At 38.2% G+C, this 130,141-nt stretch overlaps 1 protein-coding gene across 1 annotated transcript; it reads left to right on the top strand.

Moving 5' to 3' along the window:
• The first annotated feature begins 25,790 nt into the window (after window positions 1–25,790).
• LOC149158606 (bifunctional bis(5'-adenosyl)-triphosphatase/adenylylsulfatase FHIT-like) lies at window positions 25,791–112,067 on the top strand. The gene is made up of 5 exons (XM_089436269.1): window positions 25,791–26,078; window positions 26,231–26,332; window positions 26,943–27,089; window positions 111,370–111,468; window positions 111,623–112,067. The coding sequence occupies exons 1-5, from the start codon at window positions 26,052–26,054 to the stop codon at window positions 111,734–111,736; spliced, it is 489 nt and encodes a 162-aa protein (XP_089292395.1). The 5' UTR covers window positions 25,791–26,051; the 3' UTR covers window positions 111,737–112,067.
• The last annotated feature ends 18,074 nt before the right edge of the window (window positions 112,068–130,141 follow it).

The following is a 130,141-nucleotide window of genomic DNA, read 5'->3' on the forward strand; positions in this document are numbered from 1 at the left end:
ATGTAATTTCTACCCAGCATACACCATGATGGCTCCCATTCATTCTCCATCCACGTGATCAAAACAAACTCAAACAGAATACTTGTAGATTTCTAGAGCAACTCTCAGATTTGTGATAATATGATCAAGGGAAATGAGAGTACCTGTGAATATCTATGTAGTCAGCTATATTTTGCTCTGAAATTCAAATTTTATGAGTTTTGGGAAAAGAGTATGTCACAAGATTACAGAGAACCTACCACAAAACAAGGAAATTGTTGGGACTAAAGGCAAAAGAACCAGTGGAAACAACAAATAAAAACTTTCTCACCAATTGACAAATGGAATTGACTATGACAAACTCTAGTGCCAATCCCACACACAGCAATAGATAAGAATCCAAATAACCCGAAGAAATTAAATAAAAGTAACAGTAAATCAAAATGTATTAAATTTCTTCTAACATAGTACCATTCATCCAATTCTTCTCGGGCTGAAATGAAACCCCATTCACTGCCATGAGAGCTCAGCATTCGTCCATGGATATGCGAAATCGAAAACCCCATGGTTTCTTCAAAAACACCTCTGATTCGTCCCCTGGAAATCACATACTTTGCTACCGTCAGTTCTTCCCAGTGTTCGCCATCGTTTGGCCTATTGAATATCAACTTCCTGCAGAGTCCTACAACAACAATAAGAAACACACAAAGAATTGCAGGGCTAAGCTATGTGTATGGGCGAAAGATCGGTAGTGTTTCAATTATAACAAGAGCTTTGATCCAATGGTGGAAAACATTTTAATCGTCTAGCATCAGATCAGAGGGATCATAGTAAGGCACGTAAGACAAGAGGGGATTTGATTTCAGAGGGGTTTTCAGGCTGAAAATGAAACCCCTTTCGCTGCCATGAGAGCTCAGCATTCGTCCATGGATATGGCGAAATCGAAGACCCCATGGTTTTTTCAGAAACACCTCTGGTTCGTCCCCTGGAAATCACATACTCTGTTGTCGGCGGTTCTTCCCAGTGTTTGCCATCGTTTCGCCTGTTGAATATCATCTTCCCCCATAGTCCTACAACAACAATAAGAAATGCACAAAGAATTGATCCAACGATGGCAAACATTTTAATCGTCTAACATGAGATCAGAGGGATCATAGTAAGACACGTAACACAAGAGGGGAGTTGATTTCATAGGGGAACGCCTTACAGCGTAATAATTAATACATATTTATGATCCTTGGTTTCATATTCTAAGAGGTCTCTTGCACTTCTGTCACTGTTGGAGCTCTTACACGCCAACCTTATGGATTAGGTGTCCAACATTATTAAATGCAATTCCTATTAAAATGGAAATGACACATCAAATAAAATTATTATTTAGTACGATTTCAAGAAAATTGTAACCCTAACCCTAGATAGTTTGAATTTAGAAGAAGAGATATAAAATAGTTATAGAGGAAATATTGATCAACACTTCCTAGACTAGTGCCTTGATCTAAATGGTCAATGGAGCCCTCTAGGGAAAATTTAACGAAGTCAACCTTGATGAAGAGGGTGCCAGGGAAATAGCCTCTTCTTAACAACCCTAACAACTTCCTTAAATGGGAGATTTTAAATTCAGAATATGCACATATCAGAGTTCTCTTGAAGGATTCAAGGAAAACAACTTTGCATAGCATAAGGAATCAAGGTTTTGAGATAAATATTTCAATTCAAACATGACACACATAGAAACCCTAATTCACATAAGATTACATATAGACAACATACTTACAAAGATTCCATAAGAATTGCTTCAATCTATCCCAAAGAAACCTCTTAATGCAAAAATATTTCTCTAAAGACAATTCGCACCATTAAATTACATTTCGTACAAGTAGAAGAGAAGACGAGAGCTAGTGCGCACTTCTAGATAAGAAGAAGTGTGAAGAATGATTATTATTCAAATGAAAAGTAACTCCCCTCTATTTATACGAGGGTAATCAAGTCACCTTTTCATGATTTTACAAGGAAAGCCTTGAAACAAGTTTACTTGAGCGTTCATCTAGGTTAAAAGTCACAAGATGGCCTTAAAATAACTTTAAAACATAATAAAATTCCAAGAATAACCCACACTTATGGGAGAAAAATGTTCTCCCCATGATGTCATCCTATAAAATAGAGAATACTGCATCAAGTAAGTGAGGCAATGGTTGAAGAGTACTCCTCAGTTCAAGAAAACCTCAAAGTGCATGTGTACATATGACATCATCCAAAATAAGGCATATGTCATCCTCTCCATCCATATAAGAGGGACATGGTACTACTTAAGGCAAGCGTTGACATCAAAGAGGCATGTACTAGCCATTCCAAGTCATCTCAGTGACAACCATCCTCATTTGGGCTATGAAATAAGGCATCATCCATCAAATAGGGTCAAGGCCAACCTAGGGGCATCTTGGGTCCATTTGAGCACATCATCAAATAGTCCAATGCCAAAGCTTTGAAGCTTAACATTTCAACATATAGAGGGTCATCAAGAGTTGTAGAAGAAGGTGGAAGCTTCTTAAGGCCCAATGCTCATCTTTGGAGGGACAGTGTTGGGACCACAAAGTCATATTTTATCTCAGAACTAGGGAAAGTACCTCCTAGAAGGTGGTGAGGAGGAATCAAGTTGTTCGTCAAGGGATCTTTGTCGCATGTGTGAAACCACCTAAACAAAACCTCTCAATATCAAGCGAGATTACTTCATTAGGGACACAAAACCATTAAAGAAACATAGTGGACCGTATACAATGCTAGGGACACATAAACACTCTTCAAATTTTTAACCTTCTAATGTCAAACTAAAGTAGGACACATAACCAAGTTACCTTGATTTAAGGGCCAAGTGACATGAGAGAACCCTAATACAAGCATTTAGTAGAAGTTGGAAAGGCCCAAGAAGCTTTAGATATCTGTTAGGGTCATCGATGCTAGTTAATCCCAAATGACTTGGATCTTGGTTGGATACACTTGCACCCCATGTTCATCCATGTTATATCTCAAATACCAAATTCATTGCATGCCAAATGAGAATTTCTCCAAAAATACATACAACTTATGTCATCACAGGATGTTGAGGAGCTACTAAATGTATATATTACTACACTTTCATGTAAAACTGGTGTAATATATCTAACCTGCAAATATATGAGAATACAAATATACCCAATACTACAATTAAACCCAAGAGCCAATACAAGAACAAAATAGATAAACTTCAGATCTTTATTAATATCAAAACCCTTGAGGTAGGGTAACACCATACATTCACTCCTTAAGGAAGGAGAACACTCCACAAGTCATATGCTTGTCAATACCATAATCCTTGACATCTCCATGGGGAGTCTCTAGCATTTATATAGGATTCATACATATAATACCATGGGTCATTACCATGGTTCTCTCAATACCATACAGCTAATACCATGGGCTTATCACATTATTGCTAACTACTTGTGGTATACAGGTTAACCACTTTATTTATTAACTGTAGCCCATCCCATTATTACATTATTCCCTTGGGTACCTCCCTCTGTACCCCATACTATCCCCCCTAGGTATACTACAATCCACCCCCCTTATACATGTTTCGTCCCCGAAACATAAGAAGAACACAAATAATAAGATCTACTCATAAGAGTAGTCCACTGGTACCATGCACGTGCATCTAGCCATCCAAGAGAAAGGTGAACCCTTGATCTAGCTAGTGCCTCGCTCGCTTGAGATGGAAGTTGACCTTGGCGGCTCTTCTGTGTTGATGTGTTGTGGGTGGATTGTCGCCCCTCTCTATCTGTCATGCAGGGGTTGTTGTCCTTGTGGCTAATTTGTTGCCATCATGTTGGTTGTTTTCCGCACGGGGTGATATGGGTGGTGATATGTTGAAGTTTTAACCAACAGTGTATCTTTCTTTAATTCACCACTTAATGGAGCCTAATTGGTATCTGGTACATGTTGTGGTGCCCAATATTGTTGTTTATCTTCCAATATTACTTCAACCATAGATTCCTCATCTGATGTATTAGTATCTGTAACATTTTCTGCTTCATCCTCCTTGGACTCTACCTGTTTATTGATGGAAATATCCTGTAATGTAATTTTCTTCTTTTTATACGAGAGCTTCAGGAATTTCTTCTACACATTAATATTGATAGACCAACAACTTCCATCCAAGGGTATCCCAAAACAACATCCACATTAGCGATATCTGAAGCATAAAAATTAGAATGCAATACATACTTATACATAGAAATCTTCAAATTTTTATAAACTTGAACATCCTCATTGTCAACCTGTGTGTTGTCCATGTGTTTTGTTGGAACTTACAATTTTTTTGCTAAATTAACATTTATAAAATTTTGCTTGCAACTAGGATTTATAAACACAATGATCTTCTCCTTCTGAATATATCCATGAGACCTATACAAGGAGATACCAATAGAAATAACCCCAAATGTTTCTCATTATCTTTTTTTCCAATATGAGACCATTTGTCTAAAAAGAGTTTTTCAATTTCTTCATCCAAAAGTTCGTACTTCTTGTTGTCAAGTGAGCTCCACCATACGGCAGCCTCATCTTTCAAACCCATCCATACGCAACCTTTCCAATGTTTTGGCCATAAATACTTTTGTCTTTCTATGAATTCTTCAATAGTAGGACTATTATCGTTCCCTGTAAAAAAAACTCTTGCTAGAAGCCATGAAGAGGGTTTTGAAAAAAAAAAATCACTTATTTGGCGAAAATTTAAAATGGCCACAGTTCAGTCAATATTGCTCAAAATCCCTATTATGACCCGTTTTCGAAAATGGAACATCCAATCTACATCTTCCTAGGTGATAGAAATCCCGATCTAGACACTGGAATCTCATATTTGCGCTGTGACTGTCCCGCAGTCATAAAATTTTTTGAAAAAAAAAAAAACTGATTTCAAATCAGTGATATCTCTCCTATCCGGACTCCGATTTGAAATCAGTTTTTTTTTTGGGGCATTTTTTCAATAGGATCTCATATATGCAATTATTTTCTCAAAATTCCCCACAAAAACTACAAAAATTCTGCCATCCACAAATTTTCGTTAAAAAAATTCTCGAACATAGTTGATTTTTAAATCAACGATATCTCCTTCATCTGGACTCCGATTCGACCGATTTCTTTTTTGAATTTGGGTATTTTTCATAAATAATCGAGATTTGCAATTTCATTCTCCAAATTTTGCACTAGAAGTTTCAAATCTGATCTGCAGACTCGTCACCCAAGAAAAATTCCTGCGAAAAAAATAAATAAATAATAAATAAAAAATAAAAAATAAAAAATTCTCTCCGCTTTGCCCAAGTGCTATGATACCATTTATAATATATCTGACTTGCAAATATATGAGAATAAAAATATAACCAATACTGCAATTAAACCCAAGAGCCAATACAAGAACAAAATAGATAAATTTCAGATCTTTATTAATATCAAAACCCTTGAGGTAGAGTAACACCATACATTCACTTCTTAAGGAAGGAGAACACTCCACAAGCCATATGCTTGCCAATACCGTAATCCTTGACATCTCTCCATGGGGAGTCTCTAGTCTTTATATAGGATTCATACATACAATATCATGGGTCATTACCATGGTTCTCTCAATACCATACATATAATACCATGGGCTTATCACACTATTGCTAATTACTTGTGGTCCCTTACATGATGCAGGTTAACCACTTTATTTATTAACTATGGCCCATCCCATTATTACATTCTTCCCTTGGGTACCTCCCTGTGTACCCCATACTATCCCCCCTAGGTATACTACAAGTACCCATTTAACATTCCCAATTATGGTCATACAAGAACATTTGATGATAAGACCAAAATACCCATTCAAAATTCAGAAGGACAATGATATGTGAGACTACATTTATTCACTCATTATCTAAATCAAAGGTATTGCTCTAAATTTACTACCCCCGTGAAAGGCCATAATTGTTCTTTGGCTTGATTTGGTTGCTAATATAGAGACACCACCGAATAGCTATTTTGTGATGTGAAAGGAACAAAAAATGCCTATTTCGAATTGAAGTTTTCGGTGAGTATTTTGATGTCAATTTCATAGTACACCGCCATTCTAATCTTGGGCTAGATTCACTTGTGCACCATCAATATCATAGTTGTTTGACATCCCATGGCATGTTGGCATCATTACAACTACCTTGCAAACCCCACATCCATTTGGTGGTATGAATTAGATAGATTTAATACTCCTTGTGCATTGACATGGATTGTGTATCTCATTTGTACAGGTCGCAACTTATTTAGACATCATTACCTTTGGCAGCATGCATATGAGGCTATCAAAGCTTGAATTTAGGAATACCAAGGAGACACAGAGAGAAGAAATATGATTAAAGATATTGAGGAACTCATGCTAGAGAAGTAACACCAAGTGCAAGGAATGAGACATCAGTGCAAGTGGTGTGTATTATTGACACTTGAATGAACTATTTTTATCCTCATCAATGTTTTATTAATGTTGCATTACTTTACCTTTATCATACATACCATGTTGTGTAATGCCTCTTGATACTATAGTATTAACTTAGATCCATATTAATATTGAATTTATTAGAAGGATTCAAATTCCTAGAGTTGCAATTCTTAACCTCTATTAAACATTTAAGAGATCCAAAAATCTTAACTAATTATTACTTTTTTTAGTATTAACTTCACTTGTTTTTCCCTTGAAAATAATAATAATAATAATATGTAATTTTATTATAGGTAAATAAATTTATATCCTTTAGATGCCATTACAACATTCCATACACTTCCTCAAAACATAATGAGACACAAATTTTTTGATGTCTTAACCATACATCAAGTCTTATCACATTTCTATATCCATGCACCTATATTTTTCTCCTACATAGTTAACCAAAAGATAAGACCAAAACCTATCTTACTCTTTAAAATATAATCAATCCCTTATGCATACATCAAGTCTTATCACATTTTATATCCATGCACTTATATTTTTCTCCTACATATTTAACCAAAAGTCAACCAAAACCAATCCCACTTTCTAATATATAAGCAATCCTTTATACATATCTAGTATAATCAATACTGGATTACAATGAAGCTTAAGTATTCCAAAAAAACAAAATTACTACAACAACCCTACATTAATGAGGATTCAATGGCCCCATCTTGAAAATAGACATTTCGAGATTCCAACAATTAGATACTTGGTCTAGGATCATGTTCAATTATGACCCCTTCTTGCAAATGCCACAAGTGCCAAGCACACAAATCCATCAAAATAACCTCTTTTGATAAGGAATCAACCATACAATGTCTTTCTCCATATACATGCATGAAGGGAAATCCAATAGTTACAAATACCCCCTCATCTAATTGATAACAAACATGGAGTCACCCTTAATTTATACTTTTTCTACACCATTCTCAACAACTATCATAAAAATTAGTTTCAATGTCGTAAGTTCCACTTTGTTGTTGGTGTTCTTGACAAGTCTTACTTTAAATTTAAAGAAGTGAGAATATGAAAGATTAAGGATCCCCCCAACTCCTCCCTCTAATGGACCTCTTTGAGTAACTCCATCAAATTACGCCCAAGATCTAATGTTATCAATATATTTTGCCACTAATATACTTGGAGGTTTACTATCCTTCACCTAAATGAAAGTTTCTAAGAATAACTAAACTTTGGAAAGCACAAATTTGACAAGGGGGGATTTGCCATCAAACAAACCAAACTTTTTTGGCTAACCTTATCCCTTGTGCAACCACTACAAGAATAGCTTTATAAGATCTAATGATAAGGTTCCCACACCACTAAGTCATACATTCCTCAATGGGATATCCCCATATACATTCTCAATTAGGATCAAAACCTCAAATTCCTTCCATATATAACCAAAAGAATTATAATGAATTAACATATGTGACGAGTTTTCCTCACATACTAGACAAAGTGTGCATCTACTAAGTCCAGGCCAACTATTTCTTCACATATAATTGTAGGTTGGTCATTTATGCCTAAGAACCAACCACACTAAGCTTTTGGTTTTTAAGTGGAACTTGAATTTCTAACACAATATGTACCACCACTCCTCATCTTGCAAACCCTCCTCCTCTTTGAGCATTATATAGCCGAATTTTGGAGAATATTCACCTCTCACAGGGTTCATCGACCACTCAAACTCATCTCTAGCTCCTTAATCCTAACATTGCTTGCTCCTAGTGTTGATTGAAATGATTCCCATATTATTCCCTCCTTAACAACGAAAGCCAAATTTTCAACTAATAACCACTCTTGTCTTAAGATAGATGGGTTATTTTGATCTAACACTTGTGATAAGAATAAATAATCTCCTTCTCTTAGAGATCCAAAAATGTTCCTAGGAAATTTTTAATTCACACCACAACAAACCCATGGATATTGTCCAAGTCTTACTTTGTTTCCAACCCCCGCCTTTCAAACTAGCCAATTCCCAATTAATGGAAGTACTAACACCAAAACCTTCCACATTATAGAATAGTTATTACATGATTTTGTTAGGGATATGATCTAATCCTCCAAGGAGTGGGGCTCTATATATTTATGTTTCACAACTCTACTCCATAGTCCATTACCCCATATAATTCTCTATACACACTTAGCCACCAAACTTATAACAAGGCGATGAACGTTCTTGATTCCACAATACTCCAACTCTTTAGGAATAATATTATTTTTTTCCATGAAACCCAACAAATTTTTTTATTTCTTTTTTTTTATTATTATTATTATTATTATTATTTTATTTTATTTTTTTACTTTTATATATATATATATATATATATATATATATATATATATATATATATATATATATATATATATATATATATATATCTCTAGCCCACATAAATTTAAAACCAAGTCTTCTAACTTGGTATAGCACACCTTTGCGATAAAAGGAATGAGATACACACTAAACATGAATTTCTTTTAACATGGATTTCACTGGCACAAGCCTACCTCCCCTCGATAACAATCTATTACACTATAAGAATTGGTGGGTGCCTTTTTTATGGTTTTTTCTTAGCCTACACCCTAAATTTGGCTTAATTTACCTAATTTATATGTCATTTTGCCTATTTTATCTTCATTTTGGCTTCAAAAACCCTAAAAAAGGTATCCAAAGTCATCCTTTTCTAAATTATGATTTTTTTATTAAAAACATTGTGCATTAAAAAAACTCTAACCATGAAATATACCTCAAATGTTTTACAAATGCTCATCTATTTGAATATATGTAAGCGAGCTAGGAAAAATCAAAGGTAGGGATTTTATTCCTTGGGACCAAGATATGGACAAACACATATTGAGTTCTTGAGAATAAACTTGTACAGACCCAGTCATTGCGGTAAATCTTAAGAAAAATCCCTAGTTTTGAGCTAAAATTAAATCCATTTTAGCTTTTTAGGGATTATATTAGATTTCAAGGGTCTGTATGGGTGGAATTCAGCCCAAATAGATAATAATAAATAATAATAATAATTACTTTAAGGCATGAGTAATTATAGCCTTTTCAGTTTTAAGAATTTGTATAAAGGCTCCAGGTGTGTGAAGATTTAACACAACTTTGTATTTTTCATAACTATGTTTTGAGAGCTTTGGTATAATACTTCTACAAATTGTGTTGTAGATCTACTTACGTAGTTTTTATCAATCAATGAATCTTTTTGAATTTTTGTAGTTTATAGTCTTCAATATGTGTGCTTGCTTGAAGATGGAGGGCCCCCACAGTCAACTCGTGCACTTAGTTCTTTTGTTGTACATTGCATGTTCTAGTATATATTTCCTTATTATTTTAATGTTTGAATATCTTTATTTTCATGTATTTTCTATACGCATATTGTACATACTCATACTTCTCTCTTTATATGCTTAAAATTGTCCATAACTAGCTTTTTAAGTTTGTTGTCCAAGCTTGTTTTATTGGCTCATTATATTAATTCAATTTGTTATCCATACTCATTTAGATTATCATGCATACTTTTTTTATTTGTTGTCCATATCTTTCATTGTTCATAAGCAAAAAATATCATAGGATAAGCAATGTGCATAAGATCATCTTATTGTTGAACTTAATAGAAGATTATGAGTGACCCTCTCTTGTTCTTTCTAAAGAGAAATGGCCCTAATCCATGCTTGATTCATCAAACAAGCACTATCTTGTGCCATATTAGTTTTTCATGCTTTTGTAGGTCAAATCATGCTTTCATAAATTAGACATTAAATGGAAAGATGAGTGATCCGAACTTATGCAGGAACGCAACAAAATACACATATAAACATAAACACGGAGATGCAGCAGAAATAAATCTTCATTTCATTAATATCAAAGAACTCGAAGATGCTTACAAGCAAAATGGAAATAAACCAACACGAACAATGGTAGCTTATCTATGAGAAGAGATGTGGTGGCTACATGCCTCTGAACTGTGTTACAATGAGGCTCAGTGGAATTTTTATCATTGAGAAATAATGGGAAACCCTAAACATCCATAAACCTAACCCTAGGAGATGAAGCGCCAAAATCTTGTGGGCCCCGTTGGGGTTAGTTGGAACGTCAACTTCCTGAGGTCGTAACTTTGGCCTATGATTTCCGTTTGACTCTCATAATACCTCGTTTTGAAGATGTACAAGAGGAGGCCGAAAAAAATATGTTAATTGGTTTGGCATTTTTCTATTCTCTTTGTTTTCACAAAAAAAACGTCTTTTAGGCCCTCAAAACGACTCTAGAAGTTTAGGACTCGAAAAAACTACTAAAAATAGTAAGGTGTACTACAATCAAGGAAACTAAAAAGTACAATTAAGGAAACTAAAAAGAAACAGTGGGGGTCCAAGTGGAATAGGCGGGTGGCAACCAATATCCACTTGGAACAAACCAACCCCCTTAGGAAGAAATGGCCCCCATTGCGTTGAGTGCCTCCATTAGATGGGGAAACTTATGTTGAACTTGGTCCTTGGTGAAGGAGTTTGCCTGCTTTGAAAACTCGATATAGTTGGATACTCTACTGGCGAGTGTTCTTGATCTATGTGTCCATGATCCTATCAGTTGTGGCTTGCTCGATGCAGCTTGGGTTGAGCTATGTTGGTGTCAGCTGCTCAACAACGTTGGATGTGTCCAACAATGGGGGAAAGTATGGTCACAACCAGTCCACATTGAATATTGGGTGCAGGCCAAGGAACGGTGGAATGCTAAGCTCGAAGGCATTGTCCCCTATAGCTTTGGTGATGGTGTACGACCCATATCAGAGCGGGCGAAGTTTGCGATGGGACCCAGCGAGGTACTCCTTCTACAAATGTAACCAAACTTTGCTTAATGAAGTTGTTATTCCGGTAAGCTTCGAACTGTACATGAGCCAAATTTGCCTGAGTAGCTGCAAATGTTATGGCCACATCAATGGGACATAGTGGATGGAATCTCAACCCCACCTGAAAGGGATTATGGCTAGTGGAGCTATGAAGAGCTGTGTTGTAGTTGTGTTGGACATAAGGGAGGCTTTCATCCCATGTGCATGGATGCTTCAAGATGTACATGCACAAAATGTGCACAATCATCCTATTGACGACCTCTAATTGGCCATCAATTTGGGGGTGTAAGGACGTGGACTTAGTGAGCTTGGTATCCAACATTGACCAGAGGCTTGACCAAAATGTACATAGGAACCTATTGTCTTGATCTGAGATAATGGACCGTGGGATTCCAAAATGTACCCACACTCATTCAAAGAAGAGCTTAGCGGTGGCTTCTACTGTGGTACTCTTCTTGCAGGCCACTAGAATGGCCATCTTAGAGAATTTGTCAACGACCAAGAACATCCAGTCATTGCCATTCTTAGTAGAAGGAAGGCTTGAAATGTAATCCGTGGAGATGGATTCCCAAGGACGACTAGGAGTAGGCAAACGAGTATATAGGCCTTGCTTCTTGGTTTTCAGTTTGGCAAGGACACAGGCAGTGCAGGATCTTATGTACTTCCCAACATCCTGTCGAAGGTTCGACCAATAAAAATACTTCTGCATCACTACCACTGTTTTCTCTACTCTGAAATGTCCAACGACCTGACTGTAGTGCTCCTCCCAAATCATCTTGGCACGCTCTCTTGAAGGAACACATAGGTGTCCCAAGTGGCATAATAGTGCGCCCTAGAGGTGAAAATATAGAACTTGCTTGCCTTCCGCGAGCATCTGGTATGTGTTGTTAAATTTTGGACCGCTCTTGTAAAGATGTGGCCACCCCGAAGTATCGTGTTCAAAAGAGTTGAGCACAATAGTCAGCGCCATATTCGATGGTCGGATGAGATAGTCTACAACATTATTGGTGATGCCCTTCTTGTACTTGATGTTCAAATGGAATTGTTGCAAATATGTGGACCATTTCTTATGGTGATTATTCTGCAACTTCCCTTGTGTTTGTATGAACTGCAGGGGTCAGTGGTCTGTGTGGATGACAGTTTCCTTCCCCATAATGTAATGCTTCTAGTGTCAGCAGGCCTACACAATAGGGTACATATCTTTTTCATGTATATGAAAGTGTCTCACTATGATATACCACCAGATGCTCCTACTGGTTAAGAACTGCACCTATAGCACAGTTAGAGGTGTCTGTCTCAATTTCAAATGGTTTTTATAGGTTTGGTAGTGCGAGCACTAGTGTAAAGCAGAGGCGATGCTTCAACTCGAAAAACACCTTCTATTGCGATTCATACCAAAATAACTTTGCTTTCGCCCCGCCCTTGGTGACTTGACTCAAAGGCCAAGTGATATGAGAGAATCCTAACACGAACCTGCAATAGAAATTGGCAAGACCCAAAAAGATGTGGAGCTTTGTTAGAGTGGTTAGTGCTAGCCAATCTTGAATAACTTGTATCTTGGTTAGGTCCACATGCGCACCCCTCTCATCAATGATCACCCCAAAGATTGGACCTGGGTCAAACTAAAAGTGTATTTCTCCAAATTGCCACACAATTTGTGTTGTCGCGGGGTTTGGAGGACTTGTCGAATATGGTGTATGTGTTATTCATAAATTCGGCTAAAAATTAGAATGTTGTCCAGGTACACTACCCTGAACGAGTTGGTGAAAGGTCGCAAGATGTCGTCCATCAATCGCATTAAGGTTGTGGGGCATTCGTCAACCCGGAAGGCATGACCAGCCATTCGAAAAGGCCCTCCTTGGATTTGAAGGTGGTCTTCCACACATCAGAGGGTTCAATTGGTACTTGGTGATAACCAGACTTCAAGTTTTTGAGACATGTTTTCGGCGATAATCACATCAAAATCCATTTGTCGACGCATTTCAAACCAACAAGTGTGGTTCATCGACAGGACAAGATGAATAATCAGATCATGGAAACAAGTTAAATAGAGAGACTGATCATTCAAACGGCTAGAAATCAACGGCTACAATTGACCAAACCACATCTACATTTGACTCGACCAAGAGTTAGGTGAAAAGTTTATTAAATAATTAATTAATTAGTTAATTTGTTTATTAAATTTTATATATTTTCAATTAAAAATTATTTCAGCTATGTTTATATAAAAACTTAAAAATATATATTAATACTATCATAAGAATTATTGTGGGATAAAAAATAAGTGTTAATTAATTAAATAACTAATTAATTAATTTGTTTATTAAATTAATTTATCTGTATCTAACTATATATTATCTTCTTTTTAATTCAAAACTAAATAAAATAAATACAAACTTATATTAAAACTATTATAGGAAATATTATGGGATTAGTTAATTAATTATTTAGTTAATTAAAATACATATGTAATTAAATATATTAGGATTAAAAACAAATGCTTATTAATTAATTAATTGAAATTTTAATTAGTTTATCAAATTATTTTATTTTCATTTCAATATATATGTAACTAAAAATACATAAAAATACTTACAACTCTCTTTATAAACCTATTTATCAACTTAAAGATACATATCAGTAAAAAAATTTATGCACCTAAACTAACAAACTAACTTATTAAATAATTAATAAGGAACCAAAAAACTTATATTAATACTATTATAGGAAATATTATGGGATAAATTAGGATAAAAAATTAAATCATAATAAAAATATATTCGTAATATTAATAAAAATAATGAATAAATAAACGTAATAAATACCAAACAAGAAAGGGAAAATTAAGAATTAAAGGGAGTACAAAGGAAAGTAAAACAATCCAAGAGCTGAGGGAATAAAATCATAAAAGGAATAGTCAATCGAAAGGAACGACGAAGAGGGTAAAAAAGGGGGGGAGGGGGGCAGGGGGTAGGCGCACTAAGAGGAATAGGTAGGGATCCCACAACTACTAATCTTCCAGTCGTCATCCCTATTAAGATTACTCGGCCTCCTTTCAATTTCAATGGCCTCCCTAAACTTACGGTGATGAAAAGGAGCAATCTTAGCAATAACTCAGTCCTCCTCAATGCATATATTATGCTTAGTCTTCTTTGCGTGTTCTGTCAAGGTTGAAGGTTGGGTCCTCCCATGCTTTATGTCGGATGCGTGCTCATGAATCCTCTCATTAATAGAGCACCCTATTTCACCAACATAGGGGTTCCCACAAGAACAAGGAATGACATAGACACCTTTCATGTCCTTACCAGGGTCTTTTACAGATCTTAGGGAGCTACAAATAGTGTTAAGGGGTCTAAAGTTTGAGGAAACATTATGCTTCCTAAGGATTCTCACAATCTTGTAAGTGGTCCCTTGGATGAAAAGAAGATGCACTCCTGAGATTTGATCTCTAGGGTTTTTCTTAGCCTTGGGACCTCTGCTATCTTTAAGGAAAGCTTCAAGACCTTGGCACCTACTATAACCATTATTAACAAAAACATTCAGGAGATGGGCTTTCTCTTTATAAAGGTTGTTTTCATTAGAGATTCTCAGCGCATGGGTGGCTAGTGTGTTGAGAACACCAAACTTCTAAGCAGGGAAATGATGAGATTTGGCATGAAGACACTGCTCAATATGAGTTTTCTTCCGAAACATTCGATGGCAGAAAGAACTGTCATCCTTCTTTGAAATGAGGACATCAAGAAAAGGCAGGTACCCGTCAACTTCATGTTCCATAGTAAACTTTATGGAGGAAGATTGATTATTGAGATGTTGGAAAAATTGATCCAACCTTTCTTGCCCATGAGACCAGATGACACTTGTGTCATCTACAAATCTTTTCCATAGCTTAGGCTGGAGACGGGCTGGGACCAAAGCCTTGGATTCAAAGTCTTCCATAAAAATATTAGCAACAACCGGTGATAGGGGGGAACCATGGAAACCTCGCATGTCTGCTCATAGAATTCCCCTTCAAAGGAGATCAAAGTAAAGGTGAGACAGATCTCTACTAATCTAGCAGTATCGGGATCAATGAGGTGATTGATGACCTCAATGGTCATTCTTGCTAAAATATTTGGCCCCCTTGAGCTGGTCCAAAAGGTCATCAATTCGTGGGATTGGATACCTATTCTAGACAATGATCTTATTCAATGCCCAATAGTAAATACAAAGTCTCTAGGTTTCATCTATCTTCTATACCAACATGATCAGGCTCCCATAGGGTGATGAACTTAGCCTCATGTGCCCTATATGCAACAACTCCTGAATCTGCGCTTAATTTCATCATTCTCTAGAACAAAGTGTTGGTATATCGATCTGTTGGGTAGTGGTGTGCCTGGGGTTAGATCGATGGAGTGCTTGACCAGACAGTGAAAGGGTACCCCTATGAGTGAGGTGAAGATATCCCCGTACTCTTCCACGACCTTGTCCATCTGATGCTGCCATGTGGAGGAGCCCTGTTTGGAGGCTGTGGATGTGGCCAGAGCCTTCATCTTTCTGTGAGGGCGAATCATAAGGAAGAAACATTTTCTAGTATGGGAAATGATCTTACTGCATTGCTTCGCAGAAATCAAAGAGGTGGCGGTATGCGGTGCTACCTCAGGTATCTTGTGTAGCTTATTGCCCAAAGAAATAATAACAGTGTGAGGCCTAGATTCATACACAACATGACACATCCACAAGCATGGTTGGCCTAATAATACATCACAAACTTCAAGAGGAGCAACATTACACAATACCTCATCTGTGAAGGGCTTGATGTTGCAGGGAAGGCAACACTATTGGTTGATGCAAAGATCTTGTCCTTGGTGAAGCCACCCGATGGTGTATGGTTGCGGGTGTGGTGTGGTCAGTAGGCCCAACTGCTTCATGACCTCTACTGAAATGAGGTTCTTTTGGCTTCCGTTGTCGACAATGAACTACAAAGGAGAACCCTTCACCCACATCTGTGAGGGAAGATTTGTTCCCCCTCCTCTGTATCTTAGGGCTCAATCTTCTGGATCTTGGTGGTGGCAACGGTGACACTGGGCTTCACATCAATAATTTGCTTCCCTTTGTCATCAATGCCAACCACTACAAATATTCATAGGCACCAACCTTTCAGAGACACTAGTCCCCAATGCTAAGCAACAACTTAGAAAGAGACACCAATCTCTTTATTTAAGCAACAACCTTCAATTACAACTCTTCTTTAGTGCATATAACTTCTTTGAAAGATGATAACATTCACATTGCATTCACCAAGCACGCTTGCTAATGTTTCCTTCATTGGGTATGTTTGTTGCTTCTGCCTTCACAAGGTATGCTTGTTGCTTTTGCCATCACCTCACTAATTTTTCCTTCACCTCACTAATTTTTCCTTCACCAGGTCTGACCAAAATTTTAATCTCCAAACGAAATTTATGATAACTCTCCCAAACCTCGTTGTTTTTTGCCTATTCCCAATAATGAACTTGTAGAGCATGCCACGTATCCAATTTTGTAAATTTGTTTTGAAATTTATAACTTTAGGTAGTTCTATATGTCTCCTTGAATCTCTAAAAATTCCATAGTCTAAGTCCCAGAAAACGAGTTACAACAGAAATTCCAAGCTAGCTTGTTTGAAAGTGATTTTAGGACCATTTACAAACCCTAACTTCTATAGGGCATATCGTTGAAAGTATAGTGAAACAAAGTTTGAAATTTTGATATGAGCACTACCGTATGTTGCCATAGATCTCTAAACATTTCACATCTAAAACATCCCAAAAAATAATGTATAGTGAAAATTCCAAATAGCCCTATTTGAAACTAATTTCAGGTGCAATTAGGAACCCTAACTTCCATGGGGCATATCCCATAAAGTATAATGAACCAATGTCTAAAATTTTGACCACATGTACCTATATATTATTTTTTTTCGTTTCAAAATTTCATGGTATAAAACATACTAGAAAATAAGTTATAATGAAAATTCTGAGATGACTCATTTGAAGTAGATTTCAAGACCAATCAGAAACCTTGAATTTCACAGTGTATATCTCTGAAAGTATATCGAACCAATATTTGAAAATTTAACCATATTTCCTCTTCTATCTCTCCTCAATATGCTCAAAATTTTGCCATTTGAAGAAACCCATAAAATTCTTATAGTGAAGATGCTAAGATGATTCGTTTACTCCACAAATTGCATTTTTGCTCACACGCACTTTCCTTCCAATGTTTTCTCCTTTTATACATTATCGTGACCCTTCATGAAAAGGCATGCTAATTCGAAAGTCACTTTAGTTCATTAATTAAATAAATAAACCCTTTTTTATTTCAATTTTCCAAATACCAGGGGAAAATACCATGGGTTTGAAATCACCATTTTACTTGTTGACTTTTCCTTCTTTTTTTCGCAAGAAACCCCTTTTTAATTACCTAGATACTTACATACAATATCAATGACGTGACCTTTTTGACATCAATGACAACAATTTTTTCAATAATCTCCCCCTTTTTCATTGGTGTTAACCTTGCAACAAAACACATAATCGACAAGGAACAAAAATAATTCTCCCCCTTGCTGCAATACTCCTTTATCTATAATGAAAGAATTCTCCCCCTTGTGCAATATTCCTATGTCTATAATGAAAGATTCCCCCCCCCTGCTGCACTACCTCCCTGTCTACAACTCTCCCCCTTTTACATTAATGGAAAAGGGATGCTCCTCTTAATCTTGTGCTTCTCCTTAAGCACTAAGTGATGAGATGGATATTGCTTTCAGTTGTTCTCTGAGACATTCAAATGTCTCTTTGGGAAGGGTTTTTGTGAAAATATCTACAATCTGGTCTTTGGTGAAAACAATTCTAACTTGACGTTTTGTTCTACTGCTTGTTGTCTTAAGAAGTGATATTTGATTGGAATGTGCTTTGTTTTCAAATGTATAACATGATTATTTGAAGTATTTATTCCGCTTGTGTTTTCACAAAGTATTGCAATTAAATGATCGTATTCTACCTTAATATCTCTCAATGTCTAGTTCATCCAAAGAACTTATGTGCAACATGTTCCTACTAATATTTACTTCACCTCTACTGTGGATAGAGAAACTGAAGATTATTTCTTGCTCAACTAAGACACTAAACTATTGCCCAAAAAGAATGCTCCTCCTTTTGTACTTTTCCTATAATCAACATTACCTTCCCAATTTGCATCTCTATATGTTGTTAGAGTAAAATATTAACTTGTGAGTACCACACACCAAAGTCCAAGGTGCCCTTTACATATATGAATATTCTTTTCACTGCTTGCAAATGAGATTCTTTTGGTGCAACTTGAAACCAAGAACAAATACTATTACTTACATAAATGTCTAGCTTTGATGTTATCACATATAGTAGGCTACCAATAATGGACCTATACAATGTTTGATTTGCTTTTGGAGATTCATCATATTTACTCAATTTACAACCTATGACCGTGGATTTTCTAACCAATGCACAATCTTCCATTCTAAATTTCTTCAACATCTATTTGATATACTTGATTTGTGAAATGAATATGCCTTTCTTGGATTGAGAAATCTATAAACCGAGGAAGAATGATAGTTTACCAAGCATAGACATCTAAAATTCCTTTCACATTTCAATTGCAAACTCTTTGCACATTTTGTTCACGCTACCTCCAAAAATGATAACATCTACATAAACCATGACAATAAACTAATTTATCATTCTCTCTTAATGTAAATATTGTTGTCAACCATTCCTTTTTTGAATCCTTATTGTATTAGATATTCCTTGAGTCTTGATTACCATGCTATGGGAGCTTGTTGTAGCCCATAAAGTGCTTTCTTCAATTTGCACACATGATCCTTATTTTCCCATAATAAGAACCCTTCTTTATATTCAATGTATACTTCTTCCTCTAAATTTCCTTTGAGAAAGGTTGAATTGATATCCATTTGATAGACTTTGAAGTTCATGCAATGTGAAAATGGAAAAAACATTTTGACAACTTCTAGTCTTGCAACGCGGGCAAAGTTTCTTCAAAATAGATGCCTTCAACTTGAGCACAACCTTTGAAAACCAACCTTGCTTTATTTCTTATTACTGGAGCATCTTCATTCAAATTGTTTTTGAAAACCTACATAGTGTCAATCACATTCTTATCTTTTGGTGTTGGAACAAGTTCCCATGTCCCATTCTTCTTAATTTGATTCAGTCTTCTTCCGTAACATTAATCTAGTGCTTGTATTCACTAGATTATGTGAAATTATTAGGCTCAATTTTAGATTGTGAGGAGAAATGCAAATGTTCTAGTCCACTTGATAGTCTTTGTCTAGCCTGCACTCTTGTATCTTTACCACCAATAATTAGATTTTCTAAGAGATTCTTCTGGATGAATCTAGATGGTGTCTTTGTATCTTGACATTTTGTTTCTTCTTCTTCTTTTTCTTCCTTGCAATTTGTCTCCTCAAGATGTTCATTAGTTTGTGATTTCTCCTTTTGAGGACTTGCTTCATCCACTTTAACATTTATACTTTCTATAATTTTGTGTCAATCTTTTATTGTGACATCTATAAGCCTTGCTTCTTAATGAATAACCAAGAAAGATACTTTCACCAGCTTTGGAGTCAAATTTTTCCAAATCCCCATCATATCTCCTTACGTAGCACTTGTTCCTATCAACTTTGAAGTATTTGACTATTGTTAGTCTACCCTTCCATAGTTCATAAGGTATTTTGTTGTTGTTCACTCTGATTTTCGCTCTATTTAGAATGTAGACTATGGTGTTGACTACTTCTCTCCAAAACTTGTGTGATAGCTTTAAATCATTCAACACTGTTCTAGCCATCTCTTGTACAATTTGATTCTTCATTTCTACAACTCCATTCTACTGTGGAGTTCTTGCATCTGAAAAATGTCTTCTTATTCCATGTGACTCACACAACTCTTCAAATTCACTTGAGATAAATTTGCTTCCTCGATTTGAACTCAACCACTTGATTTTTAAATCAGTTTTGTTTTCAACCAAGGCTTTGAAAGCTTTAAACTTATAAAATGATTTTGATGTTTCTTTGAGGAACATAACCCATGTCACTAATCATCAATGAGCAACACGAAGTTATTTTCACCTTATAGACTTTGTGTTCTTGCGGGCCCAAAAAGATATGTATGAACAAGTTCCAATGGCTTCACTCCTTTGTCTTCAAGCTTGTTCTTGCCTACATCCCATGCTTACATTGCTTGAAATAGTGCTTGAAGGTTTCATGATCTTTGGCATCTCTCCCACTACTTGTTTGGTGTTGATTTTCACTAGATTATCAAAGTTCATATGGCCCATTCTTTTATGCCATAACCAACTTTCATCTATTTGTACCATATAACTTTTTTCTCCCTTGCTCTCATTGAGGATATATACGTTATTTAACAATTTATTCACATCAACAACTAATTTTCCTATGCCTACCTTCCTTATCTCACGATCTCAAGAATGAAATGTGAGAGCGTGTCCTTTATCACACATATGACTAACACTGAGAAGATTATGCTTCAAACCTTCAATATACAAGACATTTTATGTTTTAGTCTTTCCATTATTGAGACTAAGAGTACCTTTTCTAGCTATCCTTGCAGTGGCATTATCTCCAATTGTCACAATGTCTCCGTTAACTTTTTCCAAAGTGAGAAACTTGCTCTTATCACTTATAACTAGTTGGAGCATCCATTGTCAATGTACCATTGGTTTCCTTTGTTTTGGGCATGAAGTGCAATTTGTATAAGCAAATATTTCTCCTTATTTATATCTTCTTGCTCCTTCTTCCGTTTCCAAACTTTTGTGCATTCTTTGGGAAGGGTATCTTCTTCCTTGTTTTGCCTACATATTCTATTATACCAATTCTACAAAAACGCATTATGTGCCCATAGTTGTTGCACTTATAACATAAAACATTGCAATCAAATAAGGGGGAAAATGAATTATAATTCCTATTTGAAAAACCATAAGTACTTATGTTTTTGTTCCATACATTTTGTTTCTTGCATATCCTCTACAATATATTGCTTTATAACTAAATTGGTTACACTATAAACAATAACCCAAGAAGGAGATTTTCACTGAGTTGTGCAAGGGCACTTGGATGGAAAAGATATTTTGAATTCATCCTTGTTGTCCTTGTGATAAAGGTTAGGTTTTTGGAGGACTTCATTTTCATTCTTCATGTTGCCTTCATTTTATGGAGCTTTTGAGAACATCAACATAATGGAGTCCTTCGGGCCCTCCAGAACACCTTGAGAAACCACTAAAGGGAAAGCCTTTGCGGTAGTTGACTTGTCAACTTAAGTTGATTCATCCTTAGATCCTTGGCTTCACCATTCTCAACTGAGCTTTCCTTGGATTTTCCTAACATATTTTATGGATTCATGACAACTCAACTTCTCCCATGCCTTTGGATAAAAAGATATGCAATCATGAACCACTTCATGATATCAAACACCTTGAAGGGGACACTATTGTAATCCATAGCTTATTTAATAGTGACATTTCCCCTTTGTAATTCCATTTGCATAGTCAAACCTTCCTTTAGATTAATGCCCACCAATATACGATCACTTGCCATTAGCCCTGTCTTTTCAAAGCTCACATTTCTCTCATAGAAAGTCCCCAAGGCATTTCCAAATTTTGTAAAGCCTCGTGAGACTATAAATCCATAGGAAGCCCTGAGATATTGACCCATATGGGTGTGATGTCTATTTTTTTAGTATAAGCATTAAAAAAAGTGTCCATTGCTTGAGAAAGATCATAATCGAGCCCCATCTCCACACATAGTCCAAGTTTTTCATAAAACCCTCTTTCAACTGAAATATGAATCCCATCTAACGTATAATGTAAATATTTTTTTTGGCATATAACCTAACATAGGCTCTAAGGTTTCCTCCAACCAAGATTTCAATAGGTGCTACTCATTCTTATGCCCATAAACCTCCCAACTAATGCATTTGACTCAATGTCTACAAAATTATGCATCCAAACGTCATCTTGTAAAACAAGTTTCGTTGACATTAATTTCTATGTAATACATTTCTTCTAGGCCTAAACACCCTCCTCCTTAGAACTATTACTCCTATGCCCACTTCCAACGTTTTGTGAGGAGCTTTGTAGAGTCTTAATACCTCTTGCTTATGGAATTTGGGTATTTATACCTCCTCCTTTTGGATAATGCACATCCAAATCCATAAAAACATTTCATGCATTAACATCCCCAATAACTACTTGGTTGAGTTTATTTGCATTCAAGCATTTCAACACCACAACTATAGAAGTCTCTAATCGAGAAATTAAAAGTAGAGAAATAGCTACAAACAAGTAATGTTTTATATCCGTCAGATATCTACCCAAACTACCTTTTGAAGGAAACACATTTTGGAAAGAAAATGCATCTAAACCAAGTCAATATATACTCGAGCATGAAAAACCTAGACTTTGCTCTCCCATTATAGAACCAATGCTTTCCACAACTTGCATTACAAACCTTGCTCAAGCGCAAAACCAAAATATTGAGATCCCTATATGTTGTCACGTGACATTAAAATGTCATTTACTCCATATTGCCAACTCACTTGACTCTTCATCTCTCCTTAGGCTTACCAAATATTACATCTGAAGCATCATTTAATCTAACACCTATGACAAGAAAGAAAGAAAGAAAATTATTTTAACATCCACAAGGCTAAAGATAGCCTATGGGACAAATTGCTTCCTCGTCTAGTTGATGTATTTGATCCTTTTCCTGTGAAGCCTCACAATAAATGCTCCCAGCTTCTCGACAAATCCCTCGCTAAATAGATTATCCCAAGAACTAACTGCTAGAATATCTGCACAACTTTCCCTGTTGTTTTTGAAGACCTCACATTCTAAAATGAAATGCTTTTATGTTTCCACTTTTTCGGAAAAACAAAAAATACATACTCTTTCCTCCCATACTTCTTTTGGCCTTTTCCAGTGCCCTGTTTCACAACGAAGTTGATGAGAATTAATCCTTAAATGAGCAATAAGCAACATGTTCAATGACCTACCCAATTTTAGTTCAAGTTCCATAGTAGTTTGAACAATTGGATAAAGGACAACTCCCTTTCACGCTAGCAGCTTACAACTCATACTAAGCCACCCACACACCATTCACTTAGAAAAGCCCATATGCTTTGATTTTCACAGCGGAGTTGATGAGAATTAATATTTAAATGAGCAATAAGCAACACGTTCAATGATCTACCCAATTTTAATTCAAGTTCCATAATAGTTTGAACAATTGGTTAAAGGATAACTGTGTTTCACGCTAGCACCGTGCAACCCATACTAGGCCACCCACGCACCATTCACTTAGAAAGGCCCATATGCTTTGATTTTCATATAAGTCGTGTAAAATCCCCTTGATCAATCCCCCTAATCAAGCCCTCGCACTATGGGAAACTTTAACCCTTTATCATTTCCACATGAACTTCACTTACATTAATGAAATGATATTTTAAGGTCCACGAGACTAAAAATAGTCTATGAGACCATTAGTTCTTTGTTTTTCGCTCTTTGCAATTCAGTCCTTTTCCGATTCAAATTGATGATGCGCTGACCCAACCTTCCAACAATCCCCTCGCTAAAAAGACAATGCCAAGAAACTGATGCTAACATGTTCTCATAACTTTCTTTGATGTTTTTGAATGCATCACATTCCAAAATGAAATCCTTTTCCCATTCCACAACCCCAGATGTGCAAAATGTACACACCCGTTCTTCCCAAGCTTCTTTAGGCCTTTTCCACCGTCATGTTTCACACCGAAGTTGATGTTCCATAATAGTTTGAACAATAAGAACTAAAGTTCTAAATGCTAGCTCCAATGAACTCTTTTTGTTGTAAATCACATGTAGGGTTGAATTCCTCAATGTAATATTTCTTTTTTCTACCCAACTCTTTTCCCCATACCTTTTTACGAAACTTCTCCATAACAAAATCCTTTAGCTCCTTGCTATTTGTGGGATAGACATTGAGGTATATATTCCATTTTTGCATCCATGTGTAGTTTTGTTTCATCCATATTTTCTTTCTTTCACTAATGCCTTCATTGAAGATAACATTATGCCATCTACCTACTCTCATTTGTTCAGTTCTTTTTAGGTATCTTATGAGCCGCACCATAGCAATTGCTTCAATGGAAGTTGCTCCTGTTTCACTCAACATTATCTCATAAGGTACCGAACTTTTTATTTTGAAGTTGCTCATGATCAAGTGTTTTTGGATTTTTCTCAATTTGTTTCCATTTTGAGACTTGAGTGCTACTAGCCCACAATTCACAACCATATAGCATCATTGGACAAACTAGGAGTCCAAAAAGCACTTTAATCGTTTTCCAATCCCATAACTTTGCCTCTCTACATCTGTTTTGAAGAGCATATAATTTTTTCCACCCTCCTAAAATTTTCTTCTTTCTGCAATCCTCCCAATTGAGTTTGTTGTTGAAATCAATCCCAAGGTACTTGTATTCATTTACTTCTTCAAGAATGTTGTCTTCAAAGAAGAAAGTATGATGGCTCTGCTTCCTTTTATTAGAAAAAATCATTATTTTGGTCTTGCTAGTATTGACTTGCATCGCCACTGCTCTACAAAAATGCTCAAGGGCATATAAGTGCATTTGCAATCCATGGGCCGATTTAAAAATCAATACAATATCATCAGCATATAAAAGAAGCTTTATCACAAACTCCCCCAATAGAACACCATCTCCACCTTGCAGATTTAGTCACTCTTCCAATTTATCAATATATAGACCAAAAAGAGTGGGGGATAGAGGGTAGCCTTGCTTGACTCCAATGTCACTTCTAAAGCTTTTTGAAATACCTGCTGAGGTTCTAATTTTGACTTTCACTTCTTCATAAAGTCTATGGACAGCGGCTCTATAATGCACAGGAATTTCAAGTTCTTCCATTCTAAACCACAACTTATCCGTAGGGACTATGTCAAATGTTTTTTTGAAGTCAACAAAGCAGCAAAATATTTCTTCTTTGTCCTCCCAAACCTTCTCAACAATGTGTCTTAACATGATGCCATGATCCACTATAGAATGTTTCGGCCTAAAACATGCTTGTCCTCTTGCCCTCTTTTCTTTTACTTCTGCCCACTTGCTAATTTTGTCTTCTACCACGCTACTGAAAAGCTTCGCAAACAAAGGATTAATCATAATTGTTTTATAGTTGGATGGATTATTAATGTCTCCACTTTTAAAAAGGGGTATTGCTAGGCTAGTTGTCCACTCTCTTGGGAATCCTTGCTGAATGATGTTGTTGAATATTTTCATGATGTGCAATGCAAGAGTGTTCATTCCCCATTTTAGATACTATGCTTGAAGTTCAACCCAGTGCTTTCCCTTTCCTGTTTTCAGCTTATTAAGTCCATTCTCCACCTCCTCCCCCTGTAATATGAAGAGCTTTGAATTGGTAGAGCGTTGAATTTGTCTTGATCATCATTGTATAATCTAAATCTATATCACAACACCACACTCCTCACACTCAACTTCCTCTAAAAGCTAAAAAACGGGGCGAACCCAAGAGAGAAAGAGGAAAAAGGAGCGTTTTTGCTCCAGCTCCTGGATAATAACTTCAACACTTCACAGATTACAATCATGGCGTCTCATTGTGCAGCTGCCGAGGTAAACGATTTCTTTTCTCGTTTTGCTTATTATACTTCTGCTTATTGGGTTAAGGATCATGGCCACTGAGTGGTAAAAGGTCATTTTACACGAGATTTTGTTCAAGCACGTGTGATGCCAACTCATTTGATTGCTTTGTGAATGGATGACAGGAAGGTTACTATTTCGGACCATACAAGATTGGGAAGAGCGAGGTCTTTTTCACAACGGAATTATCGTTTGCTCTCGTCAACCTCAGGCCTGTTGTACCTGGTATTCATTTTCATTCGTGCATACGTTTTTTATTTGATCTCTTAACTTCTTTGTCGTTTATTTAACAGACGTGTATGCTGTTTTGCACCTTTTGTCAGGTCATATCCTTTTTTCCCATAAACTGCTGGATAATTTATGTATTTTGTTCGGCTTAAGTGTTAGATCGACGGGATGACTATTCCACCACAATTGTCTAGGACTCACCTCGGCCTTATCCCCCGGGAAATCATGCCATACCGGGTTGGGCATACGAAAGAGAGAATGGAAGCCCTGTGGATGGCTTGACAATGAGTCCACCTGAACAGTGAACCAATGCTTTGATGCAGTTTTTCTATACCTCGCGTGCAAAACCTGGTCTAATTTATGTTGTTCTGTTGGGTAAGCTGTTGGTTAGGTGTTCTGTGATTATGATGCTGGTAATGTATCACAGATTAATGTTCTTATGGAATGCATGAATTTTAGTTTCAAACATGAGAAAAAGAATAAAATACTTTTGTTTGTGCATTTGATACATATATCCTGCTTATTCTTTTAGTTAGGAGGCATGGTCATATTGCAGAATCAATGTTTAGGGTAATCGATCCTCAAGATTGTTTTCCTTAACAACACGTACATGTTCTCGTATGCCCAAAAAGATTGGTGAAGAGGTTTGCAGATCTGACTGTCGAAGAGACAACTGATTTGTGGCTTTCCGCACAAAAGATTGGCAGCAAACTCGAGTCACACTTGAAAGCTTCTTCACTTACATTTACAATCCAGGTAAATTTTTGTACAGTAGTAATGTTGTTGTTGTTTTTTTTATATCAGTCTTTCTTGCACATTCTGTCTCTCCATTTTGAAAGAGACTAAATAAATAGTTTAAGAACCGCAGTGTTCAATCTACTGTTCTGTCTAATAAAATAGTAGCACCATAGGAGACATTAGGAGTTACATTCTAGTTTATGGATTGATTATCCAATAAGCCAACCTTACAAGTTACAGCTTTCTTAGGCATAGAAGTGATTAAATACACCACGTCGCAGCATACCTACCGCCATTTAAGTCTCCTACAGATTGCATTTCATTCCATCATACAAAGCCTAATTTTCAAGCTACCCAAAATGACACTAATTATCACTGAAGTGCTATCTCCTGTTTTGGTTTCACCAAGAAAACAACATTTGGCATATAGTACGGGCAAATATTATAGGTTTGATCAAATGAAAGTTATCAGCTGTTCTCAGCTTTCAGAAGTAGTTAGAAAAATTGGGGTCCTTTCCATTCTCAACACAAACGCCAAACTTTAAAGTATGCCCTGTTCCTTAACCTACCATTATGTACCTGCCAAGTAGGTCTTCAAGAGAGTCAAGGATAATTTTATTAGCCTTGACTTTTCCTTTCTTATATTTGGCCTTGATAGTAGCATTGGAGTTTTCAGCTGGTTCTGTTACCTCTCCTTCAACATACTTTAGAACATCATGTTCTTCAAGTGTAATATCCAATCTGGTCCTTCAAGGGAAGAAGTTTGAAGCATCAACCAACTTCTCTTCATTATTAATGTAGGAGGAAAACATTTTGATCTGCTCAAAATTTCAGCAGCAAATAGAAAGGCACAACAAGAGATATTTCAGTTGTAAATGAGATATTTCAGTAGCAAAAGGGAAGAGAAATTTCAACAGAAAATGAGCGACAAGTGAAAAGAACAACAAGAGATATTTCAGCAGCAAAAGGGAAGAGAAATTTCAACAGAAAATGAGCAACAAGTAGAAGGGACAACAAGAGATATTTCAGTAGAAAGAGAACTGCAAATGGAGCGGACAACAAGCTATATTTCAACAGAAAGAGAACTGCAAATGGAGCGGGCAACTGGCTATATTTTAGCAGAAAGAGAACTGCAAATGGAGTGGACAACATGCTATATTTCAACAGAAAGAGAGTTGCAAATGGAGCGGACAATAAGAGATATTCCAATAGAAAGAGAGCTGGAAATGAAGTTGACAACAAGAGATATTCCAACAGAAAGAGAGTTGGAAATGAAGTTTGTCTTCACCAAAGTTTAGATACCATGTTGAAATTTTGATGTTCTATGTTGTTACAATCACTTAAATCGAAAACTTCTTTATGCTGCGAAATAAGTTAAGTAATTGTAGATAAAACATAAACCATATGCACAATGGAAGATTTAGTAAAAAACTCATTGAGACACAAAGAAGTTAGGTTAATGACCAAGGCAAAACCCACAGGGGGAAAACCCAACCAAATTCTTCTATTAGAAATCAATTGTTCAGTAGAGATGCAAAGTACAATGAGAGAATGAAGAAGTTCACCCAAATCTGAAGAAGATCTCTAATAGCAATAGTGTTAAATTTGGCAACTAGGGCCAAACTTCACCTTGGATACTTCATATGAGGTCGCTGATATTTTTATTGGATTTCTCTCTTCGAGAGGTGTAGGATTGATCTAAAGATCATCCCATTCTGACATGTACAAATGGAGTTATGAATTTATTTTGATTATGGACAAATTGTCAAGGTCGGCCAACCATCAAATTAGCACCCTCAAGCCCTCAATGTTGCATATAAATACAAGGAGCCTCCTCCTCATTTTGGCATCTCACACATTCATTCTTCTCTCTCCTTCATTGTTTGGGTACGGATCTTCTGAGGCTTCTCTCTCTCCACACGTGCGAAGAAGGCATTGTTCTTTTGTTGTCCCTGCATTGACCAACGTTGACTGAAATTTGCTGGAAGCTGTTTTGACCAGCGTTGACCATATTTGACTACAGTTTTGTGTGGGGTATTTCTGTTTGAGCAGGCCGTAGTTTTGACCACAAAACCTGAGTTTGTTTGACCTCTGTTTGACCAACGTTGACTGTGCTAGGGATTGTTGCTGCGTTGACTTTCGTTGACCAAGTTTGACTAGATATATTCGGACTGTTTTTTGTCTGATTTGACTTGTTGTTGGAGGCCGAGTTGACCGAGTTTGATCGCGCTATTTTGGAGGTCAAAATCTGCCCTGTTGACTGATGTTGACTTTCTGGTTAGGGCTCTCTGTTTTTGTTGTTTGGCTGATCAGATTTCACCGTGATTGGGCAAGTGAATATTACATACTCTTTGTGCTGAACTTTTGAAGAATTATAAGAAGAATTGATCAAGGGTTTCCCCGCATTGGGGTTTGTCCCTAGCGGGTGCCATATTTTGTGACCTCTTGTCTTGGCTTGTCTTCTATTGTTATTGTTTATGTTCTATCTGCATTTTACTATCATGATGATGTGATTGCTAAATTGGATATTGCTATTGGGCTAATAAAGAAATTGAAGTAAAATTGCTCTAAGCATAGAACATACCATTGTTATCTAAAATTAACAAGTAACTAATGCAAACACTGAATCACTTTAGCTCTCCAATATTTGCTCTTGCTTTTCAAGACCCTCTCTCTCTCTCTCAATCTTCCTTTAGACTCTCCAACTCTTTATTTCTTAAGTTCGAATTCTCCTTTTAGAAGCACAAGTAAGTGTATCAAGTGAGGATGAGAGACACAAATATATAGGAAGAGCAAGGTAGTTGAATTCACTGTTGATAATATCGGCGATATATCGGCGATATTCGGAAATATCGCGATATTTTCGGCAAAACGATATATCGCCGAAAAAATATCGGCAAATATCGGAAAATATCGGCAAAATATCGCGATATTTTGAAAATATCGGCAAAATATCGGCTATATTTAAAAATTTGAAAAAATTATTTTTTATGCTTGCCGATATTTGCCGATATTTTGCCGATATTTTCGCCGATATTGCCGATAAGATATTTTCTGGACCCTCGCCGATATTTTGCCGATACCGATATTTTCAACACTGGTTGAATTCATGAGGGAGTAACTCCTATGCCTTGAGGAGGAGTTACATATGCCAAAATATGAGTGTAACTTATACCATAAAGGAGAGGAGTGTAACTTATGCATTTAGGAGAGAAGTGTAACTTATGCATTAAAGAGGTGTAAGATGAATATTTTTATGACGAGTCATTAAAGTGTGTAAGAGAGTGTAAGATGTGCGTAAGAGCATTGAAGAGAGACAAGAATGAATCCATTAAGAGAGAGAGAGTAACAAATACATTAATTGAGGGGAGTTACATATGACATGATTTGAGTCTCATGATTAAGAGACTTGAATTTCTTTTTAATAATAATATAATAATATCATAAAGAGGATAATATTGATAACAATAATAATATTGATGATTAAGTTAAAAATTAAACAATTGAGCTTGATTAAGGACAAGTTAAGTGATTTGCCATCATATATATATGATTACGAATTGATGGAAGATGATTTACTATTTTTTGGAAAGTCATGGTTGCAAAGATATACATGACTTTCTATTTTTAGAAAGTCACTTTAAAAAGGTCAGGAATGAAATTTTATTCAAGGAAATTCATCCCATAGCTGCCAATTTTCAACAAGGTCAATATGGAAGGTTCAAAATGTGAACTTTTGAATTAAGCAAAGCGCTGAAATTGCATAAACTTAAGAACATAAATTTAAAATCAAAATTTCAGCATGTATAAAATCAAAATTAGTCTAGTTTGAGGTCTTAAATGATGATCTTAGACTAACATGTATCGTTGGAAAGTAAATTTTTTGAAATGAATGTGATGCAGAAAATACAAAACATTCAAAATAGAAATTAAGATGTAATTTCCAGAATTCAAAAGAAAGACAAAAATGCTTAAAAAACCCAATTTATTTATTTTTTATGGATGGATGAGAGAGGGAGACTAGTGCTTAGATTTTCCTTGGGCTAATGGGGTCATCCACTATTCTTGAGGAGGGCATAATATTATCTAAATTCAAGTATTAAAAACATTACCTAAATGCATGCTATAGAAATCCTATATGTGCGAAATTAAAATTATGAAGTATGTGTTACCACGCACTTGGCATTGGGTCCACATGGGCATTTCTTCATGTGTGTGATAAGTTCACCTACTCAAAGAAAGGTGGAAGGAAGCCTTCCTACCTTGAATGATGTATAAGGTTTATTTCAGCCATGGTGGGGGCACATCTACCATGGGACCCACAAATATTTGCACTGTTTTGTAATGTATCTCAAATAAAGTGATGGTCATAGTTTTTGAGGGCCCTGTTACCCACCCACATGTATGGGTAACTCTAGGAGAGTTTTTCTCCTATGCTGCATTTTTCTAGCTAGCAGCCCTACCATGATCCATAGATAGTCAGCCTCAAACGTCTCTCATCCACTCTTTAGTGAGTGCTTTCTTTCATCTAGCTTACTCATCTGATGAAGGTGGGTCATTTATTGTGATGTACATTAACCATTTTTGTATTCAAGTGCTTTCATTTAATGTTTAAAGATGTTCTAATATGTATCACAGGTTGAATTGAATGATGTTAAGTTATGGTATGTTCTATGCTTAGTGCAATTTATTTCAATTTCTTTTTATTAGCCTAATGCCAATTTCACTGTTTAGCAATCACATTAACATAAAGTAAAATGCTGATAGAACATAAATAAATCGACAAAAGACAAGCCAAGACAAGAGACACCAGATGTGGCGGCTAGCCAGAGACAGACCTCAATGTGGGGAAACCCTTTGATCAATTCTTCTATAATCTTCAATAATTCAGCAGAGAGAGAGATAGTACAAATATACAATTTTGTAATTTGATGACAGCAACAACAAAACCCTAACCAACAAAGTCAAAGCTGGTCAAACAAGTCAAATTTGACCTCCAATCAGCTTGGTCAATATCCCAGTCAACTCAGCCTCCAACAACAAGAAGAGTCAACCCAAAATAGTCCGAAATTATAGTCAAACTTCAGCCAACGCTGGACAGATCTACGGTCAACCTTTTGACAGTAAACGTTGGTCAAACATGAGGTTATATCACCTCGGTTTGCGTGCCAAAATCTGTGGCTTGCCAAGAAGAAGCAGCAACACCTAATCCACAGTGAAAGAGAAGTCCATGCTAGTCAACGCTGGTCAAAGTACCTTCCTGCAGCCCTGGTCAAACTCGGTCAACTCAACCCTAATCAGAAAACTCTTCATCCTTCTACACATGTGAGATATGCTGCTCCTTTATGTGTACCCAATCAAGTAAGGAGACAGAAGATGAGTGTTGAGATGATGTGCAATAATGCCACAAGGTGTCTTCTATTTATATGAATCGTTGAGGTTAAGCTGGGGGCGTGCAACACAATTTTACTTGCTGGCCGACCTTGACAAATTGTCAAGAAATACAAATAAATTCATATCTCCATAAATACATGTCGGAATCGGATGATCTTTAGATCAATCCTACACCTCTCGTCGAGAGGAATCGAAGAAAAATATCATCTACCATAAATAAGATGACCCACATGGAGTTTGGCCCTAGTTGCCAATTTTAACACTCCCTCTCAACTAGGGAGAACTCCATTTGCTAACCATCTGTCCGTCAGTGCTATCTCTGCCATCAAATGCACTGCTTGGCTCTGCTCTGCTGAACTATGAAGAAGAAGAAATGATCGAGGATGTATCATACCATCCTCTACTTACCTGAAGTCAGTGCTAGATAAAAGAGAGTGCTGAATAGCGCTCTTACTGACCCGAAATCAGTTCCAAAGAGTGTGTCATACCACTCTTACTGATCCTAGGTTAGTTCCAATAGAGAGTGAGCTATATCACTCTTACTGACCCGAAGTCAGTTCCAATTGATCCCAGATCAATGTTGGTCATCCTAGCATAGGGAGTACGGTAGATACACGATGCGTCCATTGGTACTACTATGGTCCCTAACCCCATTTCCCTACTCATTGGCCAAATGAGAGGTACTTCCCATGAGTCCCAAACTGCATGGGTAGGATGCCTCGACAGGAGAACCACTCATCCTGTCCATAAGTCGCCACGGGGTATCACAGGGGAAGGCTGAACCATTCACCCTGTACACAGCACACCATTAGGGGAGGGTGAGTCGCTCTATGGTTGCTTGTTGCTCCAAGAAGTACCCCAAGCCCCCCCGGAGCTCCTAGAGCTCAATGAATGCATCATACAGGTACCTGATATGAGGGTCTCTCAATGACTCCAAGTTGTTCTCGGAAAGTCAAGAATCTGACCTTTCCCAAGGGCTTCGTTAGAATGTTGGCGACCTGCTCATCTGTACCGATATGATGGAGCCTTATTGCTCCTTTTTGTACCATATCTCAGATAAAGTGGTACCTGATATCAATATGCTTGGAGCGATCATGAAATACGGGATTCTTGGATAATCGGATCCCACTCTGGTTGTCACAAAGGATCACGATAGTATCCAATGTATATCAAACAGTTCACTGAAGAGCTTCTGCAACCAGACAACTTCACAAGAGGCCATACTCGCAGCAATGTACTCTGCCTCAGCAGTGCTCAAAGCCACTGACTTTTGCTTCCTGCTCATCCAGGATATCGAGGCAGAACCCAAAGAGAAACAACACCTAAAAGTGCTCTTTCTGTCCACCACACTGCCTGCCCAATTAGCATCGGTATATCCATGTAGCCTCACATCTCCGACAGTGTATCTTAAACCATGAGTGATTATGCCCTGAAGATATCTCAGAAGGTTCTTGGCACCAATCCAATGTGAGTGGTGAGGCTCAACCATATGTTGGCTCAACGTGTTGACTGCAACACATATATCCGGATGAGAGTTCACCAAGAACATCAATGCTCCTATGAGTTGACGATACTTGGTAGCATTTCCCAAAGCAGGTCCAACAACACTATCGCTTAACTTCTTGAAGTCAAGCTCCATCGGGGTAGTCACAGGCTTGCAGTCCACCATGCCGAATCTTTCCAATATCTTCACCACATATTTTCCTTGAGATAGGAAAATCTCCCCTAGCTTCTGCCAAACTTCCAGCCTTAGGAAATAGTGCATCAGTCCTAGGTCCTTCATCTCAAACTCGGAAGCCAACTCCCTTTTACATTTGTGAATGAGAGGGTCTGCACCTGTCAAAAAGAGGTCGTCAACATACCACACCAGTATGAGAGGCTTATCATCTTCAACCTTAAAGTAATGGTTCGGATCAGCTTCACTCCTAGTGAATCCCAGGTTCATCAAGTAGCTATCAATCCTCTCATACCAAGCTCGGGGTGCTTGCTTCAGAGCATAGAGGGCTTTCTTCAACCTGCACACGTGAGATTCCCGATTATGAATCTCAAATCCCTCGGGTTGTTCCACATAGACTTCGTCTTTGATCGAACCATGCAAGAATGCGGTCTTGACATCCATATGATGTAGGTTCCATCCTTGCGAAGCAACAAGGGCTATGATCGAGCGGATGGTGGTGTATCGGGCAACAAGTGCAAATATCTCGTCATAATCTATACCTTCCTTTTGAGAGAAGCCATGAGCGACAAAACGAGCCTTATACTTTTCAGCGCTGCCATCAGCTCCATGCTTTATTTTGTAAAGCCACTTTGAGGTGACAACTGTTTTGTCCTGGGGTCTGGGGACCACATCCCAAACATCGTTCTTCATGATGGACTCGTATTCCTCATTCATAGCATCCTTCCATACTTGATGCTTCACGACTTCTTCAAACGATGAAGGCTCATTTTGATTGATCGTGCTCATAATGGTCAAGTATCCCTGATACCTGGTTGGCTTCTTACTTTCACGGAAAGTCCCTCTGGGTGCAATGTGTCCTCCGGCATCTTCAAGTGTCACCCTAAGCCATGAGGGCCTCTTACTAGAAGAGGAAGGCTCTTGCGGAGAGGGATCAACAGGATCCATAGGTTCTTCCACTTCGGGCATTGTCTCATCTTCCTTCTCATCCAGCTTCTTGGTGTCAGCTTCTTTAGTTTTCCTTAGAATAGGAAGATTGTCAACCTTGCTAAGAGCCATGTCTTCGTCAAAGGTGACATCATGACTAATCTCGACTTCCCTTTGACCAGCCACAGAGATTCTATAGCCCTTAGAATTTTCGCTATAGCCCACGAAGATTTCCTTCTTTCTAGATGCACCCAGTTTATTCATTTTATCTTTCGGCACATGAAAATATACGTGACTTCCAAAAATTCTAAAATGAGAGACATCAAGTTTCTTACCAGTGAACATCTCTTCAGGAGTCTTGGAATCCAATGCTTGATGAGGGCATCGGTTTTGAACATATACGGCGATATTTGCAGCTTCGGTCCATAGAAACTTCGGAAGCCTTTGATCATGGAGCATGGAACGAACAACTTCCAAAATCATACGGTTCTTCCTTTCTGCCACACCATTCTGCTCAAGAGTGTATAGTATTGTGGTCTCCCTCTTAATGCCAACCTCTTTGCAAAAGTCATGGAACTCATTGGATTCATGCTCAGTCCCATTATCGGTCCTTAAGATCTTGATCTTCTTCTTGGTTTGATTCTTGATAAAGGCTTTGAAGTGATGAAACCAGGAGAACACTTCATCCTTCTGTTTCAAGAAGTATATCCACATCTTGCGAGAATAGTCATTTGTAAAAGTGAGATAATATAAATATCCTCCTATAGAGTTCACATGCATCATACCAGATATGTCGGAGTGAACCAACTTCAAAATGTCGGAGGTCTTGCTATGGCTTGAGGGAAATGGTCCCCTTTTGAGTTTTTCTTCGGCACACCTCGGACATACACCTTCCTGCTCCACTTTAAACTCGAGCATTCTGGTCACCATTTGTCTCACATCAAGTAAAGCCTTATAGTGAAGGTGGGCAAACCTCCAGTGCCATAGTTCAGACTTAAGAGTTGTGTTGCAAGACATGATTCCCAATGGACTTCCTCCAACTTGATATAGAAAGTCAACTCAAAACCCAAGAGTGAAAGCATCTTTAAAATTCCTTTTCCATACACGTACCTTGCCATCAATTGAGGCCACCTTGTAGCCTTTGTCTTCCATCGTCGAAATGGACACTAGGTTCTTTTTGAGATCAAGCACATATAGGGCTTCTTGTAAATGAATTGTGTTACCTTGATTTAATTGAAGAGTAACATTCCATACACCCTTTACGGGATAGGTGGAGTTATCTCAAAGAATAATCTCCAGGTTGGTCTCCTTGTCTATTAGATTAGAGAGAGCTTCCTTGTAACCATTGAAGTGCCTTGAGGCACCACGACCAATAAGCCAATTGCCCAACGAGTCCGGAGGAGTAGTAGTAGAGAGGGTCGATATCAGATAATATTCATCTTGCTTATTGTTAACAACATTAGATTCATACCTAGAGTTTCTTGCCTTCTTGGAGGGTTGACCACTTCCTTGATTTTCAACATTCCTCTTTCCCCTACCATTGAACCTGCCATTCCTTTGATTGTGGTTGGAATTGCCACGGGAGTGATTTTGATCATTGTCATGAGATGTGTCCTTCCTATTTGGACACTCCCTTACATAGTGGCCAAATTTATTGCAAACGAAACATCTTCCTTTCCTTCCATCTTTCGATCCGGCCTTTCCTTTGGATTTATACCCGGAATTATTTCTCCTTTTAGCATGAGAGGAGAAAGCAGTGGGGTTGCCTTTAAATGCAGGCATTTCTTGCTCTTCCATCCTAGTCTCTTCTTGAATGCATCTCGCCATCAATTCCTCAATTCTCGGAATTACATTACTGTTGAGAAGAGTGGTTCTAAATACATACCATTCGGATGGGAGCCCTCCAAGAGTTGTGATAGTCAGTTCCCTGTCAGGAATGACTTCCCCAATCGATAGGAGATCATTCTTGATCTCTGTGATCCTTAAGAAGTAGGATTGCATATTCTCGTTTTTGCCCTTCTTAATTTCCTTCAGCATATTTTTGAGGAAAAAAACTTGATTTGCATCACTAAATTTAAACAAGCTTACCGGTCTATCGTAGATCTCCTTGGAGGTGTTCAACTCGGAAACATAGGCCACCAGGCGCTTGTCAATAGGGTCTTGAATGATCTTCTTTGCTTTGACTTCACCCTTAGTCCACTTGTTCCTTGTAGCAACCTGTGCATTTGATGGAGGCTTCGTAATTCTACCTTTCACATAGTCCAACACTTCCTGCTCTTCTAATGTCAGATCGAGAGACATCTTCCATCTGTGATAGTTAGACTTCTCACAGAGCTTGTCTTCGGCGGGGAAGTGTGATGAGGAACCCATGAGGTCTTAAGATTTTTTCCAATAGTCTTCGGTGATTGCTCTTGCTCTTGCTCGTGCTTGGGCTTTGTCTTCACCTCAACTCCGATACCATGTTAAGTTATGGTATGTTCTATGCTTAGTGCAATTTACTTCAATTTCTTCTTATTAGCCCAATGTCAATTTCACTGTTTAGCAATCACATTAACATAAAGTAAAATGCTGATAGAACATAAATAAATCGACAGAAGACAAGCCAAGACAAGAGACACCAGATGTGGCGGCTAGCTAGGGACAAACCCCAATGTGGGGAAACTCTTTGATCAATTCTTCTATAATCTTCAATAATTCAACATAGAGAGAGAGAGATAGTACAAATATACAATTCTGTAATTTTATGACAGCGACAGCAAAACCCTAACCAGCAAAGTCAAAGATGGTCAAACAAGTCAAATTTGACCTCCAATTAGCTTGGTCAATATCCCAGTCAACTCGGCCTCCAACAGCAAGAAGAGTCAACCCAAAATAGTCCGAAATTACAGTCAAACTTTAGTCAATGATGGACAAATGACAGTCAGCGTTGGTCAAACCTGAGGTCAAATCACCTCGGTTTGCGTGCCAAAATCTACGGCCTGCCAAGGAGAAGCAACAACACCTAATCTACAGTCAAAGAGGAGTCCAAACTGGTCAACGCTTGTCAAAGTACCTTCATGCAGCCCTGGTCAAAGTACCTTCCTGCAGCCCTGGTCAAACTCGGTCAATACAACCCTAATCAGAAAACACTTCGTCATTCCACACGTGTGAGAGATGCTACTCCTTTATGTGTACCAAATCAAGTAAGGAGAGAGAAGATGAGTGTTGAGATGATGTGCAATAATGCCACAAGGTGTCTTCTATTTTTATGAATCGTTGAGGTTAAGCTGGGGGCATGCAACACAATTTTACTTGTTGGCCAACATTGACAAATTGTCAAGAAATACAAATAAATTCATATCTCCATAAATACATGTTGGAATTGAATGATCTTTAGATCAATCCTACACCTCTCGTCGAGAGGAATCGAAAAATTATTAGCTTCCATAAATAAGATGATCCACATGGAGTTTGGCCCTAGTTTCCAATTTTAACAAATGATCAATTGCTATTAGTAGTATACTTATTCCCTTACTTCGAGTTGGTGGTTATCACTTGCTCCTAGTATATTGTGACCTTCCTTAGGGCCTTTTTTTCACTGTCTAAGAGGGGCACATATGGGAAGCTTTGATGATGGTAAAATTCCATGTTATCCAAACGTAACATATTTCATCATTCCCATGCTCTGTTGTCCCATCTTTTGATTGGTTGTTGTCAGTGCTACGTGCTGGTTCACTATTGACCTTTTCCTATGAGAAGAAGGGATTGTATATTCCCGAGGTTGAAGCAGCTATAAGAAAAGAAAGGGGATGAACCAAATATGAAAATGCAAAAGGATGGCAAGGGATGTAAAGCAGGAAAAAGCCAAATTGTAGCTTGAGCCTACCCCCTCTTATATAACCACTTGCCTTTGAGTATTTGTGCATATCACGCTTATCAAAGTAAAAGGAATTCTCTATGAACATCCCAACCCCGATGAAGCGATTAATTGCCCATCACTAAAAGAGATTATCTCATTATTACATGATAATAAATGAAACTTGTTAAACAAGCTATGTAGGAAAAAAAGGCAAATATAAGGGCTTGGGATAACCACGGTAGGAAGGTAACTTAGGCAAGCTAAGTGCTCCCTCTACAAAGTTGCTCATGGACAATGATTTAGTATAACCTAGCATAAGATGATGATTCCATTCATGAAGTAAACCCCGGTCTATAACACCTATCACACACACCTGTATTTTGAAATGGCCGACCTAGGAATTGCTCCTCCCCTGAGGTTTGGAAGCGCCTAATAGGGCCATCTAATAACCCTTCCACACATAATCATGGTAACTTGTGTACAAGTCATACACTAGGAAGGCATTTGAAGATGATGCTTGCGTGAAGTACTTTGATGGCTTGAACATTGAATATGGCCCAATCTAAAACTCTTATGGTTCTAGCACCCATGATGTTGATCTCACTTGATTCCTTGAGTATGTGTGCTAGATATTGCTTCCAAGTATGACCGACATCCCTTGAGGGACTGTATGATGCTTCTCCAACACTTCCGAGAGGATGTCTAGCCATTGTGATGATGAAATAAGACACTTTGACAATGGATGTTGAGCACTTATTAAGGAGCATTGACCTTGGGATGATTTGACATGATTTATGACACCCTCTCCCACCTTCAGGACTTTGGACATATCTGTCAAAGCTAGGACATTACCTTGAGAGCAGAGGTATCCTAGATATGGTAGCATACCCCCAAACTGTCATTGCACCTACTTGATGGACGTTGCCTTGCTCTTGAGGATGATTGATGATAATGATGATGATATGGGACCCCTTTGGAGGGGATTGTACATTGTTTATCATGATGACAGCATGCCTTAGCATAATGACGTCCTCTATTTTGATGCTTTTAATGATGATGTGGGCACCCTTTTAAGTTATGGATGACTTTGGGTTTGAGGATGCTTTGCTTGATGATTAGGTGTCCACTTGATGAGGGTACATGACTTTTGGGATGAGATGCACCTCTTAGAACCATTTATTGCACTTTTCATGGAGAGACATCTTTTGTGGGATGGTGTCATCGAACTCACATGTGCGGGATACATGAGGCATAATTTCAAGTTATCTTATTGATTTAGCTATCTTTGGGGGTTGGCTTGTTACCTATCCAACTCGTAATCATGGATTTATTATTATTTTAGGGCTTTTAGGCAAATCAACTTGGTGGTTCCTATATAAATAGGAGGTTGATTTACCTTGGATTCATTGTCACACTTTGAGATCAATTTGTAATAGTAAACTTGTCTTTTCTCTCTTGTGCGCTATGGAGCACTAGTGTAGCAAACTTCTCTTGGAGGATATCTTTGTGGATGGTTCTCTTTTTTGGATTATTGTTGGCGAATTTTTGATGATATGTGCTATTCAAAAATAAGTTATCTTCTTCCATCTTATTCTTGTTGATGAATTAGGGTTTATTAAAGTTTTCACTAGGGTTTGTTGATGTTGTATGGCTCTAAAATCTCTTTGCACAAGATTTTCATCAAGTTTCTCTTGAGGTGACCTAGCTTTAGCTCCCTCCCTTTCAGTCTCCAAGAAGATAAACGAACACTAAGGTTAAAGAGTTGATAGACATAGGTTTGTCTCCCTTACTTTCTTTGAATCCATATCCATCTCTTTCTTTCCAAGATGTTTTACTTCTAGACTCCATTTGCCTTATATTTGTAGGAATTTACAGGGTAAGTTCCTTAGATAGAACACCAAAGGACATCGCTCACAAACAGATAACAGATCAGAGGGAAACAGTCCACGGCCTAAGCCAATGCGACCACTTCAGGCAATTTATTAATGTAAAAGAAAGAAAATTTATATAAGCTTCTCTCATAAATGGTCACCTAACAAATGACCCTCCATGCTCTTTAAATAGAGATCATGGTTCAATCGGGTGTTAAGCCACGGATCAAGTGTCAGTAATACTGAGGAGAGAATGAACCGTTGGAATACTTCATGTCTAGAACATACTGTGACCGTCAGATTGTAAGTTACAAAAAGTACATACTAAAGAAACACACTTTACCTAACTATACACTAGACCAAGTTATACTTAATTATTTCCTATGTGTCGGAATATCCTAACATCCCCCCTTAAGAACAACTTGGGATAGGATTGAAGGATGTACAAAGATGACACAATAGAAGGAAGGAGGCATTAGAGCCTATCCCCCCTTAGTGACAACTTTTTGAACTCCAACCATAAATCGAAGTTTAATAAACTTCGCCTCTGTGAGAGCTTTATAAAGATGTCTGCAACTTGATCATAGGTTGAACAATATTGCACTTCAAGAACATGGTCATGAATGAGCTTTCTAATGAAGTGCATGTGTAGTTTAGTGTGTTTGCTGCGCTGATGTTGGACTGGATCTTTGCATAGTTGAATGGCACTTTGATTATCACACCAAAGTGTAGTTGGATGCTGCTGCTAAAACCAAACTCTGACAGGATCTGATGAAGCCACAGGGCTTCCTTACTAGCTTCAGTGGCGCCACGATACTCTGCTTCTGCTGAAGAAAGAGAAATGGCACTTTGTTTCTTGCAAGCCCATGTAATAGGTCCAAAACCAAGAGTGAAGACATAACTTGCAGTAGACTTCTGATCATCAGGGTCACCAACCCAATCAGAATCAGTGAAACCAACCAATAGAGGAGATGCTTCTGCACTGTAATGAATCCCAAACTGAACTGTACCTCGAACATAACGAAGTATTCTTTTCGCTGCTTTCCAATGACTTTCATAGGGGTTTTGCATAAACCGAGCAACAAGGCCAACAACAAAGGAAAGGTCAAGACAGGTATGGGTTAGATACAAAAGTTTTCCAACAAGCTGACGGTATAAGGTAGCATCAACTTCAGGGGAAGTACAAGTGACTGAAAGTTTGGCTCCAGACTAAAAGGGAGAAGGGGCTGGCTTACATTCTTCCATGTGAAAGTGGCGTAGAAGATCACAGGCATACTTGGACTGGGAAAGGGAAATACCTTCTTTGGATTGCAAGACTTGAAGACCAAGAAAATAATGCAAGTGTCCTAAGTTTGTCATTTGAAACTGCTTTTTAAGGCTGGACTTCACATGGTTTATAAGGTTGGGATCACTACTAGTAAGGATAAGATCATCAACATAAAGAACAAGAGGGATAAGAGACTTACCCACTTTCTTGGTGTAGACAGTATTGTCAGAATGACACCTAGAAAAGTCGGTATCCAAAAGAAAGCTATCCATTTTGGCATACCAAGCCTGAGGGGCTTGCTTGAGACCATAAAGGGATTTCTTAAGCTGACATACAAGGCTACAGTGTTTTTGTATAAAACCAGGAGGTTGTTCCATATAGATTTCTTCATGCAAGTCCCCATGCAAGAAGGTGGATTTAACATCCATTTGATGGACTTCCCATTTGAAAGCGGCAGCAAGGGAAAGAATAAGGTAGATAGGGTTCATTTTGGCAACAGGGGAGAAGGTTTCAATATAGTCAATGTGTTAAAATTGGCAAGTAGGGCCAAACTCCATGTGGGTCACCTTATTTGGGACAGCTGATATTTTTCTTGGATTCCTCTCTCCGAGAGGTGTAGGATTGATCTAAAGATCATCCGATTCTGACATGTATTTATGGAGATATGAATTTATTTATATTTTTGACAATTTGTCAAGGTCGGCCAACAACCAAATTAGTTATTTTTTCACCCCTATCTTAACCTCAACGTTGCTATAAAAGGAGACCTCATGGCTTCATTTCACCATCTCATCACATCCTTCTCTCTCTTGTTTGGGTACGCATTTCGAGAGCTGTCTCTCTCACACGTGTGGAAGGCCGAATTTTGATTTTTGTTAGGGCAGCGTTGACTAAGGTTGACCGAAGTTGCATAAGGGTTTTTGGACTACGTTTTGGACAACGCCTTCTCTCCTTGAGTGTGGATTGGATTAGGCTGCCTCTCCTAGGTAAGTCGTAGTTCTTGACAACTTTTTGGACCCCTCCATGACCCTACGTTGACCAACATTGACTGTGCTAGGGCTGGCCGCAAGGCTGACTTTAGTTGACCGAAGTTTGACAGTGATTTTCGGACTGTTTTGGCCTGCTTCTCCTTGCTGTTGGAGGCCGAGTCATTTGGGTTATTGACTGAGCTGATTGGAGGTTAAATCTGACCTGTTTGACCAACTTTGACTTTGCTGGTTAGGGTTTGCTGTTGCTGTCGTAAAATATCAGAATTGTATATTTGTACTATCTCTCTCTCTCTCTGTTGAACTATTGAAGATTATAAGAAGAATTGATCAAGGGTTTCCCCACATTGGGGTTTGTCACTGGCTGGTGCCACATCTTGTGTCCTCTTGTCTTGGCTTGTCTTCTACTGTTTATGTTTATGTTCTATCTGCATTTTACTATCACGTTGATGTGATTGCTAATCTAGAATTTGATATTGGGCTATAAGAAATTTGAAGTAGATTGCTCTTAAGCATAGAACATACCAAAATTTAACATGGTATCAGAGCTTGAGGTGAAGACAAAGCCCAAGCAAGAGTGAAAGAGCAATCACCAAAGATAGTTGGAAAGGACAAAAGGCTCAATGGGTTCCTCATCCTACTTCCCGGTTGAAGACAAGCTCCGTGAAAAGTCTGACTATCACGGATGGAAGATGTCCCTTGATCTCTCATTGGAAGAACAAGAAGTGATGGACTATGTGAAGGGTAAAATCCCTGAGCCTCCATCAAATGCACCGACTGCTACAAAGAACAAGTACACTAAGAGTGAAGTCAAAGCAAAGAAGATTATAAAAGATTCCATTGACAAGCGTCTAGTGGCCCACATTTCCGATGTGAACACCTCCAAGGAGATCTACGACAGATTGATAAGCATGTTTAAGGTTAGTGATGCAAATCAAGTTTTGTTCCTCAAAAATAAGTTGAAGGATATTAAGAAGGGCAAGGACGAGGATATTCAATCCCACTTCTTAAGGATCACTTTAATCAATAATGATCTTCTATCAATTGGAGAAGTCATTCTTGACAGGGAACTTACTATCACTACCCTTGTCTTGGCTTGTCTTCTACTGTTTATGTTTATGTTCTATTTGCATTTTACTATCACGTTGATGTGATTGCTAATCTAGAATTTGATATTGGGCTATAAGAAATTTGAAGTAAATTGCTCTTAAGCATAGAACATACCAAAATTTAACATGGTATCAGAGCTTGAGGTGAAGACAAAGCCCAAGCAAGAGTGAAAGAGCAATCACCAAAGATAGTTGGAAAGGACAAAAGGCTCAATGGGTTCCTCATCCTACTTCCCAGTTGAAGACAAGCTCCGTGAAAAGTCTGACTATCACGGATGGAAGATGTCCCTTGATCTCTCATTGGAAGAACAAGAAGTGATGGACTATGTGAAGGGTAAAATCCCTGAGCCTCCATCAAATGCACCGACTGCTACAAAGAACAAGTACACTAAGGGTGAAGTCAAAGCAAAGAAGATTATAAAAGATTCCATTGACAAGCGTCTAGTGGCCCACATTTCCGATGTGAACACCTCCAAGGAGATCTACGACAGATTGATAAGCATGTTTAAGGTTAGTGATGCAAATCAAGTTTTGTTCCTCAAAAATAAGTTGAAGGATATTAAGAAGGGCAAGGACGAGGATATTCAATCCCACTTCTTAAGGATCACTTTAATCAATAATGATCTTCTATCAATTGGAGAAGTCATTCTTGACAGGGAACTTACTATCACTACCCTTAGAGGGCTCCCATCCGAGTGGTATATATTTAGAACCACTCTTCTTAATAATGATTGAATTCCGGGGTTTGAAGAATTGATGTCGAGATGCATTCAAGAAGAGACAAGAATGGTGGAACAAGAAATGCCTTCAAATAGAAGCAACCCCATTGCTTTCTCCGCTCATGCCAAAAGGAGAAATAATTCTGGGTCTAAAGGACATTTCAAAGGTAAGCCCAGATCTAAGGGTGGAGGGAAGGGCAGATGCTTTGTTTGCAATAAGTTTGGCCACTATGCAGGAAGTGTCCAAATAGAAAGGACACATCACATGATGATGATCACAATCACTCTAGGGGCAATTTCAACAACAACAATCAAAGGAATGGCAGGTTCAATGGCAAAGGAAAAAGGAATGTGGGAAATCAAGGAAATGGTCAAACCTCCGAGAAAGCAAGGAACTCCAGGTATGAAGAATCAAATGTTGTTAACAATAAGCAAAATGAGTATTATCTTATATCGGCCCTCTCCACTACCTCTCCTCCGGACACTTTGGGGAATTGGCTTATTGATAGTGGTGCCTCAAGGCACTTCACTGGTTACAAGGAAGCTCTCTCTAATTTGATAGAGAAGGAGACAAACTTGGAGATTATTCTTGGAGACAATGCCACCTATTTTGTAAAGGGTGTAGGGAATGTTACCCTTCAGTTGAATCAGCATAACACGATTCATTTACAAGAAGTTCTATATGTACCTGATCTCAAGAAGAACCTAGTGTCCATTTTGGCAATGGAAGACTGTTATGAATATAATTCATAACAATTAGCTAAATAAAATAAATATAAATATTAAATTATTAAATATTATTTAGGCTAATTAGTCATTAAATTAAGTGAAAAGGCATGTCTAAAAGACACGCCCATTCACGAAAGGTCCCCTGGTGGGGTATAAAAGCAGGGTCCTCATTGTACATTCAAATCATCTTATACATTTTTTATATAATAATAAATAATTATTTTAAATACCTGTGTGTATTTTTATAATTAAATATTCAAACTATCAGTATTTTTGTGCTTCAGCGTAAGTTTTTATGCTACAGTGGTATTAGAGCCATGGCACACGATATAATCATGCGGGTCTTTGAACGTTGTTCGTCTCACAATGTGCCGTTACGTTCACGTCCTGATTACATCGAACAGTTTAGTATTCAAGAAACATTTCAGTGATTAGAAGAATCACGTGCTGAAGTTTCAACATATCTAAAGAAAAGTCTTGTAGAAGAAAACAACGCCCCTCTTGTTCCTTCCCTCAGAGTTGAAAATGAAGTTTTGTTGGAGCAAGAAAACAAGCTATCTCCAAAAGTGAGCACATGTCAGCGTACATGCATGGAAATCTCTCCAAAAGAGATTACAAATCAAACAATACCGGATCGAGGAGAATTGTGGGAAAATTGTGAAGAAGCAATGCCAAATAAGGAAGATTTGTTGGAAAGGTGTGAAGAGATCAAAATTATGGTTTCCAACGTGGATAAAACAGTCCATTCTCGTTGTGCAGTTCCCAGGTAGAAGTATTGTGAATTCATATACAAGACAATACGCAGAAAAACAAGTACAGTGATGGTTGGCAATGTCCCACTTGGGAGCGAACATCCCTTCAGGGTTCAAACAATGACTACTATTGATACAAAGGATGTTCTTGGTACCGTAGAACAGGTAATGCAAATAGCCGATAAAGGAGCAGATCTTGTTCAAATCACTGTTTAGGGAAAAAAAAAAAAGCAGATGCTTGCCATGACATTAAAAATACCTTGTACAGAAGGGCTATGATATTCCACTTGTGGCAGACATCCATTTTGCTCCTTCAGTTGCATTGCGTGTTGCAAAATATTTTGATAAGATCCGCGTTAATCTTGGAAATTTTGCTGATAGGCGTGCCCAATTTCAGAAACTAGAATACACAGAGGAGGACTATCAGAAGGAGCTTGAACACATTGAAGAGGTTTTCACACCATTGGTGGAGAAATGCAAGACGTACGGAAGGGCAATGCGAATTGGCACAAACCATGGAAGTCTTTCCGATCGTACTATGAGTTACTATGGTGATTCTCCCAAGGGTATGGTGGAATCAGCGTTTGAATTTGCCGGAAGTTGGATTTTCATAATTTTGTGTTTTCAATGAAAGCGAGCAATCCTGTAGTCATCGGTTTATTTCTTGCAGCGATGCACACGTTTTTTTTGCAGTCTGCGTATAGCATTAGCAGGAGATCTGAACACCTTGTCATACATAATAGTAATTGGGAGAAGAATTCAATATTGAAGGGGAGTTCGTCTCAAAAATTGAAGGGGATTCCAACGAACATTGGCAAGCCTCGTTTGCAAGTAAGTCAGAGGGTAAATTAGGGCAAAGGTGAAGATCATTTCACTAAGGTACAAGATACCATCAATACAGTTCCATTGAATAACCAGAACCCCGTCGAGATTATTGTTCAACCCAGCGTTTATAGGGAGAAGGTGACAATTCCTGCAAGTAAGCCATTCATAACTCTGAGTGGTTTAGACGCCCAAAACACGGTCATCACTTGGAATGATTCCGCGAAATCATCCAATGACACAGTTTACTCAGCAACCGTGACCGTGTATGCTTCAGCGTTCATAGCTAGAAATATCACAGTCCAGAATCAAGTTTTGGCGGCGGTAGTGGAAAATCTATATATGAGAACTGCGAACTGCATGCCATCGCCTTACACTATGGTGCATTTACAGCTCAGCAGAGATTCTCTCCGTCTCGAGACTCGGGCATCATTACTCAATAGGTTCGGTTCTGTCCGTAGTGCTCCGCTCTAGCAACGCTAAAAAAGACGGGTTTCGGTCCCCATCAAAAGATGCGTCCTTCATTGTGTCATTTGACCAGTTTGAGTCACGTTTCAGCTGGCTTAGGGAGTCACATATAATGGCGTCGATTGAATCATATATTTATATATTAGATAACTATATCAAGTGTTATTTAATTAAATTGTATATATATATATATATATTAAAAAAACTATATAAAAAAAAATCAGTAATAAAAAAAATAATTATAATAAATATCAGTGAAAAAAATAAAATAAATATTATTTGAAAAAAAAATCGATAAAAATATATATATATATATATATATATATATATATATATATATATATATCCAAGGAAATAGTACTGATAAGCTACATGACAAATCAATGACCAAATCAACAGCAACTAAGTGAAGAAAACCCCAGTGTTACAGCTTTGAGGATAAAGCTTTCGAAGGGAGAGGCTATGTTATGAATATAATTCATAACAATTAGCTAAATAAAATAAATATAAAAATTGAATTATTAAATATTATTTAGGTTAATTAGTCATTAAATTAAGTGAAAATGCATGTCTAAAAGACATGCCCATTCACGAAAGGTCCCCTGCTGGGGCATAAAAGTAGGGTCCTCATTGTACATTCAAATCATCTTATACATTTTTTATATAATAATAAATAATTATTTTAAATACCTGTGTGTATTTTTATAATTAAATCTTCAAGCTATCAGTGTTTTTGTGCTTCAGCATAAGTTTTTATGCTACAGAAACTTATGCTGAAGCACGAAAGGACTGATAGCTTGAAGATTTAATTATAAAAATACACACAGGTATTTAAAATAATTATTTATTATTATATAAAAAATGTATAAGATGATTTGAATGTACAATGAGGACCCTGCTTTTATGCCCCAGCAGGGGACCTTTCGTGAATGGGCATGTCTTTTAGACATCCTTTTTCACTTAATTTAATGAGTAATTAGCCTAAATAATATTTAATAATTTAATATTTATATTTATTTTATTTAGCTAATTGTTATGAATTATATTCATAACAAAGACAAAGGCTACAAGGTGGTATTCATTGATGGAAAGGTACGTGTTTAGAAAAAGAATTTTAAAGATGCTTTTACTCTTGGGTTCCGGGTTGACTCTTTGTATCAAGTTGGAGTAAGTCCTTTGGGGGCCATGTCTGGCGACACATCTCTACAATCTGAACTAAGGCACTGGAGGTTTTCCCACCTTCATTATAAGGCCCTACCCGATGTGAGACAGATGGTGACAGGGATGTCTGAGTTCAAAGTAGAGCATGAAGGTATATGTTCGGGATGCGCCGAGGGAAAACTTAAAAGGGGACCATTCCCCTCTAGTAATAGCAAGACCACAGATATATTGCAGTTGGTCCACTCCAACATATCTAGTATGATGTCCGTAAAATCTTTGGGAGGATATTTATATTATCTCACTTTTACAGATGATTATTCTTGCAAGACTTGGATCTACTTCTTGAAAAAGAAGGATGAAGTGTTCACCTAGTTCCGTCACTTCAAAGCCATGATCGAAAATCAATCCGAGAAGAGGATCAAGATATTGAGGACTGATAATGGGATTGAGTATGAATCCAATGAATTCCATGATTATTGCAGAGAAGTTGGCATTAAGAGGGAGACCACTATACCATACACTCCTGAGTAGAATGGTGTGGTTGAAAGGAAGAACCATACTATTATGGAAGTTGTTCATGCCATGCTTCATGATCAAAGGCTTCCGAAGTTTCTATGGGCCGAAGCTGTGAATACTGCCGTGTATGTTCAAAACCGATGCCCTCATCAAGCATTGGACTCCAAGACTCCCGAAGAAATGTTCACTGGTAAGAAACCCGATGTCTCTCATTTGAGAATTTTTGGAAGTCCCGTATACTTTCATATGTCGAAAGAGAAAAGAAGCAAATTGGGTGCATTTGGAAAGAAAGGAATCTTTGTAAGCTATAGCGAAAATTCTAAGGGCTATAGAATTTATGTGGCTGGTCAAAGGGAAGTTGAGATAAGTCATGATGTTACCTTTGATGAAGATATGGCTCTTAGCAAGGTTGACAACCTTCCTATACCAAGGAAGGATAAAGAAGGTGTCACTGGAAAGCCAGATGAAAAAGAAGATGAAACGATGCCGGACATTGATGAACCTATGGATCCTATTCATCCTCCTCAAGAGACCCCCTCCTCCAAGAAGAGGCCCTCATGGTTTACGGAGACTCTCGAAGATGCCGAGAGACATATTGCACCAAGGGGGACTTATGAAAGCAAGAAGCCGACCAGGTATCAGGGATACTTGACCATTATGAGCACTATTATTCAAAATGAGGCTACATCATTCGAAGAAGCCGCGAAGCATCAAGTATGGAAGGATGCTATGAATGAAGAATACAGGTCCATTATGAAGAATGATGTCTGGGATGTGGTCCCAAGACCCCAGGAAAAATCGGTTGTCACCTCTAAATGGCTTTACAAAATCAAGCATGGAGCTGATGGGAGTGCAAAAAAGTACAAGGCTCGCTTTGTTGCTCGAGGCTTCTCTCAAAATGAAGGTGTAGATTACGATGAGATATTTGCACCTGTTGGCCGATACACCACCATTTGCTCGATCATCGCCCTTGCTGCCTCGCAAGGATGGAACCTACATCAAATGGATGTCAAGGCTGCTTTCTTGCATGGTTCGATTAAAGAGGAAGTCTATGTGGAACAACTTGAAGGGTTTGATATTCATGATCGAGAATCTCATATATGCAGGTTAAAGGAAGCTCTCTATGGGCTGAAGCAAGCACCCCGAGCTTGGTATGAGAGGATCGACAACTATTTGATGAAGCTAGGATTCACTAGGAGTGAAGCTGATCCGAACCTTTACGTTAAGGTTGAAGATGATAGACCTCTCATACTAGTGCTTTATGTGGATGACCTATTTCTGACTAGTGCAGACCCTCTCATCCATAATTGTAAGAGGGAGTTGGCTTCTGAATTTGAGATGAAGGACCTAGGACTGATGCACTACTTCCTAGGGTTGGAGGTCTTGCAAAAGCCAGGAGAAATTTTCCTATCTCAAGGAAAATATGTTGTGAAGATATTGGAAAGATTTGGGATGGTAGACTGCAAGCCCGTGACTACCCTGATGGAGCTTAACTTTAAGAAGTTATGCGGTAGTGCTGCCGGACCTGAAGTGGGAAATGATTCTGTGTATCGTCAACTCATAAGAGCACTGATGTTCTTAGTGAACTCCCGTTCGGATATATGTTTTGCAGTTAACACATTGAGCCAATATATGGTTGAGCCTCATCACTCACACTGGATTGGTGCCAAGAATCTTCTTAGATATCTTCGGGGCTTATCACTCATGGTCTGAGATAAACTGACGGAGATGTGAGGCTGCATGTTTATTCTAATGCTGATTGGGTAGGCAGTGTGGTGGATCGCAAGAGCACTTCTGGGTGCTACTTCTCTTTGGGTTCTGCTTTAATATCTTGGATGAGCAGGAAACAGTTGGTTGCTTTAAGCACTGCTGAGGCCGAATACATAGTAGCGAGTATGACCCCTCCTGTGAAGCTGTCTGGTTGAAGAAGCTCTTCAGTGAGCTGTTTGGGGATGTGTTGGATACCACCGTGATCCTTTGCGACAACCAAAGTGGGATCTGATTATCAGAGAATCCCGTATTTCATGATCGCTCCAAGCACATCGATATCAAGTACAACTTTATCTGAGATATCGTACAACGAGGAGCAATAAGGTTCCATCACATTGAGACTAATGAGCAGGTCATCGGCATTCTGACGAAGCCCTTGGGAAAGGTCAAATTCTTGACTTTCCGAGGACTAGGAGTCGTGGAGAGACCCTCTTATGAGGGTCTTGTATGATATGGACATTGAGCTTTGGGAGCTTCGGGGGGCTTGGGGTACTTCTTGGAGCGATGAGCAACCATAGGGTGAGTGGTTCAACCTTCCCTTAGTGGTTTGTTGTGTACAGGGTGAGTGGTTCAGCTGTTCCCTGTGATACCCCATGGTGACATGTAGGCAGGATGAGTGGTTCATCCTTCTCCTGCTGAGACATCCTACCCATGCAGTCTGGGACTCATGGGAAGTACCTCTCATTTGGCCAATGAGTAGGGAAATGAAGATAGGGACCATAGTACTACCTATGGACGCATTGTGTACTATTGTACTCCCTATGCTAGGATGATATTGATCTGGGATCAATTGGAATTGACTTCGGGTCAGTAAGAGTGGTATGAGACACTCTCTTTATTGGAACTGATTTCAAGTCAGTAAGAGTGGTATGGGACACTCTCTTTTATCTGGGACTGACTTCGGGTCAGTAGAGAATGGTATGATACATTCTCGATCACTTCTTCTTCTTCATAGATCAACAGAGTAGTGCATTGATGGCAGAGATAGTACCGACAGACAGATGGATTAGCAGATGGAGTTCTCCCTAGTTGAGAGGGAGGGTTAAAATTGGCAACTAGGGCCAAACTCCATGTGGGTCACCTTATTTGGGACAACTGATATTTTTCTTGGATTCCTCTCTCGAGAGGTGTAGGATTGATCTAAAGATCATCCGATTACGACATGTATTTATGGAGATATGAATTTATTTATATTTTTGACAATTTGTCAAGGTCAACCAGCAACCAACTTTGTGATTTTTCACCCCCAACTTAACCTTAACGTTGCTATAAAAGGAGGAGACCTCATGGCTTCATTTCACTGTCTCATCACATCCTTCTCTCTCTTGTTTGTGTACGCATTTCTGGAGCTGTCTCTCTCACACGAATGGAAGGCCGAATTCTGATTTTCTGTTAGGGAAGCATTGACTAAGGTTGACTGAAGTTGCAGAAGGGTTTTTGGACTGCGTTTTGGACAATGTCTTCTCTCCTTGAGTGCGGATTGGGTTAGGCTGCCTCTCCTAGGTAGGCCGCAGTTCTGGACAGCCTTCTAGACCCCTCCTTGACCCTGTGTTGACCAGCGTTGACTGTGCTAGGGCTGGCCGCAGGGCTGACTGTAGTTGACCGAAGTTTGACAGTGATATTCAGACTAGTTTCGTTTGCTTCTGCTTGTTGTTGGAGGCCGAGTTGTTTGGGTTATTGACCGAGCTGATTGGAGGTCAAATCTGACCTGTTTGACCAACTTTGACTTTACTGGTTAGGGTTTGCTGTTGCTGTTGTAAAATATCAGAATTGTATATTTGTACTATCTCTCTCTCTCTCTCTACTGAACTATTGAAGATTATAAGAAGAATTGATCAAGGGTTTGCCCACATTGGGGTTTGTCCCTGGCTGGTGCCACATCTTGTGTCCTCTTGTCTTGGCTTGTCTTCTACTGTTTATGTTTATTTTCTATCTGCATTTTACTATCATGCTGATGTGATTACTAATTTGGAATTTGATATTGGGCTATAAGAAATTTGAAGTAAATTGCTCTTAAGCATAAAACATACCAAAATTTAACACAATGCCTTCAACTTGTGAAAAACCCTTAGCAACAAGATGAGATTTATGATTATCAACTTTTCCATCCGGTCCAAACTTGGTTCTGTAAACCCATTTGCATCTAACAAGTTTTTGTCCCTTTGGAAGAGGAACAAGGTCCCATGTATCATTCGCCAATAATGAATGATATTTTTCATTCCTAGCTGCATCCCAATCTGGATGGCCTGAAGCTTCTGCAAAGGTGTCAGGATCATGATTCGTTGAAGCTTGAGCCAGTAAAGAAAAGGCTCTATCGAACTGAGAACATATATGACGTTGATCTGTAGGATCACCTGCAAGAGCACTTGTTGCATCTCGAGTAGCACATACCCATTTTGGAAGCTGAGGAGCTGAAGGAGGATCCCGAGAAGGTGGGGGAGGATTGTCATCCTCGTTGTTATCATCTGAAGAAGAAATATTTTCAGAAGTAGAAGGAATAGAGAGAGGTGGCACATCCGCCGAACTAGGCTCGTATGCCAATATATTTTCAGCAAACTTTACGTCTCTTCTAATGATAACATTTTTGGATTTAGGTTGAAGGTCTATATCCTTTGATAACTTCAGAATATCCAACAAAAATACATTTTTCACTCTCAGGTTTAAGGCTTTATGTTTCTCATTTGGAATATGGGCCCATGCTTCACTTCCAAAAACACGAAAGTGACTTACATCTAGTTTAATTGAGCTCCATGCTTCTTCTGGAGTGATATTCTTTAAAACCTTAGTAGGAGTGCGATTTACCATGTAATTTGCAAAGTTAATTACTTCTACCTAAAAATTAAGACTAAGTCCTTTAGATTGAAGCATACAATTAGCCATTTCCTTTAAGGTACGATTCTTCCTTTCAGCTTCACCATTTTGTTGTGGAGTATATGGAACAGTATGTTGCAATTGAATTGCATGCTCAGTACAAAAGTTAATGAATTTGTTGTTAACATATTCTCTGCCATTATGAGATCTTAGCTTAAGAATTTGATGTCCAGATTGTTTCTCAACAAAGGCCTTAAAGGCCAAGAACATGTTAAAGACTTCACTCTTGAGTTTTAAGAAGTATACCCAAGTACGTCTGGAGAAATCATCTATGAAAGTTAAGAAATACTTGTGGCCAGAAAATGAAACAACTGGAAGTGGACCACATAAATCACTATGCACAAGCTGTAAAGGGGCTGAGGCGTGCCAAGAGGCACATTTTTCAAAAATATCCTGATGATGTTTTCCGAGTACACATCCGGAACAAACACCATTTCTGCAAGATACCATAGGAAGACCTGTCACCGTATTTTCTTTGCATAGATTTTGAAGGGAGCGATAGTTTAAGTGACCAAATCGCTCATGTCAAAGTTTGCTCACTTCATCATTATGAGCAACATATACCGAGGGAAGAGTTGATGACCCAAAGTTGTTAAACTTATACAACCTTGTAGAATCATCAGCAATGCCAGTAGCTAAAATCTGTCTGGGATCTCTTAGGTCCTTAATTACAACATCATGAGGTGAAAATTCAATGATTTTACCTTCACTTGAATGACTTATCTGATATACAGATAGAAGGTTGCAGGATAAGGTAGGAACACATAATACATCATTAAATTGACCATTGTCTAGATGAATAGTTCAAGTCCCTACAACATTAAGAGATCTATCATCACCAACAAATATATTTTTTGTATTACAATCTTTTAAAGAAGAAAACATGGCTTTGTTTTTGGCCATGTGATAAGAAGCTCCAGAATCAATGAACCACTCATGAGAATGAGAAGAAGAAGATACATTTAGTGCATAACCAGACTGAGATGCTTGACAACCTTCTGCAGAAAGTGCTATTCCCGAAGATGAAGTTGAAGTTGAAGTTGAAGGGTATTCCAAATGGATGTTATGCTTCTTCATTGCTGCTTCCAAGGCTTCCATTTTCTTAAAGAATTTGGATTCCAAGTGGCCATCACAATTACAAAAGTTGCAATGTCTGTTAGCCTTCTTCCCTTTTTTTTAGTTGCCTTATCATTTTGTTGAGTCGATTTTTCATTTTGAGACTGAAATGGCTTAGGACCCTTGTTTGGTTTAGGACTATTCTTTTTAGGATGCTTCTTCTTAGGATTATTTGAACTTGGTTGCTGCTGCGCTGCTTTCTTAGAAAAGTTTCTTGTATTAAGAAGACCAAGATGTAAGATTTTTTCTTGTTCTCTTATTAAAGAATCGCAAAAGACATCAAAAGAGGGGGACTTGTAGTCATGTCCTTGAGAAATAAAGGCTTCTCTAATAGAATGGAAGGTGGAAACAAACCCAGAATAGGCTAGTCCTAACTTAGTAAGAATGGAATAGATAAAGCTACCATCTTCTTTCTTAACCTTAACACCTTCCAAGAGAAGTCTAAGGGTCTTGAACTTGGACAAAAAATCTTCAATGGAAGAAAAATTATTGGGGTCCAATGTAAACAACTCATTTTCGAGTTGATGGGCTCTAATTTCATTTTTAATTCCAAAAACTTTATTGAGCGGTTTCATTGCTTCATCGGGGTATCAATTTCTGCGATATGGAATATAAGGTCTGGAGAAATAGACATCCCTATCAACACACGTGCTTGATCTTGCTTATTTTCCCATTTGGCTTGCTTATGTTCATCTTTAGGTTTAGACTCTTGGCCTGACGCTATTCTATAAAGACCTTTACTTCTAAGTAAATCTACAATGTAGGATATCCATTGGAAGTAGTTGGTGTTGTCAAGAATAACTAGGCATAGACTTTCTATTTTAAGAGAAATTGAAGCTGTAGATGTTGAAACTAATTGTTCCAATGGAAAGATCTCGAAAAATTAGGCCGATTAAAAAAAGGGTTTTGAAAACAGCTTCTGGATGAAGAAGTTATGGCTTTTTGAAGAAACATTCTTGAAGATGCCGATGAACCACGTGAATGTTGGGAAGTGAATGATAATGTTATATTTAAAAAAAATTCCCTCCCTTTCCAAATTTAATCTAATTAGCTCACTTTAAAAAAGATTAGTTTATGTGACCCACTTTTATAAATAAGTGAAAGTCACTTTTACAATGGTACTTTATGAACTATCTACTAAATTGTAACTTAAATTAAAGATAAAGTGACTTTAGAATTATAAGTTACTCACTTTTATAATGGGTGAGAACACTTTTACATAAAGTAACTTTAAAGCATAAGTTACATGTGCTTTTTGAAAAAGTAACTCAACAAAAAGAAAGACTTGAACCCAATACTCCATTCTCATAAAATAACTTTAGACCAAGTGAGCTAGTTTAAAAGGTTAGAAATATTTGGGAAGGAGGAAGGGTTTTTTTTTTTTTTTTGCTCATTGAAGCTTTGGAGTGCGTGCTTATTTGAAAAATCTCTTTTTGCTTGGAAAACAAAAAAAAACAACCACACGAAAAACAAAAGTAATCCAAGCCTTATGGTTTAAAGTTAGATTTGGCTAAAAACTAAATATTTTCCTCAATGTTTCGGGTTTTCCGAGATCGCACTAAGGTGTAGCGGAAAAGAGCATACGCATGAGAAAAATCCTTTCCTTTTGTTTCTGGTTTGCCCAGATCGCACAGAGTTGTGGGGCAAAGATCATACGCAGAAATGAAAGGTATAGATCCAGTAATAATTTTTTATTATAGAGGACTATAAACCAAAATAAACAGAGATAAATAACTGTAACTGCAAATAAATACTGTATACCTCCAAATCTTAAAAATGACGTAGCTAGGGCTACCGGAAACCTTTTCGTGTGAAATAAAAGGGGTTCCTCACTGGAACAGATGTTCCTAACACAATAGAGTAGTCCTCTCAGTCCGAAAGCGGTAAGAAATAATAGATCTAGCAAACGACAATTGGGTGTAGTTGTACCAACTTCAGATTTGGATCACCAACGGATGCGGCCCTCGAATAACTTTGATGCCATGTTGGAATTTACAGGGTAAGTTCCTTAGGTAGAACACCAAAGGACACCGCTCACAAACAGATCACAGATCAGTACACCAGTATTCTTGATGTAGTTAAAATCCTCATAGAGGGAAACAGTCCATGACCTGAGCCAACGCAGCCACTTTAGGGAATTTATTAATGCAAAAGAAATAAAATTTACATAAGCTTCTCTCATAAACGGTCACCTAACAAATGACCCTCCATGCTCTTTAAATAGAGATCATGGACCAATCGGGTGTTAAGTCACGGATCAAGTGTCGGTAATACCGAGGAGAGAATGAAGCGTTGGATCACTTCATGTCTAGAACATACCGTGACCATCAGATTGTAAGTTACAAAAAGTACATACTAAAGAAACACACTTTAGCTAACTATACACTAGACCAAATTACACTTAATTATTTCCTATGTGTTGGAATATCCTAACAATATTGAGAAAGACACTAGTCTTCTCTCTTGTGCCAACGTTTTAAAAACCCTAAATATTTTTCTTATTTGATTTGTTCTAGGGTAAAGTAGGGTTTATTTGCAACAAAATCATACATTGTCAGCATTATTTGTCTTGGATGTCATTGACCTAAGGTTAGGCCTTATTTGCAATTGATTGGAAAAAGTAAAATTATCAATTTACATTCATTTTTGGCATACTTTAGGGCCAACGTCTAGGGTTTATTGTGCTGTTTTACATATTTGTACCACAGAAAAAATTTGTAATTTACTCTCTTGTTTACTCATTAATTAGCCCTAATGCTACACTTCTTTATCATAGATTCCGAGGCCTTTTCTTATTGCTTCTATAAACTAATTATTTGCTACAAGTTTTGTCTTAAACCCTAGTTTATGACAGCCAAATATAATTTCTTAATTGTATGTGTTTGAGAGCTTCTTTGAGCATATATTGGTTGATCTTAGCCTCTAGATTAAGCCATAGGAACCCTTGAACTCACTTGGAATTATACCTTAATCCAACTAAAATCCTAATTATTGCACACCTATTCTCGGGTGAAATTTTGTTGTAGAAGTCTTAGGGGGCATTTAACCTAAGTTAAATTGGCTTACCAGATTTCTAATATCTATTAGGGAAGCCTCTCTTGTGGTGGATTGTTTCCATCACTAGAAAGAAGGGAGTTGTTGATGAGGTGATAGTGGTAACACTCCTATTATTGTGCTCAATCTATGTTGCATAGTGTGGCTTTGTACTAAGGTGTTAGATTTTGTGGTAGCAAAAATACATGCAAATTCATGCTTGGGAAACCTTAGGCTAGGAAAAGGGGGTGGCCCTCATGGGCTCCACACATCTCAGGCGATATGTAATGCTATCTAGCTCAGCAAGGAGAAGGGCACTCATTTCATTGAGACCCACTAAAATCATAAATTGAGTTTATTTTAATCATCAAAAGAGACACCGCGCAACTATTCTTAGGGCCCACAAAAATGACTTAAATATTTTTTTTCCAGTAGGAGAGGTGTATTTGTAAGTGGGCCCAACTTCTATAAGAAGTAAGCTCCCCCTTTTCCATGAAGATAGCTGTTGCAAGTAACTGTTTGGGGGCTGAACTCGGGCCTATTTATTCAACTCTCCCACCCATTGTAAGGGTTGTTGAATGACTGAGTATCATGAATTTGCATTTGTTTTATAAGTATATTTCTGATGGATGGTTTACGCGTAGTCTAACGAGGCGGAGGAGTTGCCTGGAAAGTTATGGAAATTCCGGTCATATTTAGAGAAAATCCGGCAAGGATTTGTGTAAATCTAGGTTATAGTTGTTAAACTTCAAAATTTTAGGTGTCTTAGACGTTTTTGATGGTGTTGAATCCATTTCCACCATTAAAAACATGATTCAAACACTGCCTCTATAAGATTTTTTGTCCGGATTCCGGCCACTTTTGGCCGTCTGGGCAATTCCTCCGCCTCGTTAGACAACTCCGATGGTTTATGTGGTGTGTTGTAAAGGTTGATACTGTTGTTGCTATATGACCTTATTCATCCTGGGATATCTTCACCAGTGATTATGGAACTTGAGAAATGGGGTAACACTGTTCTAATATATCAAATATTTACCATTTGAATTGGTTTCTCTGCTATATCTTTTGTATAGTTATGGTGAAATATTACATACAATCGCTTCGCGGTAAATTTTAGTTTCATAATTTGCATTTTGTCTATTTCAGCAAAATATTTTGGTGAAGTCATTCAGTTTCTTTAGGAAAGCAGGGTTAGAGTTGCTTCTAGCTTGTATTTTTCAGCTGGTGTGTCCTCATCCTCAGAGTAAAGTGACCTCTCTTGTAGCACCCTGGACCCCATGTATCCAAACACATAAAGACACTAGTATTTGCTTCATCAGTCACTGATTTGACGTTAACAGGTTTGGAACATGCCGTAGTTGTTTATCTCAGAGACCTGTTATCTCATAAGCCAACCCATACCCTGTAATTGCATTAAAAAAGGGCGTTGGCTCTAACCATTTCCCCTGTCTGCTGGTATGTATTGGCACCAACTCCCTTGAATGCAGACTGTAGAGGGAGTCGTAACAAACACATTCTTTTGTTTTTTTAACTAAAGTTGAGCACTAGAGCATAGGCATTAATGGGAAAGTTTGCATATGAAATGTTTGGCAAAATACATGAGTGAATTTCCTAGCAGAAGCATGACATATTTCAAATACATTCCTTACATATTGGTTATAGACACATGATTGTAAGTTGGGACATTCATTTAGGGCCTCAAAAATGATGTTTGTTAACACAAAACCCAAATTCTAAAAATCTGGTTGATTGATTTTGCAAATCTGTAGCTTATTTGAGGTTGCATGATAATTGTTTGACAAAAGAAAATAGTCAAATTTCTCCCTTTGTTAGGTAGCCTTTAATACTTTGCTTATCTCCTAACTAAAATAAAAAGAAAAGTGGAAAAAAAGGGCTGTAGCTAGTTCCATATATCTTCAGGAATCCTATTGTTACTCCTTGTGTGGAAAGGAAATTTGGAGTTGTTTGTGAAACACATTTTTTTGTTTGTTTGAATGGTGGTTCACTGTGCTGCTGAAACTATTTAAAGAGTTATCATAATTCTAAACAATCCCAAGTTCCAATTATATGATTAGATTCAGTGAGGGTGATTTTTGAGCTTAATAGCAGCCCCGTTATCTTTGTTTTCCTGTTTCCTTTCTGAGCTGACTCACATTTTGGATAGAGCATTTCTGAAGTGTATGCCTTCTAATATATATTTGGGCTGAAAGCATATGTATATCTCTCATTGCACAACATTTAGTGGCAACTTGGAACCTTCTTACATATAGACAAAGTTGCATTTGAACGACAATTCCATGTTGGTGTGGTTCAACATCTACAAGTGACAGCTTTCCCTAACAACCAAATGATATTGATGAGCTAATAAGTGCATTAACCGACTAGAAGACTCCTACTCATCTCATATTTTCATGTATAAACTCATATTTTGCAATTTGAAGTTATAATTTGAAAAGAAGCTTAGAGTTTGGCCCCAAGGTCGTAAAGGGAGAATAGCTTCATGAGCTTGAATTTCAAGAGTTCAACATTTGAACATAGAGCAAACTTTGATGATTAGATTACTTACTTTCTCTACCCCTTCTAGTAAAGCAAGGAATTGTCACCTTTTGGTTTTTTTAAAGGGTGTTTCACGGACACTGAGTGACCACTACATCCATGGGAAAATCCAGGTAGATCAACCTGAAGGGATCTACTTGTTGGCCAAACTAGGAAGGCCTAACCCCAAGGATGTCGAGGAGATTTGACCCCGTGACCTCCCGAATCGGCACCTTTTGGTTGTTGTGCATCATAGTGACATTTTCATCTACAAGGAAGCCTCCTTTTAGGTGACTTACAATCTCTTGAAAAGAGTAGGGGAAGTGGGATCCTAGGCGATAGTGGGTCTCATTTCGAGTTGCCCTTGGTTTGTCACGAGCGCGGGCCTTGCTTATTTGAGCGCGACAAACGAGAGGTAACATTTTGGTGCCGTTGTTGGGAAGCAAGTTCAGTTTCCTGTAAATCTGGAAGAGTAAGCTTCTACAAGTTTGATGAGTGTCATTTGATTTTGATCTTGAGACATTCATCTAGTGACTCATTAAGAAGGAACTTCATGCCACAGATCTAATACTCGAAGTTCCAATCAAGAACTAGTTTTGAAATTTAATGACCCAGTAAGGGTGTACAGGGAGCGATTAAGAAGAGAATCCCAAGCCTCCTCGGTTAGGACTCTTGAAGTAGTTGAGGACATTAGATTATTATTTGAGACTTTAGGGATACTTGTTCACCAAAGAGTCACGACAACTCTCTGTTAGGATATTCCGACACATAGGAAATAGTTAAGTACAACTTGGTCTAGTATAGAGTTAGGTAAAGTGTGTTTCTTTACCGTTGTACATTTTGTAACTTACAATCCGACGGTTCATTCTCTCCTCAGTATTACCGACACTTGATCCGTGGCTTGACACCCGATTGGTCCATGATTTCTATTTAAAGCGCATGGAGGGTCATTTGTAGGGTAATCCGTGCATGAGAGAAGCATATGTAAAATTTCATTCTTTTATTAATAAATTGCCTGAAGTGGCCGCGTTGGCTCAGGTCGTGGATTGTTTCCCTCTTTGAGGGTTTTAACCACGTCAAAAATACTGGTGTATTGATCTGCGATCTGGTTGTGAGCGGTGTCCTTTGGTGTTCTGTCTGAGGAACTTACCCTGGAAATTCCTACATGGTATCAGAGCTATTTGAGGGCCGCGTCCGTTGGTGATCCAAATCTGAAGCCGGTAGAACTGCATCCGACTGCCGTTTCCTAGATCTACTGTTTCTGACTGCTTTCGGGCCGAGAGCACTGCTCTATTGTGTTGGGAGCATCTGTTCCAGTGAGGAACCCCTTTCGTTTCAGGCGAAAAGGTTTCCGGTAGCCCTAGCTGCGTCATTTTTAAGATCTGGAGGTATACAGTGTTTATTTGCAGTTTACAGTTATTTTCTCTCTGTTTATTTTGGTTTCGGTTTATTTAGCCTTTTTTATTACCGGATCTATACCTTCCATTTCTGCGTATGCTCTTTGCCCTGCGACTCTGTGCGATCTGGGCAAATCAGAAACATAAAGGAAGGATTTTTCTCATGCGTATGCTCTTTTCCCTGCGCCTTAGTGTGATCTCGGAAAATCAGAAACATTGAGAAAAATATTTAGTTTCCGGCCAAAGCTAACTTTGAGCCACAAGGTTCATTTTTGAAAATATTTAGTTTTTCGGCTAAAGCTAACTTCGAGCCGTAAGGTTCGTTTTCTTTGCATGTCCGTGTTGGGTTTTGTGTTTTTTGTTTTGTAGGGAAAAAGAGCTTTCTCAAAGCAAGCACGCAACCCAAAGCCCCCCCCTCTCTCTCTCTCAAATTTTTTGTATAGCTCAATTGGTTCAAAGCTATTTTAAGAGAGTAGAGGTCTTGGGGTCAAGTCTCCATTTTGTGGGGGCGGACTTTTTCATTTCTGCACATTCCCGCACTTCGTCGGCAACTTCATCAACTTTTTTTCAAAAAGCCATAACTTCTTCATCCGGAAGCCGTTTTCAGAGCCGTTTTTATTAAACCAGCCTAATTTTTCGAGATCTATCCATTGGAACACTTAGTTTCAGCATCTTTAGCTTCAGTTTCCGTTGAAATGGAAAGTCAATACCAAGTTACCCTTGACAACACCAACTACTTCCAATGGTTGGCCTACATTGAGGATTTACTTAGAAGTAAAGGTCTCTACAAAATAGCCTCAGGCCAAGAAAAGAAACCGAAGGATGAAGATAAGGCTGCTAAATGGGAAAATAGGCAAGATCAAGCACGTGGATTGATAGGGATGTCTATTTCTCCAGATCTTAGATTCCATATTGCAGAACTTGATACTCCTAATGAAGCAATGAAACAAATCAATAAAGTTTTTGGGATTAAAAATGAACTTAGAGCCCATCAACTTGAAAATGAGTTGCTTACATTAGACCCTAATAATTTTTCTTTCATTGAAGATTTCTTGTCCAAGTTCAAGACCCTTAGATATCCCTTGGAAGGTGTTAAAGTTAAGAAAGAAGATAGTAACCTTATCTATTCCATTCTTACTAAGTTGGGACCAGCCTACTCTGTGTTTGTTTCCACCTTCCATTCTACAAGAGAAGCCTTCATTTCTCAAGGAACAGACTACAAGTCCCCTTCCTTTGACTCTTTTTGTGATTCTTTAATAAGAGAACAAGAAAAACTCTTACACCTTGGTCTTCTTAATCTTGGAAACTCTTCCAAGAAAGCGTTAGCCGCCCAGCAGCAATCAAATTCAAAGAATCCTAAGAAGTCATATCCTAAAAAGAATGGTCCTAAACCAAACAAGGGTCCTAAGCAATCTCAGCCTCAAAATGAAAAATCATTTCAACAAAATGATAAGACAAATAAAAACAAATGGAAGAAGACTGATAGACATTGCAACTTTTGTAATCGAGATGGCCACTTAGAATCCAAATGCTTTAAGAAGATGGAAGCCTTGGAAGCAGCGATGAAGAAACATAACATCCATTTGGAGCATTCTTCACCTTCAACTTCATCTTCAGGAATGGCACTTTCTGCATGTGGTTGTCAATCATCTCGGTCTGGTTATGCATTAAATGTATCTTCTTCTTCTCATTCTCATGAGTGGCTCATTGATTCTGGAGCGTCTTATCACATGGCCAAAAACAAAGCCATGTTTTCTTCTTTAAATGATTGTAACACCAAAAATATATATGTTGGTGATGATAGATCTCTTAGTGTTGTAGGGACTGGAATTGTTCATCTAGACAATGGTCAGTTTAATGATGTATTATGTGTTCCAACCTTATCCTGCAACCTTCTATCTGTATATCAGATAACTCATTCAGGTGAAGGTAAAATTGTTGAATTTTCACCTCATGATGTTGTAATCAAGGACTTAAGAGATCCTAAAAAGATTTTGGCTACTGGCATTGCTGATGATTCTACAAGGTTGTATAAGTTTTACAACTTTGGGTCATCAAATCTTCCCTCAGTATTTGTTGCTCATAACGATGAAGTGAGCAAACTTTGGCATGAGCGATTTGGTCACTTAAACTATCGCTCCCTTCAGCATCTATGTAAAGAAAATATGGTGACAGGTCTTCCTATGATATCTTGCAGAGATGGTGTTTGTTCCGGATGTGTACTCGGAAAACATCATCGGGACAGTTTTGAAAAACGTGCCTCTTGGCACGCCTCAGCCCCTTTACAGCTTGTGCATAGTGATTTATGTGGTCCACTTCCTGTTGTTTCATTCTCTGGCTGCAAGTATTTCTTAACTTCCATTGATGATTTCTCCAGACGCACTTGGGTATACTTCTTAAAACTCAAGAGTGAAGTATTTAACACATTTTTGGCCTTCAAAGCCTTTGTTGAAAAACAATCTGGACATCAAATTCTTAAGCTAAGATCTGATAATGGCAGAGAATATGTTAAAAACACATTCATCAACTTTTGCACTGAGAATGGAATTCAAATGCAACATACTGTTCCATATACTCCACAACAAAATGGTGTAGCTGAAAGGAAGAATCACACCTTAAAGGAAATGGCTAATTGTATGCTACAATCTAAAGGACTTGGTCTTAGTTTTTGGGCAGAAGCAATTAATTGTGCAAATTACATAATAAATCGCACTCCTACTAAGGCTTTAAAGAATATCACTCCAGAAGAAGCATGGAGCTCAATCAAACCAGATGTAAGTCACTTTCGTGTTTTTGGAAGTGAAGCGTGGGCCCATATTCCAGATGAAAAGCATAAAGCTTTAGAACCTAAGAGTGAAAAATGTACTTTTGTTGGATATTCTGAAGATGTCAAAGGCTATAGACTTATTCCATTTAAGTCCAAAAATGTTATCATTAGAAGAGATGTAAAATTTGATGAAAATATATCGGCCTGCGAGCCTAGTCCGGCGGATGTGCCACCTCTCCCTATCTCTTCTACTTTTGAAAACATTTCTTCTTCAGATGATGAAAGTGAGGATGACAATCCTCCCCCACCTTCTCAGGATCCTCCTTCAGCTCCTCAGCTTCCAAAATGGGTCCGTGCTACTCGGGATGCAGCAGGTGATCTTGCCGGTGATCCTACAGATCAGCGACGTACATGTTCTCAGTTCGAGAGAGCCTCTTCTTTACTGGCTCAAGCTCCAGTAAATTATGATCTTGACACCTTTGCAGAAGCTTCAGGCCATCCAGATTGGGAAGCAACTATGAATGAAGAATATCATTCATTGTTGGCAAATGATACATGGGATCTTGTTCCTCTACCAAAGGGACGAAAACTTGTTAGATGCAAATGGGTTTACAAAACCAAGTATGGACCAGATGGGAAAGTTGATAAACATAAAGCTCGTCTTGTTGCTAAAGGATTTTCACAGGTTGAAGGCATTGACTACACTGAAACCTTCTCCCCTGTTGCCAAAATGAACTCTATCCGCCTTGTTCTTTCCCTTGCTGCCTCGTTCAAATGGGAAGTCCATCAGATGGATGTTAAATCTGCCTTCTTGCATGGGGACTTGCATGAAGAAATCTACATGGAACAACCCATTGGCTTCATAAAAACAGACTCCAGCCTTGTATGTCGGCTTAAGAAATCCCTTTATGGTCTCAAGCAAGCTCCTCGAGCTTGGTATGCCAAAATGGATAGCTTTCTTTTAGAATCTGGCTTTTCTAGGTGTCATTCTGACAATACTGTCTACACCAAGCAAGTGGGCAAGTCTCTTATCATTCTTGTTCTTTATGTTGATGATCTTATCCTTACCGGTAGTGATCCCAACCTTATAAACCATGTGAAGTCTGGCCTTAAAAGGAAGTTTGAAATGACAGACTTAGGACACTTACATTATTTTCTCGGTCTTCAAGTCTTGCAATCCAAGGAAGGTATTTCCCTTTCTCAGTCCAAGTATGCCTGTGATATTCTACGCCACTTTCACATGGAAGACTGTAAGCCAGCCCCTTCTCTCTTTCAGTCTGGAGTCAAACTTTCAGTCACTTGTACTTCTCCTGAAGTTGATGCTACCTTATACCGTCAACTTGCAGGAAAACTTTTGTATCTAACCCATACTCGTCCTGACCTTTCCTTTGTTGTTGGCCTTGTTGCTCGGTTTATGCAAAACCCACGTGAAAGTCATTGAAAAGCAGCTAAAAGAATACTTCGTTATGTTCGAGGTACAGTTCAGTTTGGGATTCATTACAGTGCCAAAGCAGCTCCTCTATTGGTTGGTTTCATTGATTCTGATTGGGCTGGTGACCCTGATGATCGGAAGTCTACTGTCGGTTATGTGTTCACTATTGGTTCAGGACCTATTACATGGTCTTGCAAGAAACAAGCTGCCATTTCTCTTTCATCAGCAGAAGCAGAGTATCGTGGTGCCGTAGAAGCTAGTAAGGAAGCCTTGTGGCTTCGTCAGATCCAGTCAGAGTTTGACTTTCAGCAGCAGCATCCGACTACACTTTGGTGTGATAATCAAAGTGCCATTCAACTATGCAAAGATCCAGTCCAACATCAGCGCAGCAAACACATTGAACTGCACATGCACTTCATCAGAAAGCTCATTCACGACCATGTTCTTGAAGTGCAATATTGTTCAACAGATGATCAAGTTGCAGACATCTTCACAAAGGCTCTCACAGAGGCGAAGTTCACTAGACTTCAATTTATGGTTGGAGTTCAGGAAGTTGTCACTAAGGGGGGATAGGCTCTAGTGCCTCCTTCCTTCTCCTATTGTGTCATATTTGTAAATCCTTCAATCCTATCCCAAGTTGTTCTTAAGGGGGGATGTTAGGATATTCCGACACATAGGAAATAGTTAAGTACAACTTGGTCTAGTATAGAGTTAGGTATAGAGTTAGGTAAAGTGTGTTTCTTTACCGTTGTACATTTTGTAACTTACAATTCGACGGTCACGATATGTAGTGATCCGACGGTTCATTCTCTCCTCGGTATTACCGACACTTGATCCGTAGCTTGACACCCGATTGGTCCATGATTTCTATTTAAAGCGCATGGAGGGTTATTTGTAGGGTAATCCGTGCATGAGAGAAGTCGGTATTACCGACACTTGATCCGTAGCTTGACACCCAATTGGTCCATGATTTCTATTTAAAGCGCATGGAGGGTCATTTGTAGGGTAATCCGTGCATGAGAGAAGCATATGTAAATTTTCATTCTTTTATTAATAAATTGCCTGAAGTGGCCGCGTTGGCTCAGGCCGTGGACTGTTTCCCTCTTTGAGGGTTTTAACCACGTCAAAAATACTGGTGTATTGATCTGCGATCTGGTTGTGAGCGGTGTCCTTTGGTGTTCTGTCTGAGGAACTTACCCTGGAAATTTGTACACTCTCTTGTGGGTTAAAAATGTTTACAAGGCCTTGGATGCCACATGCATTCGAGGGGCCCCATGCCCCCACATGCCATGCTTGATAAATACCAAAAATGTCCTCCAAAATTCATTGGCAATAATGTGATTACCAGCGAAGGGCATCTAGTTAAATTTTATGATTCCATTTGGAAAGGTGGGTGTAGTTCAGGCACGAGGATGTTGTTATGAAGCTATATGCTTTATGATTAGAAGAAGAAGCTAACGTGTGGTTTTGTGGTTTGCTTGATAATGACATCCGCTCCTAGTTGAATTTCATGTGGCCTTCATGAAATGTTGGGTTTCACATAAAGATGGTAGAATGCTCTTAGCTCGATGCCACAAAATCAAGAAAAAGGAGAACGATACTTTTAAAGAGCTTTACGATAGGTTTAGAAAGCTTGTTGATATGATTAGAGAGAATACGTTTGAAGGATGATTATTCTCCTTAACTACACCAATGCATACAAAGGATAGTTTGGCCTTATGCTCAGAGACAAATTTCCTGATATTTTGGAAGAATTACAAGATTGGGCAGGTAAGATTGAGGAAAACATTCTCTCATCCAAAGTTGACACCATGGGTTCTGCTTAAGCATCTACCTCACGAGAAGAAATGAAGCCCAATACTGTGGATACAACTGATCCGTTTCAAGACCCAATAAGAGTCTTGAGTGAGAAATTTGAGAAGTTGTCAGCTGAACTTATTTAGTCCCAAACTGCTTAACTAAATAGAATGACGAATCTTGAGGGAGATAAACGGAAACCAAGTTTTTATCAATTGATGTAGCGACGAAATCAATTTCAGCCTCGAGGAAGTGTAGGGTGGAATAGGAATAAGTCTCCACAGGAACAAAAATTCCCAAACACATTGACCTCGATGTATGGTAAGTCTAGAATAAGTCTCTTGGTGTTTTCCCTGTGATGAGCCACATAGTGAGCAAGATTGTCCCAAAAATTTTGAATAGGATGGAGCAAGGGGCCTAGGGGGTTATGGATAGTCTAAATTGGGTTGAATATTATCCTTGCATGCTCCAACACAAACCCATTATCCTAAGTAAAGAATAGATGAAAGAGCATAGAGAGAAGAGCATAGATGCTTCAACAATTACTAGGTTGAACATGTTGAATGCTATGAATGAAGAGGCCAAGAGTGACCTCAGGAAGAAAAAATAATGCAGTAGGTTTGGAAGTTACTAGGATCACGCTCAGGCTATGAATAAGCAAGTGAGCAACAGTCTAGGTACATCACAAGGTCGTTTGCCATCAAACCCAACAACAAGTAAGGATATTGGTTTAAATATAGACGTGGCCAATGTTTTTTTAAAGGTCACGGTTCTGGTCCCTTTATTTGAGATGATAAAGATCCCATCTCAAATGGAAAAGGTTAGACAATTCTTCAACTATGAAGAGCAAAGAAAGGACGCCCTAGTCATACTACAATATATGCATCAAGGAGAAAAGATGGGAGTGGTCCTCTTTTTTACATCACATTGGGCATTAATGGCCTCCTGTTGCACAACTGTATGTTGGATTCAAGAGCTTCAACGAATGTGATATCATTAAAGGTTATGAATCAGTTGGGCTTGAAGACCACCAGACCATATAGGAACCTTTGCGCGCTAGATTCTTGACAAATTAAAGTTTGTGGTTTGATCAAAGATCTTAAGGTGAACTTGGTGGTCTATCTAGATATTTCATTGTTGATGGATGTGGCAGTCACTGATGTTCTTGATACTTGGGGCGTGTTGTTTTGTTTTGTAGGTTTGACATTGGGGAGGTTACACCACCGTCATGTCCAAGAATAACACTCGAATATGGCGAGGAATTGAACTAGTGACTTAACATCTAGGAGTGCCTTAACAACACACCCGATCATTGTTTATCTAATACCCCGTGGACGAGGCATGTTGTTATCTAGGTGGTGGGTTGCCAATTTGGGTGGTATGTTGTAGATGGATCTATCTTATGCTACCATCCCACATGTGATGGAACTTTCATCACTCTACATAGGGAGCCTGCTTACAGACACCATGTAGAAGATATCAAAGGCCTTATGAATGAGATAGTTTATTATGAGCAAGATATTGGAAACTACATAATCTTAGTAAACTCATTTGCACCTGATGAGGAGATCCATGAAGACAAGGAACATGACAAAGTCTGGAAGATGAATTTTGATGGAGCTCAATTCCAATCAGGTGTTGGAATGGAGATTGTGTTCATGTGCCCTAAAGCAAATGAGAAGTTATTATGAAGCCTTGTGCCTTGGTCTAGAATTGGCCTTGACCATGGGTATAAAGTGCTCGCAAGTTATTAGTGACTCATATCTTGTAGTTGTGCAGGTTAAAAAATAGTTCTCCACAAAAAAATGAAAGGATCAAAAGGTATAGAAATTCAATATGGGATAGCTGTGAGGTTTTCCATACATTTGACATTAGGGTAGTGCTTAGAGAACACAATACTTGTAACGACCTATCTATAAATATAGAGAACGCAAGAATAATAGCAGGCATACGATGCATGCATATGATAGCTACATATGCATGTGTCGCATACATCGCACTAGTATTTATATACTAAATTAACTATAAGTATTAAATATCATGACACTTCTTCAAACAGAAGTTCTACTCACCCATCAACACCCATATTGCTTAATGTATCATGATTAATGGGTAAATACTAAAAGATGGCTATATAAATTATATATTTCAGATTATTAATAAAAATTATTATATTAATAAATTAATAAAATGATTAAGAATACATATATAATAAAATAATTAAAAGGGTACTTAATATAATCTTATAATCTTTATATTAAAAGAAGTACTTTAGTAAAGCATAAAAAAAATACAATTTATTAAATCGTAAAGGATATATATATATACGTGACCATAAAAGAAATATAGGATATGATACGTGACATGGAAGGGTGTCACCAGGAGACTAAGCGGTGGGCTGCTGGTGGAAGAGCGACCACTGCCAAGAAACCAGATAAAAACCACCGAGAAAAATTTTAGAGGAGAGGGGGGAGGAAGGAAAAGAACGGAGGAAAGGGAAACTGAAGGAGGAAGGACATCATAAACTGAAGTTACCAACAGGAAGAGCGCGGATCGTTTTGAGGTTTCTGGGCACGGGGGAACAGTTTGCTTCAACTAAGAAGCTTACTGGACTGAGTAGCGAGGTTCTACTCAGTTTGGCTGGGTGGATTCAGTCTTTTGGTAACCGAAGTAGAGTAGCTGGAGGCATCATCAACCGCAAGTGCACAGGTAAGTACCCTCATTAATTTTGTTAGTTAACTTGTAAAAATTTCAGGAAATTAATTACAGGCTCATGAATCTACTTTAATGGCCCTGACAATACCAAAGGTTGATTTTTTGGCTATAGCAACTTCCACTTTAGAACCGTGTGAGTAGTTTAACTCTAGAGTTTGCAAGATGGAGGTTATCTTTAGGGCCTTGGTTCCAGATAACTAGAAACATTGGCATATTTTCCATGATGATTCTCAGATTGTTAGGTTCCTAAACAATTTGCAGGAATTCGAATGCAATTACATCAATTGGCAAGGTGAGGATGACATTGGCGATTATGAAATAGAACTTCTTGACAATAAGATTCTTGAGGGTGTTGTTCCTTTAGAAAAGTTCTTCAATAGGAATGCCAGGTATAAGACGCTGTTAAATTTTTTGATCTGATAATCACTACCTAATGATCTTCAAACACTTTATCTCATGCCACTAATATCATTGGGCAATTATACACAAAAAATATCAACAGTTAATGCAGTGGAAACAATAAAGATCATGAAGAGAACCATGTACAATAAAGACAATATTTTTACCTTGGGAAACCCAAACTTGGGAGAAAACTCGACTACTTTTCTTAGGAGAAATTATTCATCAGCAAGGTTTACAAATCGATAATTTTTCTACAAATCTGTGTGAATGCCAAAGTTAAAATACCAAACAAATCTGGTCAAACTCCAACAATTCAAGGTTGGTCAAATTGCAGTCTTCTCTGCGGTCAAATTCAGTCCTGTGACTCCTGCAGTCAAATGTAGTTAACCGCAGTCAAATTCGGCCTCTTGCAACTCGGTCAACTATGATCAAACTCGACCTCCTATAGCTCGGTCAACCACAATCAAACTTAGTCCGAAACAAACTCCCTGCAACTCGGTCAAATGTGGTCAAACTTTTCTCCCGCAACTTTGTCAAACTCTAGTGAACTCAGCGTCTTTCTGTCACACGTGCAACCACTCTAGGAGAGAGATGTGATGAATGAATTGAGCAAAATGAAGTGTCACATCATGTATATATATTGATCGAATGGGTGTGAATTTTCTCAAGGGACACACCCTTTCATGGTGGGGTTGACTTGTCCTTTTGAGCCTACATGATGCTCCAAAATAAAAGATTACTTTTTATATAATTTCTCTTAGGCTGACGTGGAGATTTCCTTTAGCAAGGCGGGAATACCTCTCAATGCTACACAAAAAATCAGCACTCGCTCTTAGCGAGGGAAGTATTCTTCTTGGTTGCAACAAATTTCCCCTTCGCTGAAATTTCTCCTCTACAAGAAAAGTTCAGGAGCTTGCTATGTTGATGCATATCTATAGATAACTCCATCTTGGAGTAGGCAATGTAACTCCTCACATGCATGTCTATAAATTACTCCATCATGGAGTAGTCAATGTATCCTGGGCCATTTACCCCAGGCCGAATCAACATGGCCCAACCAAGTCCTTCTGGCTTCTCAGGTGAATTTCATTTATCTCCTCTGGTCAAATCAACATGACCTAGCCAAGTCCTTCTGGCTTCTCAGGAGAAGATTTTCCCTTGGACCAATCACCCCTGGGCAAATCAACATGGCCCAACCAAAGTCCTTTATGACTTCTTAGGTGAATTACATCAATCTCCTCTGGTCAAATCAACATGACCCAACAAAAGTCCTTTATGGCCTATTTTGTCGCTTTTTCTAGCACCTGTAGCAGCAGTGCTTCAGGGGATATGAAAAGCCTCCTAGAGACAGCCTCTGGGTTGATTGTAGACCGGTGCCTAGGACATCTTAAAGAGGAGTGCTTTGGAAGATTATCAATGGGGCTTTCTGCTACACTCCAATTGTCACGTAGTTTGAAAATATAATAAAGGGGGGCTTGGTTCGATAGGCCTTCATTAAGGTAAACTCAAGCCAATACATGGATCCAAATGCTCAGGGGGTAAATTGGGCCAACCTCAGAGAAATGTTTGGTTCTGGTGGCCGACACACAAAAACATGCAATTTTAATATTGGCATTGTAGTAAAATGAAGAGGAGGAGAGAAAGGAAGGAATTTGATGCATAGGGCTGGGAATAATACAGAATGCTAAGCAACAATATTCCGACAGAAGTATGGAAGACTGAAGAGGTGGAATGGTACAAGGTCCCAAGATCTATACATCATGAATACATTTGTTACTAATTAGCATATGTAAATTTGTGCTCATACAAGTACTGTAGGCTATCGAATAACACAAATGTATAATTACCACAGGTACTGTTACTACTTAGCAACAAAATATACAACCATGAATAAGAGTGAAATCGACAACTTCATTACACTATTTTAGAGGGAGAAAAACATACATGAAGTGATAAACAAATGGGAAACATACTGCACATTGCTCTAATTGGAATCACCAAAGAGTTCCATTCATCCTTCAAAATGAGTCCAATTCACTAGTCCATTTACATTTAGCAATGCATAGCTCAAGTCCCTCCTGAACAGGCAGATACAACCAAAAGTGGTATCACAGAATTTGGACCCCTCGGGTGCAGAATTCCAGAACCTGTATTAAGTCTTTCTTCCCTCTATTTATAAGGAGAGGGGAAGCTTTGGAAAACAATTACAAAACATCCTAGCTCTAGCTCCAACTGTCTCGGCGTGCGAAGGCTGCTGCCCACAATGATTTGATTCGGATTTGATTCCGTTCTTGAAAATATAGAAATTACAGAATAATAAGAAAAAGGAAAACAAAATGATGATGGGAGGAAAATATCTCTTAGACGCCCTTGTTATGGCCTCTGCTCAGGCCATGTCTCTGCCTCAATGATCCGGCTAGTCCGCCTGTCGCTTTCACCTTAACTATTTGGCTTCACCACTCTCTGGAGTTGGTAGTGATCAATTGTGTTGACTTGTCTCAGAGTGGAAGCAGAGATCGATCTGGCAGTCCTGCATTGTATGACTGAGTGGAGCTCCATGCTGAGGCATTAAGTCTTCCCTGAGCCCCATACTGATTTACCACCGCTCCATGCTTTCATTTAATACTGCAGCTGCTGACCCATACGCCTTCAAAGCTCTGTACCATGTTATCGGAATGCAACACGCCTCATAAAATAACCATGGTGTGATATCGGGGATTCTCCAGTATGGGCACTTAACACTGCAAAACATTGTGAAACAACGAGTTCCGATCCCCTTAGGCCCCTTTTGCTTTGAGCCCTTGATTCCTTGCTTTTCTTGTGAGTTGTGACCATGGGCTAGCTCCCATATTGGAGCCCCCCAATCAGAGATTCGCTATCGGAAAATTTCTTTTGATGCACAATACGCTGCTACCGCCGACTGCCGATTGCTGATTGGTGACGTTATAACTGATACATGTCACTCCCCGAGTGGTGACACGTGTCACCCAGATATGCCCCCATAGGACCCTGAAAATACCATATCAGCATGCCACATGTCCAGTTTGAGGAGAGAGAAAAGGCCACTCCGCCCTTGGTTTTGCATTGAATAACTTTGTCACATTTTTCGAGGAAACTCCCGACATTTTAGCCTGTTGGCCTGTTTTACCCTGCAATTTCTTTGTAGTGCTTGATTCATGTACCGCCGGGACATTCGATCTCTGATTGTGGATTTTCCCTTAAAGCATTTTCTCCATGGCTTCCGGTTTTCAAGGCAACTTCGATCTGCTATAACTTTTGACTCTGGGGTCCATTTGAGGAGTTCCATATACTGTTGAAAAGCTAATTCCAAGCACTATCCATTGGAGGGGGTTCAATTTAGCTTTGAGTGCTTCTGTGGCTTGGAAGATAGTTGCAAACTTTTCTGTTCTTTTGTACATTGGTAAGCTGAAAACAAATTTTGCAGTGAGTGACAACAACTTCTTAGGAGAAGATTTGTCCAATCTGCAATTGCCCTGGGTCATTCACTTCTGGTCAAATGACCCAGCCAAGTCCTTCTAGCTTCTCAAGTGAATGTATCCATCTCCCTTGGGAAAATGTGCATGACCCAACCAAGTTCTTTTGGCTTTCAGGAGATGGTTTGCCTGATCGTGCAAAGACATCAACACTCCCTCTCAACGAGGGAGACATTCTGCATCACGCCAAGCTTGTCTCCGAAGTACACAAACTTCGTTGTAGACCACTTGGTGAGAATGTTCGCAATCTACGTGTTTATGGATATGTACTGGAGCTTCACTACTCCCATGTCTTGGATGAAGTGTTCTGATCAAATAGTGTTGTAAGAAGATATCGAAGTCATATTGCTTCACAACTTGTGACACCGACTGCGATATACTTTGCCTTTGATGTACTGAGTGCAACAGAAGTCTGCTCCCTGCTAAACCATGATATCATAGTTGATCCTAAGCTAAAGTAGCACCCAAATGTGCTCTTTCTATCCCTTGCACTCTCATCCCAATCTAAATTTGTGTATCCCTGCAACCTCACTTCACCATATCCAACTGTACCATGCAGGTGTTAGGTATCTCAACACATGCTTCGCTGCAACCCAATGTATCTGCCTCAGCTCAACTATATACTGGCTCATGGTCTTCACTGCAAAGAAAATATCTGACCTAGTGTTAACCAGGTACATTAAGGATCCAATCAACTGCCTGCACATTGTGGGATCCACCAAATCTAAATCTGAAGCAGAATTACTCAACTTCTTCAAATTAGAAACCATAGGAGTAGCCATGGACTTGTAGTCCATCATATCGAGTCTCCTCAATATCTGGACGGTATACTTTCCCTACCCGAGGAAGATCTCATCAGGTCTTTGCCACACCTCCAATCCCAAGAAATAATGCATCAGACCAAGATCCTTCATCTCAAATTCTAAGTTCAACTCCCTCTGACACTGAAGTAGGTCTTCTTGTGGTAATCCTAGTTACTCCCTCTATCACAAAAGCAAATCCTCTTGCACTGCTACTCCCTTTGTCACGTAAGCAAGTCCTTCTGCCACTACTGCTCTCTCTGTCACATAAGCAAGTCCTTTTGCTGTCTGACATGGTCCCTTCAAAGAAGGCATACTTCTTCTAGAGACCTTCTGTCTTTGAGCATCTTGAGAATATCAATCCATGACATCCTCTTGGAAGGCTGCCCTTTCCACTTTGCCTGACTGTCTGCTTCCTCGAAACTGAAGCTCTTCTGATCATCTAGCACGATCTTGGATTTCCTATCAATCTGTACAATCCTCCCTCTCGAACTCCACTCACTCTTGTTGAGTCTATGCCCGAGTCTTTAGTTCATACAAGAAGCTAACCATATAGCAATTGGAGCAAAAAAAATTCCCCGTAGTCCACTCCCTCTTTTTGGTAGAACCCTCTTGCCACAACTTTGCTTTGTACTTCTCGATGCTGCCATCTGCTACATGAATAATGTACCTATTCTTCCTTTCTACAAACTCCATTTAGGAGGCCATAGAAGAAAAATCATAACCAAGCAAAATACAAGGACAAGAGGTTGACCAAATAATAATAATAATAATAATAATAATAATAATAATAATAAAATAATTAAGATAGAAAAATATGAAGTACTTATCTCTTGATTAAGGAAGAAACTACCAAGGATTTTCAACTCCCTCTCTGACAAATCTGTAAGAGAAACTTGGAAACCTGTCATGTGCCTAGAGGCACAACTGCCCACAAACATTACTGGTAGTATATCCTAAAGGAATAATTCCTTTGACTTCTTCTAAGGTGGATGCTCATCCTCGTCCTCAACATTAGTTGTTGATGCATGCTGCTTTCCATTCCTTTTTCTTGTATGAACTATAAGGGCTGTGGTTTCTTCATTCTAGGGATTCATCGAGCTATCTAGCCACACCAAAGGCTCAACAACAAGCTAGCATCATTCCACATACTATCAAGGAGATAAACCAAGTAAACATCACACAAACTCCACTTGCATCCAACACTCCAAGTCTTGCTCTAGGGTTTCATTCCACAAACCCTAGGAATTTCTCATCCAAGACTTCAATACAAGTTGTAACCTCCAAGTCTTCTCTAGGGTTTACAAACCCTAAGTCTTCCAACTCTTGTACCACACAAGCATAAAGACTCCAAGACGAATACATCAATATTAAAAGCACATACTTTAATATAGGTGTTATGATAGGCTCTCTTCTCACTTTATATAAAAGTAGGTGAGGGAGGCTTTCTCCTCAGCTCCCTCTGGCTCTAGAGTAACTTCCTTCTAAAGATTTGTAACACTGTTTTCCATTCTGAGACTTGGCACCAATTGACAAGAAATCAAAATCTAGTCAAGTTGTTGAACACTTGTCTCTTAGGCTGACTTCAATGATTGCTCTTTCAACAAAGCTTTTAAACCATGTTGAATTTTCTACAAGATGTGCGCACATTAGAAACCAATCCTCTGATCTGATAATTACTACCTAATGATCTTTAAACAATTTATCTCATGCCACTGATATCATTGAGCAATTGTACACATAAAATCTCAATAGTAAATGCAGCGAAACAATAATGATCATAAAGAGACAACCATGCACAATAGAGAATATTTTTACTCTGGGAAAACCAAAATTGGGAGAAAACCCAACAACTTTTCTTAGAATAAATTATTCTTCAACGAGGTTTACAAATCAATAAGTTGTCTAGAAATCTTTGCCAATGCCCAAGTCAAAATACCAAACAAATTTGGTCAAACTCTAGCAAGTCAAGGCTGGTCAAAGTGTGGTCAAATTTGGCCCTGCGGCTCCTGCAGTCAAATTCGGCTTCCTAAAACTCGGTCAATTGTGTTCAAAATTGACTTCTTATAGCTTGGTCAATTGTGGTCAAACTTGACCCAAAACAAGACTTCCTATAGCTCGAACAAACATGGTCAAACTGCCCTCCTACAACTTGGTCAAACTCTACTCAACTCAACCTTTTTTTGTCACATGTGCGATGACTCTAAGAGAGATGTGATGAATGAATTGAGCAAAATGAAGTGTCACATCATGTATATATACTGATCAAATGGGTGTGAATTTGCTCAAGGGACACCTTTTCATAGTGGGGTTGAATTGTACTTTTGAGCCTACATGATGCTCCAAAATAAAATAAAATAAATAATTTTATTTAATTTCTCTTAGGCCGACTTGGAGATTTCCTTTAGCAAGGCAAGAATACCTCCCGATGCTACACAAAAAATCAACAAAAACCACCAAGTGAGGATCGACCCTAAGACCTTTATGAGATAATATTGTATTTGAAGAGAACCCAAATATTGTTAAAGTTGGCAAGGGTTCTTTCCTTGAAGAAAGGAAGAAAATCGAAAATTTGATCAAGGAATATCATGACATCTTTGCTTGGTTTGGTGAATATCTAAGGGCATATAAAGGATATCTTATTTATGATACGATTTCGCCAGCCCCAAGCTTGTCCCCCTTGTCCATGAGGAGCTTCGAAAGATGCTCGTGACAAAGATCATTGTGCCCACAAAGCACTCTTCATGGTTGTCAAACCTGATAGTTGTGAGAAAGAGGAATGGCGAGATACGATGATGCAAAGAATTCAAGAATCTCAACCAACTTTCACTTAGAGATGATTACCTCCTCTTAATTATGGAGTAGTTGTTGTAGATAGTGATGGAAGTAGAGATGCTTTCTATGTTGGATTGTTTTTCTTGATGCAAGCAAGTCTTGGTTAAGAAAGAAGATTGGCATAAAACAACTTTCATGACACCATCAGGTACATTCAAATCAGTGTTGCACATATCACGATAGTATTGCCAAATTGCCCCTCAGCGATATTTTCGCCATAACTTATTGCGATAATTTCCCTGTTTTGGATTTTATCGCGATATTTTAGGTAATTATCGCAATAATTTAGGTAATTATCGCGATAATTTCAAAATTATCACCTTGCCTCTGTCAATTTCAACTTATTACCAATTTTTTTCTTTAAACCCTAATTGATGTGAGGATAATCTGCCTATTTCCATCAAGAAAAGAAGGGGAAATCTATTGTTTTCATTTCCCAAGATTCATCTCATGAGATACATACCCTAGTAGTTAATGGCAATATTAAATTCTTAAAGTAAAAGTGATATTTTCCTTTATCTTTCATTTTCATCCTTTTACGTAAATTTTTAACATTAGCATTAATTGACTCAAGATGTTTGAGAGTGGTTTCAACCTCATTGAATTTCATATGGAGAAAGTAGAATTTAAGATCCCACTCAAAATCCAATCGACTTAAAAGTCTTTAGGATTTTAGGATTGGCAGGATTGCAACATTTCTACTAGATTCTGTGATGTACGAGGGTACGAAAGTAACCTTTAATTAGGATCACGAAGCCCTCTATGTACCTCAATGTTGGTGGAATTGATGATCCAAGTGGATATTGGTGGCCACCCGCCAATTCCACTTGGACCCCACCATTATTTCTTTCAGTTTTTCAGTTTCCTTAATTGTAGCACAATTTACTATTTTTAGCAGTTTTTCAGGTCCTAAACTTTCGGAGCCATTTTGAGGCCCTAAATGACGTTTTTTTTGGCAATCTACCACGAACGAATTTTTCATAAAATCATCTTTTCCGTCGTAGTCCTTGGAGAGATCTTTCTAATAGGGTATCATGCGCGTCAAACGAAGATAATATGACCAAGTCGCGACCCCGGGAAGTTGGCCCATAAACTCTTGGCATTACATCTTCTCGGGTTAGGGTTTTGGTTGTTTAGGGTTTTCTCTTATTGTTCAATAATAAAAAGGTCCTTGAGCCTCATTGTAATACAGTTCAGAGGCATGTAGCCGCCACATCTCTTCTTAGAGATAAGCTACCATCGCCCGAGCTAGTCTTATTTCCATTCTGTTTGTATGCATATTTCAGTATTTGATATTAATGAAATGAAGTGTTATTTCTATTGCATCTTTGTATTTATGGTTATATCTGTAATTTGTTGCGTTCCTATTTAAATCCGAATCAATTGATTATTGAGCTCCTTCTTCATGACCCTAGTAAAAATGTACACTTCATTTGAGTAAAATCTTTGATTAGGATGTAAAGCTTTTTCTATCTTTTTTTAATGCTTAGTGGGTGATCTTGATGAGTAGGATCCCAATCTAGGCAATGATTTGTTGATTTTTGGTAGCATCGGATGTGCTTTAGACATGAAAATTGGTGGAGAGGTTAAAGCACATGAGATCTCCAAAACCCAGAAATTGTTTGGAGAAATTCTACACGGATGAGGAGATATTAAAATAATCAATATTTTTAATGGGGTCCTAAGTATAAACTTAGGAAAATTTAAATACTAATGTGTATTAATATAGTTTTGGGTTAGAAGGTTCCAAGAGACGAGGACCAAACCAAATCTAATCTTATCCATTGATTAGGGAATTAATCTCGGTTGTTGAAGACTCAACAGGAAAAGTATAAGAGGAGGCTTGAGGGTCAGTTGGAGACACCAAAATTGATCAGTCAGTTTGATTTTTTGGAGCAGGGTTTGCTAAGAGAATCGAACTAGTGATCTGTTGCAGTGAGGGGCAATTCGGCAAAAGGCCGAGAATACATAGCAGAGATGCAAAGATAGTGCTAGAGAGACAACGCAGAGGCCGCTGGGACTAATGCAGAGAGCCAAGTGGCTGATGCAGAGGCAACAGTAGTTGCGCAACGGCTAGCAGAGCTGACGCAGGGCCAAGAGGCAGCATTGGAAATTTTCGTGGGGCAAATTAGAGCTAAGAGGGTGACGCAGTCCTTGGAGAGTGACACAGAGCAGTGGAGAAGCTTGGAGTAGCCAGGAGGAGGGCCAGTGCAGAGGCAGAGAGGGGCAGATCAAACCTACGTAGTGCCCGGTTGTCTTTCTCAGACAAGAAGGATCGACGCTGTGGCCAAGAGGAGCAGATTGAGCCTTTGTCGAGATTGCGCAGAGCCTGAAGGGCTCAATTTCTTCAGTTGCTGGGGCTTGGGGAGTTGTGTGCAGATTGTGATTTGAGGAGCTGGTGGGGTGTTATTTCTGTCGGTGCAGAACAAAACCTAAGGAGACGGAACCAAGGTAGAGGGAGTCACTACCTCGACGGATTTCTAGCCAAGGAATCCAAATCCGAGTTGCAGTTGCAAGGAGGATTGGAGAGGAGCGGTTAGACTGTTGGCCAAAGGATTTCCAGAAGAAAAATCAGGACTTAGAGGGACATTTCTAGGAGGGGAGTCGACACTCAGAGGGAGTCCAAAAGAGGAGCTGAAATGGCAGTGAACGGACTAAGGGATCAGGATAGGTTGGACGAGGCTTCCAACTTTGTCATCTGGAAGGCCAGGATCTTGGCAGTCCTGGATCGACATTGCATCAAGGACTTTGCCTTGAGAACTGTGCCTATCCGAGTTGATCCAACTGAGAATGAGAAGTATGAGGATGCAATGGCGAGGGCGAAGTGCATGATCCTTGACGGGGTCAAAGATCATGTCATACCACATATTGCTGAGAAGAACACAACAAAGCAGATGTGGGACACTTTGACAACCTTTTATTAGGGCTCTACTATACAACGAAAGATGTTATTGGAAAATCAACTGCGGTCATATCAGATGCAAAGGGGAGAGCAGATAGATCCATTCCTTCTCAGGTTGCAGGAGATTCACGACCAACTTACTTTCATGGGGTCTACACCGGATCCAGAATTTATGGTCAGGACTTCCTTGAATGCAGTCTCCGAGAAGTGGGAGACATGTGTCCAAAGTATTTTGGGCAGGGCTACTCTTCTCGGTTGGGAGGAGATGTGGGTAGCTCTTCGCCAGGAAGAGATTAGGAGGATGATCAAGGTGGGGAGTAGTGGCAAGGGAAGTCGAATCAAGAAAGAGGAGGAGGAGGATGCGGCTCTAGCATCTGTGGGACAACAAGGGAAGAGGAAGAAGAAGGACATTTCCAAGGTTAAGTGCTTCCATTGTGGGGAGTTGGGACATTATGCATCCTAGTGTCCCAGGAAGAAAAACAAGGGAGAGGCTTCCAATTCAAAGGCAGCTCCAGCTAAGGCGGAGAAAGAGGTCGAGACTGATGACGATTGTGCCATGAGTGCTCATGCACTTCTAGAGAAGAGGTGGGGAGATATCGAGTTGTAGTCAGGACGACTACATACTAGGGGCAGGATCCTTGAGGTGCCCAAACTCTTGGATCATATCTGGTTATGGGAGCCCCTAAAGACAGTAGTAGGATGACAGGGGTCGGGTGGAGAAAAGTGTAGTGGAGTAGCAAGACAGTGCTTGAGTGCAGAAATCTGAGGCAACGCAGTGGAGGTTGCAATAGTGCGAGAGGCACATAGGTGTATGTAGCAACGCAGTGGCAATAGAGGGAGCACAGGATAGCAGCAGAGGAAACTTCAACATCACGAGGCTACCAGACTGACCGAGATGTCAGTATTTGGGAGAAGTCAGTTACTTACTTCTCGGTAACTGAGTTGCAGTTAGCAGTGGCAGTGCTAGGGGCAGCATGGGCAACATATTGAGAGGGAGCTGCAATACAGATGTAACAGTGGCAGTGGCAGTGTCATGGGCAGAAGTACAGGAAGCAGTAGTGCAGTAGGGCAGCAGGCCCAGCATCAACACAAGTACCGGTTTGAAGGATCAGTGTGATGTTTCCATAGTGAAGCATTACTAGAGCACATTCCTCACTAAGAGGGAGTGTTGATTTTTGGTAGCATCGGATGTGCTCTAGCCATGAAAATTGGTGGAGAGGCTAAAGCACATGAGATCTCCAAAACCCATAAATTGTTTGGAGAAATTCTACCCGGATGAGGAGATTTTAAAATAATTAATATTTTTAATGGGGTCCTAAGTATAAACTTAGGCTGACGCAGAGGCAGTTGGGATTGATGCAGAGGCTGGGGAGGCTAGCGTGGGTGACGCAAAGGGCTAGAGGGTTGACGTTGAGAGCCAAGTGGCTGACGTAGAGGTAGCAGTAGCTGCGCAGAGGCTAACAGAGCTGACCTAGGGCCAAGAGGCAGCAATGGAAATTTTTGTGGGGCAGACTAGAGCTGAGAGGGTGACGCAGTCCCTGGAGAGTGACGCAGAGAAGTGGAGAAGCTTCGATCAGCTTTTGCTATCCAGCTAGGGAGTTGCCATAGTTGCTGTGGGATTGATCATCTAATGGCTGATCAGTCGGAATATCAGTCGGAATATCTGTCTCCGAGGGGAGGTACTACTGCCAAGGAAATTCTCTGAAGGGTGAGCTATTTCTAGCACCCTAGTTGTATTTAGAAAACTGCATAATAATAAAACCCTCATATCTGTTGCACCGATTTAACCGCATTGGATTTTTCCGGGGACGATTGTACAAAAATAACGGTGTCCCTTGTGTGTTTGTCTCAGTTATTTCAGTTGTTGATCTGTATATGTGTTAAGGTTGCATTTGTGTTTATTTTAGTATTTATATTCATAAATAACTTGTTAATGGAAAGAAGAAGTAGGAATAAACCAGATAATGTAGTAGGGATTTCTGATGTGTTAGATTCAGAAATTTCAACATGATTTTGATGTTATGGAGCTATTTGTTGTAGCATGATTTTCTTTGGATTTCGGAGGCTATTTAGAGCCTCTCAGTCTCTATTGATCTATTTTGATTCAGAGATAGATTGCACTTGGTGATATTTTGGTTATATTTACCCTTGCTTTACAGATGACAAATTTTGCATATTTGTGGATAACAATTTGGATTCACATGGATGCACATGAATCATATGTTCTTTTCAAAATTTGTCAACCAATCTTTTGGTCCAATTTTGATAACATCGCTAAGGATGATGTGACCATTTTCCATCAAGCAAACAATCTGTTGTTTTTGTTGTTGTGATTCATCTCATGTGATACATTTATTTTTGTTTTGATATGACTTTGTATTATTCTATTAGATCTTATGACTTAGGACAAATATCATATTTCAATATCGATATCTGATGTATCACTTGACATTGTATACATCTTATATATAGATTTTATTTTCATATTTATGTAGCAATGGTTTGTTTGATGTTGATTTTGTTTTATAAGTTAAAAAATTGGGAAAAATGATTATTTTTGCATTTTTTTAAGTTTCTTGATAATTTCCAATATTTTCCTCGATATTGCTGATAATTTAAATTTTGGATCCCCAATGATAAATTGCCAACAATGATAAATGTAATGTCGGTATCAATTTTAGAACTAGGCATAAGTATTGCTTGTCTAAATGTCAATAGATCTAGCCACTTCTATTTAAAGAAACTAGAGTAGAAAAATCGAAAGCAAACAATAAAAAATATTGGGAGGAATTTCACACTTCGATTTGACCCATCACTTGAAATTGTTTCTTACTCCAATGGTCTTGGCTCAACACCTTGCGTGCAAATCAATAGCTCCAATTCAACAATTCATTCACATAAAGCTTCACACAACATAAAAGAAATACTCTCCACAATGTTTGCTCCAAGAAACTATATCTTGCTAAGTACCCAATATTCACTCAATTGGAGACTCAATATTTACTCTCCCAACAACCATTATAAATGAGGGGAGGCTCTAATTTAAAATTCTAGGTTCAACCACCTCACAATAAAATAATAATATCATAGTGATCAAAGTTGACATGTCAAAGTAATGCTGAAACTAGATATGTCAAACTAATAATGAAATATTATATCGATGATGAATTGGTGATCAAATCTCTACACATGACAAAATCAAGAAAGCCAAGTTCTAACCTCCAAAAAATATATAATAATCTCCATGAGAGGGGAACTCTAGGAGTGTTAGGTGGTTTCAACCTTTTTCCCAAAAATAGTAAAATAATCTCCAGAGAGAGGGCACCGTCCAAGAATAACATGAGACCATGTCAAACAACAATAATATAATTTCCAAGTAGTAGCTCCTCTATGCAATTTTCAAACCATGTGAAGAATCTCCCAAAAATAGATAGGTCACTCACTTTCAATTTAGGAGAAAACATAATGTGAACATGGTTTATTACAAGGTGTAAGTGGACATTCTAGTAGGGTGCACCGCCTAGAAGAAAGTGCCGAGAAGCCAGGGTCAAAAGGTAAGGGGAGATATGGATAAAGTTGAATGTAAATGTGGACAAATGGCTAGGGCATATGTGTAACTATCCCTTAGCAATTGTGCAAGCTCAACCACTTTCTCAACATATGTGCTAAACGTAGACATGGCAAAAAAACGTGACATGTCTGAGCGTGAAAGGGCCAAAAAATGCCCACTGAACTCATGAGAGGGCAACCAATAGCAAGTACTTTTTTCTGATTAGGTTGCCCCAACATTTGTGCCCAAGGGGAATGTTGCCTTCATGTTGTGTATCACATTAAGTTGCATTTCGTAGTGTTTTTTTTCCTAAATTGCAACTTAGGGAATGGGACCTCAATTAAGGTTTGTAACCCATGACTAAATAGGTCAATAACTATGAAACCAGATTCGTTCCTCAGCCCTCTTGTGTCCCGCATCAGGCGAATCAGACATGATTCGGTGGGACATGTGTCCTTCGGATCATGTTCGATTGTGTCCCATTAGGACACGAACGTGTCCTGATTGTGTCTTGATGGGACACGAACATGTCTCGATTCTAGGACACGTGTCCTGCTTTTTGGACCTCCACGTGGCCATAAAATGCTGATTTGGGCCATTCTAACATCACAATTCTCATTTTCTCTTGCTGTGGGTGTGTGAGAGCTAAGAGCAAAGGGTGTGGGAGCATTTTGGAGGTGATTCAAGCAACAGGTAAGTGCATTTTGTCTCTATTTTTTTGCATTTTTATTACAACAGTTTGCATGTGCATTTTTTTTACAAATCTGTTCGTTTTTTCTTTATTTTTTTACAACATTCATGGCTCAATCAAGGGCAACAGGGAAGGGGCAAAGGAAGGGTAAGAATGTCCACATTGGAGGTGCCCCTCCTGTTCCAATTTCATTAGGGTTTGCAAGTGTTCCCTCTATTGGAAGTGGGGCTGCAACAACAACTTCAAATGTTGAGGGAAGACAATAGCCTCAAGATAACAAATATCCCTTGTGGAAATATGTCACAAGAGAGCAAGGGCCAGGTAGCAAGATGAAGGGAGGAGGCAATGTTGCTTGGAAATGCAACTATTGCAACAATCATTTCATGAGCACATATTACCGTGTGAAAGCTCATTCGTTGGCTTTATCAAGTTGTGGAATTGCAGCATGTACACAAGTGTCTTTAGCTAAGAGGAAAGAAATGGAAAAGAGGCCAATGTTGGTATGGAAAAGGTGGCTGCAACATCTAAAAAAACAAGAATGATGATCCCCTTCCATTTTTTAGGAAAAGCAACAACAAATTTCCATTTGAGAGTTTTGGTGGGGGATAATCAACAAAAAGAAAGGCAATGGCATTTGGTCCAATGGACAAGATTTTTCAGAAAGAGAAATGGGAAGAACTTGATCTCACCATTACATTTTTTCCTACCAGAACTTCATTTCCTTTAATGTTGCATGCTCACCTTTATTTATTGAGATGTGTCGAGCTCTAACTCAAGGGGCTCCATCAGAATATGCACCTCCTGGGTTAGAGAAGCTTAGAACCACATTGTTGACGAAGGCAAAGAAAGAGGTGGACAAAATGCTTGAGCCTATTAAATCAACATGGCCAACATTTGGGGTTGGCATTGTTTTTGATGGATGGACAGATCCAACACGACACCCACTCATCAACTTCATGGTGTCTTCCTTGAATGGTCCATTTTTCTTGAAATCAATTGATGCACTTGGACAATACAGGGGTGCACAATATATGGGTGAGTTGTTTATTAAAGTTATTGAAAATGTAGGTGTTGATTCTTGTGTGCAAACCATTACAGATAATGCACCTGTTTGCAAGGTTGCTGGCATGTTTGTGGAAGCTAAATATCCACAAGTATTTTGGACACCTTGCATTGTCCATTCTTTGAATTTTGCACTTAAATCTATTGCTTCTGATGTGCTTTGGATTGGAAGCATTATTGAGGATGCATAACATATCCACAACTTTGTACAAAATCATGCAAATGCCCTCACTATCTACAAGGAGTACAACAATCTACCATTGTTGAAGATTGCGGATACACGGTTTGCCTCTTCATTCATCATGTTGAAGAGGTTGAGGGAGGTCAAGGCCGCTCTTGGGGCCATGGATATTTCATAGTTTTGGTCTTTTTCGAGAAAGACAGATCAAACAACCTCAAAAAGAGTGAGGGACACAATGTTAGATGATGCTTGGTGGGCGAGGGTAGATCTACTTATTAAGATCATGGACCTTATCATTTCTTTGCTTCGATTTGTAGATGCAGACCAACCCATCCTATGAGAGGTTTATGAGAGATGGGATTCCATGATTGAATCTGTGAGGAGCATTATTTTACAGAGTGAGTTCCCTGAGTATGAGACATCATCAAAGGCCTTCTTCACCACCATACAGGCAGCAGATGGGACAAGAATTGCACACCTTTACATTGTTTGGCTCGGTCATTGAATCCAAAATACTACAACCATGAGTGGCTGAATGGTGGACCTTCCTGCAAATTCCCTCCTCATATGGATGGTGAAATTTCACAGGGGAGGAAAGATGCATTGTGGTGGATTTTTCAGGATAGAGCATCCCTTGATGAGGTGGAGGATTCCTTTAGAGAGTTTTCCACTGGCATTGGTCGTTTTACAGGATATGATGTGATTAGAGACATGGGGGCTAAGAAGCCCTATTCTTGGTGGGCAACAAACCCTCCTCTACAACAGTTAGCCATGAGGCTCCTCTCTCAGGTGACTTCATCCTCTTATTGCGAGAGGAATTGGAGGACATATGGGAATTTGTATAGTGTCGAGAAGAGCAAGGTTGAGCAGTCCATGGCATATACAATGGTGTATGTGCACACCAACCTTCGTCTTATTTACAGGCAGAGGGATGAGTGGTTGAAGGGAAAGACAAAGATGTGGGATCTCTTTTGTGATGATATGGGTTTGGACAACATTGTTGAGTTGGCATTGGCCAACTTGGATCTTAATGAGCCAATGCTAGAGCTTGTCACTTTTGATGATGGTGATACTGTAGAGGGGTCATCCTCCACACCAACAGATGCAGAGATGACATTGGATAAATAGGAGGAGGATATAATAGAGGAGAGTAGTGGTGACCATGATGATGAGTACAACGATGTTGATTTTGATGATGAGGATTGAGGACTCATGAGCTACCTACTGCATTGAGGCTTGTAGTTGTTTTGTATTTGCTATTTCTATTTGCCATTGGCATTACTACTACCTATGTAACATATTTTGATTTTAATGACTTAATGAGAAAACTACAGTAGCTTGTCTTTCTCCTATTGGATCATTGATTTTACAATTGTATTTGTAATATATATGCATAACATTACTTTGTAAAACTTACATCTAGATGAAGATGTATGTTTGAATCAATGAATTTGTATCATGAATGAGAATTTGTGTAAGAAATATCTAATTTTTAATATATATATATATATATATATATATATATATATATATATATATATATAATAAAATAATATATAACATGTCCTAATGTGTCCTGTACCGGGGGGTCAACGTGTTTGTGTCCGACACTCGAATCCTCGTGTCCTTCGTGTCTCGTGCCCTCGTATTAGGTGACTTAGGTCAATAATGTAGCACTCAACCTTAGGTTTTGGTTTGATTAATAAGATATGGAAATATCCCAAACCACTTTGGCATGTTAATAAGAAAAGTTTAAATATTGAAATATTCCAAATGAGAGGTTAGTTATTGTTATCCCCTCTCACCTTGGGGTAACTAGAGGAGATTTTTCCTTCAATGATCCACATTGTAGACAATGATTCTAGAGATGCTGACCAACATTTTCTACATCCAAAAACATGCAGTATATCATGCTCAACTCACTTTTTTGATTAGCTCGCTCATTCAATGATGATGATGAAACACACATGAGGTACACTAACCATTGTTTCATACGAAGTGTTTAAGTTTAATGTATTTGGCATTTATTGTGAAAATTCTTTCACTGCAACAACTGATTTATTTTACCTACTTATTTTCCCAATAAGTTATTTATGAAAATCCTTCAGTAAACATTAAAATAAATTCTGCTGCAAATATCACACCATAATACAGAAATAAACACATGCACAAGAATTAACACATCGACTCATATATTTTGGACAACAGTCCCCGGAAAAACCCAATGTGGGAAAACCAGTGCAGCAAGGGAGGATTTTATTATTCAGCAATTCTTCAGTACAACTGGGTGCCAAACTGGCTTACCCAACAGAGAGAAAAATTCTTCAGCACTTCTCCCAATCTCAACATCAGCCTGGCTAACCTCTGCATAGCTCCGAGATCCTCTGCGTCAGCCCCTGCCTCTTTGCATCAGCACTGGGCCTCTTTGCATCACCCACACAGGCCCTCCAGTGACTGCGCAGTCTGTTGCCTCTGCGTCTGCCTCTCCAACCTCTGCACTGTTCCCTTGGTGCTGCTCTCGACTCTCTGTTCTGTACTTGCTGCCTCTTGCTGCTCTCCAGACCACTAGTTCGAATTTCTCAGCTAACCCCGCTTTAGAAATCGAACTGATTGATCTCCCTCAGTGTGTTCTCCAACTAACCCTCAAGCCTCTACTTATACTTTTCATGTTGGTCCTTCAACGACCGAGATTAAATCTCTAATCAACGACTAAGATTATATTTAGCTTGATCCATGACTTTTGGAACCTTCTAACCTAGTTTTATATTAATACCCATTAATATTTTACTTTTCCTAAGTTTACACTTACGAACTCCATTAAAAATATTAATTATTTTAATATCTTCCAAACCGGTTAGAATCTGCCCAAACCATTTCTGGGTCTTGGAGATCTCATTTGCTTTAGCCTCTCCACCAATTTTCATGGCTAGAGCACATCCGATGCTACCCCAAATCAACACTCCCTCCTAGCGAGGACTGTGCTCTAATAATACTCCACACTGAGTATCACACTGATTATCTGGCACCGGTCCCTATGCTGATGTTAGGCCTCCCTGCCCAACATCCTCTGCACTGTTGCATCCTGTACTGCTACCCATGGCTCTATCACTGCCACTGCTACATCTGTACTGCAGCTCCCTATGCATCCGTGCTGTTGTTGGTCCATCTTCCCAACACTGTATCTGCACTGCAAACTCCTTCTCATCATGTTGCATTGTGCTACTGCTGATTGCTACTGCATTGCAACATCATACCCATTTCTGCTACATGGATTCTTTATCATCCCCATCCTCTCCTTGAAATAATCAAACTTGGTTCTTCCAAGGGCCTTGGTAAGGATGTCTGTCACCTGTTCTCCTGTAGGAGTGTAGCTCAACTGTATAGCTCCTCGTTGGAGACAGTCTCTGACAAAGTGACACCGAATATGAATATGCTTTGACCGATCGTGAAACACTAGATTCTCAGAGAGCTTGATGAAACACTGATTATCGCACATGATCCTAGTCGCCTCCATCTTTCTTCTAAATAGGTTCACAAGCAGTTTTCTAAGCCATATGGCCTCGTACGAAGCTGTGTTTACGGCCATATATTCTACCTCCACTGAGCTTAGAACCACAGATTTCTGTCTTCTACTGCACCAAGAGGTCATTCCTGATCCAATGTTGAAACAGTACCCAGAGGTCCTTTTCTGATCCACTAAACTTCCTGCCCAATCTGAATCAGTAAACCCACTCAATCTGATATCCTTACCCCTGGTGTACGAGAGTCCATAATCGACTGTTCCTTGTAAATACCTGAGAAAATGTTTGGCTGCTGCCGAATGCGCCCTCTTCGGCTCCACCATGAATTGACTGAGGGTGTTGACAGCGTAGCATATGTCTGGCCTGGTATTGACCAGATACATCAGGGACCCTATGAGCTTCCTGTATAAGGTGGGATCAACATCTTTCTCTTCTGATGCATCAATATTCTTCCAGTTGATTATCATTGGAGTAGCCATGGGTCTAAAGTCCTCCATCTTGAACCTCTTTAGGATTTTTGTAGCATATATTCCTTGCCCAGGGAAGATCTCCCCCTTTTGCTGCCAAACTTCCAACCCCAGGAAATAATGCATTCGTCCCAAATCCTTCATGTCGAATTCCGTGGCTAGATTCTTCTTGTAGTCCCCTATGAGCCTGGATGATCCTGTCAGGAAGAGATCATCCACATATAATACTAAGATTAGAGGCTTATTCTCTACAATTGGATAATAGAGATTTGGATCTGCGTCACTCTTGACAAATCCTATTTTCTGCAAGTAGCCATCAATTCGCCCATACCATGCTCTAGGTGCCTATTTTAGCCCATACAAGGCTTTCTTCAATTTGCATACATGAGACTTCTTCTCATGTGTCTCAAAGCCCTCTGGTTGTTCAATGTATATGTCTTCTTCTATCACACCGTTCAGAAATGTCATTTTAACATCCATCTGATGAATCTCTCACCCCATTTGTGCTGCAAGAGATATCATGGTTCGAATAGATGTATACGTGGCTACCAGGGCAAAGGTCTCTTCGTAGTCAATTTCTTCCTTTTGAGCATACCCCTTAGCCATAAACTTGGCTTTGTATTTCTCAACACTGCCGTCTACAACGTATTTAATCTTGTAGATCCATCTTGAACCTACCACTGATCTGTCTTGAGGCCTTGGCGCTACCTCCCAGACATCGTTCACCATTATGGAGTTGTACTCCTCTACCATTGCATCCAGCCAAACCTGATGTTGAGATGACTCTTGAAAACTGGTAGGCTCCCCATCCTGAGCTACTAATGCCTGATATCTATCTGGTTGTTTTCGCTCCCTCTTGTTGTTCCTTGGCGCACCGATGAAGTCCTCTGCATCTCGCAGAATCTGACGAAGTTCCCTGCTCGTTCTTCCTTTGCCAGCAAGTGCTTTTGTTATCTTCTCCTCATCTTGTGATTCTTCTTGACCTGAGGAAGAATTCTTTTCTTCCGTTGGTTGAAGAGGTTTGACCAACGGTTCCTCTTTTGACTGCTCCTCGGAAGGCATTTCTCGAGATTTCCTGAAAGCCCTGTCTTCCATGAACTTCACATCTCATCGAACTACAACCTTCCTGCTCCCTGGAAGATAGATTCTGTATGCCTTAGTGTTCTCGCTATATCCCACTAGATATCCTTTCTCTGCAGTTTGATCCAACTTCTTCCTCTTTTCCTCGGGTATGCAGCAATATCTTGATCATACATCATGGCCCTAGCTGCTTCTACAATAGTCCTGTTCTTTCTTTCTGCTACTCCATTCTACTCCGAACTGTAAGGAGTTGTCCACTCTCTTCTAATGCCCTCCATAGCGCAAAAATCAATGAAGTCCTTATCGACATACTTTCCACCATTATTTGAGCGCAAAACTTTTATTTTCTTCCCAGTCAGATACTCCACCAGAGCCTTGAACTCTTTGAATCGACAAAAAACCTCATCCTTGGTTTTCAGAAAATAAATCCAAGTTTTCCTTAAGTGGTCATCAATGAAGGTGAGGAAGTACTCAGCACCACTAAGAGTAGTAGTGGACATGGGTCCGCAGATCTCTGAGTGTATCAATCCTAGAACACTCTTGGCCCTGTTTTTACTTCTAGGAAATGCTGCTTTGGCATACTTTACTAGAGCACATCCTCTGCATACATCATTTCGTTCTGTACTAAGATCCAGAACTCCTGTTACAGTGCTCCTGAGAATTCTCAGAGCCCCATGGTGCAAATGTCCTATTCTTCTGTGCCATAGTTCGTTCAAATCCTTGTCCCCATGACTGCCTATTAGTGCCATTGGTGATTATAATTGTAGCCTCTACAACATGTTACTTTTGATCCTGATCTGCACTTTCTTTTTCCAGCTCGGGTGTTTGACGTATACTTTCTCCTTGATGAAGAAAACGTCATAACCTTTGCCTTGAAGTTGCGACACGGAAAGTAAATTCATCCCCAATCCTGGTACATGTAGCGCACTGGTAGCATGAAACCGCTCTCTTGTTTCTGTCTAAAAACTATGGTACCCCTCCCTACTAGAGTACACTTTACCTTGTTCCCCATGGTGATCTAAAAGTTCATCTTCTCCTCCCAATAATCTAAGAAACATTCCCGGATTCCCGTCATATGCCAAGAGGCTCCACTGTTTATATACCACACCTCTGATGATGCAGAGCTAGTCACACAAGCCACTTCTTCTTCTAGCCTAGAAGCCAACATAGAGAAATCAAAATCACTTTCTCTTGTGCAGTTTTTTGAAAATCTATGAGAGTCTCTTGACGTAGATGCCTCTGCATCATGATTCGACCCATAATTGATTTTCCTTTCCTGTCTCTGATTGCTTCCTCTGATACCATGTGAAAATTCTATCACTGCAACAAATGATTTATTTTACCTACTTATTTTCCCAATAAGTTATTTATGAAAATCCTTTTGTAAACATTAAAATAAATTATGCTGCAGATATCGCACCATAATACAGAAACAAAAACATGCACAAGAATTAACACATCGACACAAATATTTTGGACAACAGTCCCCGGAAAAATCCAATGTGGGAAAACTAGTGCAGCAAGGGAGGATTTTATTATTCAACAATTCTTCAGTACAATTGGGTGCCAAACTGGCTTACCCAACATAGAGAAAAATTCTTCAGCGCTTCTCCCAGTCTCAGCGTCAGCCTGGCTGACCTCTGCGTAGCTCCCAGACTCTCTGCATCAGCATTGGGCCTCTCTGCGTCACCCATGCAGGCCCTCTAGTGACTGCGTAGTCTGCTGCCTCTACGTCTGCCTCTCCAACCTCTGCATTGTTCCCCTGGTGCTGTTCCCGACTCTCTGTTCCATACTTGCTACCTCCTGCTGCTCTCTAGAGTCTAGACCACTAGTTCGAATTTCTTAGCTAACCCCGCTCCAGAAATCGAACTAACTGATCTCCCTCAGTGTGTTCTCCAACTGACCCTCAAGCCTCTTCTTATACTTTTCCTGTTGGTCCTTCAACGACCGAGATTAAATCTCTAATCAACGACTAAGATTAGATTTGGCTTGATCTATGACTTTTGGAACCTTCTAACCTAGTTTTATATTAATTCCCATTAATATTTTATTTTTCCTAAGATTAGACTTAAGAACTCCATTAAAAATTTTAATTATTTTAATATCTCCCAAACCAGTTAGAATCTGCCCAAACCATTTCTGGGTCTTGGGAATTTCATGTGCTTTAGCCTCTCCACCAATTTTCATGGCTAGAGCACATCTAATGCTACCCCAAATCAACATTCATGTAATGAAGAATTGTTGATTATGTAGAATCTATTTGTGGAATTTGTGATTGAGATTGGTGTAATTTTTGCTTCCATTAATTGTGTTAAGAACCTAGTTGTGCATTTATTTAGTAGCTTTGCAATCTGCTAGGTTAATAGAGTGCCACGTACTAAGTTCACAGGAAATTTAATAGTAGTTGTATAAAAAAAAAGAGAGAACATGGTATAAATTTCGAAATGCGAAAGAAAAATAAAAGGGATATTAATGATAAGTTGAAAGCCAAGGAAGCTTGAGTTCAATTCCTTTGGTATGAGGCCATCACCCTAAGTCTTAATTTAATGGATGCATAACTAAAGAAAGTACTTAATTGAATTATCCCAACCTTTATGCAATGAAATGGATATACATCAAAAGGGGACTTGCAAATCAAGAAACAAACAATACAAAAAAAGACAAAGAAAGGGGTGTAAAGACATAATGCCAAGGAAAGGTTAAATCGTTGCATGAAACACTCCCTCAACAAAGGCAACCATGCGGATGATCATTACATGTGGCCTTGCATGTCAAAGATACCATTCCCATGAAGTAAACCTCAAGCAATATTGTAATCATTCACACTTACACCTTGAGTTGTTTCTTGAGAAGTACTCTTAATATTGGGTACTAGCACAACTAATAGTGTTCTATGATGGTCCTCTCATACCTAAACCTTGGCAAGTTGCATAAAGTCATAAGCTAGTGTGAATTTGAGGAAGATACCTAATGTGATCTACTTGATAGCTTTTACACTAAATATGACCCATTTTTTATGTTATAATGACTCTTGTGTACATGTTGGTTGGTCACATTGATTCTTGTAGTCCTTACTTCTTGATGATGGCACAAACACGGTCCTTTGGATGACATTAATGATCTTCTTCCACACTTCATTGAGGAGATTGTGTTGAAGCTAGTGATAGCTTCGAAAGGTTTTCTACATAGGCTTGGTGTCTTAGCATGTAGAAGATGATTTATTGCCTCTTTGGGTGCTTACTTGGTGGAATAAGTGATTTATGTCTTCTTTCCTAAATCTAAATTAGGAAAAGTACAATTATTAAAGTCAATAGATAATTGTGGACTATTAAGTCATTTTCTAAGGATAAATAATTTTTTGTTGTTGTAAGTTTGGTAGGACTACATTTCATCATGTCCAACTTCTCACCCCTATTGGGGGGATAGCACAAGATTTGAACCCAAGACTTCCGGTTCGGTGAGACTTCATTTCCACGACCATTTCCAATTGAGCTACCCCAAGCGGACCTAAGGATAAATAATTTAATTATTTAAGTGACTTAGAAATAATCTCAATCGCTGATCTCCAAGATGTTCTAGAAGGGAGATGAGGGTTAGGGATTTGGACTTAATGAAGATTATAAAAGAAGCCTAGCGAAGAGGTGAAGACACACAAGAACTCAAGAGAGCGATTTTCTCTAGTGCGAGTGGCTCAGTGGATTGGAGCATAGGGGAGGAGAAGTATGGGAGAATTGAGGGTGAATCCAGGAGGTTTGAGTTGAGGAGATTGTAGGGCCGAGTTGCTAGAGGAAGGTTGATTTGATTTGGAGAAAGCCAAATTGTTGGCGATCGAGGTTCCCTGAGGCGCAATGATAGCACACAGGGAGGGCGCAGGTTGATTTGCGAACTGATTGATTGGGCCGAATTTCTCCAGGTCGATTTCTTCTAAAGGTTGATTTCCAAGGGGTTGACTTCATCTTGTTGGGGTCGAGTTATAGGTTCCAATTATTGTATTTTTCCTTGTATCTCTATGGGTTGAAAACCCAGATTTTCCAGATTAATAGATGATGGAGAATTGTTGTGGGGTGAATTATTTGTGCAATGTGTAATTGATTTATCTGATTTAAGTTATGTTGCATATATTCATTTATAGAAGTTAAAAATACCAATGATTTTATTTTTTCAGTGATTTAGTATTTATTTGGCTAAATAAATAAATTGCAGGGAATAAAATTAATTCCCACAAGAAAATAAATTTGGCTAGTATTTGGAAAATTTAACATGGCATTAGAGCTATCTAGAAGACCCAGAGAGAGAGAGAGAGATCTGAGATCAGGAGGGTTTGCAAATGCAAGTTTCCTTTTTACGGCAACAAAATTATTTTCTTAAAATTTTGTAGCTAGTTGTTGTGGCTGTGGTCGATTTGTGAAGATGGTATCCTTGAGAAGTTTGCGGTATGAAGACGGGTTGGATGGGGTTGCTAATTTCAGTTCATGGAAGGAGCGAATTACCATGATTCTGAAGATGAATGGTCTGTGGACTCTCGTAAATAGAGACATTCAATTTCCTTCAGATCCAAACCTTACATCGTAGCACAATCTTAAAGACATGAAAGCAAGGTGCATGATTTTGGATGGTGTGAGGGATCACATAATTCCTCACATCTCAAGGAAGGACATTGGACGTTAGATGTGCGTAGCTCTGACCAGTCTTTACCAGAGTTCAAAAGAAAACAGGAAAATGGTGTTGCAGGAGAAATTGAATAGCATCATAATGAACGTATGTGAGACTGTGACATCTTACTTCACGAGGATCCAACGAGCTCATGATGAGCTTGCAATTGTTGGGGAAACAGAGTAATTCAGAGCTAGTAAAAGTTGCTTTGATGTGTTACGTTAAGCACTGGACCACTTTTGTGGATGGGATCCTTGCTAGGAAACAACTTCTTGATTGGCGCTGGTTGTGGGATGATTTCATCCAGAAGGAGTTCTGGGGGAGCTCATTGATCGAAGGACAACGAAAGGGTACTGAGGAGAAAGGTGAGCTTGCTCTTGTTGCACAAGCGAAAAAGGGCAAAGTGAAGGCTAAGCATAACCAGAGTGGAGGTGGATCTTCACAGATTAAAAAGGAGGACATGAGCAAATTCAAGTGCTTTCTTTGTCACAAGTTTGGGCATTTTGCCAGTCAGTGTCCAAACAAGAAGAAGGGCAAAGGAAAGACAACTACAACCACCACTACACAGGTGGAAGAGATGGTTGAAAAGTTTGAGAACAACTTTTCCTTGGTGTCATGCCTTTTTGGAACCATCATGAGAGGTGTCTGGTTCGTGGACAGTGGAGCATCTCGTCACATGACGAGATCTCAAGACGTATTCACCAACATGACTAGGGGGCCTAGGGATGTACATGTGGAGCTTGGTGATAAGGCCAAGTATGCAACATAAGGCACTGGTAGTATTGAGTTTCAGATGGACTCCAGGTGGTATCATGGAGGTGAACGGAGTATTGTACATATCGGGTTTGGAGTAAAATCTCCTTTGAGTTTTAGCCATAGAAGATAGAGGACTAGAAGTCAACTTTTTTGGAGGTAAGGTGGCTATTAGGGCGAAAGGAACTGATCCCAACAAGAAGTGAATGATTGGGAGAAGGGAGAGGGATCTCTATTTGTTGAGAGGACAATTGGTGAAGGCTCTCATACATAAGAGTGACAACCAGGGTGGCATATGGCATAGGAGGATGGGACACCTACACTACAAAGCTCTACCTATGTTGCAAAGGATGGTTATAGGTTTTCTAGAGGTGAGGGTGGAGCATGATGAAGTGTGTAAGGGGTGTTTGCTTGGCAAGCAGGCCAAGGCTGCGTATCCTCACAACAAGACCAAATCTAAGGGAGTGATAGACTTGGTGAACTCAGACATTTGTGGCATATGTTTGTGACATCGATCACATGGTCTTTATACTTTGTGATGTTCATAGATATATTTTCCGGGAAAACTTGGATCTACTTCCTGAAGACCAAGGATGGGGTCTTCGATCGGTTTCAGAAATCCAAATCTCTTGTGGAGAACCAGATTGGGAAGAAGATTAAGGTGCTGAGATCATATAATGGGGGTGAGTATACCTCCAATGAGTTTCAGGATTTCTGCAAGGAAGTAGGGATTAGAAAGGACCTCACGGTACCTTACAACCCTCAACAAAATGGGTCGCTGAGAGGAAAAAATAGGACCATAATGGAGGCAGTGAGGGCAATGATCTATGATCAAGAATTGTTTATGTTATTGTGGGAAGAGGCCTGCAATAAAATTGTGTACATGCAAAACAACCGGGGTGGATTTCCAGGGCACAAGATGGCCAGGTCATGGGAGTAGGTTTATGTCATCAAGGGTTCAAGGGGAGTTTTGAGGAGTTTTTATGGGGTCCAATGGCATTCTCTTGGCATATTCTATCATCTGCACAACTTGCCTTTCATTCTGTTGCATTCCGACAACTTTTAGAAAACGAGGTTATTATTGGGTCTTAATTAATTAATTTCTCTTGAGGTGGCATTTCGGGAGAAATATTTGATGGAATACCTCAGTTTAATAGCTCGTTGGAACCAGAATGAGAAGATCTACAAGATGGGATGCTAAGAAGTGACTTCCAGTGGTCGGAGAGAGTATGGTGGGAGATTTACTATTTTCCTTGATTAAAAATGGCTTTAATTAGTCATTTAATTAAGGAAAAATGATTAATTGGAGGAAAAAGGCCAAAAGTGACTTAAGTGAAATAAAATAAAATTAAAAGGTCACTTAAGATAAAGTCAATGGAGGAGCTTCTAGAATAATAATAAAATAATAAAATGAGATGCTTCTAGAGGTTTGGGGATCTATAAAAGAGGAGGAGGAAACCATTTGGAGACATCTTGGATTTGTGTATTGTCTTTGTGGTGAGGTTTTGAGAACCTAGTTCTCTACTTCAGCAGTAGCCCCAGGATGGAAACCCTTGGGTGATTCAGTGAGAGTGGGCGAGCACCCATCTCTTCCCTTGGTGGATCCATTCAGGGTTCACAGGTTGCAGTTTATTGATTTTCAGTTTGTTTTGGAGGCCAGTTGCGGCATTATTGTAGATCTATTTGGGGCCATCATCTCAGCCATATTCCTGCTCTTGTACTAGCTTATTTACATATTAATAAAATAAGGTTGAGATCTTTTGCATGTTTATATTGTCTATTATTTAATTGCAGATTCTATTTCCCGTTTTTCCATAAATTTTGTGGTTTAATTTGTGCAAATTGTTTATGGTATTGACAACTTAAATTTATGAAGTTATTTTTTGCAAATTTTATATTTGGGACATTATAGTGGTATCAGAGCATTCCTTGTTTTGCTGTGAAATTTGTGGTTCGATTCGTAGAAATTGTTTATGGCGCTGATGGCTAAATTTTTTGAAGCAATTTGCTGTTAAATTTATATTTGGAATATTACAGTGGTATCAGAGTATGATTTTGGCCAGCTATGGGTTAAAATCAAAGTTGTCGTATTGTTCCTAAAGAATAAAGGATACAAGTTTTGGGTTAAATTTCTTAGTCTATTTATCGGAGAATTATTATTGCAGAGGATTTCACAAGGTGCCAAAGAGAACATATTGGATGGATTAATATTGGTTTGTAGGGCTGAAATTAATGATCATGTTGGGAAAATTTTATTCTACTGCGCCGAAATTATATTGTTGGGCTAAAATGATTTTTTTGGTGGAATTTATTTTTCTAGACCGAGATTATTTTGCTAGGCCATATTTATCTTGAAGGGCCAAAATTATCTTGCCGTGCCAAAATTCTCTTACTGGGATGAATTTCTCTTGTTGGGTTGAATTATTTTGCAATGGCAAAATTACTTTTGGATATTTTTCTGAAGAAATTTTATTTGTTGAGGCCATATTATTGTTCCAGTTATCCTAATTATTTTCCAAAGCCAGATTTATCTATTGGGACTGAGTTTATTTGTTGGGATGATTTTAATTCCTAGAGCCCAATTTATTTGTTGGAGCCTAGTTTATTTACCGGAGGTCTTGTAGGAGATTTCTCTAATTTGAGCCAGTGATTTTGTAGTGAAATTGCAGGATTAAACAGTTGGAGCATTGTGGTGCAAATATATCTTACTTGGAGCAATGTGCAGATCTGGGCAAATTGGGAAACTAACACTAAATTGGGACTTTCCAGGTCAGCTAGAATTTGTCCAAGATTTTTTTGGGCATTTTTGGGTTTTATGAGAGGAGTTCGTGGTTAAAATTTCAGAATTTCCCGGTTAGTATTCGGGCTGTAAAACAATATTCTTTCAGTAGTTCGTTTTATTGGTAAATTGGGTAATTCACATCACTTGGTGGGCTTGATCTCAGCTTAGATTTAAGCCAAACCATTTTTGGGTTTTTATGGTTTTGGTGTGAGGAGCTCGAGGTTAAATTTTCAGAATTTTTTGAGCAGTTTTGAGGGTAGAAACTTCGGCTCTTCATCAGTAACAACAACAATATTTTTTGGGCGATGCATGCTACTAGTTTGGGCCATTTCCAGCACTTGGGTCTACTTCATTTCACCTGGGTTTTGCATGCATGCAGTGTGGTATCAAATTCATTTGAGCATTATAATTCTCTCAAGCATTTGCCTCTCATACTTATTTATGTTGCAAGTGTTTCCACTTTATTTGCAAAGTGTTTGACAAAAGTACTACTTGCTAACTGTTTGTTAAAATTTCTCAAAGAAAGTTTTTAATATTTGCTAAGTTAGTGAGAGAGTATGGTGAGTCTACATGAGGTGTTCATATTTGGACCCTTATCTAATTGTTGAGAATTTTTTCAAGTGAGAGACCTTTGTATTGAGTTAGCTACTATTATATACTTCTATTGTTGTTGTCAGTCAAAGTCATGCATGAAATAGCTTGATGTACTTGTCATTCTTCAGCTAAAACATGGATCAAACCTTCATAAATTCCCTTTATAAATTAGTAGCAAAAATCAAAAGATCCCTTTCTAAGGGGATACTTACTTTGCTACAGTAAGAGCAACCACAAAAAGAACATGAATTTGGGCCCAAAATTTATGCACTTGGAACAGATTTAAGATGTATGGGGGTTACAACAAAAGCCCTTCTCAAACTAGAAGAAATTACTTCACTCCTCTCCAAGGTGCATTAGTCAAATGGGAAGAGCTTGATTTCGGCTCTAAAACCAGCTATGCTTGCTCTCATACAACACAAATTTTTGGAGCATCCTTGTGTAGGGGTCAAAGTTCCAATTGCTCCTTGACTCAGTAGTATCATGATGCTGACCACACCTGTACCTCCTTATAGTGATGATATAATGAGGAGACTCTTCAGATTGATAGTGGATACTTTTCAGGATTTGGATAACAATGATGGTCCTACCTTTGGGAAGAGGCTTGAGATTCTAAAAGTTATGACCTCATGTTTGAGTTGGAGTGTGACGATTTGATCTTGCAGTTGTTTCAATGCTTCTTCAACATTAGGAAACATCATCTTGACACGGTCATAACATACATGCAATCCATTTTGTCTTCATGCATGGGAGGACAGGATGCCATTTGCACAGAGTTACAATCTAGATTGTTGGCCGTTTGGAGGGAGGAACAATGGGTTTCACTTGCTTCTTATGAATTAGCAGAAAGGTTGGTTAAGCAGAACATTCATTTGTTCAAGAGACAATTGACCCAGGAAGAGTTGAGGAGGATTGGTGGTGACCAACCATGTAGCAAGAATAAACTAAGGAGGAAGGGTCTTTGCTTCATTTGCAAGGAACCTGACCACTCATGCTTGACTGACATTGAGGAGATGAGAGGGGTAGAGTAGGAGGAGATTTCTTCCGACTTTCAGGATGAGGATTCTTCTTTGGATGAGTCCATGGGTTCATACGAGGATGCCTATGGGGAGCATGAGCAGTCATGTGGAGTTGTTGACAACAAGCCAGATTTATATTCTGGTGTGTATGATGAGCAGTCAATTGATCCTATGAGAGACATTCAGAGTGATGAGTCACCGGTGATGATTCAACATGGAGAGCACGTAAAGGAGCGTGGGTCAATTGAGGAAGATGTTATATACATTATGTGTTGCCACCATAAATGAAAGTTCATGATGTCTTTAATATTTCATTGCTTAAAAGATATGCACAAAATGTTAATCATGTAATTGACTGGTCTGTGTTACGGGTGGAACCAGAGGGAAAGTTCCAATTGAAACCTTTATGCATCTTGGATCAGAGAGAACTCATGCTCCATATTTAAGCAATAGAGCAAGTCAAAGTGCAGCGGAGGCACCTTGGGCCTGAGGAAGCTATGTGGGAAATGGTGTAGCAAATGCGGGCAACTTATCATTTTTTGTTTGCTGGTTGAAGCAAATGGAAATACCTTGTAAATTTTGTACAAAGTTGTACGTATAAAGCTCCATATTAGTTGTGCATGGTTTTTAAGCATGTGTTGTTTGTATATGTTTATTGAACACCAAGCACGATGTTCCCCCAAGATGGAGGGGACTATGACAACCACTGGTTAATATTCCCTCATTGTAAATAATTGTAATTAATTAAGAATGTTGAGAGAAAGGGACACAAATTTCAGATTGCTTGAGGAATTTGTGTTGAATAATGTAACTAGTGTCGGTCTTCATAATTATATTTGAGTCATAATGTATTGTACTTGTCAAAAGAAAGAAAAATAAATTTTATTGTAAAAGAAATTGACTTATTAAAGCATGGGTTTCATGCTTGGGTCAATGATTAATAGCTCAAAGCCTCCATTGTAGGCTTCTAGGGTTTGTGTCAAGAGTCCTTGTCTTTGTCATCATGTAAAAGACACTTCTTGGGCTTTATCAATCAAGAAAGAAATTTATTTTAATGTAAATTAGGTCATTTAGGCCTCCTCCACCAAGTCGACCTCATCAAGGGAATTCAACCTCCCAGATTCACTATATATTGACAACTTTTCGACCTCATTTGAAGCACCGATCAAGAAGTTCGATCTGCAGTAGCTGGAGACAGAAAAGAAGAGCAAAATTCCCAAGGAGGAGAAAACCCTAGTGAAGGAGAATGAGACATTTTTCAAGTAAGAAGACATTGTTTTTGTCTTTCTTTGATTCGCACGTGCAAAATTTTGAAGTTGCGGGGAGGCCAAAATTTCAGATCTGCGGTAGGGCTAAAATTCTAGACACTGGGGGCTGAAATTCTGACTTGAAGCTGGATTGAAGCAGTGTTGACTTTTATGTTTGGTTCATCATCTTGGAAGGTTGACTTGGTGGAGGAGGAAGGTCTTTTGGTCTGGTCTAAGGTCTTGGATTGTCTCAAATTTGATTTGAATCTGCTAGTGGAAGAGTTTGACTGGTTTTTCTGCTATAGAGGGGTTTTAGCCCTTGCTGAGTGCCTATATCTGGTGTCCTTTATCTTCATGTTTTGATTTGATGATTGCTTGATGAAAAGAAGAAAAAAGGAAGAACTTAAAGAAAGCTAATAAGAATACAAGAATATCACAAGTAATTGTCAACATAAGAAAACCTTTTTGGCTTTCTGATTTTCTGACAATTTGTTGATTTAAATATCAGTCATAATTGGCTAAGAAGCTTAAATGGGCTAACTATGCAATAAATTAACTGCAAAGAAGAAGGACAAGCCCATGTGTCTTTTAGCTCTAATAGCAAGCAAATAGGACAAAACATTAAAGAAGGAATGGGTTGTGTTGTCCAAGGCAATTGACTGTGTGGAGCCTCAAAAATGAGAGATGGTTGGTTTGTTGAAAAGGCACGAAAACAAGGTGGAGAGTAGAGAACTCACTCTCACACGCATATGCAATGGAAGAGAACAATGGTGAACACTAGGAAAAAATTCCTCCAGGGAGGTCAGAGGTGTAACAAGAGAGAGAGAGAGCAATGATCAGAATCACAGTGATCGAGCCCTGGAGAAAGTGAACCAGTTGAGGAACCCTCAAAGAGGCTTGTTGAGTGAAAAAATTATAGAGAACAGTGGCTTGCTTATAGGCTAAAGAACCCACTGGAAGCTTGCGGATTGATGAACCTGCTGGATTGGGAAGAAACACTGTATTTCTGAGGTCTGATGAACCACAAAGATTTTCCTTGGGGCTGAAGCTTTGGTGCTTGACTCACTGATGAAGTACCTGGAGAGGTGACCTCTTTACCCATCAATAGCTTATCCATTGATGAACCTTCCTTTGATGTGGACTCTCTTCTCCTGAAAGTGAGCTGGGACTATCTGTACTGTGGTATCGTGGCATGGATGTTAATCATGTCTGTAAAGTCTAGAAGACTAAGTGGAAGCTTGTGTAGCTGGTGGATGAAGGCAGAGTGACCTTGTGACATCCTGTTTTCACTGTGAATATTGGTTAAGTTTCCTCTCAAAAGTACTCCACCTCAAGCACTAAAATCTGGCTCGGGGTGACAACTACAAGTGAATGTCGTTGTAACCTGTCTAAAGTTGGGTGGAGAGTTGCCATATCTCTTTATTAGATAAGTACACTCTTATGTCTTTGTGCATGTAATTATTATGTCTCTGTTTATTGCACTGAATGAATGTCATGCTAATGTTGGGGAGTGTTGTTTCTTGCGTGAATGAAGATGTCAATACCTCGTGTAAATTTTTTAAAGGAATGACTTGTTTCTTGTGAATATTTATGGGATCGAAATTAACCTAAGTTGCCTGTGTATGAAGAGATGGGTAATCTCTGTTTATGATAAATTATTTGCGTTGAAATGTCTGAATCTTTGGCCACTGTGTTGACAAATCTGGTTATACCAACATGCAAATATGTAAATCCAAGCCAGGTTGAGGTGCATTTAAACTTAGGAGGGATAACACTCGTTTATATCTATGTTTATAATATATATATATGTGTGTGTGTGTGTGTGTGAGTGTGTGTGTGTGTTATTTTTTGCAGGGTGCGGGCTGAGGAGCTTTATAAACTCATAAGTATGACAGGCCAAATTTTGGAGTTAGGCCCCAAATTATTACTAGAACCATCGTAGCCAAGACTTCGATTAAGTCCTTTGTAAAACCACCAAATTCAAGCTTCGTGCATATGGATCGAGTTGGGGTTGAGTCTTAATACTCTTAGGGTGGGGAATAGCCCCAAACATTCATATAGTATAGATTTTGCGGGCTGGCATTTAGGGCCCGGATTAGCTAGGAGGATTGAATCTCATAATTTGAGCAACTGGACGCTACGTCCAAGGGCAGAAAAGAGGGGAAATTTGGGCCATTGGTTGGACACCGAAGGTTTACCTCGACATTTCAAAGCAGAGGCATGCTCAACCCCATCGGGGCTTAAATGTCGGGAAATCGTGGCAAGGCGGGACCAAGAGCTGGTTCGTTCGATGTAACTCGATGAAGGATCATAATGTGATTTATGCTGTTACCAAGGCACAAAGGGTTTGGCGGGATCCAGGGCCCGCCTGGTAGGTGTCATGGCCAGGAGAGGTATGCCCAAATATATATATTACATATAATACATGGGTGCGGGTCCTTCATGGCCACGACACCACCCACATGACAGCGTTCTCCCCCCAGCTCTGCCACGGCATAAGTGCTGGCTCACTATGCCATGTCCTTCGGGTGTTTGGTACCAAATGCTACAAGACACTGCTGGGGAAATAACATCAGGGTGATGTGTCCTGTCCCGAGTCCCCACCTCACATGAAACACAACTCTTCATTCACCCTGCAAAAATGGGCATACCGGTCCTGGCCACAACACCTACTAGGCTGGCCCTGGATCCTGCCAAACCCACTGCGCCTTGATAATCGCATAAATCACGTTATGATCCTTCATCCAGTTACATCAAACGAACCATCTCTTGGTCCCGCCTTGCCACGATTTCTCGACATTTAAGCCCTGATGGGGTTGAGCATGCCTCCGCTTCGAAATGCAGAGGTAAATCTTCTGGGGTCCAACTAACGACCCAAATTTTCCCTCTTCTGCCCTTGGATGTAGCGCTCGATCCCTCGAATTATGAGATTCAATCATGTTGGCTCCTCTGGGCCCTGAACTCTAGCCCACGACATTTGTATTATATGAAGGTTTGGGGCTATTCCCCACCCTAAGAGTATTAAGGCTCAACCCCAGCTCGATCCATATGCATGAAGCTTGAATCTGGTGGTTTTGCAAAGGACTTAGTCGAAGTCTTGGCTACGATGGTTCTAGTAAGAATTTGTGGCCTAACTCCAAAATTTGGCCTGTCATACTTATGAGTTTATAAAGCCCCTCAGCCCGCATCTTGCAAACACACACACATATGTATTATATACATAGATATAAACAAGTGCTATCCCTCCTAAGTTTAGATGCGCCTCAGCCTGGCTTGGTTTTACATATTTGCATGTTGGTATAAGCAAATTTGTCAACACAGTGGCTAAAGATTCAAACATTTCAACGCATATAATTTATCATGAATGAAGATTAACCATCTCTTCATACTCAGGCAACTTTAGGTTAATTTCAATCGCAGAAATATTTACCGGAAACAAGCCATTCCCTTAAAATATTTACACAAGGTATTGACATCTTCATTCACGCAGGAAACAACACTCCCCAACATTAGCATGGCATTCATTCAGTACAATAAACAAAGACATGATAATTACATGCACAAAGGCATAAGAGTGTACTTATCTAATAAAAAGATTTGGAAACTCTCCACCCAACCTAAGATAAGCTACAATCAGATTCACTTGTAGTTGTCACCCCGAGCCAGATTCTAGTGCTTTTGAGAGGAAACTTAACCAATATTCACAGCTAAAACAAGATATCACATGGCCACTCTGCCTTCATCCACTAGCTACGCAAGCCAGTGGACCTCGTAAAGGGGTCTAATGAGTATGAATGGTTCAACAACGACCATGTGGCTAATGACTTGGATAGCCATGTGGCAAGGTTGAGGATGTGGAACTATCTGATTGGCCAAGACTTTAATCAATGGTATCTTTTGATTCGAGAGTTGGATTGGAGCAAACTTTATATCGTTGGAAAGGTCTCGTCGACACGAACACAACGATGTTATCCATTTTAAGTTCTGAAGTGGTTGAAAAAGATCGAAAAATTTAGATCCCATTTCCATAGCGTGACATTGGAGGTTGGGTCATAAGAGCCACTGCCTCCTTCTAACCTTAGTAGGGTCTAGGGTTAGTGAGGGGTGTGTTACACAGGCACTGGTTGTTTTTTGTTGATATAAAACCTATAAAATTAAAATATTTTTCCTTTTTATATCTCCTAGGCTTTTTAAGGCAAGTCGCTAGTGCTTTTTCTAGGTCCAAATTATCTGTAGGGTTATTGTGGATGCATGTTTGTGAATGAGAACCAAGGGTTTACCTCCTTATAACTTTTAAAAACACAAAATCTAGCATTTATTGTGGTTGGCTTTCCCATAATGGGGTTGATGTCATCTTTCCATCATCTATTTTTTGCTTTGGGAACCCTAAACCCTAAGCGAGTTTCAACTTGAAGTCTATTTTAGGGTTTATATTATCTATCTATTGATCTAATCTTCAAGTAAACTCTTTCGTTAGATTTTATGTGTCTTGGTCTTTCATTATCATTGAATATAAATAAACCCTCTAGTCTAGGGGTAAGATACGTAGCTCCTTTATAAAGAAGAATTGAGCCTTATCCAATTCTAGGTATCTTTCCCTAGCTTATTTACATCACATGGAACCTTATAACTAGATTATCCTTATAGGTGAATACAAGGAATACTCCATTGTGGTGAAACTCCACTAAATAGCAGGAGGAAGATTGATACGGTGATTGTGGAAATCTCCCTCATTATTGCTACAGGATCTGGCCCTCGCCTCGTGAACCCCTCACAAGGATTGCTAGATTTTATGGCAACATGGTCCATGGAATTGATTTGAAGGCCGTGTCAATCGAGTTGATCGTGTTTGAGTCAACTCGGATTGGTTTTCAAAAGTATGAGTGAGACATTACACCTTTTTGTCAAGAGACATATCTCTTGGAGCATCACTACACTATTTAGGAGATGTCACCCTTATTTGTTCACTTTACCCACACGTGTGACCTTTATGGAGCATTTATTGAGGACGACTTAATGATTGAGCATTTATTCTTCATTGTAGAGGCATTTTGGGAGGTCAACCTAGACCTATTCACTTTGTAGCATGGATTTTCATATGTTTTAGGGGATTTTTGTGGATATTAGCTCTTGTCGAGGTATAGCGCTTGATTTCCCCATATAAATAGAGGAAGCACTACCTTCATATGGATCATTGTGACTTTTAGAGATCAATGTTATCGGAACTGAACTGGTGATCGAACCAGAAAACCCTATGAATCGGGTACTAGTTGGAACTAGATTGGAATTAGTAAAAAAAGCGGACCAAAAAACTATTCGACCAAAAACACATAAAATATTCAAATTTTAAAGAAAAGCATATATATTCATGTGCATCCATATGAATCCAAACCATATATAGAAAAATATGTACAAGTTTTCATTTATATAGGAAATAAGAGTACATATAACCAAAATAGCACTTAGTGCAATACATTTATGAACCAAAAATACATCAACAAAGAGGCTCTAGATGGCCTATGACGTCAAAAAAGTCATGCTACATCAAATACTTATCATCAAAATCATTGCCCATATTGGGATCTTCATCATCAATATCACCCTTTAAGCATTAAAGTAAGATATAAAAAGCTTCACATGCCAAATCGACATTTTGTTTGAGGGATGGGTACATTTTTACAAGGGTCATGATAGAGGAGTTCAAAAATCAAAGCCACTAACACCAAGGTGCATAAAGGGTTTGGTGCTTTTGATTAAATGTTAGTTCCATGTCCTTGTACATGACAAAATCCAATGGAAACATTGCAATCCCCCCAATCCTGAAATCTTGAAAGCTATTAAGTCTGTTGGATTTTGAATGAGATCTAAAATCTAATTTCACCATATGAAATCCAATGAAGTCAAAACCACTCTCAAACATCCTAAGTCAATTAATGGTAATGTTAAAAATTTAAGAATGTCACTTTTACTTTAAGAATATAACATTACCATTAATTGCATCGCAATAGGAGGGCCACATGCTTGAATATTATGCTGCCCCACTCAAGAAATCTTGTATTTAAAAAAAAAATTGTGTTTGGAACATCCTTGGTCACATTATACGAAACCGGCCAGTTCAGTCTACCACTGGTCGATTTAGTACAAAACCAGCCAATTCGATCCCAAACCAACCATTTACGATTCAAGACCTCGAACTGCACCGATTTGATCCCCAAATCGGTCGAACAGGCCAGTGCCACTAGTTCCTGTCCAGTTCTGATAACACTGGTGAATTTGATTATTGAGGTGCAATTGCTCACCTCTAAATTTGTGCACATGTTTTTAAATGCACTTGTTTCGGTGTTGGGGAGTTGGACTGATTTATACTTTGCTCATAACTCTAGTCGAATAGCTTTTCTTAAGTACCTTAATAAAATCTTCCCATGTTGTAGAATGCTTGATACCTTGTTCTACTAGCCTAATGCTATGACTTCTCTACCACATATCAAATTTTCCTCCAAGTTTTGAAATGTTAAATTTGTATATTTTCTGAATATATAAAAGTAAAGGTAGCAAAGAACTTTTGTATGGGTAAAATCTAGTGATGTAGGGTTTCATGTTTAAGATTACTATCATTTTTAAGCCTCTTTTCCCAACCTTAATATTTCTCCAAAGCTCCCCAATGATGAGTTTGATGTGGATGTTATGTTTCTCCCAATTTATTGGAACGAAACTGGCGATTGAACTAGAAAACCCTATGAACTGAGAACCAATCAGAATCGGTAAAAAGAACTGACCAAAAACATATAAAATATTCAAATTTTAAAGAAAAACATATATATTCATGTGCATCCATATGAACTCAAACCATTTATACACATATAAGCAAAAGTTATCATTTATATAGTGTGTAGGGGTGGACATAACCAAAATAGCACCGAGTGCAATCCATCTCTAATCTGAAAATACGTCAACAAACAAGTTTTAGATGGCCTCTAGCATCCAGGCGTAGAGTGTTTGAATCAGTATCATTCCCAGGATGGATTTGTCTATCCAAGAGTTCTACTTTTTCATATTGTATATTTCATCTTGTATTGCACGTAGAACATGCTTATCTTTGTAATATGACCTTGGATAGGACTTCAGAGGGGATTAACTCGCAAATTGAGGGACTATTTTTAACTTATTAAGCCTACAGTCTAGGCAACAAGAAAGCTTGATTTTAATGATACTTTGATAAATGGAGACCAACAAACGAGACTGACAAATAAATTGTTACTTCAAACTAAATGTGTTTTGGGAGTGAACAGCTAGAACAAGTTAGAGAATTACCTTTAAAGGAGGCAGCATGCATTCCATTAGAAGAATAAGCAATGCATGCTTCTGAATGCGAGGTTTGATCAATGTAATTGAACATTTTGAAGCGCTTCTTGTACTTGCATACCAACTTAACTAACATGATCGTTCAATTTTTTTTGCTGTTGTTCATATTGAAGTAGAATGTAGGGTGTTTTGAATTGATCACAATTTTCTCACATTCAATTTAGAATATGAGGACTTCTGTATTAAGAAAAAATATTTTTCTTTGAAAATATCCTTGGGCCCAAAAAACATGGATGACTGGAGTGACCTTTCTAGACCAGACTGGGATTGAAAAGCAGGTAGCCTTTTAGGGAATGAATTCCTTTTGCAACATTGTGGCAGTTGAAGTGAAATTAAGAGCAGGTTGGGAATTATATTGGAGATTGAGTTATTAGTGAATATGCATACCCAGCATTTCATTGAGTGCATTCTCAGTCGGTAAATTGGGATTTAAGGTAGGTGGCACAAAATGCCAATAAGTTGTCAGTAAGATACATCTAGGTGCTAGAAGACACCTTGGTAGAATGGCTAAGAAGCAAATTAATTTCAGGTCACTTAGGTGCAATTATGACTGGAATTGAAAAGCAGGGAATCTTTTAGGGAATAAATTCCTTTTGCAACATTGTGGAATTGGAAGTGAAATTAAGAGCAGGTTGGGAATTATATTTGAGATGGAGTTATTAGTAAATACTAAATTTGCATACCCAGCATTTCATTGAGTGCATTCTCAGTCTGGAAATCGGGAGTTAAGGACCAAGGTAGGTGGCACTGTATGCTATTAAGTTGTCAGTAAGAAACTTCTAGGTGTTAGAAGACATCTTGGTAGAATAGCTATGAAGTAAATTAGATTTAGGACACTGAGGAGCAAATAGTTGGAGGCTAGTGATTTGAGGAAAGGTTTCCAGCGTATATTTTTTGCCTAAAGAATTTCATTTATTTCTAGTTTCAAGGTGCAATAGATTCTTGAAGTGAACTAGAATGGAATTGAAACAGTATCAATATTATCTCTGGGTATCTACAGCGATTTTTTGGATTGTATCATTATTGATGATTTCATTTGCTGCCTTGTAAGACTGAATGAATTTTGGATGAGTTAATAGAAAACATCCACCTCTCTATTTACGGTTATATTATTTGTTTTCTTGGTGTATTTTGGTTGCTCTTATGTGCAACATAACAAGAAGTATAGGGAAGTGTAGATATTACCAAAGAAATATCTTTCAGGTCTCCTATTTAACTTGTGATGCCATGTTATAGGATGGACCTGAAGCTGGTCAGACAGTTCCTCATGTTCACATTCATATTCTTCCAAGGAAAGGTGGCGATTTCGAGAAAATGGACGAAGTTTATGATGTGGTAAGCTTCAAGACACTTTTCTGTTGCTTTTAAAATGCTTTTGCAATTGCATTCACAAGTACACTTCCGTTCATGTTTTCCGCATAACAGCATTGAAGTGAAATACTAGATGTTGCTGGAAGAAATAGTGATCTTTTGTATTTTAACTGATCAGATTGATGTAAAAGAAAAAGAATTGAAGGAGAAGCTTGACTTGGACAAAGAAAGGAAAGACCGCACAACCGATGAAATGACTGAGGAAGCTGATGAGTTCCGTGCACTTTTTTGAGCTCTAAACTCATACCTATCAAAGAATGCTTAATTCATAGTGACAAAGTTCATTCAAGCAAAGTGAATAGAAACCTAAAAATAATATCACGAATTCATTTAACATGGAATAGTGACTAATTTATTCAATGATTATTCCATATGTCAAATTTCTGAAGTCATAGAAATTCTTATGCCTGGACCTAAGCGTTTACCGAGCTGAATGTTTGCATCCGTTATGCACTGTTCTTAAAAGTTGTTCTGGGAATATTTGTATTGGCATCCATTAAATTTTATGAACTGTGGTACAATTGCAGTTGACTTTCTTTATGTCATGTTTAAATCTTAAACAACTTGGGACCATGTAATTTACCTTAAATGCCTCTATATAGTTAACTTTAATGCATGTACTGTTATTTTCCCTCAATTGGAAGCCATATTGGAATCTAAGCCACAATGGGAACATGAGTGCATGATAAAAATGGTTACAGTTGAGAGCCTTTTGGTTTTAATGCTAAAAAAAGGTAATATTGTTTTGCTAAAAGAAGAAGTAATATTGTTTTGTTACTGTAATATGTATTCTTATGTGATATTGCTCAAAAACATTAATAGAACATAATATTGCTCAAAAACATTAATAGAACATAAGTTTTCGAAGATATGCTTTTAAATTTTATATTATATCTAATCTTTTGTTATTGATCACAATGAAAATGAATATTCGAGAACAATTTTAGATTTCAGATATATGTTTCGTGTATAGTATTTATTTTAATCATAGCTATGATGATTGGAATTTGAATCTTGATATAGTTCTTGTTACTGTAATTGTGTTGCTTAATGTTTAATACTTATGCTTTGAGCTCCTATATTATATCATACATACATCTGACAAGAATACATAATAGAAATGTACTTAAGAGTTTTTTTAATATTAGTAATTATATTTGCTATGAAGTTCAAATAATGTTGAATGTTTTAATCTTTTAAATTTGTGTGAAGTGCGGCGGTAAGGAAAAGGTTTTCATTGTGCTTCCCTTGTATCTCCCTATTTCACATAATTAAAGCTTTTTTTGCATCTCGAAATGAAATTGATATATTGATTTTGTGCAACTTGGATTTCCACGTATATAATTGCTCGATATTAAATGTTTTAATCTTAAGAAAAATGAGAACTTCTCATAAACGAAGTGTTATTATTCAAAAAATAACATCGCTTAGTGTTTGTCTTGTTTCTATTATTTAAATTGATTTAAGATTACGAAATAAACTATTTATGCATTCGCTCATGCATTCCAAAAAATGTAGGAAGTTCTAATCTTTTTAATTTATGTCGAATCCAAAAGTGCGGGAAAGGATTTCATTGTTCACTACCCCTCCATACTTTTGGCACACCCTTTATCCTTCCTTTGTATATCTGTTCAGCCCCCACCCGTCTCCCCCCATGCGTTCCAAGTATTTTTGTCTATCTTCTTTAAAGAATCCATATATCCGTGCATCTAAGATCTCTTAGGCGGTGAGTTTTTAAACATAACAGTGGTCTAATTATTGTAAACTCACCTATTGAATTGGATTTATTTTCTTAAACATAATTCAATTGCAAAATCGATCACAAATGATCACTGCAATAAGATACACTTGTTTGTGCCCTAAAATCATGACCTATGCTAAAGGGGTATGTGTGGAGATAAGGAACTACGCATAATTAAAACATTTATTGCCCCTTTGCACTCTGCATAATGTAAACATTCACTGCCCTCGGAAATCTGCACAATGAAAATATTCGTTGCCCCTATGCACTTCACACAATGAGAATGTCTATTGGACCTCTGCATTTGTAGCTTTTGCATGGTTATCCTCTCTAAATATCTTCCAGATGTGAACAAAGAAAATGTCAACATTATTATATATCATATTGAAGACACTTTTATGAGTTATGAATGAATATGCATCAAACATATCATGTATCAATTGTTTCACCTGAAGTTGAAATTTTTGAAACGGGGATTGGATTTGGGCTTAGGGAGTTCTATATTGCATATTTAAGGATGATAATTAAAGACTTGTCATTTTGCATGACTGAAGTAGCATAACTTGAATATACGAACCCGCACAATATACGAACTCCAGACAAATTAACCTATATATAATATTGGTTGCTATTTACTCAATATCAGCTTCCCGACTCTGCACAATGAAATTCTAAGACACATTGTTGGGAGGCCACATGTGTGGAGGTGCAGAGAAGCGATAATGTTGAGTGTGAAGGTGTGGAAGAAGCTTTCAGAACATTAACATTGACATTGTCACTATCATATCTTGTGCTAGTGCTCAATAAAACCTTTGACTCCACCTTCACACTCTACACAATGAAAATGTTCACTTCCCCTTAAAACTGCCCAAAATTTTAAAAGCTTTGACTCCACCTCCACACCCCACAAAATGAAAACATTGACTTTCCCTCTGCTCTCTACGCTTTCCACACATGCTTTTTCTTTCCTCTACATAGAGCCATGAAACTGTATTCCGTAGACACGAAATTATTTTAACTTTAAACAGAAACTTAGTATCTAATATTAAATGAAGTCTCATTTTAATGTGTAATTATTAACTATGTTCAATACAATTTATGAATATTCACCTCCGCATTTCGTACAATGTATCAAAAAATCTTGATACTCCATTATAATTCTTAGACACATCGTTGAGTGGCCGCATGTCTGAAGTGCAGAGGTGTGGACAAGAGCTATGTGCGGAGATAAGGGAACACGGAGAAGCGCTTCGTACAATAAAAGTTTCAACTCCACTTCGAACTCCGCACAATGAAAATGTTCACTACCCCTTTGCACTACGCATAATAAAAATGTTTATTAGCCCCTATGTAGTCGATACTTCTCACATTTATGCTAACACATAAATAATGACAAATTGTGGAAATTTGAGCATTCTCGAATAATGAGAAAATACAGGCCCTACAAAAAAAAACATTGCCTTAATCAGTTAATTAGCAATAGAGGCAAGAACTATGTTGCATTGTAGTTATTACGCTTGTTTAAATTTATTTAATCATGAATCCCCAAACCAAAAAAATATATGCATCATTGAGATCTAAGAAAGTGATGCATGAGTTTCCTTCCAAGATTCTCCTCATCGTTAACTCATTTGGAAACAAAAAGCATCAACTAGCAATTACAAAAAGGATTCAATGCATCTTCCAAGATAATAATTGTTGCCACATCCTCATGTATTCAATGGCTTCATGTTGAGATGGTAATCGTTCCACTAATAATAGAGTGAATAATTTTTCTAGTAGGAAAGAGTTGACTTTCTCACATAAGGTTTCTCTTCATCATGATAGATGCCACTCATTATCAAAACATATGATACAATTTTGCATCATTTTCATGCCATTTGTTGCCATAGTTTGATGATTCAAATCTCCATTTTGCAAGCCAATAAATAACATCCATAGAAGGATCATTTAACTTAATTACATATCTATCTTGTTGTCATCATAATCAAGGTTTTAGACATGTGATAAAGGAGAGTAAAACACCTCGTATTACTCCACTTAGTTATGTAGGTGTTACTCATTTTAATTATCTAGATGTTTTAGTGATGGAAATAAGTGGAAATCCATCTAAAATCGTTGGGAAAGAGAAACCCATTTAAAATGAAGGTGAAGAACAAATGCTAGATGGGGTGACTTCAACACCTCTACAAAAATCAAAGAGAATGGTTCCTGCTGCCATCTTTCAATAAACAAAGATCTACCATTTCTAGAAGAAAAAACAAAGGAATGTAATATACAAAATATAAATCAACCATGTAATTAATATAAAGATATTACTTAACAATGTAAGATTAAATATACTCTCCATTGTGAGGTGCCCTTTTTGTGGTTGTGCTAATAATCAATCTTGGAGTGAAATTTAAGAGGATGCAAGAAAACTTTAGAAGAAACCCACTACTACATCTATGTTAAAAAAAAAAGTTAATTTCGACAAAATCCCTTTGTGTCGTTTTGACCTTGGAATTTGTTTCAACTCAAAAAACCTCTCTAAAATGACTTTATTGACACTTCAAACACTCAATATAATCACAATGAGCTTGGTGATATGACTTTGTAATTGCAATATCATTATTGGAATGTTTAACATTAACATTTGTTTATCCACATTTAAGATGCCATTTTATCCCTATCTTGACGTCTTTATATTGACATAGTAACATTGATTATGTTATATCCATGTCGAAAGCACAAGTGGATTATATATGTAATGCCTATCTATGCGAGCCAGTCTTCTTCTCAAGTAGATCTTGTTACCCCTTCATATCTAGTTGTAAATAGAGGAGATTTTTTGCAATGATTTATAATGTAGATAGTGGTCTCGACAATGATTTTCAGTGTTTTCCACATACAATAATGTGTAGATACCCCATATATTATGCTCAACTCACTCATTTGATGATGATGGTGACGCAACATTAGAGTTACATTAGCTAATGTATCATATGAAGTGTTTGGGTTTAATATATTTGGCATTTAAGGATCATGGGTTGAAATCAGATAATGAATTATAATACTTGGAAATTATGATTTTTGACTTGTTTCACTTTGGTGGCCATCGTATGCGTATTCTAGTCCATTTTGTCACTCTTGGGGTGTGGGGTACGACTAGGGGGCCTTGATAAGGGAAACATGCTCACGTCCTCTCCATATTAACACGCTCTATTGGTTTCCCCTCCATTGTCCTTTATTTTGGGTTGGTTGTTACATGTACCCCCAAAAGGTTTGTATCTCATACTCATATGGAAAGAAGGGCTAGGATGCCTGAGGTTGATGCAACAATATATAGAAAATGAAAGAGCATGATACAAGTTTCAAAATGCAAATGAAAAATAAAAGGGATATTATGATAAGTCAAAAGTCGAAGAAGCTTGAGCTCTACACCCTCATTGTGAGGCCATCACCCCAAGTCCCAATGCATTGGATGCATAACTAAATAAAGGAATTAATTAAATTATCCCAACCCCTATAAAATGAAAATAATATACATCAAAATGGGAATTGCAAACAAAAACAAAGAATATATGAAAAGACAAGAAAGGGGTGGAAAGATGCAGTGCCAAGGGAAGGATAACTCAATGCATGTAGTGATCCCTATACAAAGCATCCATGGAGATGAACATCACATGAGGCATTGCATGTCAAAGAAACCATTCCCATGAAGTAAACCTCGAGTCATACTATCGTCATTTATACTTACACCTTGATTAGTTTCTTGGGAAGTACTATGATTCTTGGGTATTGGTATTGTTACCACAAAATCTAGTAGGCCTAGTGCAATGCCCCAGTAGGTAGATCGAAACCTCATGGAAATAAGATATCAACCACCATTGTCACCTTAACAACCTTTCTCCCATTGTTTAGTTGTAAATTAAACCACACGGTAGGATTCCTTATATAGATAAAATAAAGGATATTCAGCAAAAAAGTTTAAGGTGATGCATGGTCTAATGATTGGGATAAGCTATTGGCCGAGCGAATATGGCTTACTATGTCCAAAAGTTTAAGTACTCTATCCTTAGACCACTTGAATGGATTAGAGAGTTGTTATAAGTTAGGTTTTAATAGGTTTTTAATCACATGGCATGCATTGTCATATAACAACTAGAGGAGGTTGCCTTCCAATGATGGATTAACAAAATAACAAGGTTGTCAATTAGGCATACAAGTTTTAGGGTATGCAATTGAGTATTTATGTTTGAAACATACATAAAACAACACAAAGATGGTGGCATCCCTAGTAAGGGTATTATCATGCAATTAATGCTAGATTTTACTTTGTCTCCAATAATTTGTTGGACTATGCAACTACAATGAAGGATAAGTGTGATCTGCATATTATTCACAATGATATACACATTAATACATATTTCCAACCCTTGGTTTCATATTTTAAGAGGTCTCTTGGACTTCCATGACTTTTGAAGTTCTACATGGAAGCCAATCACTGAATGTTCTCTCTGAAATGGTGGTTTTTAAGGAATACCACCAACCCAATGAGGTGGGAGAACATGAGGTCTCAATTAGTGGTGGTTTAGGGTTGACCACCAACTCTAGAATGAAAGCCTGATGCAGTTCTTGAAACAATTTTGAATCTGGCTAGAAGCTAAAATCCTCTGCTACTGGAAGTGCTCCTTGATGTTGGTTTAAAGATAACAACAAAGTATTGAAAATTGTGGTTTGAACTATTGGAACTTGGCTCCAAGGCTCAATGGTTCCCAACACATTTCCAAATCTAGAAAGAAGTTGTTGTCTTCTACTCGTGGAAGTGCTCACGTATGTCGGTTTGAAGATAACCATAAATTGATGTTAGTTTCAAGTGTTGGAAAATATAAAGTGCCAGGTATCAATCTTGTTTTCTTTAACCTTGATAATTTCTTATGAATCTTATTTATATTCCTTATGTTCTTTAGTTAAATCTTTTCCTCAAACAATATCAAGAATAATAATAGCAACAATAGAGGTCACGGATATTAAGCTCTCATCTAGGGAAAAACCTCTTCAAGGGGAAAACCTAGAAACTCTTCTCTTCTTAGAATCTACTTCAAATGAGATACAAAGACCTAGACCCTAGACCAAGTCCTTCTCCTAGTACCAAGTTGGCCCTTCTTCTAGTCCTTCCTTGATTCTGCACGAAACTACTACACACTGCAACTTCGACTTGCATGCTTCGATACTGCTACTCAACACACAATTACAGTCTTGCAGCTTCCAAGGAAACCCTAGATCAACCTTGTCTTGAGACCTTCCTGGAGCAAGACATCTCCTCCTAAGGTCAACGAGGTCTAGATAAAGTATCCTTCCTTCCAGATACAAGATGTTACACTACGTCTCACTGCGATTCGGTCCTTCAACTTTTGCCTCTTTTTGCATCCCATAAACCCTATAATTTTGCACGTGTCAGAGAGATAGAGCCCAAAAATAAGATATTTTTGTCCTTCTTCCTTCCCTTATACCTTTGCTTTTGTTCTTCTAGCTTCCGAGCTGCATATCGAACTCTTTCATGATAGATTGAACTTGTGGAGTGAGTGTGTCCAAATGAGGTCGAACCACTTCTTTATATAGCCTTCTCAAGGGGTCAAATTCCCTCCTTTAGGCCGACTTGTACTTTGGAGCTTTATGGACTTTCTAGACTAAAAAATAATTCCTTTTGCAAATATATTTTGCCCGAAAGGTCTTATAAACATGATGTTGACTCCTTTGACTCAAGATAATAAATCTTAAGACCTAACAAACCCTAAAATCACGAAGAACATGCATTTACCTTGAAGACCATCAATAATGAGCATGAAACCCATGCTTTAATAATAATAACTTTTTCTTTCTTTTCTTGTTTATTACATAGGATACATATTGAAATGAGTACAACAATTATGAAAACTGAAACTAGTTACATTTCTCAACATGAAGATGATCGCAAATTAAATCACGCTCATAACTTTGATTATGGCTACAACTTTGATTTTGGTTCAGGCTTGAGGCTCTGGTTTTAGTTGTTGCTCAGGCTCCTCGAAATTGGTATTTGATCATCAATTCACGCAGGTCATATATGAGGTGAGAAGATGATACCATTGTTGTTCAAGCTCGCTTGTACATGCTTGATTGATAAGGCTTCAAAACTGATGCCTCATTGTCAATCCCCTCTTATCCCATACAAAGTTAGAGGATAAATATGTTTATATAATGTTCACATGAATGAAGATCAAAAGGCCATGATCCTCCATGTGGAAAACTCAAAAAAGGTGTTGGATTCTACTAAAAATGCACCCTTTTCCAAAGCAATATTACTATAAAACTTACAAAAATCACCATTTCCAAGTTACCATCGTTATGTCACCTTATGCAAGATGATAATCCCAGCTTTCTTATCTCTGTATTTTTATTAGATATCATAATAACCCAAGTCATGCTTGATCTCACACTCATAAGACCAACCAAACTCTCCACTCTCAAAGTCATGAAAAAAATTGGATGCATAAAAAATAACCTTTTTTTTTTTTTTCAGATGAATATCTTCCATGATTGTTACACAAAATAAGCCTCTTCCAAAATTTAATTTTCCAAAAATAAAATTGCATGATGTCAACACATAAAAGAAATGTAAAGAAAAGGCCACAGGCCTAGAGAGAAATTCCTTTATCGAGCACCACCAATTGGATTTGTAACACCTAGGCGAGGACCTTCGCCTGTGCGAGGACGATGGCCAGGGCAAGGACCTTCCTCCCAGTGACTAAAACGTTATGGGAGCTTGCGTTTATGGTGCTTAGTGTAAGATGTGATGTTGACAACATGGGAGTGAATTGCATAAGACACGAAGCACTGCGTCTTTGCATAAAACTTTGGAAACATCTACCCATCGTTAACACATGCCTCCTGAACATCAAGAACAACAACTTGCTTGAATATGTTATGAACAAGAAATCTCTTCACGACCTTAGCCTTGGGAGTGAATGTGCTACAATTGGAGCAAGGAATGAACTAAACATGGCCATGCCCATGCTGACCCGCTGACAATGCAACTGTACCATTTTTCCAAATAAACTTGGCAGTCACGAAGAAGAGGATCTTCATAAGTATCCATAATCACATTTGCATTTTCAGTGGCATGTGGGAAATTTAGTAAGCCTCCTCTACATCTACCCACATTGGCAAATCCAAGTCGCTGTAAAAAATACAGAGTTGGCCGAAGCTGCTCCTTCACGTTGCAGGCCAATAGTTGGATCAGTTGAGGCTTACTAGGAGCTGCAAAAATGGTCAAAATTTTCATGGCCATTGAATAATGGATTAGCGCGAGAGAGAAAGGACAATGGATAGGCGTGCACCATTCAGGCATACAAACAGGCCTTCTCGCAAGATTATGATACATGTGCAGTTGCAGGCCAGAGATATATGTCAGATTAAGGGAATGAGCGTCGACAGAGAGAGAATGGGTAGTTTGTCATATTGAGGCGTAACAACCCAAAACTGGGAAAATAAAGTGGGATAGGTAGGTGAGAATGAAGTAATAGAGATGGCAGAGCTAAGATGGTCGTAAATGTTTTGGTGCAATTCAGAAACTTGACAAATAAAGAAGGCAAAGTGCAAAGCTAAAAAACGCAGGGTTGGAATGTGCAATTAGAATGAAGGATAAGCATGAATTACATATTATTATCAAATATATACATATTAATACATATTTATGATCCTTGGTTTCATATTTTAAGAGGTCTCTTGCACTTCCGTCACTGTTGGAGCTCTTACATGCCAATCCGTCACTGTTGGAGCTCTTACATGCCAATCTTATGGATTAGGTGTCCAACATTTTTAAATGCAATTCCTATTAAAAAAGAAATAACACATCAAATAAAATTATTACTTGGTACGATTTCAAGAAAATTGTAACCCTAACCCTAGATACCTTGAATTTAGAACAAGAGATATAAAATAGTTATAGAGGAAAGATTGATCAACACTTCCTAGACTAGTGCCTTGATCTAAATGGTCAATGGAGCCCCCTAGGGAAAATTTAACGAAGGCAACCTTGATGAAGAGGGTGTCAGGGAAATAGCCTCTTCTTACCAACCCTAACAACTTCTTTAAATGGGAGATTTTAAATTCAAAATATGCACATATCAGAGTTCTCTTGAAGGATTCAAGGAAAACAACTTTGCATAGCATAAGGAATCAAGGTTTCGAGATAAATATTTCAATTCAAACATGACACACATAGAAACCCTAACTCACATAAGATTGCATGCAAAATTCAAAATATAGACAACAAACTTACAAATATTCCATAAGAATTGCTTCAATCTATCCCAAAGAAACCTCTTCATGCAAAAATATTTCTCCAAAGACAATTCACACCATGAAATTACATTTTGTACAAGTAGAAGAGAAGACGAGAGCTAGTGCACACTTCTAGATAAGAAGTGTGAAGAATGATTATTATTCAAATGAAAAGTAACTCCCCTCTATTTATACGAGGGTAATCAAGTCATCTTTTCAAGATTTTACAAGGAAAGCCTTGAAACAAGTTTACTTGAGCGTTCATCTAGGTTAAAGGTCACAAGATGGCCTTAAAATGACTTTAAAACATAATAAAATTCCAAGAATAACCCACACTTATGGGAGAAAAATGTTCTCCCCATGATGTCATCCTATAAAATAGACAATAATGCATCAAGTAAGTGAGGCAATGGTTGAAGAGTGCTCCTTAATTCAAGAAAACCTCAAAGTGTATGTGTACATATGACATCATCCAAAGTAAGGCATATGTCATCCTTTCCATCCATATAAGAGGGACATGGTACTACTTAAGGCAAGCATTGACATCAAAGACGCATGTACTAGCCCTTCCAATTCATCTCAGTGACAACCATCCTCGTTTGGGCTACGAAATAAGGCATCATCCATCAAATAGGGTCAAGGCCAACCTAGGGGCATCTTGGGTCCATTTGGGCACATCATCAAATAGTCCAATGCCAAAGCTTTCAAGCTTAACATTTCAACATATAGAGGCTCATCAAGAGGTGTAGAAGAATGTGGAAGCTTCTTAAGGCCCAATGCTCATCTTTGGAGGGACAATGTTGGGACCACAAAGTCATATTTTATCTCAAAACTAGGAAAAGTACCTCCTAGAAGGTGGTGGGGAGGAATCAAGTTGTCCCTCAAGGGATCTTTGTTGCATGTGTGAAACCACCTAAACAAAACCTCTCAATATCAAGCGAGATTACTTCATTAGGGACACAAAAAACCATTAAAGAAACATAGTGGACCGTATACAATGCTAGGGACACATAAACACTCTTCAAATTTTTAACCTTCTAATGTCAAACTAAAGTAGGATACATAGCCAAGTTACCTTGATTTAAGGGCCAAGTGATATGAGAGAACCCCAATACGAGCATTTAGTAGAAGTTAGAAAGGCCCAAGAAGCTTTAGATATCTGTTAGGTTCATCGATGCTAGTTAATCTCGAATGACTTGGATCTTGGTTGGATACACTTGCACCCCATGTTCATCCATGTTATATCTCAAATACCAAATTCATTGCATGCCAAATGAGAATTTCTCCAAATATACATACAACTTATGTCATCACAGGGTGTTGAGGACCTACTAAATGTATATATTACTACACTTTCATGTAAAACTACTGTAATATATCTGACCTGCAAATATATGAGAATACAAATATACCCAATATTGCAATTAAACCCAAGAGCCAATACAGGAACAAAATAGATAAACTTCATATCTTTATTAATATCAAAACCCTTGAGGTAGGGTAACACCATACATTCACTCTTTAAGAAAGGAGAACACTCCACAAATCATATGCTTGTCAATATCATAATCCTTGACATCTCTCCATGGGGAGTCTCTAGCATTTATATAAGATTCATACATATAATACCATATGTTATTACCATGGTTCTTTCAATACCATACAACTAATACCATGGGCTTATCACATTATTGCTAACTAGTTGTGGTCCCTTACATGATATAGGTTAACCACTTTATTTATTAACTATAGCCCATCCCATTATTACATTATTCCCTTGGGTACCTCCCTCTGTACCCCATACTATCCCCCCTAGGTATACTACATTCCACCCCCCTTAAACATGTTTCGTCCCCGAAACATAAGAAGAACACAAATAATAAGATCTACTCAAAAGAGTAGTCCACTGGTACCATGCACGTGCATCTAGCCATCCAAGAGAAAGGTGAACCCTTGATCTAGCTAGTGCCTCGCTCGCTTGAGATGGAAGTTGACCTTGGCGGCTCTTTTGTGTTGATGTGTTGTGGGTGGATTGTCACCCCTCTCTATCTGTCATGCGGGGGTTGTTGTCCTTGTGGCTAATTTGTTGCCATCGCATTGGTTGTTTTCTTGCTTGGTGATGTGGGTGGTGTAATGCTAAAGTTTTAACCAACGGTGTATCTTTCTTTAATTCACCACCTAATGGAGTCTGATTGGTATCTAGTACATGTTGTGGCGCCTACTCTTGTTGTTTATTTTCCAATATTTACTTCAACCACGGAGCCCTCATCTCATGTATCAGTACTTGTAACATTTTCTGCTTCAACCTCCTTAGACTCTACCTATTTATTGATGGAAATATCTTGTAATGTAATTTTCTTCTTTTTATATGAGAGCTTCAGGAATTTTTTCTGCACATTAATATTGATAGTACCAACAGATTCCATCCAAGGGTATCCCAAAACAACATCCACATTAGCCATATCTGAAGCATAAAAATTAGAATGCAATACATACTTATCCATAGAAATCTTCAAATGTCTATCAACTTGAACATCCTCATTATCAACCTGTGTGATGTCCATGTGTTTTGCTGAAACTTACAATTTTTTTGCTAAATTAACAATTATAAGATTTTGCTTGCAACTAGGATTTATAGACACGATTTTCTCTTTCTGAATATATCTATGAACCTATACAAGGAGATACCAGTAGAAATAACTCCACATGTTTCTCATTATCTTGTTTTCTAGTATGAGACCATTTGTTTAAAAAGAGTTTTTCAAATTCTTCATCTGAAAGTTTGTACTTCTTGTTGTCAAGTGAGCTCCACTATATGGCAACCTCATCTTTCAAACCCATCCATACGGAACATTTCCAATGTTTTGGCCATAAATACTTTTGTCTTTCTATGAATTCTTCAATAGTAGGACTATTATCATTCCTTGTAAAAAAAACTCTTGCTAGAAGCCATGAAGAGGGTTTTGAAAAAAAAAAATCACTTGGTGAAAATTTAAAATGGCCACAGTTCAGTCAATATTGCTCAGAATCCCTACTATAACCTGCTTTTGGAAATGGAACAACCAACCTACATCTTCCCAGGTGATAGAAATCCCGTCGTCATAAAATTTTTTGGAAAAAAAAAAAAAATGATTTTAAATTAGTGATATCTCCCTCATTCGGACTCCGATTCGACCGTTTTTTTTCTTGCACTTGGGTAATTTTTCAATAGGATCTCATATATGCAATTATTTTCTCAAAATTCCCCACAAAAACTACAAAAATCAATTAGATATCCGTCGTCCACGAATTTTCGTCAAAAAATTTCTACAACAAAGTTGATTTTTAAATCAACGATATCTCCCTCATTCGGAATCCGATTCGATCGATTTCTTTTTTGAATTTGGGTATTTTTTCACAAATAATCCAGATCTGCAATTTGATTATGCAAATTTTGAACCAAAAGTTTCAGACTGATCTGCAGACTCGTCACCCCAAAAAATTCCTGCAAAAAAAAATCTCTCCGCTTTGCCCAAGAAAGTGCTCTGATACCACTTGTAATATATCTAACCTGCAAATATATGAGAATACAAATATACCCAATACTACAATTAAACCCAAGAGCCAATACAAGAACAAAATAGATAAACTTCAGATCTTTATTAATATCAAAACCCTTGAGGTAGGGTAACACCATATATTCACTCCTTAAGGAAGGAGAACACTCCACAAGCCATATTCTTGCCAATACCATAATCCTTGACATCTCTCCATGGAGAGTCTCTAGCCTTTATATAGGATTCATATATACAATATCATGGGTCACTACCTTGGTTCTCTCAATACCATACATATAATACCATGGGCTTATCACATTATTGCTAACTACTTGTGGTCCCTTACATAATGCAGGTTAACCACTTTATTTATTAACTATGGCCCATCCCATTATTACATTATTCCCTTGGGTACCTCCCTCTGTACCCCATATTATCCCCCCTAGGTATACTACAAGTACCCATCTAACATTCCCAATTATGGTCATACAAGAACATTTGATGATAAGACCAAAATACCCATTCAAAATTCAGAAGGACAATGATATGTGAGACTACATTTATTCACTTACTATCTAAATCAAAGTTATTTCTCTAAATTTACTATCCCCGTGAAAGGCTATAATTGTTCTTTGGCTTGATTTAGTTGCTAATTATAGAGACGTCGCCGAATAGCTATTTTGTGATGTGAAAGGAACAAAAAATGCCTATTTCGAATTGAAGTTTTGGGTGAGCATTTTGATTTCAATTTCACAGTACGTCGCCATTCTAATCTTGGGCTAGATTCACTTGTGCACCATCAATATCATAGTTGTTTGACATCCCATGGCATGTTGGCATCATTACAACTACCTTGCAAACCCCACATCCATTTGGTGGTATGAATTAGATAGATTTAATACTCTTGTGCATTGAAGTGGATTGTGTATCTCATTTATACAAGTCACAACTTATTTAGACATCATTACCTTTGGTAGCATGGATCTGAGGCTATCAAAGCTTGAATTTAGGAATACCAAGGAGACATATAGAGAAGAAATATGATTAAAGATATTGAGGAACTCATGCTAGAGAAGCAACACCAACTGCAAGGAATGAGACATCAGTGCAAGTGGTGTGCATTATTGACACTTGAATGAACTATTTTTATCCTCATCAATGTTTTATTAATGTTGCATTACTTTACCTTTATCATACATACCATGTTGTGTAATGCCTCTTGATACTATAGTATTAACTTAGATCTATATTAATATTGAATTTATTAGAAGGATTCAAATTCCTAGAGTTGCAATTCTTAACCTCTATTAAACATTTAAGAGATTCAAAAATCTTAACTAATTATTACTTTTTTTTGTATTAACTTCACTTGTTTTTCCCTTGAAAATAATAATAATAATAATATGTTATTTTATTACCGGTAAATAAAATTATGTCCTTTAGATGCCATTACAACATTCCATACACTTCCTCAAAACATAATGAGACACAAATTTTTTGATGTCTTAACCATACATCAAGTCTTATCACATTTCTATATCCATGCACCTATATTTTTCTCCTACATATTTAACCAAAAGATAACACCAAAACTTATCTTACTCTCTAAAATATAATCAATCCCTTATGCATACATCAAGTCTTATCACATTTTATATCCATGCACTTATATTTTTCTCCTACATATTTAACCAAAAGTCAACCAAAACCAATCCCACTTTCTAATATATAAGCAATCCTTTATACATATCTAGTATAATCAATATTGGATTGCAATGAAGCTTAAGTATTCCAAAAAAACAAAATTACTACAACAACCCTACATTAATGAGGCTTCAATGCCCCCATCTTGGCAATAGACATTTCGAGATTCCAACAATTAGATACTTGGTCTAGGATCATGTTCGGTTATGACCCCTTCTTGCAAATGCCACAAGTGCCAAGCACACAAATCCATCAAAATAACCTCTTTTGATAAGGAATCAACCATACAATGTCTTTTTACATATACATGCATGAAGGGAAATCCTTTAGTTACAAATACCCCCCTCATCTAATTGATAACAAACATGGAGTCACCCATAATTTATACTTTTTCTACACCATTCTCAACAACTATCATAAAAATTAGTTTCAATGTCATAAGTTCCACTTTATTGTTGGTGTTCCTGACAAATCTTACTTTAAATTTAAAGAAGTGAGAATATGAAAGATTAAAGATCCCCCCCAACTCCTCCCTCTAATGGATCTCTTTGAGTAACTCCATCAAATTACGCCCATGATCTAATGTTATCAATATATTTTGCCACTGATATCCTTGGAGGTTTACTATCCTTCACCTAATTGAAAGTTTCTAAGAATAACTAAACTTTGGAAAGCACAAATTTGACAAGGGGGGATTTGCCATCAAACAAACCAAATTTTTTGGCTAACCTTATCCCTTGTGCAACCACTACAAGAATAGCTTTATAAGATCTAATGATAAGGTTCCCACACCACTAACTCATACATTCCTCAATGGGATATCCCCATATACATTCTCAAGTAGGATCAAAACCTCAAATTCTTTCCATATATAACCAAAAAAATTATAGTGAATTAACATAAGTGACGAGTTTTCCTCACATACTAGACAAAGTGTGCATCTACTAAGTCCATGCCAAATATTTCTTCACATATAATTGTAGGTTGGTCATTTATGCCTAAGAACCAACCACACTAAGCTTTTGGATTTTAAGTGGAACTTGAATTTCTAACACAATATGTACCACCACTCCTCATCTTGCAAACCCTCCTCCTCTTTGAGTATTATATAGCCAAATTTTGGAGAATATTCACCTCTCACAGGGTTCATCGAGCACTCCAACTCATCTCTAGCCTCCTTAATCCTAACATTGCTTGCTTTTAGTGTTGATTGAAATGTTTCCCATATTATTCCCTCCTTACCAACGAAAGCCAAATTTTCAACTAATAACCACTCTTGTCCTAAGATAGATGAATTATTTTGATCTAACACTTGTGATAAGAATAAATAATCTCCTTCTCTTAGATATCCAAAAATGTTCCCAGGAAATTTTTAATTCACACCACAACACACCCATGGATCATGTCCAAGTCTTACTTTGTTTCCAACCCCTGCCTTTCAAACTAGCCAATTCCCAATTAATGGAAGTACTAACACCAAAACCTTCCACACTATAGAATAGTTATTACATGATTTTGTTAGGGATATGATCTAATCCTCCAAGGAGTGGGGCTCTATATATTTATGTTTCACAACTCTACTCCATAGTCCATTACCCCATATAATTCTCTATACACGCTTAGCCACCAAACTTATAACAAAGCAATGAACATTCTTGATACCTCAATACTCCAACTCTTTAGGAATAATATTTTTTTTCATGAAACCCAACAATTTTTATTTTTGTTTTTTCATTTTTATTTTTTAACATTATCTCTAGCCCACATAAATTTAAAACCAAGTCTTCTAACTTGGTATAGCACACCTTTGGGATAAAAGGAATAAGATACACACTAAACATGAATTTCTTTTAACATGGATTTCACCGGCACAAGCCTACCTCCCCTCAATAACAATCTATTACACTATAAGAATTGGTGGGTGCCTTTTTTATGGTTTTTTCTTAGCCTACACCCTAAATTTGGCTTAATTTACCTAATGTATACGTCATTTTGCCTATTTTATCTTCATTTTGGCTTCAAAAACCCTAAAAAAGGTATCCAGAGTCATCCTTTTCTAAATTATGATTTTTTTATTAAAAAAATTGTGCATTAAAAAAACTCTAACCATGAAATATACCTCAAATGTTTTACAAATACTCATTCATTTGAATATATGCAAGCCAGCTGGGAAAAATAAAAGGTAGGGATTTTGTTCCTTGGGACCAAGATATGGACAAACACATATTCAGTTCTTGAGAATAAACTTGTACAGGCCCAGTCAATGCGGTAAATCTTAAGAAAAATCCCCAGTTTTGAGCTAAAATCAAATCATTTTAGCTTTTTAGGGATTATATTAGATTTCAAGGGTCTGTAAGGGTGGAATTCGGCCCAAATAGACAATAATAATAATACTAATAATTACTTTAAGGCATGAGTAATTATAGCCTTTTCAGTTTTAAGAATTTGTATAAAGGCTCCACGCGTGTGAAGATTTAACACAACTTTGTATTTTTCATAACTGTGTTTTGAGAGCTTTGGTATAATACTTCTACAAACTGTGTTGTAGATATATTTATGTATTTTTTATCAATCAATGAATCTTTTTGAATTTTTTTAGTTTATAATCTTCAATATGTGTGCTTGCTTGAAGATGGAGGGCCCCCACAGTCAACTCGTGCACTTAGTTCTTTTGTTGTACATCACATGTTCTAGTATATATTTCCTTATTATTTGAATGTTTGAATATCTTTATTTTCATGTATTTTTTATATGCATATTGTACATACTCATACTTCTCTCTTTATATGCTTAAAATTGTCCATAACTAGCTTTTTAAGTTTGTTGTCCAAGCTTGTTTTATTGGCTCATTATATTAATTCAATTTGTTATCCATACTCATTTAGATTATCATGCATACTTATTTTATTTGTTGTCCATATCTTTCATTATTCATAAGCAAAAAATATCATAGGATAAGCAATGTGCATAAGATCATCTTATTGTTGAACTTAATAGAAGATTATGAGCGACCCTCTCTTGTTCTTTCTAAAGAGAAATGGCCCTAATCGACGCTTGATTCATCAAACAAGCACTATCTTGTGCCATATTAGTTTTTCATGCTTTTGTAGGTCAAATCATACTTTCATAAATTAGACATTGAATGGAAAGATGAGTGATCCAGACTTATGCAGGAACGCAACAAAATACACATATAAACATAAACACAGAGATGCAGCAGAAATAAATCTTCATTTCATTAATATCAAAGAACTTGAAGATGCTTACAAGCATAATCGAAATAAACCAGCACGAGCAATGGTAGCTTATCTATGACAAGAGATGTGGCGGCTACATGCCTCTGAACTGT

Source organism: Pinus tabuliformis, chromosome 5_2 (assembly GCF_031772625.1).
Source record: "Pinus tabuliformis cultivar Carrire ecotype Pingquan chromosome 5_2, CPIR1, whole genome shotgun sequence".
NCBI lineage: Eukaryota > Viridiplantae > Streptophyta > Pinopsida > Pinales > Pinaceae > Pinus > Pinus tabuliformis.

Bases quoted from the DNA above. Each gene is read 5' to 3' on its own strand.
- LOC149158606 (XM_089436269.1), top strand. From the start codon at position 26,052: ATGGCGTCTCATTGTGCAGCTGCCGAG. The intron at 26,333-26,942 runs ATTCATTTTCAT...TAACAACACGTA, and splicing joins TCAGGCCTGTTGTACCTGGT to CATGTTCTCGTATGCCCAAA. The intron at 111,469-111,622 runs GTAAGCTTCAAG...TTAACTGATCAG, and splicing joins TGGACGAAGTTTATGATGTG to ATTGATGTAAAAGAAAAAGA.